Source organism: Vombatus ursinus, unplaced genomic scaffold (genome assembly GCF_900497805.2).
Source record: "Vombatus ursinus unplaced genomic scaffold, bare-nosed wombat genome assembly UNPS02014818.1, whole genome shotgun sequence".
NCBI classification, from domain to species: Eukaryota; Metazoa; Chordata; class Mammalia; order Diprotodontia; family Vombatidae; genus Vombatus; species Vombatus ursinus.
Window position 1 is genome coordinate 73,268,339 of NW_020954596.1, and position 144,179 is coordinate 73,412,517.

General features: G+C 36.3%; 2 protein-coding genes and 1 long non-coding RNA gene across 10 annotated transcripts in view; 2 read left to right on the forward strand and 1 right to left on the reverse strand.

Annotated features, from left to right (window-relative positions):
- Nucleotides 1-8,564: 8,564 nt before the first annotated feature.
- CENPC (centromere protein C) lies at nt 8,565-67,846 on the reverse strand. Of its 7 annotated transcripts, none has more exons than XM_027836567.1 (18): nt 67,517-67,845; nt 62,398-62,444; nt 61,371-61,441; nt 60,535-60,644; nt 57,886-58,000; nt 56,849-57,164; nt 56,206-56,409; nt 48,518-49,389; nt 43,905-44,105; nt 38,363-38,666; nt 35,182-35,292; nt 31,997-32,076; nt 19,119-19,211; nt 18,705-18,812; nt 16,303-16,398; nt 13,520-13,674; nt 9,827-9,917; nt 8,565-8,746 (listed from the first exon to the last, which is right to left on the reverse strand). In XM_027836567.1, exons 1-18 carry the CDS (start codon nt 67,559-67,561, stop codon nt 8,661-8,663), a joined length of 3,105 nt encoding a protein of 1,034 aa, XP_027692368.1. In that variant the 5' UTR covers nt 67,562-67,845; the 3' UTR covers nt 8,565-8,660. The 7 variants fall into 7 exon arrangements, with proteins under 7 accessions (XP_027692368.1, XP_027692371.1, XP_027692369.1 ...); XM_027836570.1 differs by having other exon boundaries at nt 56,849-57,146; nt 60,535-60,632; nt 67,517-67,844; XM_027836568.1 differs by having other exon boundaries at nt 60,535-60,632; nt 67,517-67,844.
- Nucleotides 67,847-68,069: 223 nt separating this feature from the next.
- LOC114023840 lies at nt 68,070-71,072 on the forward strand. Its single transcript, XR_003566832.1, has 3 exons — nt 68,070-68,097; nt 68,705-68,762; nt 70,317-71,072. It is a non-coding gene; the product is annotated as an uncharacterized LOC114023840 (long non-coding RNA).
- A 29,680-nt stretch (nt 71,073-100,752) lies between these two features.
- STAP1 (signal transducing adaptor family member 1) overlaps nt 100,753-144,179 on the forward strand; it is a 61,185-nt gene continuing 17,758 nt past the window's right edge. Inside the window, exons 1-6 of one of the 2 annotated variants that reach the window (XM_027836631.1) lie at nt 100,753-100,821; nt 102,141-102,337; nt 130,058-130,129; nt 135,872-135,985; nt 138,745-138,801; nt 141,579-141,751. In XM_027836631.1, the coding sequence (XP_027692432.1) occupies nt 102,218-102,337; nt 130,058-130,129; nt 135,872-135,985; nt 138,745-138,801; nt 141,579-141,751 (536 nt within the window). In that variant the 5' untranslated portion in view covers nt 100,753-100,821; nt 102,141-102,217. The remainder of the gene's footprint in view (nt 100,822-102,140; nt 102,338-130,057; nt 130,130-135,871; nt 135,986-138,744; nt 138,802-141,578; nt 141,752-144,179) is intronic. The other variant, XM_027836630.1, reaches the window with a different exon arrangement.

Here is a 144,179-nt window from a genome sequence, read left to right on the forward strand (position 1 = left end):
CAAAAGATCTTGCTGTTTTGATCTGAATTCATTCCATGGCTTAGCAAGGGTTAAAATTAGTGTTTGAACTTATCATGTGTATAAGATTCAATTTCTGAAGTGTCTCGTTCTTTCAGATTAAGTATGGTTAGAGAAGGATAAACAAGCTTGAGAAACAGAGATGCAAATCTATTAGAATAGTAACTTATGATCTTAATGGAAACTTGATTTTACTCATGAAGTTATTTAATCAGGAACTAGTACACATGTAGGAATGTATACACACTACTTAAGGCTCTGATTATTGGAACTTGCTATTCAACACCTTATGGGACTGTTCTGAGTCTGACTCCAGGTATGGTTATCAAGGAATGTTATTGAGCCACTGATCCATGCCAGCAACCCTGTGGGGATCTACGAACTTCATCTATGAATTACAGAGGGTGTCCTCATGGAAAAGGTTGGGAGAACGACTTCTGTATGAGCTGACATAGGAATCTCCTGACTCAATTTCCCCAATATGAATATCCCACCAGGCAGACTTTAAGCCTGGTCCAATGCAATTGGCCACCTTATATAACTTCTGCCTGGAATTGGCATGAAGTTAGTGAACATTGTTTCCTTACTATAGTTATGTCTCTATTCTCTCATGGCAATTTCTGTAATCAAAAAGTTTTGCAAGCACAATATTAAATCTATTAAATAGCAGACTGATGCTGGAACATCTGAGGTTATTATAGTAAAATTCAAGCATAAGATTGAGCTATTTGGCCTACAACTCTGGAATTAAGTATTTAGCCTTGACATCTGTTACTACTATATTCTTGTTTAAGTTAGGGTCCTTTAATTCCTCATAATGGTATGGAGAAAATTAAGTCAAGAACTTGTGAAATCAGGATATTATTCTGTTATTTAGTTAATATCAAGCCTGTCTCAGTTTTGTTACAATTAGTTAATGTTAAAAGAAGAATGGCTTGTGGTCTATCCTGTAAATGCCTTAAAAGAAGCATCCACTTTAATTAGGGGTTATTTATTTGAACACAACCAAAAGTTGGAATTGGTTTATTACTTGATATGTACTGTCTTAAAAATTGATCATTCAATGTATTATGTATACAGGAGAGTCATCTTTTTATAAAAAGTATTATGTTATTAATTCCTTAGTGGAATCTCATCCTCCTGATGGGGAAATGAATGTGAAGTACAAAAACTGGGTTCTAATTTTCCTGTTTTTGAGTTTCTTATCAACATAATTGGCCAAGGTTCCAATTCTGATTTTGTAATAATAGAGACATTAAGGGTTGAGTTAACTTTCATTATTTGACCTGGTTATTGGCAAGGTAATTTGAAACTGTGTTAAGATCAATTCTGTAGAAGATTTCAACAAAGAAAGAGGTCCTCTCTCTACAAGGAATCTTTAAGAAGACAGTCTGCTGGAAACTGCTTAAACAACACTGACCAGAAAATTTCATCAGATGATGCACCCCAGACAGCTATATGACATGAGACTTCTGAGCCTTAATGGACAATTTATTTATTGTGTATTTTTTCCCTTTGCTATTTACTAACAAAGGACTGCCCCCTTGATTTGTCAATGGGATCAATTTCTCCTTCCTCTCTAGCATATTGTTGTAAGTCCCCAAAACCCCTTGAAGTGTTGACCATATCAGTGATTCATTGAGAAGGCTACACTTTTCATCAGAATCAGATGGAGGAATGTGAAAAATGATTTCTCTTGGTAATCTGTCTTGGGGACTCAGAGCTCCACCCCCCAGTCTCCTGCTTCAAAATTCTTCAGAAGGACATTACTGATGAGGTTGCTTTGAATCTTCTTATCCTGGTCAAACTCTACCCAACCCTGAATTGACTTTATCCTACTCAAAGCTTGAGAGGAAACAGATTTTCCTGTTGAGATAGACCAAGGCTGGGAGTGGTCTGGAATGATGGCAAGTTGAAATGAGCCCTTGTTGAAAATGTATTTAACCTTGTACCTCCAAATCCCGAATAGAGCCAGTTTTAGACTGAACTCCCATGCAATGCAAATCAAGCCAGCTAGAGATAAATTAAACCATGAACATATACACCCTAATTTCGTATGTCTCTTCCACAGAACAGACTGTAATTTATTGGGGTTCAACAACAGGTTGTGTGAATAGTGGCAGAAAAACAAACACATGAAACTAGTTTATTAAATTATTTGCATTTGCCAACTCTATTACTTGTATTCTCCTTCTGGCACAAATAAAATTCTTTTTTAAAAATTGTGCTCTCCTTAATTACTCACAACAGAATCAACAGAATCTGTATAACCAAGGTGTGAAAGTTGATCAAGCTATGAGAAAACTTATTCAAACTAACAACTGTTGCTTGCTAATCCAAGGAGGTCACCAGAGGAAGGAGGCCCTAAAGGAATGCACAAACAGAAAAACTTAAAAAGAAATCAATTATGTAAAGTGAATCCTTCATGCAAATAACACACTAGTGGCTCAAATTAGGAGGGATTCTGACAATGACTTCCACGTTTGTTTGCTTATCTTTATTCTTCCCAGTCAAAAGGTACCATATTTTCCCCTTATTTCAAAGGCATCATTTTAAAGAACAATTGTGTTAGTTAATAAAGTAGCTATGATTCCTGAAATTCCTTTCCAGCATGGAGTCTACAATCCAGAGGGTTGTTTTTCCCTCCCTAGAAGTCATTCAGTAGCTGCCATCAAGTTAATAGTGGAGACCCAAACAGCTAGGTTTCCCAAGGTCTGATTAACTGACAAATTAACTTTTAATTTACTTTAATTAACTTTAATTAACTGATTAACTGACAAACTTACTTAACACTATTGCCCACTCAATTATACTTTCCTAGTTTTCAAATTGTTAAAGACAATAAACAAATATTTATTAAGTACCTACTATGTATACGGCACTATTAACTACCAGAAGACTTTCCAAAAAATTACGAAACTTTTCAAAACCCTCCTTGAGTAGATTCCTGGACCTCAAGGAGCTTACAACCTAGTCAAGAGAGAGATAACAAATACATATGATCATTAACAACTAAACAGTAAGAGTACTACATTTACATAATTTCAAAGCAAAATAAAAATATAAGTGCCAAGCTTCTCTGTCTCTGTAGCTTTATAACCCTCTAAGATCCCTCTACCTCTGCATCCCTGTCCTCTGATTGTTAAACTTCTATCAGAACCTCCGGTTTCACCTAGTGACCAGGTCAGTAGTCTGCTCATTCCTTCACACCCTGCTTACCCCTTTAACTGGAGCTATGATCCTCACCATCTCAACTTCTCCATGCCCATGGACACCTCTATTCCCCCCCCCACACACACATACTTTTTAGCTCCCTTTTATGTGTCTTCTTCATTATAATGTAAATTCCTTGAGAGCAGGGACTGCCTGTGTTTTTATTTATATTCCTAGTCCTTAGTGTACCTAGCACATAGTAAGCACTTAATGTTTGTTCATTTGACTTGAAAGAGTTGAAAAACTAAAATGGATAACTTTTAAATTAGAATTTTCTTGTATAAATAAAACTAATGTAGCCAAGAATAGAAGGAATGAAGAAAATTGGGGCGAAATGTTCATAAACAATATCTCACATAGGATGTCATTGTGTTTGAATACTGCTGTGGTGTAGGAAACGATGAGCTGGTTGATTTAGAAAAACATGGAAAGAGTTGGACCTATGAAGGAAGATGCTATCCACCTTCAGAAAAAGAGATGACAAGTGGAAATATGCATAATGTGGTCTTATATATATGTGTATGAGTGTATATGTATAAATATGGGTATGTTTATAGATATCCACGTTTGATTGTGGTGGGAGGGATGCAGGGTAGAGGAATAGGGAGAGTAAAAAGTACACAGCAGAGAACAAAAGAAAACTTACAAGGAAGCAAAGAAAAGATGGGTAGCTCTGAAAACAATGTGTAGTATATATTATATAGGTTTTCATTAAATGGAAATTTATTATTTTATATTAAATCCTCTCCTGTGTTCTGCTGTGTCCATGGCAATGGTTTTTCCCCCTCATTTGGTATTTAAGTTTAAAATGATTTTTTTTAATAGAATTTAAAAAAAAAAGAGTTGAAAAATTGAGCAACCTGTCAATCTATAAAATAGTCTCAGAGAAATTGAGGTCCAGTGGAGGTAATACATCAAAAGCCCCTACTGTCCCATACACAGGTCATACTCTCTGGTTAAAAAGATAAGTGAGTCAGTCAAATAGACTCTAAGAACGGCCAGTTCCAAACATGAGATGGATTGTTACAGCTAGACAATAGCTTACATGGAGAAGATCCACAGAATGATTCAGATGAAGAAGTTTCATATTAGTTTTTTCCTGAGTCAAAGAAATCATAAAAGACCAAACCAGCCAAGGGAAATCTCTACCAAAACAGGATGAAGTGGCTGAATCCCTTTCCTGTCCCTGTCCAGGGGAATCTAAAGAGAGATTCAGATTTGCGATATAACACTCAAATTGGGATACAAGGTATATGGAAGGGAAAAGTTGGTCATAAGTAACTAGGGAAAAGTTGGTCATACGTTAACTAAGAAAAAGTGATTATTGAAGCCAAAGGTTTCAGATCAAAATATAACAAATAATAAGTCTAACTTGGTACTGAATTGTTGGCTTACAGCTCTGGCTGTCTAGGGAAAAGACTGGCTTTAGAGGCTAGGTTAGTAGGAAGAGGAGCTCTAGAGGGGAGAGAAGAAAAAAAGAGGATTGGAAGGAGGCAGTTCTGATTAGATCCCTGCAAGAGCAAAAAGCCTTGTCAATCATTACACTGAAAATAAAAGATGAATAGGGCACAGTCCCTGCACTCAAGAAAGTTATGTAATAGTAAGTCACTGTATAAAGATCCAAGGATCCAAAAAAGGGGACATATCTTAGATATGGGAATGAGAATAGAAAGTATCACTGACTAAAACTAAAAATAAATCAGAAAAAAAAAATGGGAAAACTCAGTAATTCAATTCAGCAAGTATTTATATTTGTAAAGAATGAAATAAAAAAAAAATGACTGATAAGATATGGTGCTATAAAGTCTAAGGTGCTTCTTTCATCTAAGAAAAGGGTCTAAAACATCCTTCTTAAAAGCTATTTAAAAGGGCAGCTGGGTGGTGCAGTGGATAGAGCTCTGACCCTAGAGTCAGGAGGACCCGAGTTCAAATCCGACCTCAGACACTTGACACTTACTAGCTGTGTGACCCTGGGCAAGTCATTTAGATATACATTTTTGGAGAGGGCTAATATGAGAATTTGTTTTGCTTGATTACATATTTGTACAAGGTATTTTTTTTTCCTATTCTTTTTCTCCATAACTGGGGGTGGGAAGGAGACAGGCACTGAGCTTATCAATAGCTTCCCTCCCCCCCCACAAAAAAAGAGAAATTGAAGCATTCACAAATGCACAGAAAAGACTAAAATGCCAAAATCACATGATAAGACACTTTGATATTTTTAATGTATATGTGTGTGTCTTGTGTGTAACGCAAATTGTATATAATAGATTCAGTTTCAGGTATAACCATTTTCTGTGTTATGTATGTAGCAATGCTCATTTTATGTGACATTTGCCAAGTTCATAATTTTCTTTTTTTGGGGGGGTGGTTAGGCAATGGGGTTAAGTGACTTGCCCAGGGTCACACAGCTAGGAAGTATTATGTGTCTGAAGCCGCATTTGAACTCAGGTCCTCCTGACTCCAAGGCCAGTGCTCTATCCACTGTGCCACCTAGCTGCCCCCTAAGTTCATAATTTTCAAAAATGAATTTTACAAAAAAAGATATATTTTTTCCTAACTTCATAGACATGGAATTATATCTTCTCTATTATACAGCCACCATCCTAGTTCAAGTCCCCTGCATCTCTTGCCTGTAATATTGCAATAGCCACCCATTTGCTTTCTCTGCCCCCTCCTACTATTCTAATCCATTCTTCATTCAACTGCCAAAGTGTTTTCCTAAAGTATATACTGGAAGTCACACTCAATAAACTCCATTGGCTCCCTATTACCTCACAGATCAAATATAAACTGTTTTGTTTGGCATTTAAAGCTTCTTACCTTTCCATTCTCATTAATAGTTTACTATTTTCCACACATCGGCTTTCCTTTCATACAACACTCCATCTTTTGTCTCTCTGCTTTTGCATTTGCTGTTTTCCATACCTGGAATGCTTTCCCTAGGCAGTGATGTGGCGAAAGGGAATAGAACAATGGGCCTGGAGTGAGGAAGAACTGAGTTCAAATCTAGCCTCAGAGACTTAGTAGATGTGACCCTAGGCAAATCACTTAACCTGCCTGACTCAGTTTCCCCACCTTTAAAATGGGGATAATAATAATTAATGCATACTTCACAGGATTGTTATATAGACCAAATGTGGTATTTGTAAAGTGTTTAGCACAGTGCCCAACACATAGTAGGTGCTTAATAAATACTTGTTTCCCTTATTCAAGTCATGCATGAGCTTATATTACTGTACAACCCTTGAAGACTAATCTGCAATCAATTCATTTGTATTTTATCTTTTGTGTTTATTTTAAGAGTTACTAGTAATACATCAGTCCTGGATTATTACTTGTTGATGTTGTACTCTGAAATCATGGAGCACAATAGCTGTGTGACTTTAGATTGGTTACTTAAAATCCCTGAACCTCAGTTTCCTCAGTTGTAAAATAAGGATAATAATGTTTGCATTATGTATCTCACAAGGTTGTTAAGAGTCACAAATCAGGTAATAGATATAAGGTATTGTTAATCATAAAGCATTATATGTATTTATAAAAAATAAATAAATACTTGTTTCCTATCAACTTACTACTATTAGAATCTCTGACTTCCTTCGAAACTCAGCTCAAATACCAACTCCTCCAGAAAGACTTTCCTGGTTCCCCCAACAAGTGCTATCCCCTTTAAATTACCCTTTATGGCTTAATCTCTTAAGTACTGACATTTATGTATATATTTAAATATATGCATATTTTCTCCCCCATTACAATGTTACGTTCTTGGGGACAAAGACTATTTTTCTAACTCCAGCACAGAACATTCCTGACATAGTAGTTAATAAATGCTTAATGACTAGCTATTTCTTACATGACATTCCATCTTTCTGTCTTTGCACTAGCTGTGCCCCATACCTGTAATGAATCCCCCCTCACTTATTCCTCTTAGAATCTCTTATTTCATTCAAGACTTAGTTTAATCACCACTTTCTCCATAAAGTTTTTCCTAAGCATCCAAGTTGCTAGCACCTGCCCTTGCCAAAGTACTTTGTATTTAGTCTGTGTATACATATAGGTGAACACATTGCCTCCCTGGACTTTAAGTAAGCTCTTTGAAGGGGCTATTCAGTTTGATTCCCTAAGAGCTGAAGTAAAGTAGGTAACTAATAAACGCTGATGGATTTCTAAGTTTATTCCACACTACACCCCTTGCATCTGTACTTTTGAATTATATTAGGCTATCAAATAATTTTAAAACGAGTACTCCTTCAGGGCAGGAACTATTTTTTACCTTTCTTTACATTCTCAGAGCTTTGCACAGTTCTCACTATATAATAAGCATTAGATGAAAAGCCTGTCTACTGATTGAATGAACAAGACCTTTTTCATACTTGGAATGTACTTGTTCAATTGTACCTCAAATAATCCTTGACTTCCTTCAACAGTCAGCTCACCTTGTTAATGAAGCTTTCTCTACTCTTCCCCTTCCAGTTATTGACTCTCTTCCTCCTGAATTTTATTTGTGTATGTATTATATCTTCCCCAAGAGAATCTAAATTCCACCAAAAGAGGGGCTATTTCATCTTTATTTTTTAATCACCATTATTTAGCACAATGCTTTGCACATGATAATAATTAGTATTTATTGAATTTAAATGGAACTGAATGTTATTAACATATTCTGAAACAAAAAAATCCTACCATTTCAATCTTCAATTAAAGAAAATAACTTTTTTCATTATCTAGACTTGATTTTTTTAAAAAATCTAGCCAAAAACTCCACTGTTACCTTTAGAATACTATTCAGATTAAAAACCATAGCTCTTACATTTCAGAGTCATTACAAAATTATGTACACATGACAGTTTGCAAACAGCATTTTAAAACTATATTCATTATTAAAGATGTAACAGCACTCTATAACTCAAGAACTATTGAAAGCATGATACCTAGCATAATTCTGTTATTTGAGGGTAAAATATAAGTAGAAATACAGACAACCAAGGCAAATGTAGCATTGCCTCAACTGCTGTGTACTGGAAAAAAGATACAAAAATCAGCTGGGCAGTTGCTTTGCTTTTTTTCCCCAAAAAAAGTTGCTTTTTCCAAAATAGTACACATTTCAATTGGCTATTGTTAGATTATTTAACCAATAACAATTTAAAGAAAAGGGGAAAAAATGCATGATTAGATCAACTACTTTCCCTCTGACAAAAACAAATGTCCTTCATTTTATTAACATTTTGTTGTTCTGTCCATTTTACTAAAGACCATGCCATGTATATTAAGAAAAAAAAAAAAACAAGACACATGAGGGAAGTTTGAAAATATTTATATATTATGTACACAAAATAGAATGTTTGTAATTCCAAATACACAAAAAAAGTGACTCCCAGGAAAATGGTCCACCTATACAAGAATGTTATGTATGCACATATAGTTTTTTACTTTTCTGGTCTTTCACTTTTTATCTGAGTGAAAAGAAGAATGCTTCTCTCATTCAGGAGATTTTTTATGTTGTAAAAATTACCTAGAAGTAAAATAAGGAAAATATGGTAATATTATGAAATTTCCTTCTTATTAAATTAAATAAAAACTCATCTTACTTTGATTAGCCTTTTTTATATACTTAAGAATATATGCCAATAAATAACTTTAATCTGCTTAATTCTAATAAACAGGATCTCAAAGGATCATATATCTACAAATGAAGGGGAACTTAGCAGCTACCAGATCAAAGCCCCTCATTTTTCAGGTGTAACTTGAGACAGGAAGAAGTGACTTGACCAGAGTCAGCCAGTACCTGAAGCAAAATTTGAACGTAGGTCTTTCTAACTCCAAGTCCAATGGCCTATCTATTGAACCACATTGCCTCTCAAAAGCAAAAATTTCTAGCACCCAATCACTCCTCGATAGTCTCCCATACAAGTAATAGTCAGGCCTGACCCTGCTTAGTTTCTGAGATCAGCCAAAATGGAATGCACTCAGGTTGACATGGCCTTAGAAAAGGAAAGCCCTTCGAAATTCAAAGACTTAACCAATAGTCTTAGGACAGCAAAGGTCACATTGGGCTGACAAATACTTTTTGGATTGCTCATGCAAGTAGATAATCCTAAATTATCCTGGATAATGGAAAATAACAAAAATCAGGTTCATGCTGAGTGCGTTATATAATACCAGAGCAAGAGCCCTGTGTTATATACATACTGGGGTAATTTACACATTATGAAATAAAATGTTGTTTTTAATAGTATATACATGTGTATTTATATGTATACATATATAAAATTATATATAAATATATATATATTTGAGGCAGAGTAACAAAAAGGTAAAAATAAAGCATGAAAAGCAATTAAGCATGACCGTATCAGTTCTTCATAAATTACTAAAAGCAATTATAGTACTCCTTCTGTTTGAGGACTCCTCTAACTTTTTCCATGCTCAATGTTCATTAACAATCATCATTTTCTCCGTGTATATTTAATATATACCAGGCTATTTAGTTCCTATTTAGTATGGCTTTTAACTCTACTGTGTTCTTATATAAACTCTAAAAGTGATGGCAAATGTTACAATTGCTTTGAAATCAATTCTGTTTAAATCTTACCTGAAGGAACATAGAAAATATCTCCAGTAGTTAAATTGTAAGATGTCTCATGTAAAGTACATATAAGATCACCACAGACAATAAAGAATACCTGTAAAATATAAAATCAAATCTTCTTTTAATTAGAATTTTTAAAAATATACTGGGTTTTTTTTTTTTTTGGTTAGGCAATGGGGTTAAGTGGGTTGCTCAGGGTCATACAGCTAGTACGTGTCAAGGATTTGAACCAGGTCCTCCTGACTCCAGGGCCCATGCTCTATTCACTGTGCCCCCTAGATGCCCCGAAATACTGTTCTTATAGTAAACATATACAGTAAAATCTTTCTTCTTAAATTTGACCTGATTTGCTCCTCAATTGTTCTTTTCAGGATTATCATAATTTTAATTTTATGCACTTCTTCAGTTCAGTCAAAATAAGAGCACTAATAACACAGAATTATTACATTTAAGAAAGTGCTAAGACCCTGATATAGCACCACCATCAAATTAATCAAAACATTATTCACAATGGATTCCATATAAAGGCACACAGAATTCCACACAAAACCTAGAAACACTTGGTATTTGGATAGCATCTTGCTAATTTAAATCAGGCCCTCTCATACCCAAGGAACCAATAGCTACATTAAAAAACCTCGACAAAATATATCTATTTAAAATTTTAAGCTAAAGGCACCAAAAGCTTTTATATGCTAGAACAATTATATAAATGTTTCTGAAAGGATCAGAAGGCTGGCTAAAGTGTTATTTTTCACACTGCATCTGAAAAGAAATTTGCCTCTACAGACTAAACAAACGGCATTCACTTGGCCAAAAAGCATACATTTCTTATTGTTTTTCATGTCCAAAAAATGAGAAATCTAACACTTCTACATATGTTTGTAGCCATTATCAGGTAGATTCATGTAAGTTTAAATGTCATTTATGGCAGGCCTACATAATTATTAGACTGAAATGCTGCTTATTTTACAAAGAAAATAGCATTATATTTAATATAGGCCCTGATGTAGATTTAATACTCTTAAAAGAATGTTTTTAAATAATCCACACATTCTTTTATTAAGGGGATCTGTTCTGTGAAGTTTGGATTCAGTCAAAGAGCTGCACTTGAGGACGTAGAGGGCCCACATTTGGCTTCAAGGGCTCAGGTTTCCCACCCCTGATCTAGATAAATCACATCTTAACAGAAATTCCTTGATCCATCACTCTATTAAAGTCTTTTGAAAAAAAAATTCATTTGACATGACCTATCCTTTGAAAAAAGAAAATTTTACTTTACCTTCATTAACAAATATATCCCATCTATACTACTCTCCTTCCCCATAGAGCCGCCCCTTTTTTCAAAGAAAAAACAAGGAAAAAAGCACCTTAGCCCGAGCCTAACCAGATCTGCCATATTTATGAGATAACAATGTATTTAATGTGTCACATCCACTGTCCTCAAGTTCTGCAAAGAAAGGAGAAGCATTTTCTCATCTCTCCTTTGGGCCAAGCTTGGTAACTATACTAAGTTAGCATCACATTTCATTTTTTTGCATTGTTGGTTGTGTATATTGTTTTCCTAATTCTGCTCACTACACTTTCTATCAGTTCATTGTCTTCCAATACTTCTCAATATTTTTAACATTCATCTTTTCTTACAGACCAGTGATAATTCATTATATTCACGTACCACAATTTGTTCAACCATTCCCCAAAAGACTACTCTGTTTCTAGTTCTATGCTATTACAAATAAGTGCTGCTATATATATTTTGGTGCAAACATAATATTTGTTGGGTTTTTTTTTTAAATCTCTTACTTCTTTAGGGGTATATACCTAGCAATGGGAATGCTGGGTCATAGGCCATGATCTATTCTTTTTTTTTTTTTTTTTGGTGAGGCAATTGGGGTTAAGTGACTTGCCCAGATCACACAGTAAGTGTTAAGTGTCTGAGGATGGATTTGAACTCAGGTCCTCCTGACTCCAGGGTCGGTGCTCTATCCACTGCACTGCCTAGCCACCCCCGCCATGACCTATTCTTTATGAAGCCATATTAGTTCAATAACCTTCTTAAAATTTTATAGGAACTGAAGGCAACCTCATTGATATAGGGCTTGCAAATTCTATTCTCTTCCCTTTTTGAAATAGTGGAACATATATGTTCATTATCATCATTGTTATTATTATTCAATACATACGTGTGCGTGCGCACACACACACACACACACACACACACACACTTCTGATCAAGATCCCAGACCTTCCTGAAATCTATTTTTCCTTGGGATCCACAAATCCCAGGTTAAAAACTCCTGCTCTTGAAGAACTGGGGAAGAATTACATAAGAAGTACACAGAATAAGAAAAACAGATAAGCTGTAATTTACAATGGTGGAGTGAAGCGCTACATTTATGAGATAGTATATTTGAAGAATTAAGAGCTAAACACCAAAGATATTGAGGACAAAAAATTTGGAGATTAATAGAGGAAAAGTACAATATGGGAAGTTTGAATAGATTTTTAGTAAAAGATGAGAGGAATCATATCATGTCAAGTCATTTGGAGGAGGTGGGGAAAGGTCAGTCACCATATGGATAAGGTAAATTGGCCTGCCTAAAACAATTTATTAAGTTAACCTAAAGAAATAGCACAGTATGTACAAAGTGCAGCAATTCATGGATTGCTCAAGAGCACAAAACTGAACTGCAACTTAGAATTATTTACATACCATAGACTTCCTCTGCCTAGGTCCCTTTCTCTATCTCACCTTTTCCCTACTGATTCTTAAATTCCCCAAGATTTTTAAAGCATAACTGAGCATTTCCTTGTTTACTGAAAGAAATCTAAATTCCTTTTAATAGCTCACATTCTTTACTTATTTATCTGAACTATTCACTGGAGTCAGACCAGTTTTCCGAACTACTATATTTATTTATTGTCCTTCAAGTTTCATCTCTAAGAACTTCTAGGATGATTTGGTTTATGTAGACGTCATACCAACTTTCTGCAATTTTAACTCTCCCTCCATTGTTTCATAAGGCAACACTGCTCAAATGTTCCACTATCCTTTTTCCTTTGAAAACCAGGTTATATTCTAAATTGGTGTTGCCATGTTGCTCCATTTAGAAAGATCAAATTTTTCTGGTTAAGGCAGTCTGTGGGCTTCTTAGGCCCCCTCATTGTTGGAACTGCCATATACCTGTTTAACTTCTGTAAAAAAAGGTGAGTCTGTGTCAAAATTTTTTTCTTTATCTCCTATTTTCAGCATCAATAACTTCTTTTGTATGTCGGGTTACAACTTTTGTAATAGGATGCTATAGCTTTACATGTTTATACTTCCTTCTAAATTAGTGTTGATTTTTACCCTTGTTCCAAAAAGTTAATGATAAAACTGGCCCACTGACTGTTTTTTAAGAAATGACTACTATATTGGTCAGAAGTGATTTCCTATCTATTAAGATACAATCATTTCCATTTTTTATGATTCTGTTCAATTCCTTATAGATAAAACTATGTTTCATAGTTGTTTTCAATCCTGTAGCACAGCACTAAGCATGTCAGAAATATTTGTTGGTAGGTTGGATTGACTGTAAACAAAAAACCTCACTACATTATAGTTGATCTTATAAATAGTTATTTGGTGTTTTATCAAGCTCATTACAATTGGCAACCTATAATACAAAGAAATACAAGGAGAAAATAGATACTCACCACTGTATCTGAACAGACATACTGTTTTCCTTTTTCTTTAAAGGGCTCCAAGATCAATGTGCCAGTGGCAAACAATGAAGTATTCAAAATTTTAAACATTTTCAATGTGTCATCCTGAACACAAAATTCATGTGTACCTTTAAGCTTCACAAGGTCTAAGGGGAAAGAAAGATATATGAATTACATAAAGTATACTAAAGAAGTAGGATGGCATAGTCAGTGGATACAGCATTCCATCTAGAGTAAGAGGATCTGGGTTCCAATCTCAGTTCTGTTACTAACTTCCTGTGCAACCTTACACAAGATACTTCACCACTCTGACACTTTCTTCTTCTATAATAAGGAGCATGGACTAAATTAACTTTAAAGTCCCTTCCAGATTTAAATCCTATGACCACTTACTAGCCATATGACCTTGTGGAAGTCAGCTCAATTGAGTACCTGTCTGCATTAACCATCATATACTTCTCCTACTTTTTCCCTTAACTGTCACTCAAATTGCAATCTCCAAATGTTGAAATATCTTTGAGACTCAAGATATTGACCAGAAAATGTTCAAGTAGATATAGAGTTATATCTCTTCATTTCATCTTAAGTTCCTAGGGTTCAATGATTTCTCTTTTATCCATAGACACTTCTAGATACATAACTTGATCAATATGAATAAAACCATGCAGTAAAGTTAATAAAGTCAGACGTTGATAGGTTCATGGTTTCATGAATATGCAGATTCTTTTCAACAGGGTAGATCAAAACACATCTATAACTTCTTAATTCTAAATCAGATTTTCCCTTAAGTCCTCCATAGTGTACTTACTCAACATACAGAGTCTTTGCTCTAGATTTTAGTACCTGCAGATACAAGTAAAGCATTTATATTGTCTGTTTTTTCATTTCTTCTAAGTGATTGCTTCACTTCCTTTTCCAATCGTGTATACAAGTTACTTTTTGCACGATCATTGGTATTATGCCACACTCTACTCTTACACATCTCTCTGCTGCCTTTGAGTCACCCTAATTTTTATTCTTTAGAGGTTAAACAAGTAATCTTGAAAGATCTTATCTTATTCGTGGGAGACACTCTACTAGAGAAGAGTTGTAATGCTTTACCCAAAGCAAATGCTTTTTCATATATCACCAATTAAAAGAATGAAGGTTTGTATTCTGTGTACCTTTCATTCAATTTGTGACTAAGAAAATGGTCTACTTGAAGAAATGTTTAATGAAGTCTGCCCAATTCCTTTTCATTTTTCAGTCCCTTCAGTCTTTGATCATCACTCTTGATCTAACTGTGGCTATAACCCATGGCATTGTCCTGTAGTTCCTTCTCTTCCCTCCTCTTCCGAATGATCAACCTCATATCATAGTAAAATATCATAGACTTAAATCTGAAGATTACAGATTCAGAACTAAAAAAACTTTAATAGCTACCTAATCCAAAGTCGTCATTTTACAGATGAAACACTAAGCCAAAAATGTTAAGTAACTTGCTTATATTCTTTAGCCTCATTCATCCATCTGAGGTCCAGGCACCCATCATCAACGTCTATTGGCTACTTCCCCCGTCGGATAGGTTAAAGTAGTATTACCCAACATAAAGAGTGCTAGTTTTATTTTCAGAGAACCTGGTTTCACACCCTAGCTCTGCATAGCTGTATGAGTTTATTTAGGTAAAATCTCATCTATAAAATAAGAGATGGACTAGAAGACCTCAAAGGTTCTTTCTAGGTCTTAATCCATGATCCTCTACTACTAAGGTATCTCAAACTCAATATGTCTAAAATAACTCATCATCTTTCCCTCCAAATCCAACTCTTTTATACTACCTTTCTTATTTTTACCAAGGGCACCATCCTTCTAGTCATGCAAGTTCACAACTAAGGGGTCATCTTCAACTTTTCAATGTCCCTCACTCCTTATATCTAATAATCAGTTATCAAGTTCTGCTGATTCTATTTTTATAATATCTCCACATCTATTTATTGTCTTCTCTCCACTCACCATTCTAGTTAAAGGTTCTTATCTCCTTACATATGGACTAATGCAACAGCTTCCTCACTTGGTCTCCCTGCCTCAAATCTCTCTGCTTCCCAATCCATTCCCCAGTTTCCAAAGTGAAACACCCAAAATGCAGGTCTGCCTGTGTCACTCACCTGTTCAAAAAGCTCCAACAGCAAAAATAAACTCCTCTGTTTGTCATTTAAAACCCTTCACAATTTGATACTAGCCAATTTATTACTTATTATTTACCTTCATGCATTCTATGTTCCAGCCAAATGGGTCTACTTACTGTTCTTCACACACAACACTCCATCTTCCATCTCCATTCTTGAAATGCAATCCGCTGCTCACCTCTGCTACTCAAAATCCCTACCTCTCTACTAAGCTCAGCTGTCTCATGTACCTGGAATGTTCTCTCTCCTCACCTCTATCTCTTAGTTTCCTTGGCTTTCTTCAAAAATAAGCTCATCCTACCTTCTGCAAGAGGCTTTTTGCAGTTACCTCTACTGTTAATCCCTTACCTCTAAGATTACCTTCAACTTACGCTGTGTATATATTTATATGCAAATGGTTATTTACATATTGTCTCATTAGAATATGAGTTTCTTGAGGGCAGGAACAGCATTTTTGGTTTTCTTTGTATCTCCCAGGAAATAGTGCCTGGCACATAGTATGCACTTAATAAATGCTTGTTGGGTGACTGATGAATGACTGAATAATGAAAAATGTCATACCAGTAAAATAAATCAGAAGTTAGTCTTGATGTCTATTCAACATCTTACCCCTAAAAACCATTTGTTCTCTTCCTGGGTCGAATACACAAGTTGGTTTTAAAGGATCTCCAAGAGATACATTCAGAGCAGCAATTGCTTTCTTTTCTGAAAAAATATCACAAAAATACATAGCAAATACTTAACACTGGCAAGTTAATGATGCAGTCAGATACAATTAATTTCAAATTATAAAGAATCTTATTATGGAAGACTACAATAACTATAAGAAGAGCTCAAAACAAAAGTAACCTTTTAAAATTCCAAGTGCTCAGTCTGAAAAAAAAAACTATTTAAATCCTCTTCTCAAGTATAGTACATTAGAAAGATCACTGTACTGGAACCAGAAAACTTGTATTTTAGTCCTGACTCTCCATCTGGCTAACTAAATGGCCTTGGGTAATTCCCTTAACTTCTCTAGACCTTAATTTACTTAGCTGTAAAATGAGATAATTTGATATGATGATCTCTTAAAAATCACTTCCAGCTCCAAAATTCCATGATTTTTTTTTATGGTACCAAAAATGAAAATATTTTTGTTAAGAATAAGATAAAAAGAATGGGCTAAAATGAAAAGAGTAATACCGTTTGAACTTTCCAAATTATCTTTAAAGATTTTTTTAATATTACAAATAGTGTTATTTTAATTCCTTGCAAATGAGATACAGCCCACAAATATAAATGAAAATCAAAAAAACAAAAATGGAACATAACTCTTATCTGGCAACCTCAATTATTAGAAGAAAGTTAATGAAAATTGGATGGTAAAAAGAATAAACATGAAGAGTCAAAATATATGTCACAAAGACCCTACACTAAAGCTCAAATTCATAGGAAAAACCTCTTAAGCCAATTTTTATTTACTTTAGACACCATTCTAATAAGATTGTTTATCTGGTTTCCCAGCCCATAGTAGATTAGATGCTGTAGATTAACGGGAAGAAGGGAAAATGAGTTACTGCTGGAAGCAAGAATACTGGCAGGGACAAGAAGTGTAATCTTACAAACTGACAATAAGGGAGAAAATAGGAAAAGTTCCAATCTAGAGCCATTTAGTGCCTTAATAGCTCCTATCGACAAACACAGTATAAGGACTGAAATTTATAATCATGAACCTGTGTTATCAAAAACCATTTAAATTATGTTCAATATGCCTCTTAAGCAAGGACAAGTATAATACATTTGCAAAAGTTTTAACCAAAAGGTGCTAAAAGTTTTTATACTTACAGGGATTAAATTATGTAGAAATTCATCTACATGGAAAAACTTACACCTTGGCAACAAATGACATGTGACAGTAGTATCAGAGATGGAAAGGACCTTTGAAATGATTCTAGTATATTCACTTCATTTTACAGTTGAAGCAACTGAGGCTCAGAGAAGATTCAGAGTTGTAAAGTTCTAAGGGTTCATAGGTTCATAAACTTAAGAATTGAAAGTAATCTTAGAGGTCATCTGGTCCTTGCAGCTCTCCCCAGCTTGGATAGGTGAGCTAGGAATTGGGCCACCATGACATTTTCTGCAATCTCCACATCATGCCTCTTCATAACTTCTTTTCCTTTCCATTCCATTCCCATCCCAAGGCCCCTTTATATGTACCATCTTTCCCCATTATAATGGTAGCTCCTTAAAGGCAGGAACTATGTTGTTGGCTTTTAAAGGTATCCCTAGCACTTAACATAATTCCTGGCACATACTAAGCAGTTAATAAATGTTTTGTCTGTTTATCTACCCACCTATCTACCAGCTAGTGCAGGTATTCTTAAATTCTGTGTCACTAACCCCTTCTAACATTCTAGGGAAGCCTAACAGACCACTTCTCAGAATAATGTTACATGTCTAAAACAGGGGATTCCAAAGGAAAACAATTATAAAATATAATTATCAAAAGAGTTTTAAAAGTAAGTTCACTGGACTAAAGGTTACAAACCCTTGACCTCAACCAATTTAAAGATAAAGAAAGTGAGGATAATAGAGATTAAGTGACTTGGTCAGGGTCAAGGTATTAAGCAACAGGTTTAGGAAGCAAACCCATGTCCTCTGACTCCAAACCCAGCATTCTTCACATTTTATGACGCTATCTTCTCACATATTCTCATCTTCTCTTATAAGGAAAGCCAAAAAAGTCATAAGTGGCAGAGCAGAATTTCAAACCCAAATCTTCTGACCCTAAATCCAGCAACCTTTCTATTATACAATTATTTAAAAAAGGGGAAGAAGAGAAGTGAATAAGTATTTATATTGTACCTTCTAGGTGTCAGGCACTCTTCTAAGAGCTTTAGGCACTGTGCTAATTACTCCTAAAAGGTTAATGGGTATATTTCAAAATATTCAAAATAATTTTTCAAAGCTCTAATATTACATATCAAAATAAAACAAAAATACCCAAAAAGTTCAAGCAATTAAGGTCATACTTTGTTCATCTTCATAAGAATCTGTATTAACTTTTTCCCTTTTTCTGTTAGACTTCTTTCTGGGTGAAACTCTGTCATTACATATTGTCCCATTGACCACAAGTCCACCTAAAATAAACAAGGAAGGTTAATCATTAATTTCAACCTCAGTCCTCACTATGTAATTCTTACAATTACTTGTAAAATAGGACTAAACGATTTTTATTGTCTAAAGTCACCAAAATGTCAGAAGGAAGAGAGAAAAGGAGACAGTATTTTGATAAACTACTTTTCTATTGCTAAAGATTTTTCATGCCTTCTTTTATGAGGTTCAGTAGAAAGTATAGAAGTAAAAAACACAAAAGATCATACAGTTCCTCTTAAGTTGGAATAAAATACATTCCAATCAAAGTTAAATGTTATCTAATAACATGCCTTCAGAGTCTACTCGCTCTCCTCTCCAGTACTCCAAAGGTTTCATTTTAATTCTTGTAGTACGACGAACACATGGCATTTTGTCAGGAAGGTCTATTTATGGATGTTCAACAAAAACAGAAGGAAATAAAGTTACATATTTTGGACGAGATGGAGCCACAACATCAGTTATTCCACACAGGTCTTCAAATATCTTCTTGAAAATTAATTTCTTCACTGTAAAGACAAGAACTTTGAAAGATTTAAGAACTCTGATACAGTGACCACCCATGATTCCAGAAAACTAATAATGAAACATGCTACTCATCATCTAACAAAGTGTAATGGACTTGGTACAGAATGAACAACGTATGTTCTGGACATGGCCAATGAGAGAATTTGCTTTCCTTTATGTATATTTGTTTCAAAGGTTTGGTTTTTTTTTCCCCTCAATTTTTTTTTGGGGGGGGGAATTATTTCTATTAATTGGAATAAGTTTAATTTTTAAATTATTAAAAATACAAAGAGAACAGAAGCGAGGCCAAAAACAATCACGGCCAAATAGCTTTGAAAGCAACAAACTAAACTTAACATATACTTAAAAAGAAAAGCAAGATGTAAGTAATAGAGATTTGGATTTTCCTGTATAATCTTCTTTTCGGAAATGGTGATTGTATTTCATGTTTGAATATAAAAAAATAGAAAAAAGAAAATTAATTGTTTTTATAGTTCCTCTTTGGTTTTGGTAGGCAGCTTCCTAAATATTTTATATATTCCATAGTTATTTTGAAAGAAATTTCTCTATTTCTTCTTGCTATTACAGGCAAAGGGAGTAATATATAGAAAGGCTGATAATTTGTATGGGTTTATTTTACATCCTGCTATTTTCCTTATATAAATTCTTTCCATTTTAGTGAATCTCACGATATCTATTTATCAGATCTTCTGCAAAAGTAAGAACCTTGTTTCCTCTTTGTGCTTATTCTTTCAATTTCTTTTTCGTGTTTTACTACTATAGCTACCATTTCCATAACAATGTTAAATAAAAATATGGACATCTTTGCTTTACCCTTCACCTTATCGAAAAAGCCTTTAGTTTATCTGCTCTCTAAAAATGCTAGCTCTTGATTTTAGATACTACTTACCATATTAAGAAAAGGTCCATTTATTCCCATGCTTTTGAGTAAGTGTTTTTCTCAGAAATTGCTATTATATGTTGTTAAAAGCTGTTCATACATCTATTAAGATCACCATGTGATTGTGATAATTTTTTGCTATTAATATGAAGGAAAAGAGGGTATCTTGGCATTTTAAACTACAGGAAAGAAAAAAAGTTTGGAAGGAAGTATAGAGAAGTAAGACAGCTTTGAAAATAAGAGGTTGAATTATATATTTGAAAGAAAAGGCAACCTGTATTATAAAGAAGATTCCCAGTTTCACATATCTTTTTTTATTCTGGAAATTTTCTTTATGTATTTTTTCAGACTAAAAATCAAATTAAAAAATAATTTTTACTGTAAAATAATAAATGCTGTCTGAACAGTAGACAGAGTATTAGACTTGGAGTCAGGGATAATAAATCAAGGGAAGGAAATCTTAAAGATAGAGTCAGGATACCCTACATTCAAATCATACCTTTAAGACTTCCTAGGTACATGGGCTTAGTCTAGTCATCAACTCTGCATATTAATTTCCATATTTGTAAAACGAGACAATAAGAATACCTGTAGTAACCAGCCAACAGGACTACTGTGAGGCTTAAATAAGATAATGTTCAAAAGCACTCTAGAACCTATAAGGTATTTTACAAATATTATGCATTCATCTAATGATTTCAGTGAAATTATTTCATATCCTATTATGTTATTAAAATTGTTTTGAGGGGCAGTTGGGTGGCGCAGTGGATAGAGCTCCAGCCTTGGTGTCAGGAGGACCTGAATTTAAATCCAGTCTCAGATATTTGACACTTATTAGCTGTGTGACAATGGGCAAGTCACTTTAACCCCAACTGCCTCACCAAAAAGCAAAAAAAAAAAATTTGTTTTGAATTTTTCATTGAATTTCTAATTAAGTAAATCACCAAACTGTCTATAGAGATAATTTTGACTCCTCTTCAACTATGATTATTCTCTTAATTTTACTGTCCTATTGTGATTCTAATACCATATCAAATAAAAATAAACATAATGAACACCCTTGCTTCAACATCATTTCTTAGAAGATATTTCATTACATTCATATGCCATAAATTATCTAGCCACTCCCCAACTAATGAGTACCTCCTTACTTTCTACTTCTTTAATAAAACAAAAAATGCTATGTTTGTGTGTATAAGGCCTTTTGTTGCTATGTTATCCGAGATATGTGCTTAGCAGTCAGTATCACTACATTAATGGGTATATACAGTTTAATGACTTTGGGGGAACAGTTCCAAAGTACTTTCCAAGATGGTTGGATCAATTCAAAGCTCCAGCAACAGTTCATTAGAGTTCTTGCCTGAACACCCACAAGAACTGTCATTAACCTTCTCTGTCATCATTGGTGATATTTAGGTGTGAAGTAAACACTCCAGAGTTATTTTAATTTTTATTTCTCTTATTAGTTATTTATAATACTTTTTTCTCCATAGTTATGTACAGCTTAGATTTCTTCCTTGGAAAGATGCATGTCCCAACCCCTGACCATATCTACTGGGGATTGGCTTTTGTTCTTATACATTAGTATGAATTCCCTATGTATCTCAGACATCAGAACTATTAGAAATACTAGCCAAAAATAGTTTTCCAGGTTAACTGTTTTCAAATCAACTACACTGATTTTGTTTGGGTAAAAACTCTTCAAGTTTATGTTTAAAACTATTTTACTTTTTTTACTCCATCCAACCTTTGCCCATTCATAGCTGTAAATTCTCCTTTAATTTGTTTATGGTAGACCCTTTTTATGTTTAGGACACGTATCCACTTTGGGGCTTATTGTTTTATATGGCATGATATGTTGACCTTATAATCCACTTTCTGAAGACAAAGTTTGTTTTGCTTGTGATTATTTGCTTACCAATTCTACTGTCCCTCTTAAACCCTTCTCTACTTTCTCCTTGTTGATGCCTATTTTTCTTTTGTTTAATAAAATGTTCAACACTCCTTTCTCTGATTTAAAGTGAGGTTCAAGAGATTCCTTAACCCTTCAATATCTTTTTGCATTTTGCCAAAGGGTAGACATATTCTTATTGACTACACCAATTATACAAGCACTAAGTTCCTTCTACTCCTTCCTCATTTCCTCCTTAGCATAAATAATCCTTTTTCTGTCACTTTTCTATCCTTTCTTAAATCTAGAAAACAACAAAAACACCCCATTCCTGCATTTATTTTCCTTGGTGGTCCTTTAACAACTGTGAGCTGGGAATACAAATACAAGCAAAAAGAAAGAAAAGTCTCTGCCTTCTAGGGGTTTGACAGTATATAAAAAAAAAGCTGAGAAGGGGAATGGGTAGAAGTTACCCTGTGAGAGTGCATGATGGAAAAATCCAGGGGAAATCAACCTGATGGAAAATGAAGAGATGGCTAGCCTAGGTGCCCTCCAAAATGGAGGTTGTGGAAGCATCCCGGTAATCAGAGGGAGGGGCCACAGAGACAGAGGGTATTTCCAAGGCGTGAGAACTAGGTCTGAAGTGGTCTTTCAGGATAAAAAGGTATTCTGGGTTATGGTAGAAAAGTCCAGAGAAATGTAGCCTAGTGGGAAATGAATCTATCTTTTCAATTTCCTCTTGCCTCCTATGTTTATGTTTTAAAGATTTTACCTTTTCTTGTCCTTTTATCAGTTATAGTCTAAAGTCCTTTTTTTTTTCTTTTTTGTAACTTCTGTAAGGTTATATTCAGTTTTTCAGGGTAAATTATTCTTGGTTGTAAACTATTTTCTTTTGCCTTTTGGAAATTACAATGCCAAGATTTTCTCTCCAATAAAGTCTTTACAACATAGCCTTGTGTGATCCTGACTGTGAACTCCACTTTCATTTGCTATGTGGTCCTAAATAGCTTCTGGGCAGTTTTCTTTTATGATTTCTTGAAATATGATACCTAGGTTTTTTGTTTGCTCATGGTTTCATTTTTAAATCATCCCTCCTTAGCCTATTTTCCTACATGATCTATTTTTAAAACAATATATATTTTACATTTTTTTGTCCCCCCCCCAATTTTTTAATATCTTTATTCCATTCTATTTTTCAGGGAGTCCAGAGCTTGTATAATAATTAGTTACCTTTTATTTCAAACTATTTAATCTCCTTTTACCTCTTTCTCAGAAATCTTAATTTCACTTGTTTCACTTTTTAAACTATTATTTCATTTCTTCTAACTACTTTTTTTTTTTTGGACTAGGCAATGTGGTTAAATGACTTGCCCTGGGTCACACAGCTAGAAAGTGTTACGTGTCTAAGGCTAGATCTGAACTCAGATCCTCCTGAATCCAGGGTCAGTGCTCTATCCACTGTGCCACCTAGCTGCCCCCTCTAACTAATTCTAGAGTTGTAACTGAGTCATGCTTTGTTCCGAGATTCTAGCAGTACTCGTTAACAGTTTCTCTTTTCTTCTGGTTTTATCTCAGTTGCTCAACACAAAGTATTTCTTAATTTTCTTCTGCTTACTCATGTATTAATAGTTATCAATGATTATCATTAAAATATTTGTATTTATTACTTATATTAATATATCATTAGATATGATTATAATAATAACTATCATTTATACAGCCCTTGTTATTTGCAAGCCACTATGCTAAGTGCTTTTCAACTATCATCTCATTTGATCCTCACAACAATCCTGGAAGGTAGGTGCTATTATTATCCCCACTTTATGGATGAGGAAACTGAGGCAAACAGAGGTTAAATGACTTGCCCGGGGTCATATAGGTAGTAAGTGTCTGACATTAGATTTAAACTCGGGTCTCTCTGACTCCAGGCCTAGTGTGCTATACCTTGTGCCACCTAACTGCCCATATTAAAACTAAGATGAGGACTTTGTACTCGGGCCAGACAATTCTCCCTCCTATAATCTTGGATGGGATGGAAAGTCTTGTTTGGTTCTGCTCTCTGTATAGTCTAGATGCCATTGGTGCTGTGGTTAAAAGATTGAGAGATTATAACTAGGTTCTACCATCTGCCGGAAGTTCCAACATCTGTATCTTTAGAATCCAACCTGGCTTTTGTCCTTGGCCCTTTGGGTTCCTCCTCTTTGTAGCAATCCCACCCTGGAAATAACTTCTGGTTGTGGCCTGACAGGCCTCAATCAGATCTAGTAGATTGCAATGGTCATAGGCCTCCCCTAAGACCTCTTTGGTCCTGTGTTCTACAGTGGCCCTGTTCCCTGTAGTAAACATAGCAAAGACGTCCTATGCACTACAAGATCAAGCACAACTTTTAAGCTTTAGGTAGCCCCCAGTGTATGAACTGTCAGATGCTGATTTCAAGATCCTTAAAAAACTCAAGCAAGTCCTGGCTATCTAGCGACAGTTCCTATTTCTGCCAGTAGCAACATGTCTGACATTACCTCTAAGATGACAAGGTCTTTCGCCTCTAACTCCAGACACATAAAGAACTTTGGACCTCCCTATTCTTCATCAGATGTGTCTTAGAGAAAACTCCTCTATCAATATGATCCATAAGAAGTACGGAAAAGAATGCAAACTTTGTGCTGGACTATTCACAGTAATCCACTGGTGCTCTGGTGTTAGCATGCATGTTTCATCATGGCTTTCAGATAGACCAACAATTTTTAAATTATCTCGCCTGGATCTATTTTCCAGGTCTGTTGTTATTTCAATGAGGTATTTTACATTTTCTTCTGTTTTTTTCATTATTTTGATTTTGTTTGGCTGATTCTTGCTGTCGCATAAGAATCATTAGCTTCCACTTGCCCAATTCTAATTTTTAACAAATTGTTTTCTTCAATTAGATTTTGTACCTCCTTTTCCATTTGTCTCATTTTACTTTTCAAGGAGTTCTTCTCTTCAGTGAGTTCTTTGTGCTTTCTTTTCCATTTGGCCAATTCTACTTTTTAAGAAGTTGTTTTCTATAGTCAATTTTTGTCCTTCCTCTTCCAAGCTATTGACTCTCTCTTGCATACCTCTCATTTCTTTTCCCAATTTTTCTTCTACCTCTCTTATTTAAGTTTTAAAATCCTTCTTGAAGGTGTATGGACTGATGTTGAGTAAAATGAGCAGAATCAGGAGAACACTGTATACAGTAACAGCCACACTACGCAATGACTAATTTCATTAGACTTAGCTCTTCTCAGAAATGCAAGGATCTAAGACAACTTCAAAAATCTCACAATGGAAAATGCTATCCACATCCAGAGAAAGAACTCTGGAGTTTGAATGCAGATCGAACCATACTATTTGCTCTTTTTTTTCCTTCTGTTTTGTTTTGTTTCTTCTTTCATGTGGTTCCTCCTATTAGTTCTAATTCTTCTTTACAACATGACTAATGTGAAAATATGTTTAATAGGAATGTATATGTAGAGCCTATATCAGATTGCATGCCATCTTGGGAAGGGAGAGAGAGAGAAAATTTAAAACTCAAAAGTTTATGTAAGTGAATGCTGAAAACTAAAAATAAATTAATAAAATAAAATAAAATCCATCTTGAGCTCTTCCAAGAAGGCTTTTTGGGCTTGACACCAGTTCATATTCCCTTTTGAGGTTTCAGATGTGGGTACATTCACAATGTGGTCCTCTTCTGAATTTATGTTTTGATCTTCCCTGTCCCCATAGTAAGAATCTATGATCATTGTCCATTTCTGCTTTTTGCTCATGGTGTTTGCCTATTTCTTGGCTTTTTAAGTTGAGCTCTTCTGCTGGAGCACAAGGGGCACTGACCCAAGCTTCCTGTGCTGGGGGCCAAGGACCTGTTCACTGGTCTTGTGTTCAGGGGCCTCAGGCTGGAGGCTATAGGGGTGTGGCAGTTTACCTTGAATTGAGCTGGGGTCAGCAATACTGAAGCTTTCAGGGTGGGGATTGGGGGGGGGGGTGTCTCTGGTCCCTGGAAGACACCTGCTCAACCTGGCTGCTTTGAAGCACTGGAATGTCTGGCTGCTGAAGGACTCCCGCCAGCGCATGTGGGGGTTTCCTAGGCTGGAGTCTGCCAGTTCCTCTGCCTGTGCCAAAGCACTCAGGAGGTCCTGGTGTTGGCACTTGCCTGTTCCATCACCCTGGGACTCACGATCTTTCACTGGTTTGCTGAGGTAGGGCTTGCCTGCTGGTTTGCTGGGACTCCTCCTGTCCTGTACTACTCCCCTTCTACCAGACATTTCCCGTTAAATCCCCAAGTTTCCTGGGCTACGAGACTGCTGCACCCAATCTTTCTGCTGGCTCGGCTGTTCCAGGGGTTCTCCTGGGGCTACATTTTCTGGGTTTTTTAAGGTCAGTAGGGGAGGGTGGGGGTGACTTACTTCTTACTCCACCATCTCTGCTCCCAGTTTGCATGCGTGTTTAGAAGACTGAAGTACGATAACCCTACACAGCAAACTAAAAGAAAGTCAAACCTCCACCTCCAAAAGACTCATGATGGAAAATGCTATCCACATCCAGAGAAAGAATTATGGAGTCTAAATGCAGATAGAAGCATACTACTTGCTTTTTTTTCCCCGTTTTCTTTTTTCTTTCTTGTGGTTCCTCCTATTGGTTCTAATTCTTCATTACAACATGACTAATGTGAAAATATGTTTAAGGCTACAAATAGGAATATATATGTAGAGCTTATATCGGATTGCATGCTGTCTTGGGGAGGGAGCAAAAGAGGGAGGGAGAGAAAATTTTGTAACTCAAAAGCTTATGAAAGTGAATGCTGAAAACTAAAGATAAATTAATTAATTAAAAAAATAAAATGGAAAAAAAAAGTCAGACCTGGCTTTTGGATCAAGAAAATAGTTTACCTAATTCAGGTCCCTGATGCAGGACTGTCCTTTAATGATAATATGACTAAGTCCTATATGAACAAATAATTATGCACAAAATGTTGAATGACAGATTGCCAACTAATAGAACTTGGCCAGTTGGTGCTTTGGAGAAGGCAACAGCTACCAGTGGCATGCTGCTTAAATTGGCCCAGACCACCCCTTACAAGAGATATAATCATCCACACATTTGTTCCTTCTAGCTTAAAAGAAAATGTGAAAAAGAAAAATATCCATACAGACATGAAAAGCCTACAAACACTGATGATTCCTGGCTGGTTAGAACATCAAAAATGTTAACTTGTATTAATCATCCTGCTAAAGCTTTGAAAACAGGCTTCAATAAAGCCTTATTTGGACCCACCAGATAATAAAATACCATCACCACACCAATATGTTGGAGGCTTGGGAAATACCATCAATGAGATATATCTCAAATCACTTTTACCAATTTGGTGACATCTAAGCAATCAAAGTTGTACAGAGGCAACATGTGCTTTCCACTCACTTCATCAGCCACAAGGTAAGCTACAAGAGATGGCTCCTAAGAAGTCCTTCAACAAACTAATTGTAAATGGAATAGGCTTAATGTGAAGTGGGAAAGGATCCCAAACAGATCAAAGAAAAGAAAAGGAAAAAGAAAAAACTACAGACTCTGGAATTAAGCTGGTGCCTGTCCCTGGAATAATTCTTCCTCCTCCAGCAGCCAAAAAAAAGCTTCTGTCAATTATTTTTAACCTCTTCCCAGTGGTCCTACAAAAATGAGTAATTTTGCCCTCTCTCTCAAAGTACAATTCCCTGCAGCTAATATTCATTAGAAAGTCCCCATTTCCCATTATAGAAGATATCTCTCTCTCCATAACAGCATAAGGATGAAAGGGCAATAGCACTTACAGACCTCAAACTTTATTATAAAAGAGTAATCATCAATTCAACTTACTATTGCCTGAAAAGTAGATCAATGGAACCAACTAGAAACATTCAAGGGACAATAAGAAATAAAAGAATACAATAACCCAGTGTTCAATGAACCAGAAAATATAAATTGCTTAGAGAAGAATTCCCTTTTTTTTTACAAAAATTGCTTGGAAAACTAGAGAGCAGTCTGGAAGAAAATGGGCTTAGACCAACACCTTATACCATATTCCACAATTCATTCTAAATGGATATGTGAAATTGAAATCAAAGATTTTACAATAAATCAATTGGAAAAGAAGAACACATACTTCTCAGAGCTATGGGCAAGAGATGTATTCCTCATCACAAATGAGATATGGGAAATTACAAAAAACAAAATGGATAATGATTGCATGAGAAAAGTTTCTGCACAAAATTATTACATTAAGGTTAAGAAGGGAAGCAGCTGAATGGAGGGAAAAAAATCATTTTATCAAATTTCTCTAATAAGTATTTGCTTTGCAAGATATATAAACCACTAAAGATACACACCTATAAGCACCTGTGTTACATATGCATATATACATGCATTTACACGTGGCTATATTGTATGTGCATATACAAATGTGCATGTTATCAGTTAATGCAGTACACACCTGCATGCACATACATGTATGTTTTGTCTTTTGATTTAGGACTACTATAAAACATAAGTGGAAATTGCTTGGATGAAAAACAATTCAAATTAGCAGTGGAAACTATGCCCCTTTAAACATTTAGATGTAGAATGGTCTAGTCTAATCAGTGGCAAGGTTCTGTACTTGGGAGTCAGAAACACCTGGCTCCCAATTTCAGATTCCAATACTTTCTTACTGTGTGACCGTTGGTGAGTAACTTTAGCTCTCTTGGACAATGTCATCTATAAAATGTGGGGGTTGGACTATATGGCCTCTAAGGTCCTTTGCAGCTCTAAACCTCAGTAGGAATAATTGTGTATTAGTAAATTGTCTCTAAGAGACTGTGGCTAAAACAGAGTACAGAGGTTTTTCTTTCACAACTGTAAAAACATTTGACTCAGTACAGTATAAGGAAGTCTTAAAGGTTCATTTCCAATAAAGAGCCTTTTGTACTTGTGTTACAATCATCCAAGATTCCTTCACAGATGAAATCAAAGAAATAGCTTTGTTCAATAATAATCAAATGATTAGCAATACCAAAGGAAGCATAAAACATGAAAGGTAACCAACTTCAACCAGCTAATAGCTATCTAAGACAGAATTTGAAACAGGGTCTTCCTGACTCTGAGTCCAGTGTCCTACCCACCATTCCACAAAGGTGAAGTCTGCCAAATGCTCCCAACTGCAGATGACATAATGAAATCAGCACAAAGCCCTACAATACTACAAGGCCTTCTCAATGAAACTCATATTTGTTCAAAGGACATTGACCAAAAAAAACCAAAAAAAAGCAGCCAGGGAAAATAGATGAAAACTGTAGCAATCAACTGAATGGGTAGTTCAATTGAATTAGTTTCCCAGTACATACTGAGGCAGCTAGGGGGCACAATGGATAGAGTACGGGAATTGGGAGTCAGGAAGACTGGAGTTCAAATCCTACTTCAGACACTTAATAGCTATATGACCCTGGTCAACTCACTTACTTGTCTGTCTCAATTTCCTCATCTGTAAAACGGTGGTAATAACAGTAATTACATCCCAGTGTTGTTTTTAGGATAAAATGAAATATTTATAAAGTACTATGCAAACCTTAAAGTGCTATATGAATGCGAGTTATTATGGTTACTGTCATTATTATTATCATTATATCTCTTGAATAGGAGGAAGAGAGTAAGTTGGATTACACTGGAGAAACTGCAGATCACTTGCTATGATCCTAAGCTGTGACACCTAGTTGTGGTACAAGCCAAAGAGCGTTGGCTCTAAAGTTAGAGGACCTAGGTTCAGATCTTACCTCTGATCGCTTATTATCTAGGTGATCTTGAGCAAGTCACTTAATCTCCCTAGCTTGGTTTCTGCAGGTAAAATGAAGGGCTTGGTCTCTAGACCATATGTTCCCAAAGTAGGCAATACCAACCCGTAAGGGGGAGGGCGGGTGTTGAAACAATCCAAGGAGATGGTAGTAGCCTCAGATGCAATTGGGGGTGTTGAATAAAAATATGGGGGCAGTAGAAGCATAAGGAAAGAAGATAAGAAAATTCTGAAAAACCGTTCAGACATATTTCATCTGTTGTGTAATTAGAGTTAAAGTCATAGTGACTACATAATTTTCCAAATAAACACAAAATGCAAGTTATAACTGATCAGTGGTCAAGTCTGTCAACAGGTCTTACTAACAAGCAAGTGTTGGCAGGCGAGCATGTTGTACGTTGTCAGGAAGTCCAGCATGCATTGGCAGGTATATGACTTGTTTACAATACGATACTATATGGTTAAATGACACAATACTGTGTCATCAAAATTTCAGTGCAGAAAAAAACCACAAATTTACAATAAATTATTAAACTTTAAATGTCATTTTTTAAAAAAAATTTTATATTTTTTTGAAATGATGAAAAATTTTTTTAAAAAAACCATTATAGGGTTAAAGAAAGTAGATTTTCAAGGGGGCACTTTTTTTTTCTTTAAAAAGAGGGCAGTAGGCCAAATAAGTTTGGGAACCTCTGGTCTAGAGCAATTATGTTAAACCCAAATACAAATAGGGGCCACTAAACCATGCATAAGGATCTCTGAGGGCTGTATACTGACTTAGAAAATCACAAGTTTTATAAATATATATGGATGTGTGTATACACACACACACAATTTTAACATATTTATTTTGTTCAATATATAACAATTATATCTTATTCTTATTCAGAACATGCTCAAAGACTACATGTAGCCTGCAAAGCCCAGGTTTGGCACTTCTGACAACCTTTACAAATCCGTTCAGGATCTACTGATCTATGATCTTATAATTTGTATAGTTGGATTACATATGTTCATTACAAGGGAGATGATCTAATCCTGAGGGTTGTGGTAGGGGGTATGGGTTGAAGGTCAATGAGTAATAGCTATGAAAAAAGAAAGTATTAATGCAAAATTTTTAAATGTCAAATAATCAAGTCAATTAAGTACCTACCACATTCAAGGCACTGTACTAATTGCTAGGGATGAAAAAAAAAAGGCAAAAAACAGTCTCTGACTCACAGGAGCTCACAGAAGAATGCACCACCACCCCCCACAATAAAAAAGGAACCAAAACAGAACAATACGGTCACTAGCTCATTATGTTTTATTTAGAGATCTATATCTACACATATATAAATATATTATACTTCATTAAAAAAAAAAAACAAGCTAATGCAATTCCTTTTTTTGTACATAGAACTGTTTCTGTTAGCTCAACTTCAAAAAAATTTAAGGGTGATTTAACATGAGTGATTGAAATAGACTGAAGTTGAAAAAAAATGAAAGCAGGTATACAGGTACAAGAGAGTGGTAATGAGGGTATTGAACTAAGGAAATAGCGAAAATAGAAAGGGATAGATATGTTTAACAGAGTGATATGGAAGTAGAACTACAAGGGATTATAATGTGATTAGAAATAGGAGTGATTGGAGATAGGGGTCTGGGGAAAATGAAGGAAAGTATAATTTGGTAGGATTCAAAAGCAAGAATGTTAAAACAAGGAAGCATAGAAAGATAGGTTTGGGGTAGAGATGATGAGCTTTGTCGCATACAACAAGGACGTGTTAGTAACCACTTGAGAATGGAGGGTCAAGAACTCAAGAGGTTTTAGAAGGAGGTGGGCAACAGGTGGCAAAGATAGATGGGAGGTCTAGATGTGTTAGTCATTGAGAAGATAGATGAAGCCATGACAAGAGAAAGATGAACTCACCAAAGGTAATAGTATGAAGGGAGAAACAAGCCTAGTATGGGGCCTTAATCATATAATAGGTAAAGTATAAAATACTATCTCACCATTGAATATTTCTTTGTATGAAGCTCTATAAATCTAAGAAAAACAAAGAGAAAACTATCATTGACTTACTTGTACCACATTCCTGTTCATCTCCAAGGATTTTGTCGTTTGTAGATGTTAAAACGGTATTCCTTAACCTGGCTGGTCCACTTTAGAAAGGGAAAGAAAAAGAATTCTCAAAATCCAAACTGTTTTTAAAAATGAAAGTTATTCCACTGTCCAAGAACTATTATAATTTTTTCTTATACATTAAAAATCAATAGAGCCAAGAGAGTAATACTTGCTGAAAAAGTTTTACTTCCATAACTGGAATTAAATGCATTTGTACCAACAAACTCAATGTAATGAAAATAAGAGAAACTGGATTAGGAAAAAAAATATTCACAATGAAAATCTCTGGATAAAAGTTTGATATACAAGACATATAGAGAATTGATACAAACATATAAAACCAAGAAATAAGTGGTCCAAAATTATAGGAATATGAAATACAAATTCTCAACAACCATATGCAAAATTCTCTTTATTAATAAGATGAATGCAAATCAAAGGAACTATGAGGTTTCACTTCCAACTAATCAACTCAGCAAACTTGACATAAATGGTGTATGTTGGAGGAACTGTAGGAAGAGAAGGAATAGAGAAAAATCTGGAAATAACAATTATCTTTTAAAATATACATTAAAATTTCATATTGGCTGTCATACCAGATAAATGTCATTCTTTATGACTTTTAAGCTTAATTGTGTTTAATTTATCTTTATCTCTTCCCTTCCACCTACTATACTATGTCGCACATGCCTACTCAAATGCCTCAATACACTATGGAGGTTACAAAGAATTGTCAAGGGTTATGTCATTGAGAATGGGCTCTAACAGTAGTAGGTTCTACCACGATGAAAAGCAAAATCTTCCCATTCCTTAAAACTACTTTACAAGGGACAACCTAGCTAACTAAAAACGGTTTCATCATCACTCACTGGCCACACACTAGGAAGCCTAAAAGTAGAAAATCTGGCAATACATTATCAGAAGCATTCTTAATAAAGGCATAAGAAGGAAACAGTCAGACTTTCACAAATGTTATTCTCTGGTGGATTATAATTTTACAGTTGCACAATTGGCTAACTGTGGAATTAAATAAAAGTTTCAACTATGTTTACTAACTACAAAAAGGCATGTGATTCAACAGAACAAAATGTCACTTTTAAAGGCTTTTCCCCAGCAAAATGTCTCCCATAAATATAACAAAATGACACGAGATTTTTTGAAAGATATAAGAGCAAAGATAACTTTTGTTCAGTGACCCTCGGATTATTAATATTAAGTGAGGAATAAAAGAGGGAGGTTTTATGCTCACCAATTAATAGTATTTGGGAGGATGTCCACAGTATAGTCCAAATGGAAGAGACCCCGTAGAATGAGTTCCTCTAAATATTGCTATTTATTAACTGTTGTTAACATCAAGCCCCAAAACATTGCAAAATCTCCTCAATTGGATGCACAGTCACTCAAAAGAGTTCAGCCACACACAAACTCAAGGGAATAAAGAATATCTATTATCCAGACTATGTTAAGAAGCTATATGGACAAACTACTGAACTGTTCCATACACATCTTAGAAAAACCCTACAGAACAGCAAAAATCTACACACAGAATTGGTGAGGAAAAGGAGAACGACTGTATTACCACTGGGAAGTCATGAAGTGCTTTTAAGGATGCTGAAACATGGCCTCTCTTTTCAAAATCAATCTTCTGGCCATAGAATAGTCATGGAATATGACAATCTCTTAACAACCAAGTGCAGGTCAAGCAAATGGTTAATGGAGTAACAAATGGTAGCCATCAAATAGGCAGCAACATTTTGCTAAAGAAGAATTGAATGAGCCCTTCTCCTCAATGCAAGGATCTAAGACACCTCCAAAAGTCTCACGATGGAAAAAGTTATCCACATCCAGAGAAAGAACTAAGGAATTTGAATGCAGATTGAAGCATACTATTTGCTCTTTATTTTTCTTCTGTTTTGTTTTGTTTCCTCTTTCTTGTGGTTCCTCCTATTGGTTCTAATTCTTCCTTACAATATGACTAATGTGAAAATATGTTTAATAGGAATGTATATGTAGAGTCTGTATCAGATCGCACACCATCTTGGGGGGAGAGAGAGGGATAAAAATTTAAAACTCAAAAGCGTATGGAAGTCACTGTGGAAAACTAAAACTAGGGGCAGCTAGGTGGCGCAGTGGATAGAGCACCAGCCCTGAAGTCAGGAGGACCTGAGTTCAAATCCGGCCTCAGACCAAACACTTGACACTTGCTAGCTGTGTGACCCTGGGCAAATCACTTAACCCCAATTGCCTAAAAAAAAAAAAACTAAAACTAAATTAACAAAAAAATAATAATTAAAAAAAGAACTGAATGGAAAAAGCAATATGAAGAATATAATCGAGGATATGTATGACCATCAAAGGAAAAATTCAATCACATAACAAGAGTGATGGATAAACAATACAAAGTCTGAGAGTTCCCTTGGTAACCATAAAAATGTCAAAAGATCCCTATGTAGTAAGTTGGACCTTCTTTTAAGGATATGGACAAGAGATGCACAGGATGAGAATGCATAGCTGAGTTGTAGATGTCCATGAATGACAAAAGCACTCACATCATTGCAATCACAGATCCACAAAAAAAAATATCCAGTTATGATAAAAATGAATCAATTCTGAAATTACTAATATGAAAAATCAGAATTGACACAAAGTTCATTTGTCATATTTGTAATCTATATCATTTTTAGATGAAATGTAAGAGTTTTAACTAAAACAAAACGGAACTGCTTTAAAGCATTCCATGAAAGCATAATTTAACATAAAAACTAAAAATACATCACATCTTCTTTTTTTTCAAAATCATATTTTCAACCTCTCCAGTGTTTAAAAAACATAGATACAAAGAAAGCTTAAAATCTAAATCAAGAGTTGGTCAAAAGTGATCCATGTGGTCAATTCCTACCTTCTTTTCTTTCAACTGGGTACACTCAGTTCCCCTTGCCAACTTACAACCAACCTGTCTCCCTCCTCTCAACATTTAGTCAATCTCCAGTATCTTTTACTGATACAGCAAAATTTATGACAAGCTTGGTCAGTCCCTCTAAAGCATTTAAAAATGAAACCATAATTTTAATTCACTAAATCAGAGAGAACATACTATTGGACATCAAAGGATAGGTTAATTTTAATTATCTAGTGACCAATACCTTTCTTCCATGGTTGAAGTCACAAAGGTTTTAGAATCTGATGTTGGCATTGCTGGTGTCAGATTAACATTTTGAACATCACTGATACGTTCCTTAGGGGGTTCTGCAGTACTGTGGAAATAAAAATTTTAAACTGCTCATACATAAAAAACCAAACAAATACACTATGAACAATAAATGACATTTTATCATCTTTCCCACTCCTTTCCTCCCTGACAATTAATGTTCAGTATACTCTATGATGGATACTCTGCTCTGGTTTTAAAGATCAGAGTTGAATAAAGAAGGAGTCTTGATTCCGGGATCCTCAAGGGGGCTTCGTCTTCAAAAGGGTAAGAAATATTTAGAGATTTGATTTTAAACCAGGATCTGGTAAAAAATGAAGGCTAGGACCCTAGAACTAACTTACACAGGTGGTTTTATTCTGCTTGCGTAGTTACTAGAAATGCTCCAGGCCTATTGTGTTTATTCCTCATTAAAGTGAAATGGCCATTTTTCACAGGGAAACTCAATTCAGTTCAGTTTAACAACCATTTAATATTAAATATCTATCATAAGCAAAGTACTGTGCTAAGGAATGGGGCACAAAAATGAAAAACAACAGCCCCTGCTTTTAAGTCTAACTGGGTGTATACAGTATGTACACCAAAGAAAAAAAGTATAGATAGATATAGATACATGGAAGAAGAAAAGGATAAGTTGTATGCAGTTTTATTTCAAACTGATTTATTTTCACAGGTGAGAAAATTGATATATAGAGACATTAATAAAGTGACCAATTCAAGCTAGTTCTTCTGATTTCAAATCTAGTTCTTACTGTTTCTACTACAATAGGCCAAGGTATATGGTCAATATACAAAATTGCATCACATATACTTTCCTAGTTGTGATACAATTAAAGCTCATTGCCTATAAGAAATATGTTCAACTTGATCATTAAAGTGCTATGTTTTGAGAGAATAAACTTTTCAGACAAGTTATTCTTTTTGAATACTATAAAAGGTAATTTGGCAACTACAACTTTTGAGATTTAAAGACACCTAAGACAAAAACTGGGTAAAAGTCATTTTAAAAAAATGTTTAATGAGTTTTGACTGAAATATTATTAAAAAATCCTTTTTTTAAAACAACCAAATGTATGTTTTGAATTAACATATTGACTCTCAAGGTTATACTGGATAGAAATTATAATAATATTGTTTTTAAAACTACATTCAAATAAATCATCTAGCTTTCCTGAAAATTAGATAAATTGAGTCCCAATAGATCAGAAATCCTATGATGGAGTCATCATCCTATGAATTCTATGATTCTTGCTTCAGCTCTGCCACTAAGTAGCTGAAAGACCAGAAACAAGGTCACTTTCTCTCTCCCTGGCTGTTTCCCTTATACAAAACAAGGGTCTTTGACTAGATGATACTGAATAGAGTTCCAGCTCAAAAACTGAGATTCTTTTAATTATCAAAGGGAAGTCAAGTTTCAGTTCTTCAAAAGCAAAAGGTAAGGACTCAGTTAGAAGCATACCCCACAATTTAACTTATGCTGACCTGACTAAAAAGGGTAGCAAATTATACTGCAAGAAAAAAAATATTTCATAAATAATTTAAACACAACTTTTAAAAGACAGTAAAGGCTTTCCATATGAGCCAGAGGAGAAAGTGTGCCTACTAGAAAAAGCTTAGCTAAGCTTAGGAATTAGAGACTCAACACCAGATTGGCAACAGAAGATATGACACATGTGCATATATATAAATATTCACATGCAAATATATATACATCTATGCATATACAGATACACAGACATACACACATACCAAATATATACACATTTTTTCTACTATAAAAAGTACTGCTATATTTTTATTATATGTATACACACATATGTACATATGCATATTACTTAGCCAATAAATATTTATTAAATGCCTACTATGTGCCATTTTGTTTTACCACAAAAAGTACTGTTATATTTTGAAATTATACATATATGTACACATATACATATACAAAACACCTTTCTGTCTTTGACTTTTGGGTGTTCTACCACAAAAAGTACTTCTATAATTTGATTTTATTTACACACACACACTCTCACTATTTTTTTTCCAGTGTTATTTTGATGTATTAATTTTTGGTGCATTCCTTTAGAATGTTAAAAAATAACACTGTCAGAAACTACCAAATCTTATGTAAAATCCTGCTTTAGTCTGACCTATAACTTGGTTAAAAAACAAAAAGGATCAACATCAAATAAAATAGTTATGAGTTTGGGTTGAAGTCCAATACATAAAATACACATAATGAACATCTACTGCTTTTAGTGAAAGTTGTGCTTGCAAGAAAATATAAGAAAATGTTCCACAAATATCCATAACTAAGTTACTGATATGTTATTCATGTTCTGATAATTTCATAACTGTGTCATATTAAGTGATGGAGACCTAATAAGAGTCAAGAGACAAGGATTCTAAAGCTTGACTGAGACAGCAACATGCTACATGAGCATAGATAATTCATATGTCTAAGCTTCAATGTTGGACTCTATTTCTAAGGTCACATATAATTTTTAAATAACTTATAAGCCAAATCATCAATTGCCCCAGGAGTCAGAGAACTTGGTACAAATCCCGCCTGACATTTATTTACCACTTATGGACCTTGGCATGTCACTTAACTGCCACAGGCCTCAGTTTCCTCATCTGTAAAAGAAAGGTACTTAACTAGATGAATTCCTGAGGGCCCTTCCAGCTCCAGAATCTAGATCTATGAACCTATGGTTTTATACAGAAAAAAATTTAATCTAAACAATATTTAAAGGAGTAATTCATTCTTTTATGTCTATACTACAGGTTTATAATTAATAGCATAGGCATCAGGATATCTAGGTCCTATCCCAGCTTTGCCCTTAACTTGCCAAAAGCAAGTTCTTTAACCTGTCTTGACCTTGGTTTCTAATCATAAAATAACGCCTGTCCTACCTATCACACAGTATTATCAAAACATCAAATGAAATACCTGATATGAACATGTTTTAAATTCCCAGAAATAAAATATCTGTAAGCTCTGAAGCTACCTTAAGGTTATATCAAATAAGTAACATGTACTTTTAGCTGAAAGAAAAAAAATGTTGAGATTGCCTCAGACCAATTACAAGAAACACTGTAAAAATAATGGATATTACCTAGAACAGGCAACATTTTTCTTTCTTGGAGTTTCTTTCAATGAACCTTCTTGTTCATCCAGTTTGGGAACTGTATGTGCCATATCACAATTTTCATCACTTGAATATGATAATTTCTTTCTTTTTTGTTTGTTTGGAATAGATGCTTCTTTTGGCTTGGCACAAATAGATGATTTCTGTTGTTTGGGTGAAATAGTTCCTTTCTCCAAAGTCTTGATAAGTATTTTTTTTGTTTCTTTAGATGGTTTGGGGTTTTTTTTATGGTTTACTGGTAACTCTAAAGCAGGACTATAAAAAAGATTGCCTAAAAAAATGTAAGGATAATCTGAAATTAACAAGGAGTTGTCAACACAAACACAAACGGTTTACATTTATGCAGCACTTTACATAATACTCTACATTGCAAATCAGTTCTTGAGGTAAGAATGGTTTAGAGCAGGGGTGGAGAAACTGCGGCCTCAAGGCCACATGTGGCCCTCTAGGTACTCAAGTGTGGCCCTTTGACTGAAACCAAACTTCACAGAACAAATCCCCTTAATAAACCTTAATAAAAAGATTTATTCTGTAAAACTTGGACTCAGTCAAAAGGCCACATCCAAGGACCTAGAAGGAGGCCACAGGTTCCCCACCCTTGGTTTAAAGGAAAGAGCAAGGAATAATGATTCTAAAGCCACTGGTGCAAGTTCCAGTTGTGCAGTTGGGCAAGTCACTATCTATGAACCTTAATTTCATCATTACCTATTATTGGAAATGTTATTACCCACCTCACATGATAGTTGTATGGCTCAAATGACCTAATAAATGTGAAAAGCACTCTGAAAAGAGCAAAATACTATCCAAATATGACATTCAATTCAAAATATTTCTTAAATACCTACTGGATGCAAAGAATGGTGATGACCTAGGCTTATTAGATCTATTATTATTCATAAAATAAAAAAGCCTCAAAAAAATTATGAAAAAAAATGGCTCTTCAATTTTTTGTCATTAAGAATCTTTAAAGCTGCAAAGTCTCAAGCAGGAAAAAAAAAAGAAAATTAAATACTCCAACTTCAGTACTATTACATTATAACTTCAGCATTGTTACTAAGTTCTTCAAGGTGCCCATTTACCAGAACATTTGTTCATCCAGCTGCCTTGGGGAAAACTTTTAGGAAATTTAGGGTATGAAAATGAACCTACAAAGGAAGCAGGGAGAGTACCAATCACAACAGAAAACAATAAGGATCCCCATCTCTATAGTCATATTATTCAGTTTCATTTTGTTTTTTTTGTTTGTTTGTTTTTTGTTTTTTTAGGCAATTGGGGTTAAGTGACTTGCCCAGGGTCACACAGCTAGCAAGTGTCAAGTGTTTGGTCTGAGGCCAGATTTGAACTCAGGTCCTCCAAACTCCGGGGCTGGTGCTCTATCCACTGCACCACCTAGCTGCCCCTGATATTATTCAGTTTCAAAGAAGAGTCACAAATGATAACTTGCTGATAATTCTGAATCAAATGTTAGATTCCTCTCTAGTTAAATTATGAAAACTACCTTACCTTCCCCCTCACTCTATCCCAGATAACTTGTGCATATGGCTATTACGGTAGACACCATATCTTCACATCACATAACATTTTTGTCTTAACTATTTAATTTAGATAATCAACACAAATAAAAATCTAACAAAACTAGGCAACTAATTAAAAACTTTTCAAGATAACGATGAATATTGTATTTTTTGTGTAATTACGTCCTATCTCCCCAACTAAACTGAAAACTATTTCAGCAACAAGAACTTACTCTTTTTTATATCCTACATACACCTAAGAGTACCTTCAAATAGCAGGCACTCAAAGCATATTTGTTCACTTCAGCAGCTATAAATTTGTTTTTATAGCAAGTAGAAAGGGCAGATGAAAATTTAAGCTCTTAAATCCTTGTAATGCACATAGATTTTACAGATTAGCTCTGGTAGACAGACTGCCTAAAGAATTATGGACAGAGGTTCACAATATTGTACAGGAAGCAGTAACAAAACATCCCAAAGAAAAAGAACAAGAAAGCAAAATGGCTGTCTGATGAGCCTTTACAAATAGCTAAGGAAAGCAAAGGGCAAAGGAGAAAGAAGAAGATATACCCAAATGAATGCAGAATTCCAGAGAATAACAAGGAAAGATAAGGGGGTTTTCTTAAGTAAACAGTGCAAAGAAATAGAGGAAAACAATAGAATGAATGGGAAAGACAAGAGATCTCTTGAGAAAAATTGGAGAGGCAAGGGAATGTTTTATGCAAAAATGAGCAAGGTAAAATGACCAAAATAGTAGAGATTTAACAGAAGTAGAAGAATTTAAGAAAAGGTGACAAGAATATACAGGACTACACAAGAAAGATCCTTACATCACTGATAACACTATGATGTGGTTACTGAGCCAGAGCCATACATCATGGAAAACGAAGTCAAGTGGGCCGTAGGAAGCACTGCTAACAACAGGGACTAATGGAAGTGATAGAATTCCAGCTGAACTATTTAAAATCCTAAAAGATGATGCTATGAAAGTGCTGCAACTCAATATGGCAACAAATTTGGAAAATTCAACAGCAGTCACTGGATTGGAAAAGGTCAGCTTACATCCCAATCCCAAAGAAGAGCAATGCCAAAGAATGTTCAAACTACTGAACAACTGCACTCACTTCACATGCCAGCCAGGTTATGATTCCGCAAGCTAGCCTTTATCAATATGTGGAACAAGAATTAACAAAAGTGCAGTCAGATTTCAAAAAGGTAGAGGAACTAAAGACCAAATTGCCAACATTTGTTGGGTTATGGAAAAAGCAAGGGAGTTCCAGAAAAACATCTACTTCTGCTTCATTGACTACACTAAAGCCTTTGACTGTGTAGAACACAACAAAATGTGGCAAGTCCTCAAAAATATGGGAGTACCAAATTATCTTACTGGTCTCCTGAGGAAAACTGTATTCTCCTCAAGAAGAAACAGAACCGAAAATTGAAAACAACTGATTAGTTCAAGATTAGGAAAGGAGTACAATAAAGCTGTATGTGGTTACCTTATTTATTTAACTTATATGCAGAGTATATCACATGAAATGCCAGGCTGGATAAATCAAAAGTCAGAATTAAGATTGCTAGGAGAAATATCCACAATCTTAGATACACAGGCAATACCACTCTGGTGGCAGAGAATGAAGAAGAATTAAGAAGCCTCTTGGTGAGGGTAAAAGGAGGAGAGAGCAAAAGGTGGCTTGAAGATTTAACATTAAAAAAACTAAGATCATAGCATCTGTTCCATCACTTCCTGGAAAATAAAGGGAGAAGAAATGGAAGCATTCTAAGATTTTCTATTCTTGGTTTCAAAGATCACTGCAGACGATAACTGCAGCTATGAAATTAAAAGATACTTGCTCCTTGGAAAAAAAAGTTATGGCAAATCTGGTGAGAATGCTAAAAAGCAGACACATCACCTTGCCAACAGAGATCCACATGGTCAAAGCTACAGTTTTACCAGTAGTAATATATCTGTGAGGGTTGGTCTATAAGGAAAACTGAGAGCCGTAGAATTGAAGCTTTTGAATTATGGTGCTAGGGAAGACTTTTGAGAGTCCCTTGGACAGTAAAGAGATCAAATCAGTCAATACTTAAGGAAACTAGACTATTCATTCAAAGGACAAATAGTGAATGAAGCTGAAGCTTAAATACATTGGCCATATAATAAGACAGAAGTCATCAGAAAAAACTCTGATGCCAGGAAAAATTGAAGGCAAAAGGAGGGGATGGCAGAAGATGAGATGGATAGTTCACGGAAGCAATGAACATGAGCTTAGACAGACTCCAGGAGATAGTGGAGGACAGAAAGGTGTGAAATTGAAAACCGAGACCCTACTTTATTTTGTATTACTTATTGACAACTGTATCTAATCACTAGAATCAATACTTCTGGATCAGATTTAGATTTGATTGTATAGGCCTTAGTAGTAGAGTTTATAAGAGTTTAACTTCCCTACCCTTATGGGCTACAGCCTGGACTCAATTTATCTCACCTCAGAAGGAAGGAGTGGGGGAAATAGAAGATGAGCTGACCTAGTCATAAGATGTTTTGCCTAGGACCAGACCACTCTGGTGTAGGAGGGTGCCTGACACAGGACTGTCCCAGAGGATGTTAGTCAATTTTGTGTTTTCCCCATTGCCATGTGTCCTTGAGATCTCCTCTTGTGAGTCAGGCCAAATTTAAGCCTGCCCTTTACCTCTGCTACAGACCAATTACAGCCTTAGTTTAGTTTTCATTACAGAATTAGTTTTGGTACCTCATACAACCTGTTAGCTTTTCACTGTATAAAAAAGAACTGTTCTTGCTATCAATGGCATCCTGGGCTATTAGAGAAGCCATGGATCCCATTTACTGGCAATTGCTAGCCTTCCTAATAACTTGATCATGCTCAGAGTTTTGTGCCTCAGTTTCTCTTTATTGCAAATTCTTTTTGCAACAAGGGCCTGGCATGCTATGGTCCATTGGGTCACAAGGAGTCAGACACAACTGAACAACAAAAGTGTGCCAGACACTGAGCTAAGCACTGGGGATACGAAGAATGGTAAAAGACAGTTCCAGCTCTTGAAGAGTTCACAATGTAATGGGGGAGACAATATGCAAATAACTAAATATGAGCAAGTTACATACAACATAAATTAGCAATGATCAACAGAGGGAAGGCACTAGAATTAAGAGGGATCAGGAAAGACTCCCTGTAGAAGGTGAGATTTTAGTTGGGATTTCATAGAGGGAAGGGAAGCCAGGAGGTGTAGATGAGGGGAGAGCATTCCAGGCATGGAGGCAGTCAGTGGAAAAAAAGGTCCAAAGTTAACAGATGCAGTGTCTTTTTCAAGGGACAGTAAGGAGGTTATTGTCACTGAACTGAAGAACACATTTGGGGAGGAAAAGAAAGGGCAGTAAGGTAAGTAGTTAGAAGACTGGAACTATGTGTGACCCTGGACAAGTCACTGAACCCCAACTGCCTTTAAAAAAAAAAAAAGAAGAAGACTGGAACCAAAGGGAAATGGGAAGGAGGGTGGGGCAGGGCAGAGTAGGTTATAAAGAACTTTGAAGGCTAGAGGATTTTATATCCAATCCTAGAGATCATATGGACAGATGGGAGTCCTCTAGTACAAAGGCAAGAGGTAGGGAGGAGAGGAAAACAGTGAGTCAGGTATAATTTACTGGAGAAAAAAAAGGGGGGACGAATAATTTTGTGGTCAGTAGACAACAGTCACTGTAACTTATATAGAATGAAAAATTGTGATAAAATTTCAGAGGAGAAGCTGCTAAGTAATGTTAAGTACAGGAGTAGCAGAAAGTATTATATCTCCCCCTCCAAAGTTAGCATGTCAGACAGTATGAGAAACTATATAGCATGAGCTGGAGAAGATGGCCAGGGATGCTGGGTCATATGCTGGAAATCAGGTCTGAAGAAGTACAAGTAGATGAAAGGAGCATGAAAGGAAGAAAGCCAGAATAGAAGAAATTTTATTCATTATGAAATAAGAATACTTACCCTCTTCTGCTGTCACTACCCACCAATTAGATGGACGCTTAGAAATTCTCTGACTTCTAGTAATAGTGAACTTTGGAGATTGGTTTTGTTTCAGTATAATTTCTCTCTTCTTAGACATTTGTTGGTTTTTAGATGCTGTCTTATTTAAATGTCCTTTTTTCTGAATTTGCTGAGCAGTACCATTGTTGTTTTTTCCTTTTCCTGAAATTAAGAAGCATGAAAAAAATAATTCACATTTTATTGAACAGGGGATTTTTCAGAAAGTAGGAAAAAGACATAAGACAACTCAGGACATACAAAACAAACTGAAAATTTTTTTAAATACAACCCTTAAGTTTTGATTTTGTCTTCATAAAAAAGAATTAAATTCTCTGTAAAATTACCAGTTACCAAAATTTAGTGGCAAATTTTCATGTTTCATAATTACCAAAAAAATAATTTTGATAATCAATATTTACTTCCATGCTATAAAAAATATTCTTAGGAACAAATAAGAAATAGGAGATTTTTTTCCTATTATTACACTCTAAGTAAATTAGCAGAGAATTTTTTTAGAAGCAGAGCTTTGTCCAGCTTTACTCTATGTAGGTGAGATGTGAAGTGATTTTTCCAATTTGCATTTATGTTTCTACGTGTATGTACAGTGTTTAGCAGTGTTTTGCACATGAGTACTTGATAAATGTTTTTTCATTCATCCCATAAAGAGAGGCTCACTTGTAGACTGAGAAAAGAAAAATTAGTAGAGGCAGCTAGGTGGCGCAGTGAATAGAGCACCGACCCTGGATTCAGGAGGACCTGAGTTCAAAACCAGCCTCAGACTCATAACACGTACTAGGTGTGTGACCGTGGGCAAGTCACTTAACCCCAAAACCAATTAAAAAAAAAAAAAAAAAAAAAAAGAGGGAGAGAGAGAAATTAGAGAATAATGACACAATTTAAATAGAGGAAAGGAAAACAATGATTGGCATAAGTTGACAAGTTAAAAAGGCTTAATATCAACTAATACAAAAAAAAATTGATCCACCAGTGATGCAAAGGATAATTAAGAAAATAGCAGAGGACTTTATGGGAAGTGATATATACAAAACCATCCAGTAAAAGAAAAAGATAATTTTCAGTTGTATCATTTTAGCTGATAAAAAACAAGATAGGAAAAAGCAGCAAAGATCATTCTACTTTAAAGTGCGCCTATAACCTAGAATTTGTGTATAATGAAACAACAAGACAGAGATGGGCATATAAAGAGTTAGTATGGCCAGACAAAAGGAAGAACTTCACTACCAAAATTTTTTAAAGTATTTAATGAGGGGGCAGCTAGGTGGTGCAGTGGACAGAGCACCAGCCCTGGATTCAGGAGGACCTGAGTTGAAATCTGGCCTCAGACACTTGACACTTACTAGCTGTGTGACCCTGGGCAAGTCACTTAACCCCATTGCCTAGCCAAAAAAAAAAAACCAACACAAAAACAAAAAACAAAAAAACAAAATAAAGTATTTAATGAGCACATAATATGTGGTTAACATTATATATGCTAGACCATTCAGGATACGAAAAAATTTTTAAAGCAAACCCTGCCCATGAGAATCTTATGTTATATACATGAAACAAGTAAAAAGATTCACATATCAAAATTACGCAATGATATGACAAAATGTTAAGAAATGTAACATACATAGTATATTCTTAAAATGTTTTGCTAGATTAAACCGCATGCTATGAATACAAAAGTTAAGAGTTAGTTTAGAGATCAATAAAGAAAAGATATATAACACAGTCACCACCTTAATGAAAGAGTTGGAACTTGTCTAAAAGGGAAATGTAAAACTAGGATGGCACCTGGATTTGGGTGATTAGAGAGTCATAAGCACAGAAGTGATAACTAATACCAGGAAATATGGCAATGCCTCCAAAGGACCGAATGTAGAAAGGCCACAAAAATAATGTGTTTTGTTTACTGGATAAATCACCCAGTTTGAGGTAGCAAAAGAACAAAAGAAACAAGAAAGTTGTAGTCAGAGAGGAAGGAAGACAACCAATCAAAATGTCTCATACTGAGGAACTACTTGACTAGATTCCCATAGAAACAGAAACCAATTATTTCATCACGCTAACAAAATATTAGAATAGATTAAAGACAGTGTCTTAATTTAGAGGGGAAAAAAAAGGAAAAAACAATCATCTGCCTTGGGTTCATCTACCTGAAAGTTGAGAAGTTGGGAGGGAGAGGATTTTGTATGATTTCAAGATCTCTATCGACTCCTTTAGTTTTTTTCTATGATTCTTTGTCATGAAGTTGTAGAACTTCATAAAATTTTGAATACAGAACAAAGAATTAATTCAAACTGTCCAGAAAAATAATAAGTACTTCCCCCCTTAATGATATTAAAACTAGGCTGAAAGTATGTCTTTCACACAATTATCTTGAGGTAGGTAGCCACAACAGATAATTGATATGGGTCTACTAGCAAGAAGAGCAAGCAAAAAGCCACACAGTTGAGAAACTCAAAGATGAAGAACTCTTACAGAAAAATTACTGAAGGAATAAAGCAAGGGTAAGTTAATTATGATAGGGCTGCCACTTCGTAGTAAGTGGATCCATTAAAGATACTATCTGTAGTATTAGATAGGGACTACTTCATTTTTTCTTTTGCCTTCTCTCATCTTTCTCTCCAATTCCTTACTTTTTCTATTCCCCAATTACCTTTATTCATTGCTTAGCCTTCTTCCCTATGCCTTAGACTAGTACTGTGGAACCCAGATTCTCCTTCAGCATATTAAAGCTGTACAAAAGCATTAAAGGATTAAAAAAAACAATAAAAATTATGACTGAAATAAACTAAGAAAATATTAATCAAATGTGCAGAACAGTTTTTAAAAACATAAAAAGGAGACAGCCTAGAAAATGGAAATACTAGGGAAAGTTAGGTGGTGCAGTGGATAGAGCACCAGCCCTGAAGTCAGGAGTACCTGAGTTCAAATCCAGCCTCAGACCAAACACTTGACACTTACTAGCTGTGTGACCCTGGGCAAGTCACTTAATCCCAACTGCCAAAAAAATAAATAAATAAATAAATGCAAATACTGGATTTCAAGTGAAAAGATGTAGTTTCAAATCTTGGATTCAGATAGTTAGTCAAACTTAATGTATGACCATTAGACTGTGAGTTTCTTAAGAGCAGGGACTGTCTTTTGCCTCTTTTCATGTCCCTAGAACTTAGCACATATAGAAGGTGCTTAATAAATCTTTACTGACTATGAAAAAAAACTGATGCCTCCACAGACCCATTCAAACAATAATGCAGAAAGCAATGTTATCTATAATGCAAAAGAAAGCCAACAATGTTACTTCAGGGACCAATTACAATTACAGATGGTTTAAGGACAAGGTGACAGAATCAGATCTAAGACAGAGATCAATAAAAAGAATAGCATAGGCACAAGTGACATTTACATAGCCAGAAATATGAAGGAGGGCTGAACTAGGATTGAAACAACAGCTAAGAATCACAACTGTTTGTCTTAGGGCCTTGGCAAGAACATGATAAACGTGGATCAAATGGAGCTGACATCGATAAAAGTAGGGATGATACAGAAGGAAGGCCTAAAACTATTAACAGACATGACAAATTAGTGAACTAATTAACCATTCAAATTACTAGACCAGGAGTAGAAGTAACAAAAGGCAAATGAGAATTTCAGTGCCAATGTACAGAAAGGCAAAGTGAATTTTCCAGTCACCTGAAAGATCATTATATTACAAAAACTGGCCATCAAGATCAAATTTGTAATTTTATGGATGAGAAAACTGAAGTGAAGATGTTAAGTAACCTGCCCAAGATCACATAACAAGTGACAGAGGCAAAATAATTGTGCTTCTGTCAATGCCAAATCAATCAAACAAGAAACAAAAGGAAATATCTATTTGCAAGGCACTGAGCTAGATAGTACAGAAACAAAAACAAAAAAAAGAAAGTTCCTGCCCTCAAGAAGTTTACATACTATTAGTGAAGAAAACACAGATACAAATAAGCACATACAAAACACACATAAAATAAATATATGATGGGGAGAGGATGATGACACTAAAACTAGCAGCTGGGGGAGGGGGTAGCACAAGAAAGCCTTCATGTACAACAATAACAATAGCTAAGTTTTGAAAATAACTTGAGGTTCTAATAGATGAAGTCAATGAGGAAATGCATCCCAGAAAAGATGTAAAACCAGTACAAAGGCAAGTTTATGGGAGATAAGAATGTCCTATGGGAACAACAGCAAGAAGGCTAGCTCAGCCGTATTATAGAATGCATAAAGAAGAATGTATTATAAAGCTCAAAAGGTAAGCTAGAAAACTTTCAACCGAAATAGCCATCAGGAGGTTGAGGGAGGTTAAGTGACTTTTAGCCACCATCCAATAAGTATTAAGTGGCAGAACTAGGATTTTAACACAAGCCCTCGGACTCCCAATTTATTGCCTTTCCGCTATACTATGATGCCTCTCATTCATACTGAGAAGGCTTTACTGATTGCTTACAGTTCTCCAATTCAGTTCCTGTTGGGCAAAGTGTGACTATACTTTCATCTTTGTATTTTCCTTACCATGTGCAAACACTTACCAGCAGCAGACAGTGTTTGTTCTGCAGAGTGGCAAGATTCTGCTCTTTCTTCCCGTTTTTCCAAACTTCTGTGAGACTTCCTTTGTAGCTCGTCTTGATTTGTTTGTGACACATTAAATCTTCTCTTCTTGGTCTGCTCTATGCCATGCTGCTTCACACCTACTTTGCACTTGTATTCTCTATTCTGGCGTTTCCTGAACTTTCTTCTTTCTGTAGTTTGTGATTTCTCCACTGAGTTAGTTTTGGATTTAGTAGTTCTTAAGGCAGTATCTACTTCTGCAATATTTTGCTCACTGTGGAAACTATCTTGGTTTTCTTCAGCAAAATTAACTAGACCTTCATCAGACTGTCTATTATCTATTTGGGTCTCACATTTTTCATTCTGGCGTTGCACAACAGCCTTTTTATTTTCCAAAAATTGTTCTGATTCCTCAGAATATATTTTATGTCTTGTGGATTCAGAAGCATTTTCCACTTCACCAGATAAACTGTCTGATTTTTTTCTTTTAGAGGACTGTGATTTCTCCACTGTTCGAGCTTTATGTTTTACAGATTTTGAGGTCTTCTCTCCACTAATAACATCTGAAATTCCATTCTCTGCATTAGGGTGTTTATCACTTGCTGAGCTGCATTTTTCTCCTTTCTGTTGCTCTGCCCTTGACTTTTTTCTTTCTGGGTCCTGGGAGTTCTCCACTGGAGCTGTCTTGCTCTGTTTCACAGGCTTGTTGTTCTTGTTAGGTATTAAAATCCAGTTTTGAGAGAAAGAGCAATCTGATTCATCAATTATAAATTCATCATTTGATGATTCTAAGTCATTTGAAAGGGGAGAAGGAGAATGGATCTGTGGCGATGACACATGCCTAAGGACAGAACTAACAGGGAATACTGTGTCATATTAAAAAAGTTTAATACTGTGTCATATTAAAAAAGTGTAAAGACAAAAAAAAAACAACATTAAACTGTATCAGAAAGATAATATATTCAGAACACAAAATTCACCCATCCTTTTGGAATCAGAACAAAGGTCACCTCTCACATGATGCCTTCCTGATCCTCCCCATCACCACAACCTCCCTAGTCAAAGGTATTCTTCTCCAGGTCTCAGAAAGCATTTTTAACATCTCTTATGCTCTTATATACTATTCTGAAACATAATTAATAATAACAAGTGAGGGGGTACTCTGTAAAGGCTTGTAAAGGAGGTGGCACTTAAGTTGAGCTTTGAAGAGAGACAGGAATTCCAAGAAGGAAGAGTGAAGAGTGAAGGCATTCCAGACATAGAACAGCCTGTACAAAGGCATGGAAGGGAGTAATAATGTAGCACATAGTACAAGCAAGTAGGGCAGTTTAGCTGAAATAGAGTATATGAGGTAGAATGAAGTGAAACTGATTTGGAAAAATGGGCTAGAGGCAAATTATACAGGTTTTTAAATGTGCGTGTTTTATCCTAAAGGCAACAGGGAACCCATTGAAGGTTCTTTAACAGAGAAATGGCACGGTCACACCTGTACTTTAAAAATAACAATTAGTGGCTGTATGGAATATGGGAACAAAAAAGAAACTAGAGGCAAGGGTTACTATACCTTTATTTTTTAAGCATTCCTCTCCCTCCACCCAACCCATAATGGAAGGAATGATGTTAATTATACTCAAATATTCAGACATTTGGGAGCCCTCTGCCAAAAGAAGAGGTGCTAATAATTTCTTGCTGTGTTTTAATGATAGTTTCATCCTCCGAAAGGTGGAACTACCAAACAAGAGGAAATTCTACTATAGATCTGATTCTTATCAACAAGAAAAAATTGGTTTGCTAGAATTAAAATGATGGAAACCTTGAATGGAAGTAACCACTCCATCTTAATAGATATGACAGGAAAACTGGACACAATTTGATATGAACTCTAGATTTTAAGAATACAAATTTCAAAGGGTTAAAAGAAAGATGAGATTCGATGACCCAAAATTCAATAATGGAAGTTCTTAAGAACAAAATGAAGAATTTCCAAAGTGGTAAGAAGGAAATAATTCCAAATGAGAAGAGGCATAGTCCAAGTGAAAGGAAAACTATCTTTAGAGTCAGGAGACCTGGGTTCATATCCTGCCTCAGAAACTTATTAGCTGCTTCATCTGCACGAATTCATTTAACACCCCAGGAACTCAACTGTCTCGTCTATAAAATGACGTTGTTTCACTAAATCGCTGTACTGAGGCAAAAAAGTCCTAAGACCTTAGGCCTGGAATAGTCAGTTTTATTGAGGATATGGGGCTTGTGCTGTGCTCAACCGTGATTAGGATGGCATGGGATAGAATGAATATGATTATAATAGGTGGAATGAAGAAAGGGCACCAGTAGTCAGAGAAGATGGCAGAAAGAAAAAAAATGGCATGTTTATTATGATGTTTATATGTAAGATAGGTAGGCAAATAGGAAGAAAAAGTCTAACTGCTTTTTGAATTCAAACCAGAAGGCTCAGAGGAACTACATTGGCAAATATGATTACTAAGCCACTGCCAGGGATCACTAAAAGACTATGTAGAATTACACAAACACTAAAGGCTTACAAAAAGAAAAATACTGTCCCAATTTCCAAAAAACACAAGAGAATGGAATTCTCCAACTTTAGGCCAGTAAATTTAATTTTTAATCCTAGCAAAAATCTAGAATATGTTGCTAAAGGGTTAGTGAATATCTACAAAAGGAAGCAGTGATTACAAAGAGTCAACATGGCTTTATCAAGAACATACCAGATTAAGTTATTTCTATTTCTGTCTGTATTAAACTGGTAAATCAAAGGAATAGTAGCTAGATTTTATCACAGTATTATTGCTAAAGTTTCTTGTGGACAAGATGGAAAGATATGGGCTAGACAATAAGTATAACTGGGTGGATTCAGAACTGCTGACCCAAAGAGTAGTCATTAATGTTTCAAAGTCAACTTCGAAAGAGGTCACTAGTGTAGTATCCTAGTGATGTTTGGGCCTTAGCACTTTAATGTTATGTTATGTGATGACATGTTAAATGTAATGTTAAATCAAATTAAATTCATTTTAGTACCTTACTGCATACTATTTTATATTGTTTTTCATGTGTTTCAAGTCATGTCTGCCCAACATGATTATTAACTACTGAGAAAGTGTGGGAATACTGACCATGTCATTCATCTTTTGTAGTCTCCACAAGATCTAAAACAGTGGTTAAAAAAAATAGTAGGTGCTCAAAAATATTCGCTGAATTAAATACAGGAATTTTGTTCTTAAGCAAGTAGAAAGTTTCTACTGAAATGTTTGTGTTATTAATTTGCAGTATAAACTGATTTTTCCTATATAAAATGTAAAAAGCCTATTTGAAGTTTATTTCACAGATCAAAATAAAAGGAATTTTTTTCCCAATTCATAGCTTTAAGTAACCAAAATAACCATCTGTAGAATTAGATATTAAGCACCAAAGTACTTAATTCTGATAAGCAGACATATGCTTCTTTATGGAATAATTATATAACTGTGATCTATTTAAATGGAGAAATCTCACATCTGTGCTGACTAGATATATTATAAATTCATATTATACAACATCAACCAGGCCCTTTTAAGTCCCCCTTAATTGACCTCCTGTCTGACCTTTGCTTCCACCACCCCTCAAGTTTCCCAAATCTCCCCCATGTCCTCTTCCTTATCTTACTTGAGGACTTCACTTCTTACTTTACTGAGAAAATTGTGTCCATTCAAGTTTCTGCCAATCACTTGCATCTCCTTTCCTTTAGTAAAACAAGATAGACTTTCTCTTTGCCAAGGTCAACCTCTCTTCATATGTCTTTATTCCCACCCTATCTTGAGCAAATTGCAACTTCAATCCCCTCTACTCTCCAATCTTCAACTTCTCCTTCCCTACTACCTTAATACATATGCAGGTCTCTCCCTTTCTTAAAAAACCTTCATACATCCTACTATCACATCAAGCCATCATACTATCTCTCTACTACTTTCTCAGCCAAACTACTTTTTAAAAAAGTCTTCTACACAAGTAGTTTCTACTTCTCTCCCTCACTTCTCAACACTTTGCAACTGGACTTCTGACCTCATCACTTCATGAAATTGCTCTCTCCCAAGGTAACAATGATCTTTTAATTGCTAAATCTAATGGTCTTTTCTCAGTCTTTATCCAACTTGACCTATATGCAGCATTTGACACTGCTGACCAAGCTCTCTACCAAGATACTCTCATATCTTTTGGTTTTTGTCCCACTAATCTCTACTGGTTCTTCTCTAGCTTTCTGATTGCCCCTTCTCCTTTGCAGGCTCATCATCCAAATCATACCTCCTAACTGTGGGCATTCCCCAAGGTTCTGTGCCAGGACTTCTCTTTTCTCTCAATAACCTCATAAACTCTCATATTTAACACTCACTTCCACGTTTATCAATCAGAGATTGCTATATCTAACCCCAGTCAGTCTCTCTGAGCTGCAGTGCTGCAGCATGAGTTGACTAGGGGACATTTCAAAGTGGATGAGCCAGAGATAATTCAGACTCAACATGTAGCTGAATCCTATGTAATGGGAAACCACTAATGGCCCCCAAAGAACAGATACTCAAATATACCTCTCTTCTCAGCAGAAAGGCAGATGATTAGTAATCAGAAAAATACAAATGAAAGCAACTCTGAAGTTCCACCTCACACTCAACAGATTAGCAAAGTTGGCAAAAAAAAAAATGACAAATGTTGAAGGTTGTGAAAAAAATAGGCACATTAATGTACTGTTGAGTGAGATGCAAATTGGTCCAGTCATTCTGGAAAGCAATTTAGATGTGCGCCCCAAAAGTTATTGAACTGTGTAAACTCTCTGACCCAGTCATGATACCACTACCCCAAAAACTATGTTCCCAGAAGACAAATGGAATAATAATGATGATGATGACAATTAGGATTTTACATGGCAATATGCATATTTACATAAGAATATGCAGATATAAATAGAGGTATATACCTGTTGTGAAAGCTCCTTGCAAGCTGGGTTTCATTCCCTGTATGCCTAAGTGATAACTAGGATTTTATATAGCAATTTGTATGGTATCTCATTTTAGCCTCATAACAACCCTAAGAAGTAGGTGCTATAATTAACCCCACTTACAGATGAAGAAATTGATTCTGAAAAAATTAAGTGACTTGCCCAGAATCACATTAATAACTACCTGAGGTATGATTTAAATTTTGAATCCAGGTTTTCCTGATTATGTTATCTATCCATTGTTACATAGTAAAAGCACTCATACAAAATATTTAGAGCAATTTTTTTGTAGTAGAAAAGAAATAGAAATTATGATGGTCATCAATTGGGGAATGGCTGGACAAATTATGGTATATGAATGTAACACTACTATGCCACAAGAAATGAAGAAAAGGAGTGTTTCAGAGAAAACTGGAGGGACTTACACGAACTGATGCAGAATGAAATGAGCACAAGCAAGAGAACAATTTATGCAACAATAACACTATAACAACAAACATCTTTTAAAGACTCAATAACTTTGGATCAATGTAATAATCAACCACAATCCCAGAAACTGTGAAAAATGCTACACACCTCCTAACAAAAAAACAATGCACCCAGTTGCAGATAAAGATACTCAATTTTGGATATGGGCAGTGTGGAAATTTGTTTGGCTTTACAATGAATATTGATTACAGAAGTTTTGTTTCTTTTCCCTGTCCTTCCATGAGGGCAAGGAGGGAAAGAAAGTAAAAGTTTAAGTAAACAAAAAATTTTTCATTTTTAAAATAAAACGAGCAAAAGGCTTTTATGAGAAAGGCCTAGGGGCACTGAAAATTCATAAAATGGGCACTCAGAGTGACCAGTAGAGCCAGTAACTAGTCTGGGCCATCCTAAGCCCAAAAGCTCTGAGACACATAGCACTCTGTCCTCAGGTGTCATAGAGGATCCTGAAGACTCAGCAGGGACTAAAAACTACCAGCATTCAGCAATGAGAGTAAAGGTCAGCTCCAGTACCCAGATGACCCAGAGTGAGATCAAGCAGAGCTTATCATCCCATACAAAAGAAAAATGAAACGGGAAGAGCGAAGAGTCTGGCCCTGATGTAATATCCCAATACATCCCAAGGAACAAGGAAATAGAGACAACAGTATGAGCAAGTCAAAAAATTCACAGAGCAAAACAGTTTAACTGGAAAAGATTTAGTGTTAAGGTATAAAGGAAAATAAAAGTTGGACAGGTAGCATCAGGAAAGGTCATAAAAAGTTTCAGTTTCAGATTGAAGGTTGAATGCTATATTATATACAACTGAAAGCCAGAGGGTTTTTTTTTTTTTTTTTTTACAGAAAAGTATCACGATGGAACTGAAAGATTAGCTGATAAGAGGGGAATTTCATGCCTGTGCTAGGAAAATGCACTTTGTTTTATCTCCACATCTCACCTTCAGCCTCTGATGTCTAATGAGTAGTCAGAAAGATACTTCTCCTCCATCTGTAATTTAAGAGATTTTTAAAAGATATCCCTCATCTCTGCCTTTATGGTATGCTACCAATCCTCAAGGTTCAACTCAAATGCCACCACTCCCACAAAACCTTCAATGATCTTTTTTTTTTTTTCAGGCAATTGGGGTTAAGTGACTTGCCCAGGGTCACACAGCTAATAAGTGTGAAGTATTTGGTCCGAGGCCAGGATTTGATCTCAGGTCCTCCTGACTTCAAGGCTGGTGCTCTATGCACTGTGCCACCTAGCTGTCCCTGTCAGCTGACATTTCTTTTTATTTTTTTTGGCTAAGCAATGGGGTTAAGTAACTTGCCCAGGATCACACAGCTAATGTGTCAAGTGTCTGAGGCCAGATTTGAACTCAGGTCCTCCCAACTCCAGGGCCAGTGCTCTATCCACTGTGCCACCTAACTGCCCCTTCAATGATCTTTCCCCTCCATAAACTAGAAATTCCATTTCACCTGATTGTGGAAATTTTCTTAGGTAGTTCCTATGTTCTAAATACTCTACAATTTTTAAATTTTTATTTATTTTTAATTTATGGAACAAGCATTCCCAAAACATATAATAATTTTTAAAAATGACTATATGAAACTACAAATCTATTTATGTACAACTTGCTATTCTTTTAAAATATATAAAAGTTATCATATAAGTTTCCTTTTTTTCCCTCCCCTCTCCCTGCCTCCCTAGACATGGTTACTATTAGATACAAATATGTGTGTGATATTTATATGTAAAATCATTCTATACATATTTCTATTTATCAATTCCTTCTCTGGATGCAGATAGCTTCTTCCTTCATATGTCCTTTGTAGTTAATTTGGGTATTTATAATAGTCAAAATAACTTATTCGCTCAAAGCTGTCCTTAAAACAATATTTCTGTTACTGGAAACAATGTTCTCTTGGTTCTACATATTTATAAAAACATCTTATCACCCATAAAAGACTGCAAGTTACTTGAAGGCAGAGGAATTACCTAATACCTTTAAAACTCAGAATTTTCCTGACTTCTGAGTAAAAAGGAATCATGTCCTCACAGCAAAATTTACATTGCATTTTTACATTGAACTAATGTTTCCCTGAAAAAAGATGAATTATATGCTAATTTTAGATGGAAATAGTAAATTTCCAATAATTGTTACAGAATTTTAAATAAAATACATTTATTTTTCCATCTCAAATCATAATTTTAACTCACCTGTTTCTACAGTTCCTTTTTGCTGCTTCTAAAAGTAATGTCGAAAAACTCATTTCAGTTTTTTGTTGAATTTTCTGTTTTGGATCTTGTGTTGTTTGCTCAGAAGATTCTGATTGTTTCCTCTTTTGTCGTCCTTCTGACACTTTAACATCTTTTTCTCCTTTCTTCAAGGCAGACCAAACTGCTATATCTTCACAGTTTAAGCTATGGATTACAAAAAATAAAACGTGTGTGTGTGTGTGTGTGTATAACTTGTGAAAATATATGTCTATGTGAACATTCAAAAGCAAAGATTAGAATTTTAGATAATATCATAAATTTCATTTCAGAACTTCTCTGAAATTATTCTCTCCACAACTACACTGTAATCCAATTATTAAAGGGTATACTAAATCTTTAAATTAATTTTTAAAAAAATTTTCAAGCTTTTGCATAACACATGTAGCCAAAATGCCACAGTTCTTTTCTTTTGTACCACAATTTTAAGCTGCAATTTATTTTCATTCAAAGGTCTCATTCTTTCTTCCTACTGAAGAACTTAAAGACACTAATACAGAAGTATTACTTTTTTTTCTCAAAATCTGTTATTGTAAAAGACAAAATGTGAAAAGAAAATGCCATTTGAGAAGCGTAAAAAGGTTACCTCTTTTTAGCTTTAAGACTCGATTTGGGAAGCAAAGGTTGTTGGATGACTGAATTTCGAAACATACGACTCCGCCCATCATGTGCAGTAGGAGTAGCTTGCTGAGGTAATGGCAATATCTCTGTTTCCTTGGCCAAAAGACCAGGTGATCCAACTGTTAAATAAAACTCTTCCAGAACTTCATTAGGAATTTTATTAAATTCTTCAGCTCCACTTGAAGCATATCTTAATTTTGGTATATTCTTCAAACCAATTACATCACCTTGTGATAATTTTGGAGGGACCTCAGGGGATGGTGCTAAGAAAAAATTATTAACTAAGGAAAGAACTTTCATATTATTATGAAAATAACATAAAACTCAGTAACCCAGAAATATTTTCAAAAGACTAACATCTTAAGTCTTGAAAACTTTAAAAATGCCTGTTTTAAATGAAATGATTTATTCGCATATCAGATTTTCCAACCCATATAATAAAATGAAGCACTCTTTTAGTTTGTTTTATAAACTTTCAATTTATAGAATTAATTCCCATCAATTATGTCCCTTAAGAATTATTGTTGAATCCATGTGAATGTCACAGGTAGCAACTTTTCAGGAGTAGAATGCTAGCATTTTATTTTCTTATTTACTTAGGAAAAATGACTACCCATAAGTTACCTCCCCATCTCCCTTTCTTCCTTTAAAACTTAATAAAATCAAAGTCTAGCTGAACACACCTCAGCAGAGGGCTCCAAGGAGAATGATCCTTTAAACTTTTTGTTCTGGGTACAAAAGATTAGAAAAAAAGGGGGGAAAAAATCAAGGCAGGCTCCCAAAGATCCTTTAAGACACTTAAAAGCATTAACATTTCTGCAGAGCAAAAATAGAAAGGTACAGAGGACAAGGCAAAAGGTAATAATAGGTTTCAACAGAGGATCTGGAATCTAAGTTAAACTTGGACTTTTTCAAAATTTTGACTAGGGCCAATCCTGAATTCAGTGCAGGTTTCAAAAAATATTCCCTACTCCACTCCCCATCCACATAATTATTACCAACCTGAACTGTTACTCGTTTGATTTTGTAACATAACAGACTGCGGTGAAAAGGCTGAGGTTTTAGCTTTCTTTTTCATTGAAGAAATCCTATCAGACTTTGAAGATGATATATGGCACTGTGTAGGAACAGAAAAAAAGAAGAAAATTTCAGTCTATTGAAAAATAATATTTAAAAATCTAAACTAAAAGGCCAATTTTGACCAAATATATTTGCCAAAGTTACCCATTCTTAAAAGAGGACTGTTGATTCTTTATCAGAGGTTCTTAACCCTTTTTGTGTGTTATGGACCCATAACACACAAATTTCTGGTGAATCTATGACATCTTTTCAGAATATTTTTAAATCCACAAAATAAAATACATAAGACTGTAAATAAACCTAATTACATTGAAACAGTTAATTTTTTTTAAAGTTCATAGACTTTAAGGTTAAGAATTAATTCCCATCTTTAGGTTAAGAATCCCTGCTCAAGATTTTATTGTAAATGTTAATTTACCCTGAGAATCAACTTAATATACATATATTAAAATTAAAATACCTTAAAAGTGCTCTATTAACACTGATGAAATGGAAGGAACAGGTGAAGTAACACAATTCTTTATTACATATATTAAAAGAGGTTTACATGGCAATCAACTGGAAAGTTCTATATATCTGATTCTTCTATACATAACATTTGGATGGATCTCTGATCTCATCAGTGTACCATAACTTCCACCAAAACAGACTGATTACTATCCACGTCTTCTCATTCTTTGATTCTTACAGAGAGTCCACCCAAAAAATTAGGAAGCCTTAATTTTATTGTTTTTATTCTGCACTTAATAAATAAATAAATACCAGAAGGGAAAAAAACCAGTTTAATTCTGTTTATAATAAAACAGGAGGAAAAGATGATCATTTATGTATCTCCAAATCTCTTTTAAATACAGCTTGTTTCTAATATTTTTTTCAATTAGCATTTATTTTTTAACCCTATCACACACAACCCACCTCCAAAAAAAAAAAAAAAAGAAAGAAAAACAAAACCCTGTAACTACTATGCATCATCAAAACAAATTCCCATAATTGGTCACATCCAAAAATTTATTTCTCATTGTGTATCATCACCACTCTGTTAGGAAGTGGGTATCATGCTTCATCACTGGTTGACTGGAAACATGGTTGGTTGCTGAATTGATAAGAACTATTAAGTTTTTCAAAGTTGTTTATTTTTTCAATGTTGTTATTCTACAGATTATTCTCCATGTTCTGCATACTTTACATTAGCTTATATAAGTTTTCCTAGGTTGATTTGATGTCATTTCTTAAAGTAAAATAGTATTTCATCACATTCATATATCATAATTTGTTCAGCCATTCCATTTAGTTTCCAGTTCTTCACCACTACAAAAAGAGCTGCTACAAATGTTTTTTGTATATATGGGTCCCTTTTGTTTTTGATCCTTTGGGGTATAGGCCTAGTAGGGGTATGCCTATGTCAAAGGGTCTACTAAGTTTAGCGACTTTTGAGGCATAGTTTCAAATTGCCTTCCAGAATCTCTGGACCAATTCATAGCTCCATCAATATTGCCTTAAATGTGCATTTCTACATAATAACAATAAAATCTAATAGGCAACAGTAGAAAGGGAAATCATTCAAACTAACTAAAAAATACATAAGATACTCAAGTCAATCTATCAAAGCACGGAAAAGTTGTGTAGGTTCAATTAGAAAGAACTCCTTAAAGAAATAAAAAACCTAAATAATTAAATATTAAATATATTAAATTATTATTTCTTATTAAATAATTCAGTGCTCATAGCAGATAGCTATCAAATGAGGAATGGCAAAACAAATTGTGGTACATGAATGGAATGAAATATGACCATGCTGCAAGAAACTGTAGCAGAGACAAGAAAACAACATACACATGATACAAAACATAACTACAACAATGTAAATGCAAAGAACCACCAAAAAAAAAAAATTGCTAAATTATAACTAATAAGCATGTTCCCAAAGAAGATATGTTAGAAGGTACCTCCTCAACTCTTTTGCAAAGGTGGGAGGTCTACAATCATGGAACATTTGCATATAACGTCAAGGTTTGTTTGTTTTTTTTAATAATTGATGTTACATTTGTTTTTTTTGCCTTTGTTTTTAACTTTTTAAAAAATTCTTATTTATATGGGATAATTTTCTAGGACAGGGTGTGAAAAAAGACTAGGGGAAATTAAGCAATGTAAAAAAATAGATATCAATAAAATGTTCTAAAATGGAAACTAATTGATGATTTATTAAGCTAATTTTAAGTAGCACAGTCACAAGATAAGCAGATTGGTTGGCCCGACAGTAGTATAATGACCTTCCCATATCACCAACATCTCACCCACCCTACTCCTCTAGAAAGGATATATATACTCCTCTAGAAAGGATGTTTGCTCCCACTATGAGCTCTCCTGTGTTGCACATTAATTCCAGATATATAATATACAACTGAAACATGCAGAATCTATTTGCTCCTATACCCTCATAAAACATACAGAATTTTATCATAAAGTCAATGGAAAAACCAGACCAATTTTGAAAAAATAAGCCTTATAACTTTGCTGGAGCATAAATTCCATTCCTTAAAATTAATACTGACCACTACCTTTTTAACTTACCTCTTTGTTTGGTGATGAATAAGAATCATTTCTTAATTTGCAAGGAGTAGAACAAAGAGTTGGACTTCCAGGATTTGTGTTAAAGCCAGTATCAGAACCTAAAAAAGAGTCTAAAATTTAGAATTTAAAATACCATGTAAATGATTAAAATGTACTTTTTGATACACTTCATGTAATTTTAAACCCAAAAACAGCTATCTCTGTATAAGCCTTTAAGTGTAAAGCAAATCCAAGTACTTACTTTTGAAGGTTGTACATACAACTAAACTATGTTAATCCAATGTGAACATATGTACACATATGTAAAAAAGCATTAAAAGAATGGATGTAGCTTTTTGATAGTTGCCAGACATATTATTACGATTTGCAATATCTCTCCAAAGAAAAAACAAAGAATAATTTATGTTGCAACACTTTTCCTTGATGTTGGCTGTGTTGAGGGGATTGGGACGAGAAAGGTAGCAGAGGAAATGGTTGGTGATAGAAGAGACATCTCTTCTTTTGTAAACTTTAGAAATAGAACTTCTGCTTCTGTTTTTCCCCACATAGCCTTATTATATCATCTTAACTCTTAACCTTCAAAAGTAGTTAAATACTTGGATCAAGAACTTGGAGGTGAAATCCAAATACAAAAGTCATCCCCATTCACTGAGTACCATGTAAAAAAGTACAAATATCAACTGGCAAAACAGTGAATTTCATATTATACTCTTTAAATCAAAGAAAAGCATTTTTACAAATATGTTCATTTAAACATTTTATTTTTAACATTAAAATAAGCTAAATCTTCATTTGTTCCAGCCATCTCCACATATAAATTAGAAATACAGGCTTACTTTTTTCTTCAAAACAGTCTTGTATGTTTTCCAGTATGTTTGGACCTTGCCATAGATCAGTATCAGGAACCCTATAGTAAAAGAAAGAGATAAAAGGAGAGTGCTTAGGACATGTAAATTGTCATTTATTGCCAAGATTCCACTGCTCTACTTTAAAATTCTTAAATAAATTCATTTAGGAAGACATTGGCATCCTTACTTTATGAATACTTGAAAAAAGTACTTCAAGATCTAAAGTTCAGTATCTAAAGTACTAAATTCAGAAATTAAATATTATATTATTTTATGTAAAGGACCATATGAATTCATATATCATTAAAGGAAAATTTTGCTACTTACTAAAACTTTCACTTAACTAAAAAAGTCCTAAAATCACCAGACTTATAACTACTTTAGAAATTATCTAGTCCAACCTGCTCAGTTTATAAATCATAAAATGAAGATTCTGAGAGTTTACATGCTTTATCCAACCAAGGTCACACAGGTAGTACTGTCACTGATTTAGAATTCCAATTTGAGTCCAATGACTCCAAATCCAGGGCTCCTGCCAATGGATTCTACTAGAATATAAATTCCTTGTGGGAAGGAAGAGTATCATTCTGCATTTCTTACAAGAACTGTTTAAAAGGATCAGTGAGATAAAAGGGGCTTCAAAGGTCTTCTAGTCCAACTCTTTACATTTGTAATATAAGGAAACTTCTGAGGCTCAAAGAGGTTGTGACTAGGTCAAGGTTATATAGGTAGTATTTGAACCTAAGTCCACGAACTAAAGTCAATATTTGTTCCACTGTACAAATAAATACTTACTGAGTAGAAGAGTAATTAGATGGTAATATTCCCTTCTATTAATGTGAATAACTGAGACCTGACTCTAAATTAAAAACATTTTCCCAGTCATAAGTAATATTAAAATTTTAAACAAATCTTAAATTTAAAAACTCCTACAATATAGTCCTTCAGTAAAACAAATGAATTTATTCATTAAAGTTTGATATGAAAAAATATAAAAGCCTTTATAAAACATCACCTAGAAGTATAGCAAAATCTTGTTCTGTAGCTAATTTTCAGGTGATCCTGGAAAAGAAAAAAGAAAAAGTAAATTATTTACCTAGATTTAATATTTGAATTGTTTAAAAAAAATACAGCTGAATTGTAAATAATTATTTAAATTGATCACATATGACAAGTTGACATGACTTCTCCTTATTGGTCTCCTCTAAATGCTCCTATCTCCCTATTTTTGTTGAAGGTCTTCCTAGTCATGTTCCCAGTCATCCTAATATATAACCTGGGAGTCATACTACAGAAGAGGCTCTTAATCCAGAGTTTGTGAACTTTTTAAAAATTTTGATAATTATTTCAATATAACTGGTTTCCTTTACCATCTTATGTATTTAATTTTGTGTATTTAAAAACATTCTCAGAAGAGGATCTTAGCTTCGTAAGACTGGCAAAAAGGTCCATGATACAAAAAATGTTAAGAATTCCTATCCTAAAGAGTTTTTCCTCCACTCCCACACTCAAAGTAGTCATAATCTGCCAAATTTACTTCCACAACACCTCAAACACCAGCAGTTCCCTTCTTTCTACACTCATTATATCCACTTTCAGAGTAGTTCAGACAAAGGTCTAATTACCTCTCCTCTGAGCTACTGTAACTGGTTTTCCAATTGGTCTTCCTAATTGGTCTCCCTCCCAGCATTCTCTCCTTTTCAAATTTCCATGTAGCTGACAAAATAATCTCAGTGAGGCAGAGATCTATGTCTTTTCTCTGTTCAAAAATTATCAGCAACTCCAACATGAAGTTGTGGTCTTTTCACAGTAGTCTCTTTATACTATCTATCTAGCTAAACAGGGCTACTAGACTTTCCAATACAAAAAAAAAAAAAAAAATTAGACCCTCTTCAAGTATTTATCTCCCTCTTAAGACCAATGGCTATCTCTAGTATCCATCTAGTCAATGTCTTTCTCAATCACTGATTATTCAAAAGGTCTTCAAAAGAGAATGATTTCAATATCAAAGGATTAAGAGAGTCCCTAGAATCTAAGGCCCAGATAATGAAGCTCTAGAATACTTATGTAACAATTGACTCTCTTTATGACTCTGCTCCTAAAGTTAAGTGGAAAAATAGGTAAAATGCTACTATGCTATTACATGATTCTGTCAGAAAAGTTATGCCTAATTAGTTTCCATCACTGTTTCCTAAAACTGACATAACATCAGGTATGTGTGGTGAAGGAAACAGAGATGGACTTGGGGCTGGAAAACCTGAGTTCACAAAATCTGAGAACGAAAATCAGGACTTTAGCTGTCCCTTAATGTAACCAACATCTGAAAAGAATCCTCCACTACAACATAACTGACAAGTAGTTTTCCAGACTCTACTTCAAAAGATTTTTAATGAAAGGGAACCCTCCACCTCCTGAGGCAGACTATTCCATTTTTGGATAGCTCCAATTGTTATAAAGTGTTTGTTTATAAAAAGTCAAAATTATCCCCTTTGCTCCTGGCCCTGCCCTCTTTAGCCAAACAAAATAAGTCTAATTCATGTACTGGAAGACAGCTATTTGAAGAGTTTACGCTGTTTGAAGAGTTTTCTTTTCTCCAAGCTAAACATCCCTAGTTCTTTCAACTGATATTCATATGACTTGGACTCGTGTTGATTTCAATCCTCTAGATTATCTACTTTATCAGAGTCCTTACTATACTGGGAGCCAAATCTGAACACGTTTACATTTTAGTGGGTGAATATAGCAGGAACACAGATATCAGGAGGTTCTCACTGTCAGAGTATTCAATGCCTGAATCACCTTTCTCCCCATGCAAGTCACAGTCTTAAAAAAAAATTGTTTGGAGTACTGAAAGGTTAAGTGACCTGCTCTGTCAGAGGTATAACTTGAATACAGGTCTTACTGATGATGAGGCCAACTCTCTAGGTACTACTGCCTAGAAATAATGTTGCAAAGTTTTCTGAGGAAGCAAAAGCCTCAAAACACAAAGATATTCACTAAAGAACTTACCACTTAAAAAATTAGGCTCTCTTCAATCTCTCTCTTAAAACCAGTGGTTATCCTTAGCATTCATATAGTCAATGTCTTTGTCAATCAATGATTGTCCAAAAAGTTTTCAAAAGAGAATGATTTCAATATGAAAAGAGAGGCCCTAGCCTCTAATGCCCAGATGATGAAGCTCTAGAATATTTATGTAACAATGACCCTCTTTATGATTCTTGTATGAAAGTGGTAGAAAAAATTAAAATAAGTAAAATCCTACTATGCTATTAGAATTCCACGAAAAAAATTACGCCTAAAAAACCATTTGATTAATTCTTCGTTCATTTGTTCTTTGTTCATTCTAAGAATTAGAGACAAATTATTAAACTTAAGAAAAAACAAACATCCTCAGAATTTTTCAGTTTTGTTTTTTAAAGATAAAATCCCAACAGTACTTTTTCATGTTATTTACAAAGAAATGTTATTCTCTGCTTTAAGTTGATTCATTTTAGGTGGACTTTTTCCTATACCAATTTCCTCAAACAAGGAGGTCTTATACAAGATTATTTGAAGACGAAGAAAGTACTCACAGCAGAGACCAGGAATGGCTTCCTGTGGGAAGTACCATATGAGCTGAGGCTTGAGGTAAGCCAGGAAATTCTAAGAAGCAAAGGTGAAGAAGTGAATTCCAGACAGAGAGGTATTTGCCTTTACAAAGACAGGGAAGCAACGAATGGCACTCAGAGTTAAGTGCACAGTAGTACCTAGGACAATTTGGCTAGAACATACCATGCATGAAGGGAAATAAAGCAATTTACATGAGTCTGGAAATGTAGAAATGGAACCCGACTATGAAAGGCTTTAGATACAATACCAAGTTTGTATTTTATCCTGATAGAAGTAAGAAACTCTGAAAGATTTTTAAGCAGTGCTTTGAAAAGGTCAGTCTTGTGCTTTCAGAAAATTATTTGGACAGTTAATTTGGAGAGACTAAAAGTTGAGAGGTCAAATTGTTGTGGTAATTCAGTTGAGAGCTTAAGAGTCCCCTTACTTTGAACAGTGTCTGTTTATGTGGAAGAAAGAGAACAGCAGATGAACAAATGGAGATGTTGTGGTGATAGAACTGACAAGACTTGCCAAATGACTGAGGATAAAGGGATGAGTCTAAGATAAACCTGGGTGACTAGAAGAAAGTGTCCTCAACAGAAATAGAGAAGTTTAGAGAAAGAATGGGTTTAGAGGGAAAGATAATGAGCTCCATTATGTACCCATTGAGTCCAAGATTCCTATGGGACAGCCAGCTGGATCTAACAGAAATTTGGTAAAACAGGCCTGGAGCTCAGGAGAGAAACTATCTCCTGTCTCCATGTCTTTACACAAATAATCATTAGCATAAGGTATATAGATCTGGGAATCATCTGCATAGACATAACTGAATCTGTGGGAATTGATTAGACAGACAGAGCTTTAGGGGATATATCCACACATGGGGGCCCGACATGGTTGATGGATGATTCAGCAAAGGAAACTGAGAATGTCAGTCAGATGGGAGAACCAGGAAAACATAGTATCATGAAAACTCTTGTTGTCAATAATGTCAAACACTACAAGACCAAGAAAAGGTCTAAGAGAATACTGGCAACCTTGGAAAGAAGAGTTTATAAGTGATGAGGTCAGAAGCCAAACTACAAAAGACTGAAAAATGAAATAACAGAAAGGAAGTGGAAGCAAGGGAGTGTGAAGAGAAGTATGATTTTTCTTATCAATTAATGTGATATATGTAATGAATATACTAATAAATACAATGCTCATAATCACTGGCTGTGTACCTTAAGTGAAGCAAATCAAAGACTGTAGAACCTGTTCCCATCACTTGAACTCTGGTCCTTCGACCCGCCAAGTCACAACCCCCAAAGACTGGGCTGCAGAAGGGTCGTGGGAAACCATTTTGGTCCTAAGGAACGATTGTTTGTAATAAGAGATAGGTCTCTTGGAGGGGAAAAAGGTAAAAATTTAAGCAATGTAAAAACAAAAGATAAATAAAAATTTATTTAAAAAAACAGAAAAAGGAAGAGAAAGAAGCTCAGATGGGGACGCAGACAAGCAAGAAAGTATTGGTACTATCTGCAGGGAATGGTAGCAGGTGAAAACCGTTTTTAACTAGAAAGCTAACAGCATAGTGTATCACAGAAATCCGGAGAGGTGATCAAGTCAATATAAGTAAGGCGTTTATTTCTCCCCAGATTACAACGTGCTAGGCATGGGGAAATACAAAGAAAGATTAAAAAACTGTCCCAGTCCTCAATTAATTACCTCCAATTTATCCTCCACATAGAGTGGGTGAATGTAATTGTTTGCAGGTAGTTTCCTGCCCCGCCCCCTCCCCGTAGAACTTGAACTCCCTGCACTTAGCATAAGTAACACTTAATAAATGCTTGCAAAATTGTAGACAAGTCCGGACCAAAAAATTAACAATTTCATCTGAAATAAATAATATGGCAGGCAAAATCCCAAATAAAACTCCAAACCATTGATAAAACTTTAACAAAATAATAAATTTATGTGCTCAGTCCCCTTCCAACGTCTTTGTTTACTCTGTGCTTAGCACAGGGCCCCGCCCGCCCGTAGTAGGGCTTTATAAACAAGAGTTTGCTAGCCACCAGGTAGGAAGGTGAAAAGCCATTCAACAGGCACTTCCACCCCCTAAAGATGAATGGCAGACGGCAGCTTCAGTTAAGGTCTCACTCAAGCATCAGGCCAGAAGCCAGGGAAGGTTGGTAACTCACACTCTGCCGGGTCAGGCGGGCAATGGTCCCCCGACCCCTACCCCAACGACTGGACCAGCCTGGGGCGTGCCACCCCGGGACCTTTCCTCCGAGCTGTCAGGCTGCCTCCGCCCCAGCTCCACCCGCGGGCACCCAGTCCTGGCATCCCTGCGGGCCGGCCCGTACCTCAGCTCCGCTTCCCTCGCCCCCTCTCCCTCTCTCCAGCCGACCGCTCCCAGGCCCAGCGTAGAGAGCAGTAAACTGAGGCTGAGGGCAGTCCTGGCGGCAGCCCCAGGGCCCGCCCCTCTCCCCGCCCCCTTCGCTCCTAGACCAAAGCCACCGCGGCCAAGAGCCGTTAGTTCAAAACGACCACCACCACCGACTTACCAGGTCAGAGGAAGCCATGGCCACACCACAGGGCCCCGGCCTCATGGGCCCAAGTCCGTGGTGGGGAAGGGGGCGACGCGTGTGGAGCGAATGGTGCTGGCCGACCCAAGCCGGGTCGCTGGGTGAGGGGAGACGTCTCGGAATGCTCTTGGTGGACTGGGGAGTCGAAGGGCGGACACGCCACAGACACTCGGGTCAGTGTCTCCAAGCTCCCACGCACTCTCAGAGCCGTCCCCTCAACCCGCCAAGCTCGCGGCAAAGGGGGGGGGGGGAAAGTTTGAAAACCGGAGGCACATGCGCAGAAGTGGACTCGAGCTCACTTTCCAGAGTCCCGGAAGAAACTTACGGTTGAGGAAGAAGACGCCTCCCCCTCCCCGCCTCCTCCCCCTTCCCGCCTCCTCCAGCCCTTCCCGCACCCAGCCCTCTGAGCCTGGGCTGGAATTGGCGCGAGCGACAGCCTGCCTGGCTGGGATTGGCGCGAGCGACAGCCTGCCTGGCTGGGATTGGCTAATTTGTTGCAGTCAGGCCCACGCCTCCCATTTGTGACCGTTGGGTTTTCTGTTGCTCACGGTGAAGCCCAGGTTAGTGTGTCGGTGAGACGCTGAGTAAGTGAGAATGAGTGAGTGAGTGTGCGAAGCCAGAAAAGAGTTTTTAAGTGAGTGGCGGTGAGAAGTTCTATGTGCGTGAGAAAGTTTATGTCTGTGTTAGCGGAGAGGAATTTTTTTATGGAAGTATGTGGATAAGTGTGTGTGAGTGTTAGAGGGGAGGGACTGGTGTATCGACTACTGAGAAAGTGTGTTACCGGAAATGGATTTGTTTTATAGATACTGAGAAAGTTCGAATGTGTTGTAGTGGAGAGAGACTGTGTAAGTGTTGGTGCATAAGTATATTCTTAGTTGCCTCTTTCATATATATGTACGTATATATATAGAGAGAGAGAGAGAGACACACACATTCATACATATATGCATGTATATATACATACGTACATATATTCATATATAAAAATGATTATATATTTATATATGCTATTATATATAATAGTGTATGTGTATGTGTGTATATATATACACACATACACATACACATATATAATCACATTTGTGTAAGAGAAGTGCTATGCTCAGAAAATCCTATGTTGAAAACAAAACAGTCCCTCCAGGGGGATTCTACTTTCTCCTTTGGCAGGGATACAGCTGCACATAGAATGAATAGAAGATGTTTTAAGAAGAGGGCTGCACCCCAGGTATCATCCTGACTCCTCACTCTCACTACCCCACCCCCATAATCCAGTCTGTTTCGGAAGTCTGTAGATTTCACTTTTGCAATATCTCTCCAATACTTCCCCTTCTGTTCTGACTGCCACCACCCTAGTGCAGGTCTTCATCACCTCACACCTGTATTTCAGTAGACTGCTGATGGGGTCTGCCTGCATCAGTTCTCTTCCCCACTCCAATCCATCCTCCATCAGTCACTAAAATGATTTTCCTAAAGCCTAAGTCATTCAACCCCCCCCCCCCCAAGCCCCGTACATACACACACACTCAAACTCAGGTGATTCCTTGTTACCTCCAGGATCAAATACAAAATCTTCTGTTTGCTGTTCAAATCCCTTCATAACCTGCAGTCTCTGTCTCCACATTTCTTATGCTAGACCCCAACCCCCAATACCCTGCAATCCTGTGACACTGGCCTCCTTGCTGCTCCTCAGAAAAGACACTGGCACCTCCCTACTCTATCCATTTCCCCACATTGCTTCTGTTAAGTATGGAAAGGTACTTTGGAGCCAGATTTTAGAAGGTTGCTGAATGCCAGATTGAGGAGTTTTAATTGCCCTAAAGTAGGGAGGTTCTTAACTTTTTTTTCAAGGACCCCTTTGGCAGTCTAATGAAGCCTGTGAATCCTTTCTTGGAATGTTATTTTTGTTGTTGTGGGTTTTTTTTTTGTTTTGTTAATAATCGAAAGAAATATTAAGTTTTCTACTGGTAATGCAGCATATTCATAAGTAAATATAGGATAAATGCAAAATCAATATAATGTGATTTTAGGGGAAGGGATATAAACAACTAGAGTATTAAGGAACTTTGAAAGAAGCTAGAGGTTCCAAAAGGAAGAGGCAAGAAGGGGATACAGCCTGGGCAAAGGCATAGGGAAGAACACGGAATGTCATATACAGAAAAGAGCAATTAGACCAATTTGGCTGGGACATACACTGCATATGAGGGAGTGAGGTAGGAGGAAGGATTCAAGATATATAGATGGATATATGGATTTAGGAATCATAAACAGAGAGAAAATAATTGAGACCATGGAGGCAGATGTGATCATCAAAAAGGAGAAGGTAGATAAAGCAAGTAATCTAGATCTTTGGAGAGCTGATATTAAAGGTTTCAAAGGAAGGAAAAGTAGGATCCCATGGACTAAAATTCTGTAAGAAAAGTCAAGCCAGGAAGTCTGGGAAGTTCTCAAGAATGAAATTCTGGGGGCAGCTCGGTGGCGCAGTGGATTGAGTGCCGGTGCTGGAGTCAGGAGGACCTTAGTTCAAATGTGGCCTCAGACAAATGACACTTACTAGCTGTGTAACCTTGGGCAAGTCACTTAACCCCATTGCCTAGCCAAAAAAAAAAAGAAATTCTGAGAAATGGAAACAAATTCAAATAAGGAAGAAAAGGAGTTTTCCTTAATTTTTAAAAAATTGATATTCACTTACCTTTTCTCTTCTTCCTTTCTTCCTTCTTCCCTTCCTCTCTTTCCTGCCTTTTTTTTTCATTCTTTCTCTTCTTTATTTCCTTCTGATTAGGTCTCCGTATCTCATCCACGTTGGAAGTGAAACAGCTCCTCATAGGTTGATGTGCAAAGAAGCTTTGGCCCACTTTGTTTCTGACCTGGGCCAGTTTGCTGTTCCTTAGGCAGCCCGGTCTCCTCCCCCACACCTCCACCCCCACCCTACCCCTGCTCCTGGGGTTCATCATATTGGCACCCCAATCAGCTTAGCTGTACTGTAGCTCAGAACATATGAACTTAGACGCCAGTCTTAGACTCCCTAATAACAGGATTATAGGCATGAGTCACCAAACACAGCTCATTTCTGAATGTGTCCCTATAAAAAGAAAAAATAAGTTCAGCAAAACCAACATACAGATTACAGGGATATTAATCCATATGATATGTGTAACATATATACTATTAATTTAGATTTCTCAGAGCTGCCTCTTCTGCTTACAATGCAACTTGAAATGATCAAACCCTTGACAATGCTCTCACAATCACTACATTCCTGTGCCTGTTTACGTTAAGTGAAGTGAATCAAAGATTGTAGAACCTGTTCCTGTCACAATTCTGGTCCTGCACCCTACCAAGTAAGGACCCCCAAAGACTTGAAACAATACCGTTCCCACAAGACTCCAGAACACCTGTATTGTCCCGCACTCATGGGTTTGTCATGGGCAACCCATGCAGTCCCTGGAAATGATTGTAATCTACCCTTCCCCCCTTTCCCACTTGTGTTTATGTACATAAACTCTTCCTTTACGCCAGCAAGTAAGAGCATTCCTCACTCTGAAAGTAATTAATTAAATTACTACTTGTTTCCTGGCACTCCTGTCTCTAGTCTGTTTTGTGTGGCTCTAAGTATTCATAAGTTAGAGACTGATCCTGTCCTGACTACATTTAAAATTCTGTTAAAATATATGTACAAAAGATGGAAGCAAAGACAGATAATGGAAGAAGAATACAGCAGTGTAGAACTACCTTATAAGTATCAGGAGTGCTAACACTCCAATTGATCTGAGACTGGCAAGGAAAGCTAAAAGCAACACAAAGGGGAAAAAACAGGCATGAAGAGAAGATCAGACTGTACCTTGGGAATAGATATGAGGTTGTGTGGTTCTGAGACTCTTTTATTCCTACCATATTGATCATCAGCTTGAGTAAGTTCTCAAAAACACAACTCTGATGAAAATGGATCCCAACAGGAATACACACAAAACCATTTGTCCCATAATACCTTCAGTACTTGTAAAAGCCTTTTGGTTACTTGATAGACTGATGCATGTAGAATGAAAGATAAAAGGTCTTTTACCGCTAGATGTTGCTTATGTTTTTATCTTCTTCCAAAGATAAGTCTATACACACCAGCTCCAGAGATTTGCTAGTACTTATTTTCTCCAAAAAAAAAAAAAGCTGTAGGAGAAGTTGTGGATGAAAGAGCTGAATAATCTGGAAAGTTCTCTGGTGTACTGGAGAGGTGCAAGCATGGTCCTTTCAAGTTCCTTCCCCAGCACTTGAAGTACGGAATGTCACCAAAGTCGACATGGTATGATTCTTAATGGCCTCTTATATGTCAAGGAGTCCATTCAGCACAATTCTTAATCTCAAAAATACAGTCTTCAAAGAGGGCCCATGCCTAATACAATTAGTGGGTCTTGAGATCACAAGCTCCCCAAATACAAAATTATGCAAATTCAACAAAAAAAATTTTTTACATTTATCGCAATTTTTAAAGACCCAGAGAATATTCACATCTTTTTCTAATTACCAAATGCACCAGGTACAGTTTTCTTAATCTTACTGAATCAGTGGAAACTTCTCCCCTTTCCACTGAAAGGACTTACATGCAGCCAGAAGCATGGTAGCCCCAGCATGTAAGACTCCTGACATCAGGGCATATACTAGGGGTTCCCCTTGCCCTACATTGCCTTTCCTCTACTTCAACCATGAGATCAGAGAAAAGGTCATATTGATCTATTCTTCCATCTATGATAAATATTCTTGACCAGGTCTAACTCAGGTCTGCTCTATGATTCAGGCTCAGGACTAGAATGAAATGAGCCCCTCATAGACAAGCATTTAACAAAAACAAATTCGTATAATAACAAGGAAAGAATATTCAGCAAAGGTAAACATTAAATTAGGCACAGTGGCATCCTAATACCATATGTAAGAATAAGTTCAAAGCACTTTTTTGTGTTTGGCTGGCCAATACAGATATGAAAAACTAGAAATATAGAAGAGACAATGATTTTTCCTTCTACTTTCTCCTCTTCCCATTCATCTACATGGAAGATCAAAAGGTTATTTGAGTTGAAAAAATTGGAGAGTCATTAACCAAGAGTAATTGGTAGTTTAGAGATAAATATCCTTTATATGGATGATGGGAAAACATAGTCAAAAATTCAGAGATTAAAAAAAGATAGTAAAAGGAATACTTATTATGAACTCCAATAAAATCTGACAATGAAAGTCAAACATTTGCACTGGGAAGTTGAATCCAAAGAAAATATTTAGCTGACATATTAGGTATGTGCGAGAAACAGGGCAGAACTTTCTACTATTAAAAGCCTAAGAGGCAGAATAATAGTGTTAAAATCACCAGATCTGAAGCTGGTAAATGTCTGTTCAAATCCTGATTGATGCCACTTCCTACCTGTGTGATACTGGGAAAATCACTTAGCCTCCTTGGTTCTTCAGTTGCCTTACATAATAAAGACACTGGAATAGTTGACTTTTAAGGTCCCTTTTAAATTTTTTTAAATCTTAATTTATTTTTAACATTTTTTAAAATTTTAAATTCTAAATTCCCTCTCCCACTTACCGTGAAGACAAGCAGTATAATACCAATTATACATGTGAAGTCATGCAAAACATATTTCCATATTAGCGTTGTTATTAAAAAAATTAAAAGCAAGAAACAAAGAAAGTTTAAAAAAAATGCTTCATTCAGAGTTCATTAGTTTTCCTTCTGAAAGTGGACAGCATTTTTCATCATTGGCACTTTGGAATTGTCTTGGATCATTGTATTAATCAGAGTAGCTAAGTCTTCCACATTTGATCATTGTTATAATATTGCTGTTGCTGTATACAATGTTCTCCTGGTTCTCCTACTTTACTTTGCATCAGTTCACATAGGTTTTCCCAGGTTTTTCTGAAACCATTCTGCTTGTCATTATACCACAGTAGTATTCCATCACAATCATGTACCATAACTTGTTCAGCTATTCCCCATTTGATGGGCATCCCCTCAATTTCCAATTCTTTGCCACCACAAAAAGAGCTGCTATAAATAGTTTTGTACATGTGGGTCCTTTTCCCATATGTATGATCTCTTTGGGATCCAGCCCTAGAAGTGCTATTGCTGGGTCAAAGGGTATGCACAGTTTTATAATTCTTTATGCATAATTTGAAATTGATCTCCAGAATAATTGGACAAATTCATAACTCCACCAAGAGTACATTACTGTCTCTATTTTTCCACATCCCCCCGGCCTTTATCATTTTCCTTTTCTGTCATATTAGGCACTCTAATACGTGTCAAGTGCTATATGAGAATTATTTTAACTTACGTCTCTAATAAGTAGAGATTTAGAGTCTTTTTTATGTGACTCGATAGCTCTGATTTCTTCTTCTGAAAACTGAGTATTCATCTCCTTTGGCCATTTATCAGTTGGGAAATGGCTCTTATTTTTTATAAATCTGACTCAGTTCCCTATATATTTGAGATTTGAGGCCTATGTCAGAGAAACTTTGTACTTTCCTAATTTCCTTCTAATTTTGGCTACATTGATTTTGTTTGTGCAAAAACTTTTTTATTTCATATAATCAAAATTATCCATTTTAGTTCCCATGATTCTCTTTATCTTTTGTTTGGTCATAAACTCTTTCCTTATCCATAAATCTGAAAAGTAAATTTGTCTATGCTACACTAATTTAGTTACAATATCATCTTTTGTGTCTAAGCCGTTTACCCATTTTGACCTTATTTTGGTATATGGTGTGATATGTTGGTATATGCCTGTTTCTGCCAAACTGCTTTACAGTTTTCCCAGCAATTTTTGTCAAATAGTGGGCTCTTGCACCAAAAGATTGGATGCTTGAGTCAATCAAACACTAGATTACTGTGGTCATTCACTGCTATATATTGTATACTTAATCTATTCCACTGATCTACTACTCTATTTCTTCACCAGTACTAGATTGTTTTCATAATTACTGCTTTATAATATATTTTGATATCTAGTACTTCTAGGCCACCTTCCTTCACATTTTTTTCATAGATTCTCTTGATATTCATTTTGTTCTTTCAGATGAATTTTATTATTTTTTCGAACTCTGTAAAATAATTCTTTTATAGTTTGGTATAACACTGAATATGTAAATTAATTTAGGTAAAATTGTCATTTTTATTATATTGGCTCAGCCTACCCATGAGCGATTAATATTTTAGATCTGTATTTGTGTGAAAAGTGTTTCATTATTGTGTTCACATAATTCCTGGATTTGTCTTGGCAGTTAGACTCTCAAGTATTTTATAATATCTGCAGTTTTTTTAAATGGAATATCTTCTTCTGTCTTTTCCTGCTGGGTTTTATTGGTGATACATGGAAGTGCTGATGATTTGTGTGGGCTTATTTTAATCCTATGGCTTTGCTAAGGGCAGGTAGGTAACACAGTGCCAGACCTGAAGTTAGAAAGACTCACCTCCCTGAGTTCAAATCTAGCGTTAGACACTTACTAGCTGTGTGACCCTGGGCAAGTCATTTAACCCATTTGTCCCAGTACCTCATCTGTAAAAATGAGCTGGAGCAGGAAATGGCAAACCGTTCTAATATCTTTGCCAAAAAAACCCCAAATGGGACCACAATGAGTCAGACATGACTGAAATGACTGAACATTTTGCTAATTACCTGAAACAGTTGTTTCAACTAGTTTTTTAGCTGATTTTTGGGGGTTCTTTAAGCGTACTATCGTATCATCTGCAATACTGATAGTTTTATTTCCTCATTGCCTCTTTCTGTTCCTTCAATTTCTTTTTCTTGTCTTATTGCTATAGCTGGCATTTCTAATACACTATTTAACAATATTGATGATAATAGATATCCTTGCTTCACCCTTGATCTTATTGGGAAAACATCTAGTTTATCCCAATCACAGTTAATGCTTGCTCTTGGTTTTAGATAGATACTACTTATCATTTTAGGAAATGTTTCATTTATTCCTATAATTTTACCCAGATACTTGAAGAACAATTAATTCCAATGCTATATAAACACCCTGGGAAAATAAGTGAAGAAGGAGTCCTACCAAATACCTTTTATAATATAAATATGGTGCTGATACCTAAACCAGGGAGAGCTAAACAGAGAAAGAAAACTACAGTTTAATTTTCCTAATGAATATTAATGCAAAAAATTTAAGCAAAATTAACAAGGAGATTACAACAATATATCACAAGGATCTTACACTATCACCAGGTGGGATTTATTCCAGGAATGCAAGGCTCGTTCAATATAAGGAAAACTATCAGCATAATTGACCATATCAATAACAAAACCAACAGAAATCATATGATTACCTCATTAGATGCAGAAAAAAGCTTTTGACAACATGTAGCACACATTCCTATTAAAAACACTAGGGAGCATAGGAATAAATATAGTTTTCCTTAAAATGGTAAGTAGTATCCATCTAAAACCATCAGCAAGCATTATCTTTAATGGGGATAAGATAGAAGCCTTCCCAGTAACATCAAGGGTGAAGTAAGAGTGCCCATTATCATTATTGTTATTCAATACTGTACTGGAAATGTTACCTATAACAAGAGAAGAAAAAAAAATTTGAAGAAATTAGAATAGGCAATGAGGAAACAAAACCATCACTCTTTGCAGATGATATAATGGTATACTTAAAGAATCCAAGAGAATTAACTTTAAAAAACTAGTTGAAATAATTAACAACTTTAGTAAAGTTGCAAGATATAAAAAAAATCCACATAAATCATCAGCGTTTCTTTATATTACCAACAAAGCCCAGCAACATGAGATAGAAACAGAAATTTCATTTAAAATAACTATAGACAATATGTAATACTTACAGGTCTACCTGCCAAGACAAACCCAGAAATTATATGAATATAATTACCAAATGCTTTTCACACAAAGTCAGATCTAAACAATTTGGAAAATATCAATTGTTAATGGGTAGGCCAAGCAATAAAAATGACAATTCTGCCTAAATTAATTTACTTATCTAGTGCCATACCAATCAAAATACCAAAAAATTATTTTATAAGACTAGAAAAATCATAACAAAATTCATCTAGAAGAACAAAAGGTCAAGAATATCACAGGAATTAATGACAACAAATGTGAAGGAAGGTGGCTTTAGATGAATGAAAAGCCTGGCTCTAATTCTTATAATCTAGCCAATAGCTCATAGACGCTCAGATTTCTTAAGAATCTGGCTAATATGGCAGATCTTTAATAAACCTTGTTTGGTTGAAAGAAGGCTTGGGTCAAATTCTTTTAGGCAGGACCCGTGTGTCGTGCTCTTGGGGTACCAGCACCCCTAAACCCCTAGACCTCATTATATGGTTCCTTGACTGGGAAAAACTGTCTAATATCAAGCTATTCACCAGCTAAGACTGGAAGGTACGTATGCCTCCCCTCTCCCCCTAGTCCGTTTCTTGCCCTGCAATTGGGTGGATTTCCAAACACCTAGCAAGGCTTGGCTTGGAAATGTTTTTCATGGCAGACCTCTCAAGTCCCATTAGGTCAGACAAGGCTGTCTCGAACTCAGCCTGACACTCTCAGGCTCTCAGTCCAGTGATTCTGTTCAATTATAGACCTGGACACACTTTCGGACTCCCTATCCAGAAGCGTGGGCCCAATCCTCTCAGTTCTCTCAGCGCTAGGGACTTGGGAAAACTTCAGGTACTTCTTTGGGCTTTTGGTTTTTTTTGTTTGTTTCCCAAGGCTTATTCCCAAATCCTCTTTTAAGGAGGGAGGGACTTCCAGCCCCCACTCCTGCAAAGAGTCTATCCTCTTCAATTCCCAAAGATTTGCCTTTGGACTGTCTTTTCTCCATAAAGATGCTCAGATTCTTACAATCTAGCCAATAGCTCATAGATGCTCAGATTCTTTAAGAGTCTGACTAATATAGCAGATCTTTAATAAACCTCATCTTTGGCTGAAAAAAAAAAAAGCAGATGAATGAAAACCCTGAGAGACATAGTTTCTCAGTAATTAATAATCAGGTCTTAACTGTATTATAAAGTGGTAATCATCAAAACTATCTGGTACTGGTTAAGAAACAGAGTTATGGATCAGTGGGATAAATTACAGAACACTCTACTAAATGATTACAGTAATATAGTGTTTTATAAACCCCAAAACCCCAGCTTTGGGGACAAGAAATCACTAACAAAAACTGCTGAAAACGCTAGAAAACAATAAGGCAGAAACTAGGTATAGGTCAATATTTTATACTGTATACCAAGATAAAATAAAAATGTGTACATGATTCTGACATAAAGGGTGATACCATAAGCAAATTAGGAGAGCATGGAATCATTTACCTGTCAGATCTATAAATAAGGAAAGATTTTAAGACCAAACGAGAGAGAGCATGACTAGATATAAAATGGACAGTTTTGATTATATTAAATTAAAAAGGCTTTGCACAAACCAATGCAACCAAGATTAGAAGAAAGGCAGAAAGCTGGGAAACAATTTTTACAGCAAGTGTTTCTGATAAAGGTCTCATTTTTCAAAATACGTAGAGAACTAATTCAAATGTATAAGAACACAAATCATTCCCCAAGTGATAAATAGTCAAAGGATCTGAACAGGCACTTTTCAGATGAAGAAATCAAAGCCATCTGTAGGCCTTTAAAAAATGCTCTAAATCACTTCTGATTAAAGAAATGCAAATTAAAGCAAGTCTTAATGTACCACCTTATACCTATCAGATTGGCTAATATGGCAGAAAAGGAAAGTAGTAAATGTTGGAGGGGACATGGGAAAATTAAAACACTAATGCACTGTTGGTAGAGTTATAAACTGATCCAACCATTCTGCAGAGCAATTTGGAACTATGCCCAAAGGACAATCAACCTGTGTATACCCTTTGATACAGAAATATCATTAGCAGGTCTGTATCCCAAAGAGATAAAAAGGGCCTTGGGGGGAGAGGACCTATTTTTACAAAAATACTTATAGCAGCTCAAAGAATTAGCAAAAAATTGTGGCAAAGAATTGGAAATTGAGGGGATGCCCATCAATTGGGGAATGTCTGACCAAGTTTTGGCATATGATTATAATGGAATGTTACTGTGCTATAAGAGAGACGAGCAGATGGATTTCAGAAAAACCTGGAAAGACTTATATGATGCAAAGTGAAGTGAGCAGAGTCAGGAAAACATTGTACACAGTAACAGCAATACTGGATGATGATCAACTGTGATTGACTTAGCTATTCTCAGCAATACAATGATCCAAGTCAATTCCAAAGGACTCATAATGAAAAATACTATCTAACTCCAGAAAAAAAAAAAAAAAACCTGGTGGAGTCTGAATGTAGATCAAAGTATACTATTTTTCACCTTCTGTATTTTTTTTTCATTTTTCCCCCCTTTAGGTCTCTCTTCTTTCACAACATGACTAATATGGTAATAATATTTTGCATAATTGAACATATATAACCTATATCAAATTGCTTGCTGTCTGAGGGAGGGGGAAGGTTAGGGAGGGAGAAAGAAAATTTGAATCTCAAAATTTATTTCAAATGAATGTTAAAATTGTCTTTACAATTTTTACAACCAGTGTCTCTGATAAGGCCTCATTTCTAAAATACGTAGAGAATTAAGTCAAATTTATAAGAATACAAGTCATTCCCCAATTGATAGTCAAAGGATATGAACAGTTCTCAGATGAAGAAATTAAAGCCATCTATAGCCATATGAAAAAATGCTCTAAATCACTATTGATTAGAAAAATGCAAATCAAAACAACTCTCAGGTACCATATCACATCTATCAGATTGGCCAGCATGACAAAACAGGAAAATGATAAATGTTGGAGAAGATGTAGGAAAATTGGAACACTAATGCATTCTTGGTGGAGTTGTGAAATGATCCAATCATTTTGGAGAGCAATTTGGAGCTATGCCCAAAGGGCTGTAAAAATGTGCAATACCCTTTGAACCAGCAATAGCACTTCTAGGGCTGTATCCCAAAGAGATCATGCAAATGGGAAAAGGACCCACATGTACAAAAATATTTATAGCAGCTCTTTTTGTGGTAGCAAAGAATTGGAAATTGGGAATGCCCATCAATTGGGGAATGGCTGAACAAGTTGTGGTATATGAATGTAATGGAATACTATTGTGCTTTAAGAAATTATGAGTAGGCAGACTTCAGAAAAACCTGGAAAGACTTGTATGGACTGATGCTGAGTGAAGTGAGCAGAACCAGGAGAATGTTTTACACAATAATAGCCTCATTGTTTGAAGACTAACATTGGTAGACTTACCCCTTCTCAGCAATACAAAGATCTAAAGACATCTCCAAAGGTCTCATAATGGAAAATGCTATCCACATCCAAAGAAAGAACTCTGGAGTTTGAATGCAGATTGAAACATACTATTTGCTCTTTTTTTCTTCTGTTTTTCTTTGTTTTTTTTGTTTCCTCTTTCTGGTGGTTCCTTCTGTTGGTTCTAATTCTTCCTTACAACACCACTAATGTAAAAATATGTTTAATAGGAATGTATATATAAAGCTTATATCAGATTGCAAGCCATCTTGGGGAGGGAAAGGGAGAAAAATTTAAAACTCAAAAGCTTATGGAAGTGATTGTTGATAAATCAAAATAAATTAATGAAAAAAATTGTCTTTACATTTAACTGGGAAAAAAACAAAATATTATTTAAAAAATATAAGTCTACCTTCCCCCCCAATAAAGAGAATAACAAGGGGAAAAAAGGCTATTTTCCTGAGTGAATTTTTGTACTTCTTTTTCCATTGGGCCAATTCTGTTTTCTAAGATATTATTTTCTTTGGTTTTTGTGACTCATTACTAAATTGTTAATTGTCTTTTTTGTAATTTTCTTGCATTGCTCTCATTTTTTTTCCCAATTTTTCCTTCATCATTCTTTTTTTCATTATTTTATATATATATATATATATGCATATATATATATATATATATATTTTTTTTTTTAGTTAGGCAATGGGGTTAAGTGACTTGCCCAGGGTCACACAGCTAGTGTTATGTGTCTGAGGTTGGATTTGAACTCAGGTCCTCCTGAATCTAGGGCCAGTGCTCTATCCACCGCACCACCTAGCCACCCCCATCATTCTTATTTGATATCGAAAATCATTTTTTTTAGCTCTTCCAGGAATTCTTTTGGGGCTGCTGTTTTTCCCCATTTTTCTTTGAAGCTTTGCTGTTTGACAACATTGTCTTCTTCTGAGTTTGTGTCTTGATCTTCCCTGTCACCATAGTAGCTTTTTATGATTGGGTTATTTTTTTGTTGTTTACTCATTTTCCCAATTTATTTCTTCACTTTAAACTTTATATTAAAGTTGAGTTCTTTCCTGGGGTGGGGTTGGAGAGGCACTGTCTCAAGCTTCAGTCTTTCATGCACAACTGTTTTCAAAGCTAGTGCTGGGGGGTTGGAAGTTTTTTGGTACTTCAAAAGTGGTGTGATTTGGGGAGAGATGTGGTCACTGCTCTCTCTTGGGTCCTTACCCAAGAAGTGCTCCTGATCCCTTAGAGCTGCAAGCAATACTGCTTCTCAGGGTACCTGCTCCCTTGGGACTGCAAGCATTCCTCTTGGCCCTGTAACATCTCTGACTTGAAAACTGCTGAAGCTGTTGCTACTGCTGACAGAAATCATTATTTTCTATTGTGTTAATAACCAATTACTAAATTAGGATTAAGGTTTTGCTCTCTATTTCCTCATTCAGGGAGGCCAGTTAGTCAGTCTTTGAAGGATATTGTTGCTAGATGAGATTGTGCAAATCCGTGGTGGGGAGGGGAGGGAAAGGGATGCTCCTTGATTTGGAGTTTAGGGTAACCGAGCTCATGAAGGAGAAAACCAACCAGAGAGGTCTGGGTAGAGATGGATTCCTTTTTTCCAGATTGCTGGAGGTGGCTGAGTCTCATGATCAAACTGTGTTCTCAGCAGGAGGAGCTGGAAGCTTTCAGCCCATCTTATTTTAAAGTCCTCTCCCCCATTAATTGTTTTCATAGGTGGAGGGCACCCCCTTTTCTAAAGGTATTTAAGCATTCAGTGATCTCCATGGTTTTGTCTTTGGTTACAGAGAAAAGCCAATCACCATCAATTTGTTGATTGTCAGCTAGCCTAATAAATAAATTTATTATTAATTACCCAGAAACTTATGTTTCTTGGGCTTCTCATTCATCTGACTGCTGTTGCCACCTCCAAGGCCCATAGCTGGTATTGCTACCATGTGCACTCTAGGCCAGTCCCCACTCCACTGTCACAGACCTCTCCTTCTGACCTCCTAAATTGTCTTGACCTGGAAAAAAAATGTCCCATTCCAACCTTTTATTGGCTCTGCTTCTCACAAATTTGATTTGATGTGTTATTTTATTTGGGAGACAATGGGGTGAAGTGACTTGCCCAGGGTTATACAGCTAGGAAGTGTTAAGTGTCTGAGGCCAGATTTGAACTTAGGTCTTCTTGAATCCAGGGCTGGTGCTCTATCCACTATGCCATCTAGCTGCCCCTAATGTGTTATTTTAAAGTTGTTTTGGAGAGGAATATTGAAAGAGCTCACCTCTTCCTCTACTCTGCCATTCCAACTCCACCCCTGAAGTGTCCCTTTTACTTTTAAATTGATAATCCCATGATCCTTTTTGCGAAGCCTAAAAAGAACAGGCCACTGGGGGGCACCACCCCACTCCCGGCAAAGCAGAAAAGGGTTCCTTCACCTGTGGTGACTACTTTTCTGAAAGAACTATTTTAAAAAACCTCTGGCTTTTGAACAATAACAGCAATAGATCAGAGCACTCTTTTCATATGGAAGAGAAAACATTATAGCTAAGGATTGCAGCTGAAGCTGGAAACAGAAAGAAGGTGATATGTTCAGCAGAGCTAGGCCTGACAGCATCTAATGGAGAATAAATGTTTAGTAGTGTAGTGTCCATCAGGGCCTTATCTAGATGAGCAGCATCCAGTAAAAAAAAAACTGTTGTTCAATCATCCATATTCAAAACCTTTCTCTGGCATTGTCCTTGACAACAAAGTGTTATGTCCACATGATAGTGGAGGATCAGAATATATCTTTTGTGGATATCATACTTTGTAGATACATAACTTTAGATGCTATGAGAACTGAGATTTTATTTTATTCATATTGAAATATGAACTTTAAACAAATGGAATATTGTTTCCTTTTATTGTCTACAGGAAACTTTGTAACCCACGCTCTGCATTATACCGAATTTGGTTCAGTCTCTTATCATATGCCCCATTACAACTTCAGAATAAATAGAATTTAATATGTAGAATTGGAACCATATCTTTTTACATGCTAAAATTACGCTAAGGTCTTTAGAACACATGGAAATCACAGGTTAACACCATCATTGCAGAACCCCAAAAAGCAGATATAAAATATAGAACTTTAAATATCAGACCAAAAAGATATTACAAAAAAGGTAAAGAAATTCACTTCTGCAAATGGAAAGAAGTAGAGAAGATTATATAGAAACCAAAACTCTCCCCAGTTTAACCACTCAGGGCCTCTTTTTTCCCATCTGTAAAGTGAAATTCTACTAGATGGCTTCTAAAATTGCATCTAGCTCTAGCTCTCTCATCCTGTCTTTGTCCTTACTGATTCCATTGCAGCCATAGTGATTTAAAAATGAATTTGCCAATTAAAGGTTGGTAGTACCTGTAAATGCCAACTCTTTGGATCAGGGTATAACATGATGAATAGCCTAGAGGATCATTGCCCCTTGAGCTAATGTCACATCTGTCGTGTTCCATCACTGTGCTTCAGTAAAAGTAGTTGAAAATCTGTGTGACTTTGACAGTTTTAAACGACCACTAATGGGGGGAAGGGGAGGAGGGGACATGAAACTACATATCTTTTCACAATAAAGGGCAAAACGTGACATACAGAAATTCATCTTGAGGGGAAATTGGAAATTGTTACTATTTTTGATTTGTGAGTGTAGTTACTTTTTAAAACTTCTTTCCAAGGTTGCTGTAACACACTATTCTTTCTCCCTAGTTAATACTTGATTCACATTGAATGATTATAGAACTATAATAGTTAAGTAAATACACTTGTAATATCAGATAAGTGGCAGTAATTCACTGAAGACAAGTTCAGTGCTCTTGTTAGGAAATATATGGTCCCCAAATTGAGTTCTACATTCAGTGAACTTGACTGCTATGACAGCTGCCTCCTTTTCCTTTTTTCCTCTTACATGTATATATTTTTCCTAATAGTTTCTCTCAGAAAAAAAATTTTTCACTAATTTTCTTTCTTGTGGCTTGTAGCTACTTTTCCTCTCTCAGTAGGGGAAGAGGAAATAAATATTGATATAGCATCTATATTTTATCCTCACAACAAAGGTAGTTGCTATTATTATCCTCATTTTACAGTTGAGGAAACTGAGGCAAACAGTTTAAATGACTTGCCCAGAGCCACACAAATGTTAAAGTAGGATTTGAACCTAGGTTTTCCTGACTCCGAACTCAGTGCTGTATCCTCTAAGCCACATAGCTGCCTCAGGAACCTAGAGTTAAAATCCCAGTGTAAGATACTAGCGACATGACAATGGGCAAGTCACTTAACTTGAGCTTCAGTGTCTTCATCTGTAAAACAGGGATAGTAATACTTGTGCTATCCACCATTACAGATCTACTGTAAGGAAAGGCTTGGTCAAGGAAATGTGAGTTATTATTACTTCTATCCAAACTAAATTATACTTGCTAAAGAAAATGTTATCACGTTTAAACAAATAAAATGCAATAAGCATAATAATAAGTCCTACTATGTCCCCAAGCACTGTTCTAAGCCCTGGGGATAAAAAAAAAAAAAAAAAAAGATAGACCCTTTCCTCCAGGAGCTTAAAATCTAATGGGAGGGGGAGGGAGACAATACATAAAAGGAAATTGAAAAGGAGGGGGTCCACCAGAAAGAATCTGGGTTGGGGAAGGGGGAAGGGAATGGTGTTCAAGGATTTTAAACCAAGCATGGAAAATGGAAGGCTTTGGGAATAGTTTATTGCTCAGCCCTCCAACCAGAGAGGAGAGGCACCTGAGGGAGTTGAGAAGTTGTTGAGTATCAATCAATAAACATTTAGTAAGTACCTATTATGTACCTCAAGGAGCTTACAATCTAATTGGGGAACATGCACACAAAGGGAAGCTGAGAGTGGGGGGAAGGGGGGGAATGAGAAGATACCAGACTCGGGACATGAAGTCAGTGTAGTCGGACAGAGAAATCTCAAAGTAGAACGACCCTATGAGAAATGAGATTTCTGAGCTGAGCTCTCTCTTTAGATGGAGGTTTGGAGTTTATGGCCCCACTCTCCAATCAGAGAGACAGAGAGTAGTGATGAGGTAGAGTATCTAGGCTGAGGAGATCTTACAGGATGGTGAGGTTATCTCAATAATGAGCTTCTAAGGACATAGCAGAAAAGTCAGACAGAGAAGTCCCAAAGTAGTACAGCCAAGTAAGAAATGAGATGTGTGAGCTGAACTCTTTCCTTAAATGCAGGTCTCAAAAACCGAGATTCTAGGAGATCAGGTTATCCTGGGAGTGGGATTATGGGGCAAGAGGTGAGGGTACGGGTATGATGTTCTGTGAAATCAAAACCAAGCACAGCCTCTGATGGAAAATGGAAAGTTACTCAGAAAGTTCTAAGCCTGCTATAAAGGATCAGAGCAGGGAGGCAGCTAAGGGAGCTGAGGTGTTGATAACTCTAATTAACAACCTTAATGAAATAGCTGGCTCCTAAGGTCCCTTCCAGAAAGTCCTAGATCCTATGATCTAATGATACTAAGAACTTGAGGGGTTGTAATTGTTTCATTTTTTTTAAGTTTGTAGAGAAGCTCTGATATTGTTTTGAATGGTTTCTAGTAAAATCATTATCAAATTCATAGTAGTTCTTTGTCATTGAAAGAGGAGAGATGATTTAAAAGAGCACTATTGCTATAGCTTTCCAAGGCCTCCCTTATGCATAATGTAAATTTGGGGGTGTTGTATAATGTGCCTGAAAGGCACCCCAGTTTGATTTATTGAGACAGCAATTTTTTAATTGGGAAGAAAGTGTAAGAGGGTTTGTCCATGTGAGTTCACAGATCAATTTGATGTTTGATGGGAGCAAGCTTTGATGATCTATACCCTTCACCCTATAGATCATAGGCATGCTCAATGGAGGTGTCTACAGGTGGTGGTGGTGGTGGTGGTGGTTGGGCTGGTTTTTTTGCAAGTGTTGGAGAAGAGAGCTAGTGGTGGTAGTCACTGATACATTTATTTATGTGCATATGATGAAATATAAGTCCCTTAATAGCAGAAACTATCTTTTATTTTATTTTATTTTGCATCTCCATGCCTAATACAGAATGTTTAATAATTCTTGATTGTTTTTATTGATATTTATAAGTTAACAATAGTGCCTGCCTGAAGTAGCTGACTAATTGTTCTAAGCCTATTCTCATTTATTATTTCAGGGATCTCCAAATGTCACCAAATGGATGAGGCCAGATTGTCCCTTTTTTGGTCTGTTTCTTTTTCTTTGCGGCAGTTAGGTGGCTCTGTGGATAGAGTACCAGGCCTAGAACCAGGAAGACTCATCTTCTTGAGTTCAAATCTGGCCTCAGACACTTACTAGCTGTGTGACCCTGGGCAACTTGCTTAATCCTATTTCCCTCAGTGTCCTCATCTGTAAAATGAGCTGGAGAATGAAATGGCAAATCATTCTAGTGTCTTTGTCAAGAAAACCCCATATGGGGTCACAAAAAGTTGGTCATGACTGAATATGAACATTCTTTTTCCTTCCATCATATGCAATAAATGAGACCATTAGAAGGAAGAAAGGAAAAGAATAAGCATTTATATAACACTTACTAGGTACCAGGTACTGTGCTATGAATTTTACAAATATTATCTCATTTGATACTCACAACAATCCTGTAGGGTAGGTGCTATTATAATCCCTAGTTTACTGATAAGGAAACTGAGAGAAACAAGTTAAATTATTTGCCCAAGGTCACATAGCTAGTAACTATCTAAAGTTACATTTGAGCTCAGGTCTTCCTGACTCTAAATCCAGCTCTCTAACCACAGTGGCAACAAGCTAATTCTCTTTAGAATTTAGGGATAAGAGCCACACACACAAAAAAATGCAAAGAAATACTAATATGCAGAAGTAAAGGGGTGTTTCCTACACTAATGAAATTGCAAATCCCTTGTGTTGGGGGTGGGAGGAAGGTCCTTGACTGGATCACCCATTTCATCAATCCTCCCAACCTTTCCCAACTTCCCCAGTTCCTAGCCTTCATGCCTTGGGATAAGTCCACTTTTCAGCTAACTCTTCACACCATTGCCTGGCCCCTTGGGGACAATGATAATTCCCTGAATCTATTCCTCAATGATTAACATACTCCTACCCCATCATACCTTCGCCATCCCAGTGATTCTGAGCTTCAATATCCACTCAAGATCTACCCATGCCTTCCACTGTGTTTTTTGGAATATCTGTTCCAATAGATAACAAATTTTCTTTCATTTTAAAACTTTTCCTTTCTCTCTTCCTCCATCTTTTGCATTCACTGAGGTCTGGTGCCTTCTAATGACCCTGCATCCTTAGCTACTCTTTCCAGAACTAGTTACATTTTCACTCATACTCCCAACTCATTGGTAATGGAAGGAGAGTAGCAATATTCCTAGCTTCCCATTGTCACTTTCAGGTTCTCCCTCTACCACTATTGCTCAATGACCTCTTTTCCTTTGAGATTCTTTCAATCCATATTTGTGGCCTAATCAAGATTCTGGTAGCTGTTATTTAGTGAAATTTTGTACGTTTGAGCTCCTTCATCAATGAGTTCATTGCCTGGTTCACAGTCCTTTCTCCTCCCCAACTTCTGCCCTTATACTGGAGGACTTCAACATTTATCAATATCCTCTCAAACACCCTTATTTCCCAGTTCCTCAACTTATTTATTTCCCATGTCCTACTCCTCCACCCCACCTGAGGTATACATAGAGATAATCATACCCTTGATTTTGCCTATAACCACAAATTTTATCATTCCATTATTCCCTCTGCCTTATAACCTGCTACTCTGTTCTTCATCCACACTGTGACCTCAAATCCCTCTACTGCTCAGTTCTTCCCCAAACCACCACCTCAGCTACACTGTTCCCTTCCCCATCTTGACTACTTGGTGAACCAGTTCAATTATATACTATCCTCTCTAGTCCCTTGCTCCTTTATCTTATCATTGACCTTGCTTTCACAAGCCCCAGCCTTGGATTACTCCTACCATGTACTGCCTTTGCTCCTATTCATGTACTGCTGAATGAAGTTGGAGAAAATCACAAAACCATGCTGACTGGTTCCACTACAAATTTATATTACACCATCTCGATTAGATCCTCACTGATGCAAGCTAATCACATTCACCACAACAGCTCTTCCCCAAAGCTATTCATCCTTTCTCAAATGTTCCATAGCTATTCCTCCTATGCTCTCAGCTGAGATCATTGCTTCAAAATTTACTGGAAAAAAAATTGGCCATTCAAAGAGAGCTCCCTTTTTTCCCCCTGCTCTTCCTCATCTCACATCACCAGGTTGCCTTCTACTACTATCTCCTCCCTCAGACCTGTGTCACATGAAAAGATAAACCTTCTCTTTACCTTCTATATGCACAAGCAATCCCATTCCATCTTGTTTTCTCCAGAAGGTTGCCCCCTTTAACACTCCTACTCTGTCTCTCATCTTCAGTCTACCAACTGCTTCACTGATGTGTCCAAATGCCCATGTCTCCCCCATTCTCAAAAGACCCTCACTTGATCCATACATACCTGCTACTTATCATCCTATATCTCTCCCTTTCATGAGTAAACTCCTTGAGAAGGCCTTGTACAATTGATGTCTTTCTTTTTGCTTTTTTTTAAAAAAATGTTTTATTTTTAATTTATGGAATAAAACAAGCATCTCCATAGCATAGTATAATAAAAAAAAAAGATGATTGCACTTGAAACTGCAAATCTACTATACACATCTTGCTATTCTTTTCAAATATATAACAAAATTATCATGTGTATTTCTTTTTTCTCTTTTTTCTTTTCTTCCCTCCCCACCAAAGATGGCTACCATTAGACACAAATATGTGTGTGTATATATAAGATAATATATATGTAAAATCATTCTATATATACTTCTATTTATCAGTTCTTTCTCTGGATGCAGATAGTGTCTTCCTTCATATGTCCTTTGTAGTTAATTTGGGTTACTGTATACAATGTTCTCTTGGTTCTGCTTATTTCACTCTTCATTATTTTGTGCAAAATTTTCCATATTTTTAAAGATCATTTAGCTCATTTCTTATAGCAAAGTAGTCTTCTATCACAATCATATACCTCAATTTGCTTAGTTCTTTTTGCTTCTTAACTCTTTGTAGTCTGACTTCCATCTTTATCATTCAACTGAAATTGCTCTCTCTAAAAATACCAATAATCTCTTCATTTATTTATTTATTCATTTATTTTGTTACATTTTTAGTTCCAAGTTTCCTTCCTCCCTCCCTCCCAATCCTACGTTGAAGAAGGCCAACATTTGATATAGATATATATATGTGGAACCATATAATACATACTTCCATATATGCGTTCTTTCTTTGGAGTTGTATAGTATTCCTTCATAAGTCTTTTTTAGCAGATTTGAATATTCATAATACTCAGAATAGTTTAGTCTTCCACAGTTGCTCTTTGAACAATATTGCTGTTACTGTATACAATGTTCTCTTAGTTCTGCTCATTTCACTCAGCATTATTTCATATAAATATTTCTATGTTTTTCTAAAATCAACCTGTTCATTATTTCTTATAGCATAGTAGTATTCCACCACAATTATATACAACAATTTATTCTGCCATTCCCCAACTGATAAGCATTCTTTCAATTTCCAGTTCTTTGCCTCCATAAAGAGAGCTGCTTTGAATATTTTAGAACATGTAGGTTCTTTTCCTTTTTCCCTGATCACCTTGAGAAACAGGCCCGTTTTGCTAGGTCAAAGGGTATGCAGTTTTACAATTATTTGGGCATAACTCCAGATTGCTCTCCAAAATGGTTAGATCAGTCCACAGTTCTACCAACGGTGTATTACTGTCCTGATATTTCCACATCCCCTCCAACATTTGTCATTTTCCCCTTATATCATCTTAGCCAATCTGATAGGTATGAGATGACATTTCAAAGTTATTTTAATTTGCATTTCTCTAATCAATAATGATTTAGAGCATTTTTATATGACTATGTATAACTTTGACTTCTTCTTCCAAAAACTGACTGCTCATATCCTTTGACCATTTGTTAACTGGGGAAATAACTCATATTCATATAAATTTGGTTCTCTACATATTTTGAGATATGAAATCTTTGTCTAAGAAACTGCCTATAAAAAATTTTCCCCCCAATTTTCTACTTTCCTTCTAATCTTGGGTACAATGGTTTTATTTGTGCAAACCGTTTTTAATTTAATGTAATCAAAATTATCAACTTTACATCCTACAATGCTTTTTATCTGTTGTTTATTCATGTTCCATGCTCTTTTAATTTACTTACGATATCTCCCTTTATGTCTAGGTCACGTATCCATTTTGACCTTATCTTGGTAAATGGTGCAAGATATTGGTCTCTATATCCAGTTTCTGTCAGACTGCTTTCCAGTTTTCCCAGCAATTTCTGCCAAATAGTGAGTTCTTATCCCCAAAGCTTAGATCTTTATGTTTATCAAACACAAGGTTACCATAATCATTTACTGCTGTGTACTATACCTACTTACTCTATTCTACTGATCTACCATTCTGTCTTTTAGCTAGTACCAGATAGTTTTGATAATTACCACTTTATAATACAGTTTAAGATCTGGTACTGCTAGACTACCTTCCTTTACATTTTTTAATTAACTCCTTTGATATTCTTGACCTTTGTTCTTCCAACTGAATTTTGTTATTTTTTTCTAGCTCAACAATATATATTAATTATGTAAATAATATATTTTATAATATATTAATATATAATTATATATTTGCTAATTAACTGGGATGTCACTGATTAAATAAATTAATTTAGGTAGAACTGTCATTTTTGTTTTATTGGATTGGCCCACCCATGAACAGATAGCATATCTCCAATTATTTAAATCTGACTTTATTTGCATATTATTTTGTTATAGTTCCTGGGTTTGTATTGGCAAGTATAATGCCAGGTATTTTGTATTGTCTCTGTTTATTTTAAATGAAGTGTTTCTAACTATCTCTTTTTGCAGGACTTTGTTGATGATATATAGAAATGCTGATGATTTATGTAGGTCTGTTTAATATCCTGCTACTACAATTATTAATTCTACCAATTTTTTAGCTGAATCTCTAGGATTTTCCAAGTATGCCATCATATCTCCTGCAAAAAGAGATGGTTTTATTTCCTCATCACTGAAGATGGGCATCCTTGTTTCACTCCTGATTTTATTGGGAAGGCTTCTAGCTTATCCCCATTACAGATAATGCTTGCTAATGGTTTTAGGCAGATACTTATCATTTTTTTTTTTTTTTGGTGAGGCAGTTGAGGTCAAGTGACTTGCCCAGAGTCACACAGCTAGTTAAGTGTTGTCTGTCTGAGGCCAGATTTGAACTCAGGTCCTCCTGACTCCAGGGTTGGTGCTCTATCCACTGAGCCACCTAGCTGCCCCTACTTCTTATCATTTTAAGGAAAAATTCATTTATACCTATGCTTTAAGTGTTTATAATAGGAATAAGTATTGTATTTTGTCAAAAGCTTTTTCTGCATCTATTGATGTAATTATTTGATTTTTGTTGCTTTTGTTATTTTGTTATTGGCAGCTAGATGTCCTAATGGATAGAGTTGGACCCAGAGTCAGGAGGACTCATCTTCCTAAATTCAAATCTGGCCTCAGACACTTACTAGCAGTGTGACCATGGGCAAGTAATTTAACCCCGTTTGCCTCAGTTTCCTCATCTGTAAAATGAGGTGAAGGAAATGGCAAACCACTAGTATCTCTGCCAAGAAAATTACAAATGGGGTCACAAAGAGTCAGACACAACTGAATAATAGATTGTGTTAGCAGTTTTCCTTATATTTAACCAGCCCTGTATTCCCTGTTATAAATCCCACTTGGTAAAAATGTATAATCTTTGTGATATATTAATATAGTATTTTACTTAGGACTTTTGCATCAATATTCATTAGTGAAATTGTTCAATAATTTTCTTTCTCTGTTTTTGCTCTTCCTGGTTTAAGTATCAGCAACATATTTGTTGCTGCTTTGGCTGGACTGCTTTGCCTATTATTCCAAATAATTTATTTAATAATGGAATTAGTTGTTTTTTAAATATTTGGTAGAATTCACTTATAAATCTATTTGGTCATGATACTTTTTCTTAGGAAGCTAATTCATGACCTGTTCAATTTCTTTTTCTAAAATAGGTTTATTTAGATATTCTGATTCCTCTTCTATTATTCTGAGCAGTTTATATTTTTGTAAGTATTCTTCTATTTCATTTAAATTGTTAAATTTATTGGCATATAATTGGGCAAAAGAAGTCCTAAATAATTGCTTTAATTTCATCTTTATTAGTGGTATATTCTCTCTTTTTATTTTTGATACTAGTAATTTGTTTTCTTTTTTTAAAAAAAGTCATATTAACCAATAATCTATTTTATCTTTTTCATAAAACAAAATCCTAGTTATATTTATTAATTCAATGGTTTTCTTACATTTAATTGTATTAATCTCCTCTTTAATTTTCAGGATTTCCAACTTGGGTGTTTAATTGGGGATTTTTAATTTGTTCTTTTTCTAGTTTTTTTAAATTGCATACTCAATTCATTGATCTGCTCTTTCTCTATTTTATTGATGTAAGCATTTAGAGATATACATTTTCCTTTGCTGCTTTTGCTGAATCCTGTAAATTTTAATATGTTGTCCATTATTACCATTTTCTTTAATAAAATTATATATGATTTGTTTTTTGACTCACTCGCTCTTTAAGATTAGGTTATTAAGTCTCCAATGAATTTTTAATCTGTTTTTCCATAGCCCTTTGTTCAATGTAATTTTTATTGCAGTATGATCTGAAGAGGATGCATTTACTATTTCTGCTTTCTTGCATTTGACTGTAATGTTTTTATGTCCTAACACATGGTCAGTTTTTGTAAAGGTGCCATGTACCACGAGAAAAAGGTATATTCCTTTCTATTCCCATTCAATTATCTCCAAATGTGTATTACATCTAGCTTATCTAAAATTCTATTCATCCAACAATGTCTTAATCACCAAATCAAATGGCATCTTCTCAACTTTCATCCTTCTTGACCTCTATAGCCTTTGACACTGTCAAACACATTCTTTTCCTTGATGCTCTCTTTTCTTTATATTTTGCAAAACTGTTCCCTCCTGGTTCTCCTCCTCCATCTCTCAGTCTTGTTTGCTGAATCTTCATCCATGTTGTAACATATTAACTCTCAGTGTCCTCTGAAAGTTCTGTTGTGAGCCCTTTTCTTTTTTCCTTCTATATTATTTTATTTGATGATCCTATCAGCTCCCATAGATTCAGTTATCATCTCTGTGCTGATTCCCAGATGTACTTATTACATTACATCTCTGTGATAATTCCCACAGCCCTAACCTCTGTCCTGGCCTCCAGTCTCACATCTCTGACTGCCTACTGAATATCTTGGGCTGGATGTCTAGTAGACATAGTACAAAACACAATTCATTATCTTTTCCCCAAAATGTTATCCTCTTCCTAACTTCCCAATTACTGTCAAGGGTACTACCAACCTCCTAGACTCACAACATCCTAGGTGTTATCATCAGCTCCTCACTTTCTCTTTTTATCAACAATCTCTTTCCAAGCCCTGTCTATGCTACTTTTACAGTGTTTTTCATATATGTCTACTTCTCTCCTCTGATGTTGCCACTACCTTGGAGCATAGCCTCATCATCTAATGCTGGACTATTCCAATAGCCTTCTTGTTGGTCTCCCTGCCTCAATTTTCTTCTCACTTCAGTCTCTCCTACATTCCACTATCAAATTGATCATCCTAAGGCAGAGGTCCGAACATGTCACCCCACATTCAATAAATACCAGTGGTTTCTCTTACTTTTGGGGTGAAATATAAAATCCCCTTTTTGGCTTTTAAAGCCCTGGCTTGTTCTGACCTTTCTATTCTTCATAGATTTTATCCCTCCTCTTCATGTACTATGATCCAATGACACTGGCCTCTTTATCATAACATCTGTGTTTTTACTCCAGGCATTTCCATTGCTTCTTCCCTTGCCTATAATGTTCTCCTTCCTTGTCTCTGACTCCTGTCTTCCCTGGTTTCCTTCAAGTCTTAGCTAAAATCCTGCTTTTTGCAAAAAGCTTTTTCCAATCCCTTTTAATGCTAGTTCCTCCCTCTGATATTATCTCTAATTTATCCTTCATGTATCTTGTTTGTATGTAGTTGTTTGCGTGTTGTCTGCCCCATTAGACTGTGAACTCTTTGAGTTTAGAGACTATTTTTTCCTTTCTTTGTATCCCCAGCAATTAGCACAGGGCATGACACATGGTAAGCACTTAAATAAATGCTTATTAAATTGTTGTCTGCTTTAAATAATAATAGTAATAATAATTAACTATTAACCATCATCATCATCATCAAACACAATTAAGTAAATAACATGGGGGATAAAAATTTTAAAACTTTCGAAACAACTTACATTTTGATAAAATAAACTTCAAAAATAATTTATTTGCTCCCTGTTCCCCATTAACTTCTATAGTTCTTTGCAAAATTCTACCAAATTAGTAGTCACCAAATTTAATTCTTCCTTTCCCTTCTTTCTTTTGTTTGACTCATCCTTATCACTTTTAAGCCTCCAGTATATTCTTTTTATTCTCTCGATGTCCTTCACAGATGAATTCCCACCCCATATGACCAACTGCCTATTGAACATTTGAAGATGATGATAATGATGATGATGATGATAATAATAATAATGATAATACCTAGCATTTATATATTGCTTGGTATAGGTTTATATTTATATAGGTTTGCAAAGTGCTTTACAAATATCATCTCATTTTATCTGAAAAACAACCCTGAGTGTTAAGTGCTGTTGTTATCACCATTTTACAGATGAGGAATCTGAGGCAGATAAAGGTTAAGTGACTTGCCTAGGGTCATACAGCTAATAAATATCTGAAGTCAGATTTGAACTCAGGTATTCCTGACTTGAAGTCCAGCACTCTACTGGACCACATAGTTGCCCAGACATTTTCAGTTGGATATCCCATAGGCTTAACATAGATCTCATAATATATCCAAAACAAAACTCATTATCTTTCATCAAACTAAAATCTCCTAGTAATACCTTCTTTCCTTTTTTTTTAAAATCAAGTACACCACCATCCTTTCAGTCATTCAGGCTCACAACCTAGAGATCATCATTTCCAAACTGTCTCTCACTCTCTACATCCAGTCAATTACTAAGGCCTCTTGATTCTACTTCTACAACATTTCCTTCTCTGTTACCTTCTCTCTACTTACTACCCTAGTAGACTTTCAATGGGGCAGCTAGGTGGCTCATTGGATAGAATGCTGGGACTGGAGGCCAGAAGATCTGAGTTCAAATTTGGCCTCAGACACATACTAGCTGTGTGACCCTGGGCAAGTCAAATACCCCTGATTGCCTTGGTTTCCTTATCTATAAAATGAGCTAAAAAGAACGAAATGGCAAACCACTCCAGTATCTTTGCCAAGAAATATGCAAATGTGGTCATAAAGAGTCATAAATGACTGAATAACAAGGCTTTCAATACCTCTAACCTTGACCATCACATTATCCTTCTAATTGTTTCCCCTGCCTCAAATTTTTCCCCTACCCAATCTCTAGTCCACACAGATACCAAAGTGATTTTTGTAAGGTACAGATCTGACGGTCACACTTCTACACAATAAATTTTTGTGCTTCTCTATTACATCTGGAATCAAATATGTAGAGCCCTTTGACATTTAAAGATCTAACCTGACCTGTTCCTACCTTTATACTTTACTCTCCTCCTCTCACTTTATGATTCAGCCATGCTGGCCTTTTCTTCTTTGCACATGATACTTCTACTTCCCCTCTATAACTTTGTTTTTGTCTTTGACTGTTGTTATGCCTGGATCTCTTTGCCTCTTCACCTCTGCCTCATAGTCTCTGGCTTCTTTCAAGATTTATCTCAAATCCCACTTTCTGCAGGAGGGCTTTCCCAACTCCTTCTTCTCCCATCTGCTACCACCTTCTACTCTAAGGTTACCTTTCATTTACTTCGTATGTACCATGTATGTACCTAATTCACTGTTGTTTCTTCTACCACATCTCAAGGTCCTTGAGGCCAGGGACTATTTTTGCCTTTCTTTGTCTCTCCAGTGCTTAGCCTAGCACATTGTAAGCACTTAAATGTTTGTTGGCTAATTGATTAACCAGAACAAATAGTGTCTGAAGAGTAGGAATAACACTAAAAATGTAGATTAGAGGCAGGTTGTGCATAGCTTTAAATGCTAAACAGAAGAGTTTTAATTTGGTCCTAGAGATAATAAGGAATAGTGACCTCTTTGGGGACTACACCTCTAATGATAGGATATAGGTAAAGGAGGGTCAGGTCCTTCTACCATTCATGTCCCCACTTGAACAGTCAGAAGAAATCAAGTGCCAACCATAGGGCACAAGCAAGGATGGGAAGAAGTGAGGAGAACCTCCCCCATTTCTCCCCAACTAAAACCCCTACAAATAACAGAGATAGCCCACATTGAGCAGGGAAATGACATGGCTAGACCTGTATGTTAGGAAAAGGTTGGCAGCTTGGTGGAGGATGGATTAGAAAAGGGAAAGACACACTTGGAAATTATTTGGATGTGTGGAATGAATGAAGAGTGAGGAGTTGAGAATTCTTGGAAGTATGGGATTGCCCTTGACAGAAATATGGAAGATAGGAAGACAAGTGGGTTTTGGGAGAAAAATAATGAGTTCTGTTTTGGATATGCTAAGTTTAAGATACCTATGGGATGTCCAATTTGAAGTGTCTAATAACATTTGGTAATAATAGGCCTGGAGCTCAGGAGATTAGGGCTGGATTTTTAGATCTAGGAGTCATGTATATAGAAATGATAATTTTGAGAATGTCACTGACAGAGTAGAGAGAAAAGAGTGACCAGAACAGAGTCTATTGGGGTATACCAACAGTTTTGAGTTATGGGTGGAAGGGATTCAGCAAAGGAGAACACACTATGATAATATGAGGACAAGTAAGGCCTCCAAGATTCCTTTTGACAACCTGAAACCTCTCAGATTCTCTGTGAGACAAAGCAGAATCCATAGCACAGCCCTTCACTAGACTCAGGTTCCTAAAGGACCCTTGCTAACATTACTGTCAGGTGTTTTTCCTACCTATGTATACTTGCAATGGGAACAATATTCTAATTCCTCATCCTATACAAGTTAGGCTACTTTTTTCTTAAATGTATTAAAGCTGTCCTCTAGAACAGGGTTTATTAACCCTTTTTGTGTGTTATGGACTCCAAAGTAATGTTTTTAAATGCATAAAATAAATTGAAGGCAATGGAAAATTTCACTAAGATAAAGATGTAAATTCCCATCTAAGTTCACAGAGCCCCTGAAATCTGTCTATAGACTCCAGATTAAGAATCCCAACTCCAAATTTAATTGAAGACTATTGACATCACTTCCTGGTGATCTGAGTACAAAAAAGTCATGAGGAGCTCCAAGTGCTCCCTAATCCTTGGTGGACTGCCACAGGCAACTCAGAGGTGGGGGAGTTCTCCTCAATTGAATCAATTTTCAGTGTCTTCCATACATATTCTTGTTGAATATCTTTCCCCTGTTACAGCTAACTGGATCTTCTTTTGTTATGTTGATCAGTCTATAAGTGCCTCATTTCATTCCAGTATCAGACTTAAACTACTGGGAGATTAATATGAATGCCCAGCCCAGTGCGAAGGTGATTGAACACAGTTAAGCAGTCTGTCATTGATAAGAAGGAAACAGCAGAGCTCCTTAATTCTTACTTTGCTTCTATGGTGGTATGATATGGAGAGAAGCTGCTTTCTTGGTCTACAGTCTCTTCTTTACCCAGGAAGAGTCCCTGATTCCTTGGGATTGCAATCAATACTGTTCCTTTGGACCCTTCCTTTCTTGGGACTGGAAATGATACTGTTCCTCAGGGTCCCTGATCCCTTGGGGCTGGAAGTGATACTGCCCTTCTGGGCTTCCACTCTCTTGATGGAAAGTGCTCCTCTCTGCCTTTGAACTATAACCCAGAAGTAGACATAACCAATGGAGTTGCCAAACAGCATCTGCTCTGGCATCCAGTACTAACACAGGGGTACACTGTGTCAACCATCACAGAGTCTGTTTTAAGGAAAGACAAACGAAATTAGGTTGCGTGACAACTATAATATCTTTCTAACCAGTTAGTTGCTGGGTCCCTTTACCATCTCTGACTTGAGGGCTCCTGAAGCAGCTACTGGTTCTGTTGCCACCACTTAGTTCTGATGCTGGAGTTTCATCCCTGTGAGCTCCAGGACAGCCTCCTCTCCTGTACTGCAGATCCCTCTCTCCCGCCTCCTTTGTTGTCTTGGGCTGGAAGAGTGTCTTACTCCGACCGTTTGTTGGCTCTGCTACTCCAGAATTCAATTAGAGACATTATTTTGAAATTATTTAGAGGGAAATGTTGGGATAACATAGCTAAGTACTTTCTCTAGTCTGCCATCTTGGCTCCCAATGTCTTTTCTAATATGTGGTATCCAGAAATAAATACAATAATAGTCAAGATGCACTCTGACTGGAGCAGAAGTCAGTCAGTCCATAAATAAACATTTATTAATCACCTAATGTGTGTAGCTAATAGGGAGTTGTTTCCCAGTATAAGTAAACATGTGCTTTCTCTTGCACTTCATCAAGTAGAGATGAGCTCCATATTCAGACACTACAATAATTAGGATGTGTTTCACAGAGTTAGTGATCTTTGGAAGAAGTGGAGAAGGTCAAATGTCCTGGTTTTCAAAAAAGGGAAGAGAATAGAGTTGCAAATTATAAGACAGTGATCTTGACTTCATACTATAAAGGGGATGGATAACAAACATCTACAAACAGAAGTGATAATCACAAAGAAGTGAACAAGTTGTGGCAGATGATTGGGTTGGAATACTATTGTACTGTAAGAAATGATAGCAGGATGGTTTCAGAAAAACCTGGGAAGATCACCCATGAAAGATTTAGCTACTCTGATCAAGACAACAATCCAAGACAATTCCAAAGGACCCATGATGAAAAATGCTATCCACTTCCAAAGAGAGCTGATGAACTCTGAATACAATAGATTGAAGCATACTTTTTAAAACTTTATTTTTTGTTGTTTTATTTTGCTTTTGTTTTCTTTTTCAACATGGCTAATATGGAAATGTTTTGAATGATCTCATACATGTATTGAAATCAAAATTCTTACCTTCTCAAAGAGGTGGGAGGAATTGGAGGGAAGAAGAACATTTGGAACTCAAAATTTAAAAAAAATGATAGTTAACTTTTTTACCTTAATTGGAAAATATTTAACAAAAGAAAAGTATTTAAAGCAAAAAAAGAAAGAAAAGATATTGATAACTGGAGTATATATATACATATATGAGAAACAAGTATATGTGTATATATATTTGTATATGTGTGTAAATATAGATGTGCACATAGCTATACATATATATATATATATATATATATATATGTTCATTCTTTGTACTTGTATATCCAGTGCCTCAAGTACTTAATAAGTACTTGTTGATTGATCATCAACTGAGAATAAAAGGCTTAGAGTAAACCATGAGAGCTAACTTCAGGTATCTCTAGTGCTAGGGACATGAAAAGAAGATTAGATTCCTTTGGTTTAGATCTAGAAGGCAGGCCTAGGGACAACATATAGAAATTGAAAAGAAGCAAATTTACACTTGAATTAAGGAAAAATTTCTCACAGTGAGAACTGCTGGACTCAGCTCTAGATTAGAGTAGGTGCAGGACAGAGAGCAAGGTCAGGCTGCAATATGTCCTTGTGGCTGGCAGGGATGATAAGAAGCTTGGAGTCCAGCTAAGAATTGCCACTTTCCTGGGCCACCGGAAAGGAAGGGAAATGTAGCAAGAGTACCCAGAGGTGACTGTTCTTGTTGCCATCTAGAAAAGGAGACAGATAGGAAGCAGGGTCAAGAGTAAACACTCTAGAAGCCCTGCCTGCATGGTAACCCTACCTATTCTGTTCAGAATGGGTCACATTCTTCTATGGTTCCTCAGTCCTCTCCTCAAGAGTGAGACAACACCACACATCTATACTGAAAGCTCTACCAGAAAGAAATAATTCTGGGGGAGGGGAATTTGACCCCATTGAATGAATAGAAATCCTCCGACTCCTCACCAGTCAACATGATTCATTGTATCTAAATCTGTGGATTTAAGGCAGTCTGCCCCTTTGACTCCTGATAGAAAACTTCTCCTTCAATCCTGTGACCCTTTGGGTGACTACATCTAATGACAGGATGTAGGTAGAGGAAGAGCTGGTCCTTCTACTATCCTCATTCCCATTCAAACAGTCAGAAGATATCAGGTGCTAATCATAGGACACAAGCAAGGATGGGAGGGAAGAGCTAACGAGAATGACTGGGCATCAAATATCTATTTTGGGGCACCGAAATAATAGGGATTACTGCAGCAATAAGAGGTGCCATCAACATGTCAACATGAAAAATTACTATTATCCCTGAAACATTTTGAAAGAAAACCCATCTTGGATATTCTAAATTTCCATTTACAAAAGAATGTAGTAAAATTTTAATTTTTAATAAATGAATACCCACATTAAAACTAATATTGAAAGCATAAGTGACATAGAATATAAATGAGTTTTAAATTTAAACCATTAAGTTTGTTTTGTAATGCACAGGTTCTGGAGTTATAAAGGTGAAAATGAAGCAGTCCTTGCCCTCAAAGAGCTTACACTCTATTGGAGGAAAACAAGTACCCACATAAATATGGACAAAATCTGTAGATATTTTATATATATAATATATATGTATATATATGTAATTTGTATATGTAACATATACGTGTATACATATGTATTTATATTCATTTATCTAGCACTGGATCTGGAGTCAAAGAATCAATCTGGGTTCAAATCCCTCTTCAGATACATACTGCCTATATGCCCTTAGGTAAGTAACCTACTTAGTACTCAATAGCCTCATCTTTAAAATGATGACGTTGGACTATTTGATGTCCCCTCCAGCCCTAGATTTAGGATCCTAGATGCTATGGCCTATGAAGAGAATTCTAATGATATTATTCTGTGAAGGAAAGTATTGCAATACAGGTCAATTTCTGGGACTAGGAATAAAATTAATCCCTGAGAGCGCTCTAAATTGTTTGTGTGCACGTAGCTATGGTGCTTTTAAGTATGCACAACACTCTACATAACATAACCTCATTTGATCCTCAAAACAACCCGGTAAGGTTGTTTTCAGTCATGTCTGACTCTTTGTGAGTCAGTACCCATTTGGGGTTTCTTGGCAAAGAAACTGGAGTGCTTTACCATTTCCTTCTCTATTTCCATTTACAGAGGGCAGCTAGGTGGTGCAATGGATAGAGTGCTTGGGCCTCATGTCAGGACTCATCTTTGTGAGTTCAAATCTGAACTCAGACACTTATTAGCAGTGTGACCCTGGGCAAGTCATTTAACCCTGTTCGTCTCAGTTTCCTCATTTGTAAAATGAGCTAGAGAAGAAAACAGCAAACCATTCCAGTATCTTTGCCAAGAAAATCCAAAATGGGGTCACAAAGAGTTGGACATGCCGGAAAAACAACTCTTTTTACAGATTTGGAATCGAGGCAAACAGGATTAAGAGATTTGCCCAGGGTCACACAGCCAGTAAGTGTCTGAGATCATATTTGAACTCAGGAAAATGAGTCTTCCTGACTTCAGGCCCAGCATTCTATCCATTGCACTACCTAGCTGCTCCCTTAAGGTAAGTGCTTTAGGTATTATTTCCTCCACTTTACTAATGCAAGAAAACTAATTCACTAGTGCATGGTCACACTCCAAGTAAATGCTGTATTTGGGAATTGAACTCAGGTCTCTCTTGATACCAAGGCCAGTGTGGTTTCTACTGTATTTCACTGCAAAAAACATAAGAGTACTTTTCAGATATTTCCCTAAAGTTCTCTCCCTCCCCTACCCCCAGAATAGGGCAGCAGGTATTGAATTTCATTTTAATTCTGTCCTTTTAGTCCTAGGGTGGTATTAATCTTTTGTTTATTTGCTCCTTTAAGTCTCAGTGCCAGGTATGACTATAGTCAAATAAAAATGAGCCCATTCCCATTCCTTCCTCACATTACAAAGAAAAAAAAGAAAAATAGAAGGCTGGCTGGGGAGGAAGAGAGAATGGGAGGGAGAGAGGGAGAAGGGGAGGGGTTGTTTTAAAAAACAAGTGCGAGAACTTCCTCTTTGCACTGTTTTCTTTTCCTATCACACCAGGGACAGAGAGCTCTCTTTGACTGAGGCTAGAGACAGTTGATACCAAAACGTTCCCACGCTCTCCAAAGATAGAGGTTATGATGGCAAAGAAGCCCCCCAAGGCGGCCCCTCGGCGAATTTTTCAGGAGAGAATGAGGATCACATCCCTGCCCTTGTACTTTGAAGGATATTTGTTAGTGAAGCGGGCAGAGCACCAGGTAAGCAGAGAGTTCTCAATGCCCAAATGCAAACTTATGGCCGGGATTCTTGGCTTTTAAGAAGCCACTAAAGTTAAGTGGGACTGACATGAAATTTGGTAGCTTTTTTGACTCTGCTATTGCATGGAAATGCAACTGCACCCCCTCCCCATTATTACGTGGTAAAACTTTAGCATGTTTATAATTAAAATCAAATGTTTGAATTTAAAAATACTTACCCAATAATATTTTGGCATCTCACTGATGATTTCATCAGTGTAGGGCACTCCTTGTGAGGAATTCCTCTACCAATGAGGACAGGTGATGTCTTTGAAATCTAAAGGTTTAGAGAAAGGCTGATAGGTGAAGTAACTAGCCCCGAGTTACACAGAAGTATGTGGCAACGCCAGGGCTTGAAATCCTAAGTCTTCCTGACACCCAGGCAAGTTGTCCAACCACTACACCACGCTGCCTCTTCTGTAATTAGAATGATATCAAAAGTTTTGCTAAAAAATTCCACCAGTAAAAGCTCATCAAAAAGTCACAAAAGAATTTCAGTTTAAGAAATTTTTTTTTAAAATTTCTGTAGAGCTGCACAATCTGTGTGCTATGGAGGGAGAAGAGCATTTGAATTTTATTGAGATTCAGATGACCTGTGTTCTCATCCTGGCTCAGCTATTTACAAGCTATGTAATCAGGGGTAAGCCATTTAACCTCATTGTGCCTCAGTTTACTCATTTATACAATCAGGAAATTAGATTAGTTGACTTCTAAGATTTGTCCCATTTCTAGAATATTTGATTCTGCTGTTGTAATGTCAGAGTTATGTGTGCCAGGGAGAAAAAAAATCAATAAATTGTGAAAGAATATTTGACCACTTTGGCTTCTGCTTTTTTCAGGAGATTAGAGTTTAACACACACACACACACACACACACACACACACACACACACACACACATACATATACATATATACATAATATACACATATACACATATGTATATAAATATATACATGTATACATAATATACACATATATACACATGTATAAAAATATATAGTGTTTAAATATGATTAGGAATTTTAAAATATTAACAGGAGATAAAAGAAAAATTTATAGGAGAACAATTCAAATTTAGGTAATTATAGTTTGTATATCTCTCTTAAAAATTCTAAACTTAGCAACCATCAACACAAGCAAATGTTTATATGTATAAAGAATAAAATTATTAAATCTTGTTACACTTTGTTTAAAAATTGTGCATGTTAATTTTATGAAGGTAGCAATAAAATATTGTTTGCATCCTTACTCTTTTCAACTCTTCTTATCTGAATTTCCTCACTATTTTTTTCAAAAACAGTTGTAGCCAATGTATACATTGTTGTTTTAATGCTGCTTTCTTCACTTTGAATATCTTCATAAGCCTTTCTATATATCTTTGTACTCTTCATATTTGTCATTTCTTATGACAGTACTACTTTTATTCATATTACTATTCTTATATTAATTTATAGCAGTTTGTTTAGCTATTCCTCAATGGTTGGAGATGTTGAGTTGGTTTTTTTTGTTATGTATAATGTTAAAATTAATATTTTTATGCACCTCCCCTGCCCAATCAATGACTTTCTTAGGATTCTAGTTATAGGATCATTGAGTCAAAGGATATGCATGGTTTTAAAGTTTTGTGTGATCCCATACTGTTTTCCTAAAAGATTGTATTGATTCCTGCTGCCCTGACAGTGTAATAGTATGCTTATGGTATGTATGGTATATAATGGTATGCCAGTTTTGAACTTCATAATTTTTAACCCAACTAATTTAATAGGTGGTTTTAATTAGAATTTCTTTTTAGCAGATTTTTGGGGTAATTATTGAACATTTGTGTTTTTTAAATGCTTTGTTATAAGCTTAACAAACACCAACAAATATGAACATTTCCCTATACAAAAAACAGAGAAAGGAAGGCTTCATATAAAATTGTGAATTTCTGCAATGTACAGCTTATTTTTATATGTATATTTTAAAGTTAGCATGAGCGTTCTAAAACAGGCCTGCTTGCCTTTTGAACTTCCTTCTGCTTTCTACTATTTTTTCAAAAGATTGATTGGTATTCTTCTCTCTCTTTCTCTTCCTTTTTTTTTTTTTAGTAGCTAAAAGAATCTTACTAAAGAGATAGAAAAGAAATCTGAGTGTAAGCTTTTACTTCTAGCGTTGAGATTCCTCCATAACATCCCTGATAAAACAATCACCTGTACTGAGAACTCCCAGCATCCTGAGTTTGTTCTGGGTAGACACCTCACTGAATTAACCTAAAGCAGTACTTTTTATATGAAATGGAGTTCTTTGTCTGGGATCCAACTTAGCAATTGGATATCATACAGCTGGTGTCACTCAATGGTTTAACACTTGGGTGCTATACACAATACATCAGAACAAATAAGGCAATTCTATGGTTGGATTTTTTTTAATACCACTTTCACTACCCTCCAGTCTCCCTCAATTCCCTCCCCAAAGTAAAAGCCCTCCCATGTACAAAATAAATATATTTAGTCAAATACATATATTACCCATATCTGAACATGTGTGTCTCAATCTATACCATCACCTATGCCAAGAGATGGGAACCATGATTCATCATCATCAGTCTTCTGGAGTCATGGTTAGTCATTGTATTGATTATAGATCTTAAGTCTTTCAAAGATGTTTTCCTTTATAGTATCAGAGTCATTGTATAGATTATTTTCCTGGTTCTTCTCACTTCATTATGCATCAGTTCATATAAGTCTTCTTTGAGTTCTCTGAATCTATCTCTTTCACAATTTCTCATGCACAATAATATTCTATTAAGTTCATATGAAAATTTGTTCAGTCATTTCTCAAATGCTTGATACCTATTTTGTTTCCAGTTCTTTGCTACAATAGAAAGTACTTTTATAAATATTTTGTGCATGTTGGTCTTTGCCCTCTTCTTTTATCTTTTTGAGAGATAAGCCTAGTAGCAGTATTGTTGTATCAAAAGGGTAAGCAAAGTTTAGTGACTTTTTGGCTAACTAATTTGTATCAACATATAATCACAGGTGGGGGTTTGTGAGCTATAGAATTAAGAAAAAACAGTCACCCAGAACCTCTCAGTGCTGCCTCTAGAACAGGCCTGCACAACGTATAGACCATCAAAGGATTTCTGGCAGCCTGAGTAAAATACAGGGTTGCCACTGTGCACTCTCTTGTTTGTCACATGAGTCTCTAGTCTAATCTATCTGCAGCCTGAAGAAGTTTATAAGGTGTGCAGGTCTGCTTTAGAACCTTGAAGGAAAATGTCACAGATGAGCTCTGGGGTCCCATACTGCCAGTGTGATGAGAAGCTAAGAGAGTAGTTGTAGAGCTTGTGCTACACAAAGACTATCAGAAAAGTAAATATTTTCTGCTCTCAATGCTATAACTTGCATTCTAAAGGGGTGGGAGGGGGAGAGAGAGAATGCAGTATACATAGATAAATCAATATTTACCAGGTGATTTTGAGGAGAAAGGAAAGAACAGCACTCCCAGCATTGGGAGGATCAGGAAAGGAAAGGTCTTCTTTAGGAGGTGTGATTAAGCCTTGTAGTGATGTAAGGATTTCACAGGGTGAAATAAGGGGAAAGACATTCCAGGCATGGAGCTTATACTGTGTGAAGTCAGAGACAGGAGATGGAATGCCGTATATAGGAAACAATGGGTAGGCTAGGTCGACTGGAATATAGAATGGGGAGTAATGTGGAATCATTCTAGAAAGATACATTGGAGCTATACTGCAAAGAGCTCTGAGTGCCAGACCGAGGACTTTGTAATTTATCTTAGAGGCAGCAGGGAGACTCAAGCTTCTTGAGTAGGAGGGAAGTTGTGTGGTCAGATCTGTGGAGGAAAAGAGAGAGGAGGCATTCCTTCTGCTGGAGTTTTTCAATCCCAAATCACAGAAATAAAAACAAAATCATCTAGGCAACAGGAAGAAGACACCAGAGATCAGCCTTTAGGGTCCCCTACCATCCTCAGAAGAAGATTAGTTTCTTTGAACAAAAACACCATCTGAGTGAAAACGAGTCAAACCACACACCACCTGAAGGAGGTCTCCCTAAAATGAAAAGGATCCTGCCATCTAACAAATAAAGGCACTACTGCCTTTTTCAGAACCAGGGTCAACTCAGCACATTTGTAAGGGAAGAAAGCTTAAGTGTCAAGTGATAGCAAAGAGGCTAGGGAAATCATTCCACAGCACTTGAACCAGCTGCGCAGGGTAGTGAGCATGGGCAGCTGGGAGAGAGGTCTGTTGTGGGTGTAGCAGAGTTGGTCCAAACACAATATCCAAGTTATATTTAGTCATGCGGTTTTTGTCTGCACGTGCTCTCATCCTGTACAGATAATGCTGAAATGTCATGCTGAAATGTGATCCTGATTGGATTTGGCACTGAGACCATGAAATTCTGCATCTGGGGTAGAGTTAAAGGGGAAAGGGCTTCTCAAAGTAGGGGTCATTATCGAGGATGGGGAAGTTTTAGAAAGTACCAGATTATACCCAGGATTACAGGGATGGATCTGACTTACAAACTTAGTCAGTAAATTTTTGAATTTAAGATTTTTATCAGTGTCATCTATGGCCTAGAGTGGGAAGAGGGTGCTCTGTCTCACAAGATAATACCCACTGTGGACTCAACTGAAATCAAGTTCATTCTAGGGGTAGGCCTGACCTCTGCAGAAAGAGAGTGAGGCTTTTCTTATACTTTGGCTCAATAAACTCTGACTCCAGAAGAGAAAGAACTCAAGGGAAAATCTCTTAACACCTAATTATGTTATGTTATGCTATATTATGTTAATTGTGTTATATGTTATAATTATATTAACTCATATCTCAAAGTCTTCCCAAAGGGATTAACAGGGTCCCTTCTAGAAAGTTACTCAATTTACGAAGTAGTAGATACCAGGTATAGGACCACTATTTATTTCCTCTACCATAAAAGAAATGCAAAATACAAAAGATTTTACATGTTGACACACTGACAAATACTTAAAACATGAAACAGTAACCTGTCATTCCTATTATACTCTCTTGAGAAGTAAAAACTCCCAAGTGATTTGTGTAACTGCTGAAAAGATTTTTCATCTTCCTCTTGGATCTATGTTGTCTGAATAATAATTCATGGTATATATCTTCTGGCTAGCCAAGCATACGTGACTCATCTTCTTTGTCATCTTCTTCAAGAAGAATCTATCTGGGCAATGACTCTTTAGGTCATGAGGTAGTCATCATCTCAGGATCTTTATTTGGTTACCTGTGCTCAGGGAAAAAAATGCAAAGTGAAGGAGGTAGTTAGAGTTTTATGTGCCATGTGTATGTAACCAACATAGTTACTACTAGAGAGTGAGGAGGGGAGAGAAATTCTGTCTTCCCCAATCGGTAATTACAAGGGATAGTTGTCAGAGTCCCAAGGCACATGCTTGAAAAGAGAGGAAAAAGGGTGAGAACAGAGATCATTTTTTAAAAAGCCTATTTGTGAGGCAACTTTTCCTGCTCAGTGGACAGCTATCCCTGATACATTTTCTAGGGGTGGGGACCATAAGGACTAAGAAGTAGTTTCCAATCACATATGTCCCTTTGCAACGGGATGAAGCGTGGGTGTATTCTTATGCATGCTTCCTGAGATGGCCTTCATCAAGACAAAGTACCAATCCATTTAGTCCAATATGTGATTGCTGCATATTCTCAAAGTTATTCCAAGTACTTGAGAGCTGAGCACGAGTCCCACCATAGGAGACCACAGCTCAGTCACTTCTCTGTGCATGCTCTAGGTTGCCAGACAATGTACTAAGTGCTGGGAATACAAATAAAAGCAGAAAGGCAATGCATGTCCTCAGGGAGGGATCTCCTCTCTATATTACATTCTAATTGGGGAAGACAACACATAAAAGGAAGCTGAAAGCAAGGGTGAAGGAGAAGGTATTCACATGGGGTGATGGTAGAAAAGAGAGTCAGGCCTGGGTAGAGCTTGGAGAAGAATGAAGACATGGCTTGCCTGGACATTTCCCTTAAAATGGAGTTTCTCAGAGAAACAAGCCAATCAAGGGGTGACAGGGGCAGAGTATACTTCCATTGTGTGAAGACCAGAGATGAAGTGAATTTTCAGGGTGAGAAGACTTCTGTAGCATGATAGAGAAAGTCCAGAAGAAATTTACAGATGAGAAATTGCCTTCTACCAATGTAAGTCAATACCTTCCCTGCAAGTTTTCATCTTAGAGAATGCTTGGGGTACCTAGAGGTTAAGGGACTTCCTAAGGATCACAGAGCCAGGAGATCTCAGAGACAAGATTAAACCCAGTTCTTCCAGGCTGGTCAAGGGCAGCTCGCCATTTAATATGCTACACTGCCTCATGATATAATTGTGTTATATGGAATGGAATATGAATCTAATTCCATTTTCCCCATACTGTTATCTAATCTTTCTAACAGTTATTATTATTATTGAATAATAATTCCTTTCTTCAATGTCTTATGATCTTGGACTCTTCAAACATGTCTACTATATAATTGTTATAATTTTGAGTTACAACCAAAAGAATTTGTCAGTTTTTCTTTTTATTCAATTCCAGATAGTTTTGCAAATTATTATGTTATAGTGCCTTTCGAGATTTGACATGGTAAGTTCCTCTTTTTTCATGATTATCCTTAATATTCTTAACCATTTTTTCCTTTATGTAATTTTTTTCACATAATCTCTCCTTTTTTTCTAGTGTTCTAACAAAGACATGGCCTTATTCCTTGTCAAGGACAACCTTCCACATGAACACTAGATCCCATCCCCTTCTATCACTAAACACGAAAACAACAAACAAACAAAAACCCCAAACAACAACAAACAAAAAAACCCAAAGCATTTCCATATGCACAACAGAACACAAAAAGAAGTTTCCACATGGATCTGTGAATCTCCATCTCACACTGCCTTCCCATTTTTAAAAAGTTTAAAACAAATGTTAGGTATCACTTTCAAAACTTTCCTTCTTTTCCGTGCTACTTTTTTTCCCCCTCTGTGTTTATTTTGGGTGTCTCCCCAGTCTTAGTCCTGGCCCTCTTCTCTCCTTCCACACAATCTCCTTTTGTTATCTCAATCAGATCCCATGGATTCAATTATCATCTCTATGCAGATGTCTTTGTCCAACTCTAACTACATACTGGACATATCAGACTAGATGTCTCATAGATGTCTTCAACTCAACATGTCTAAAATAAAACTCATTGTCTTTTACCCAAAACCCTCCCCTCTTCCTAACATACTCACTACTGTTGAAGGTACCACCATTCTCTCAGTCACCAAAGCTCATAGCCTAGGTATCATCCTTGACTCTTTACTCTCTCTCACACCCTATATATCCAATCAATTTCCATGTCCTATCACTTTTACCTTAATATATACATTCACTTTTCTCCTTTGTCACAGCTACCACACAGGTTCAGGCCCTTAATCCCTCAAACCTGGACTATTGAACTATCCTGCTTGGTGCATCTCCCTACTTCAAGATTCTTCCTCCTCCTTTCCTTCCTCCAGTCAGCTGTCAAATTAATCTTCCTAGAGCACAGGCCTTCATGTAATTCTCACCCCCACCCTCCCCACACACCTTTCAATAAACTCCAGTGACTTCCCATTTCCTCCAACATCAAATATAAATTCCTCCATTTTGTTTTTAAAATCCTTCATAACCTGGCCCCTTCCTATTATTTCACTCTTCCTAAACTTTACTCCCTTCTAGGTACTCTGTGATCCAGTGACACTGGCATCCTGGATGTTTCTTGAACAAGTTGTTCCATCATTTTGACTCCTGATTCCCCACCTTTTCACTGGCTGTCCCCCATGCCTGTAACTCTCTCCCTCATCATCTCTGCCTTCTGGTTTCTCTGGCTTCTCTAGGTTTCAAGCTTCTTTTAAATTTCTGTCAAGTACCACCCTGTGCAAGAAGCCTTTCCTAGTCCTCCTTAATGTTAGCACCTTCCCTCTGACACCCAGTTTATCCTGGATATATCTTGTTTGTATATGGTTCTTTCCAGGTTGTCTCTCCCATTAGACTGGAAGTACCTTGTTTGCTGGAACTGTTTTTTGCCTGCCTATCTCTATTGCCTTGCAAGATAGGAAGCATTTACAATGATCTAAGACAATTCCAAAAGACCCATACTGGAAAATGTTATCCACATCCAGAGAAAGAACTATGGAGTCTGAATGCAGATCGAAGCATACTATTTTCTCTTTTGTTTTTTGTTTTGTCTTTCTCATGGTTTTTCCCTTTTGTTCTGATTCTTCTTTCACAACATAACTAATGTGGAAATATGTTTAATATTATTGTACATGTATAGCCTGTATCAGATTGCATGCTGTCTTGGGGAAGGGAGAAAATTTAGAACTCAAAATCTTATAAAAGTGAACACTGAAAACTAAAAATAAATAATTAATGTTTTAAAAAGATAGGAAGCATTTAGTAAATGCTTGTTGAAGACTTAATTTGACTTCCTTCTGGACTTCTTTTGTTTTTTCTATGAATTTTTTAAAAAGTTACAATGGGTCTTGTTTTGTCTTATTTTATTTTATTTGGTATCACTGTTGCTACTCTCCCTATCCCACCAACTAAACCATGAGAAAAAGAAAAAAAAATAACCTTGTAATAAATAAGGATAGTCATGTAAAATGAATGCATACAATGACCATGTGAAAAAAATGTATGCCTCTGCATTTTGAGTCCTCTCTGTCAGGAGTTGGAACATATGCTTGATCATATGTTCTCCAGACATGACTGATAATTGCATTGACCAGAGTTCTCAAGTTCTCCAAAATAGTTTTTCTTTACAATGTTGCTGTCTTTAATAAAGTATTCTCTTGATTCTGTTCTGTTCACTTCATTCTGTGTCAGTTCATCCTACCCAGGAGTCTCTGAAAGCATCTTTTTAACTATTTCTTAGGACATAATAATATTCTTATCCATTCATCACAATTTGTTTAGCCATTCCCCAATTGTCTGAGGCAATCTAAAGTACTGCCTTAGATTTTAGAATTTTGCTTTTCTTTTTCCTTCCCTTTATAAGATTTTGAGTTCCAAAATTTTCTTCCTCCCTCCTTTTCCTCCCCCTTCCCCAAGATGGCATGCAATCTGATATAGACTAAACATGTACAATCATATTAAATATATTTCCACATTAGTTATGTTGTGAAAGAAGAATCAGAACAAAAGGGGAAAACCACAAGAAAAAAAAAACAAAAGAGAGAAAATAGTATACTTCCATCTGTATTTAAACTCTATAGTTCTTTCTCTAGATTTGGATAGCATTTTCCAGCATGAGTCTTTTAGAATTGTCTTAGATCATTACATTGCTGAGAAGAGCTAAGTCTATCAAAGTTGATCATCACACAATGTTGCTTTTATTGTGTACAGTGTTCTTCTGGTTCTACTCACTTCATTCAGCATCATTCATGTAAGTTTTTCCAGGTTTTTCTCAAATCCTCCTGCTCATCATTTCTTATAGAACAATAGTATTCCATTACATTCATATACCACAACTTGTTCAACCATTCTCCAATTGATGGACATTCCCTCAATTTCCAATTCTTTGCCCCCACAAAAAAAGCTGCTCTAAATATTTTTGTGCAAGTGGGTCCTTTTCCTTTTTTTATAATCTCTTGGGATACAGATCTAGTAGTAGTATTGCTAGATCAAAGGGTATGCACAGTTTTATAGCCCTTTGGGTATAGTTCCAAATTGTTCTCCAGAATGGTTGGATCAGTTCACAACTCTGCCAACAATGTGTTTCAATTTTCCTACATCTTCTCCAACATTTATCATTTTCCTGTTTTGTCATGGTAGACAATCTGATAGGTGTGAAGTGGTAACTCAGAATTGTTTTAATTTGCATTTCTCCAATCCGTGGTGATTTAGATCATCTTTTTTTTCATATGACTATAGATAGCTTTAATTTCTTCATCTGAAAACTGCCTGTTCATATCTTTTGACCATTTATCAGTTGGGTGATGAAAGTCCTCTATTCCATTACAGATACATTCTTCCCCTGCCACTCCAACTCCCATTGGATCATAGTAAATTTTCAGGGAAAGTTATTCTCAGTTGTAAGCCTATATCTTTTTGCCTTTTGGACTATTGTTTTCTAAGATGTTCTCTCACTTGTAGTAGAAATTCCTAAGTCTTGGTGATTCTATCATTCCTTGGTACTTGAACAAAAATATTATTTGAACTGCATTAAGAGATGGAAACCATGATTCATCATCATCAATCTTCTGGAGTCATAGTTAGTCATTGTATTGATTATAGATCTTAAGTCTGTCATGGCTTTTTTCAAAGATGCTTACAAAAATGTAAAAGCTACTTAAACTGCTCTTTTTTATATCCTTACAGTATTTTTTCTTTGATGGAATTTTGGATTTTGCCTTTGATTAACTCAACTCTCCAACCTTTGTTCCTGAACTGAGGTTTATGCTAAGGCCAGGTTCTTCCCCTTTGCTATGTTTTAGGATGGGATGGTCAGCCCTCCTTGCTCCCGCCTTGAATCCCCTCAGCTACTTGCACTGACCTGCACTAGGGCTTAGGCCCTATTGGATCTTTGAGATTCAAAGCACTGGATCTTCAAGGCCCATTTTGTTCTCTCAGGACAGAGTTTTAGTTATCTCAGAGCCCCAGGCTCTATTTCTTCAATTTGTACTTACCATTCAACTCCTTGTAATTTAATTTCGGACCTCACAACTCAAATGCAACTGCCTTCTCTGAGGTTATCAAGGATCTCTTAATTGTTATATCTAATAGTCTTTTCTCTGGTCTCATTTTTCTTTACCTTTCTGAAGCTTTTGACACTGTTGACCACCTTCTCCTCCTTGAGAACACTCTCTCCTACTATTTTCTTTCTCCATTTTCATTGTTCTTCTAGACCTTCTAACCACTTCTGTCTAACCATTACTCAGTCTCCTTTACTGTATCATCCTCCATGTCCTTCTCCCAAATTGTGGGTGGCCCCCAAGGCTCTGTTCTGGTCCTGTATCATTTATGTACCTATAACTTCTTTTGGTGATGCCATCAGATCTGGTGGGTTTAATAATCATCTCTTTGCAGGTGCCAAGATCTATATACCTAGCCTTAAATTCTCTCTTGAAGCAAAGAGTATATAAGGTTTTAAGGAGGGGCTTGACTGTGGAATGTAGAGGTCAATATTTCCTATTTAAAATAATTGTTTTTGCTAACTATATGCTAGTTAGGTCATTTGTGGTTTGTCCAGGAAGTGGCTACTTTACTACTAACTCAAAATCTCTTTTACTATCACCATCTCTATCTGTAAGTGCTCTCAACCCTAGGAACCCATCTATTTCTCTTCAAGATGATGGTGGGTGAGACCTGACCCCAAATTGTGGGTACAGAAGCTTACCTGTTGACACAACCATGGCTGAGCAGATAAATGGTGTCATCTCCAACTTCTGTGAAGAGGAGACAGGAAGTGAGGCAGAGAGAGGCATATTATTGATTTAAAAAAAACATTTTATTTTATTTCAATTAGCCAACATTAAATTTCTCTCCCAATTCCTTCCTCCACCCCCATATGATAAAAGAAAAAGAAAAATCAAGCCCATTTAGCAAATATGCAAGGTCAAGAAAAACAAAGTCTCACATTGGCATGTCCAAAAATGTTTGTTTCATTCTACCTCCTGACTCCATTTTTTCTCTGTTAGAAGGTGAGTAGTTGGTCATAGGGTTGGTCATTTCATAGATCAGAGTTCTCAAGTCTTTCAAAATTATTTCATGTTATAGTATAAATTGACCTCCTGGTTTTGCTTACTTTATTCTTTATCATTTCATACAGATCTTCCCAGATTTCTCAGAAACTGTCCATATTGTCTTTTCTTAGAGCATCATAGTACTCCATTACATTCACATACTATAAATTTTTTACCCATATCCCAGTTGATGGGCTTAGTTTCTAGTTCTTTGTCACTATAAAAAAAAAGCTGCTGTAAATATTTTTGTACATGTTAGTCTTTTTTCCCTTTTCTTTGATCTCTTTGGGGTATAGGACTATTGATGGTATTGCTATATCAAAGGGTATGCACAGTTTGGTGAATCTTTGCGCATAGTTCCAAATTACTTTCCAGAGTGGCTGGACCAACTCAGAGCTCCCCCCACAAGCATTAGTGTGTGTTTTTCCTGCAGCCCCTGTAATATTTGTCACTTTCTATTTTCTCCCATTTTTGCCAATATGATGGATGTGAGGGGGAATTATTAGTAAATTGAAGCATTTTTATTTATGGCTGTTGAAAACTTGTGTTTCTTCATTTGAAAACTGCCTATTCATATCCTTTGGCCATTTATCATTTGGGAAATGGGGGGTAATATTATTGGGTGTATGTCCCCCTCTCTCCCGGTATCCTTATTTTCCCAGTTACCCATCTTATCCTTCTGGCACTTGTCTTTTTTGCACTTGTCTTTTGGGAAGGCCTAGTTACAGGGAAAAAAGCACCTACTTACATTAGTGGAAAGCTGCTGCTCCTAATGGACCTCCTAGCTTGGCCATGGACTCAGTGGTGGCTGGTACTGAGAAGCAGAGCAACCTCATTTTTTTTCCTTCTTCTCTGCACAGGTATTCAATTTGGGCCTAGCAGGCTGATTAAAAGATTGGGGGCTATCTGCCATTTACAAACTCACCTCACCCCTCAATTCTACTCTGGGCTTTGGCTTAGATGGAAGGTCCCCATTTTTATAAATAAGGCTGACACGAAAAGAAGATATATCTAGCTCCAACAAGCTCAGTTCCTGGTGGAGGGATAGCATCTAGAGTGTTAGGGTTCTATCCCTTTCAAGTCATAGGGATTGGGATCATTCTCCCAGTAGGTGCTGTCTTACTGTGACAAGATTCGCAGCCATATCTCTACCTATTCACTGTTAGGTAAATTTCCCACCTTGGTCAAAGCCTTCCTTTCCTAATTCTAGTTAAGGCTCTGTCAGTCTCATTTGTCTGGGAAATTTAGGTGACATGCTGTCTATACATAAAGAGAGGAACTCGCTAATTGCTTAAGGCTCTTAAAATTCATCAGATTTTCTACTATAAGGCCAATTTTTACTTAATTTATAGTTTTTTTCCTCTGAAAATCTTCAATTATAATTATATTTTGTAGCTGTTTTTTAAGAAACATAGATATTACTACTGCTAGCTGTTTTATAGATGGTCAAACTGAGATTGGTTAAATTGTACACTTATGGTCAAGAATAAATTATGAAAAATGAATATATTATGGTCATATTTCAGTAACTAGATACAGCAATAGTGTGATCAGTACGGGTCCTCTTTCTATCAGTGCAGATTATAATCCTTCACAGGATTGTTAGGTTTATTTGAAGTTTGTTTTGAAACTGCATTGCTACCCATCAGATTGACAAAGTAGACAAAAATGGAAAATGAGAAGTGTTGCTGGGCTAAAGGAAAATAGGCACATTAATCTGCTGTGAATGGAACTGGTCCAGCCATACTGGAAAGGAATTTAGAACTGTTTCTCAAAAGTTACTTAACTGTACATCCACTTTAATCTAACAATGCTACTACTAGATCTGTACATATGGAGAAGGATCCATAAGTATAAAAATTTTTGTAGTAGTTTTTTTCATGTAGTAACCAAAAAAAAAAAACCCTCAGGAAATTAAGGGAAATGCCCATCTATTGGTTAATGGCTAAGCAAATTATGATATAAGAATGCAATGGAATGCTATTGAGCCATAAGACATGATAAAATTTTTGAGGAACAGTTCCAGATTCCTTTCCGGGATGGAAACATGCTATCTACCTCCTGACTGATGGTGGACTTAAAATGCAGAATGAGAATTTGCTTTGATTGACTACCAATATTTTGTTACAAGGGTTTTCTTTTTCTTTTTCTTTTTGTTCAGTGGAGGAGATAGGAAGGAGAGAATATAAATTATTTTAATTGATAATAAATTTTAAAAACTGCAGATTACTTCTGTTGTTTATAATGATACATGGTGTCAACTCATTCCTTCCATCCTTATATCCCTTCCTTTTAAAAAAATGATAAACTTAACAGTTACCAAATAAAATGTCATTTCTATTACATAATAGAAGAATAAAAAAAGGAATTGTACATGAAACTGAGAGTTTCTATTCTGTAGTGTGTTTTTCTTTTTTAAATATGTAGTAACTTCAATATATATGTTTATAAGAATGTATATGTAAAAAATAAAAGATTAAATTTTTAAAAATAGAACTTTTAGAGTTGTTCTGCCTGTCTGTGATTCTTTCTGGCCTTTCTTCTGTTTTTTCATGTGTACTTTGAATAAAAAGTTGAGGGCAACGAGGTGATGCAGTGGATAGAGCAACAGCCCTGGAGTCAGAAGGACCTGAGTTCAAAGACATCCTCAGACACTTAATGCTTACTGTGTGACCTGGGCAAGTCATTTAACCCAGATTGTCTCACAAAAAACAACAACAATAACAAAAAAAAACCAGTTTCAGTGAAAAATAAATGGTTCCAATGAGTCTCTTTGCTTTCTATTTTGGCTACCCTGTTTCTATCCACATCTCCTTCCCAGGTTACTCTTAGACTGAAAAAGGAAAAGAAAAAGAAAAACTAAGTCCTCACAATATTAGTCAGACAAAACAAATTCCCACTTGGGTATGTCCAAAGATGTATGTCCTATTCTGCATCTTGGATCCATCACCTCTCCTAATTCCCTTCCAATGATAGGGAAGACTCAATAGATCGGGCTCCTTAAGAGAAAAAAAGTAAAATACTGAAGGTTAATCTTTATTTGCCAAATTCTCTCATTTAGTAATTCAGTAAGCCAATTCAAATTCTTTTTTTAACCTGCAGTTATATATATAAAATCTAAAATTTCTTTGTATTTCTTTTAAAAAAAAACTTCTTCCATACTTCTTTTTTAAAAACTTCCTTTGAGTGAAGTGAGAAGAACCAGGAGAACATTGTACACAGTAACAACAATATTTTACTATGTTTAACTGTTAATGACCTAGCTATTCTCAACAATACAATGATACAAGACAATTTCAAAGGACTCATGTTGAGAAATGCTATCCACATCCAGAGAAAGAACTTATGGGTCTGAATGCAGATTGAAGCATATTATTTTTCACTTTTTTTGTTTTGTTTTGTTTCTTGTTTGTTTTTCTTTTGGTCTGTGTCTTCTTTTACAACATGACTAACGTGGAAATATATTTGCATGATTGCATATGTATAACCTATATCTAATTGCTTACCACCTCAGAAACAGGGGAGATGAGGGAGGGAGGGAGGGAAAATTTTGGAACTCAAAATTTAAAAAAAGAATGTTAAAAATTGTCTTTACATATAATTGGGAAAAAATAAAATGTCATTTAAAAAAACTCCCTTACATAGTAATCTATAAATACGCATATTTCAAAATTTTAACAACCACTTAATTTATTTGTCTGAGTATTTCTACTGCTGAATCATTTGTATTTTTGGGTGCTATATCCCACTGTTGAATCTTGAAATTTGAAATTTATAGTACCCTAAAACTCGAGGTCTTTTCATATGAACTATTATCTAGCCACACCTCCCCATTTCTGAATTTGTGAAGTTGTTTTTGGAACTTGTGCAGTGATTTACATTCGCTTTTATTAAATCCAGTTATACTAAAATCAGCCCATTATTCTAGCCTGATGAGATCCCTTTTGGATCAGACTCAACCATCTAATCTCTGAGCTATTCTTCCCAGTTTCATTTCATCCACAAATCTGATTTGTATGTCATCTATGCCTCCATCCAAGGCACTGATAAAAATGTCGAACAGCATAGGATCAACTACAGACTACTGGGCTATTCAGTTAGCTCAGGTCCTCCTTGTGATATGAAGAGGATGGACTGAGTGATCTCTAAGTTTCTGTCCAGCTCTCCCAATCTCTCATATTCTCTATTCACAATTCATATAAGCTTTATTGCTATCCATATGCACAACTGAGATTCAAGGAAGAATTCCATGATCTGTTGATCTTTGTACCCTCTATCTCGGTTCTTTCGTTTCAGTCTGTGACTACAGTTCTTGGGGTTTTCAGCTTTGCTGTTTCTCTTCATGGGCTATCTTTGCTCAAAATAGATCCTATAAATTTTGCTACATGCCAGGCAGTTTCTGAACAGTCGCCCCTTGAAGAGCATGGTCATACAACAAAATTATATGAATATAATTATAATATGATAATGTGATTATTTTGCTCAGCTTGCTTGGACTCACTCCTGTCTGCTGTACACACAGCAGCAATTTGAGATTTCCTTTGTCATCTGTCCCCTACACATAAAGATCCTAGCTTACCAGAATTTCAAAAAGTTTAGCTTCAGTGCTAGGATACTTACTAGACTCCCAGATATTATTGAAACTTCTCTTGACAAGTACAAGCAGGGGTATGCTGGAGCCAGATCATTTGGCCTCCTGAGAACCAATTGTTAACTTTTCACTCTTAATATTTATACCATTGAAAACATTAATTGCTACAAGTCATGGCTTGATTTATTATTTTATTAATTATCTAGATTTAATAAAATGATAGAGAAAAAAACATTAATTCATATTAAACTTAAAAGTGAGTTGAATCACTAATGTGAAAATATGTTTAACAGGAATGTATATGTATATCTTATATCAGATTGTGAGCCGTCTTGGGGAGGATGGTGGGGAGGAAGGAGCAGAAAAATTTTAAACTCAAAAGCTTATGGAAGTGATTGTTGATAAATCAAAATAACTTAATAAAAAAAGTGAATTGAGCATACTTTTTTTTTCAGAAATCCCATTGTTAAACACTTATCAGCATGCCCCTGATACAAATGTTTATATAGATAGATAGATAGATAGATAGTATGTGTGTGTGTGCAAGAGAAAATGAAGTTAGAAAAATGGTCAAAACAATAAAACAAAACAAAACAAAATATTACAAATTATTGCACAAGTCCATAAAATTCTATTTATTTATTGTTAACTCTTATAAAAAGATGTACATATTACATTTAACATGATAATGCTAACATCATCTTGTTTTCATATTCTTTTTGACCTGGTGTGTGTATTTAGTATGAATTTTTGCTGTTACTGTTGTCTTTAATTATGTAGTGTAGTTAGAATATATATTGTTCTTTTGGTTCTAATTTCTTCACTCCATAGCACTTCATATAAGTATTCCATATGGCTTTGAATTTTCACATTCATAATTTCTCATGTAATAATAGACCTTTACATTCATAACCTATAATTTTCAAACCATTCCCTAACTTTGGCGTATCTTTATGTTTTCAATTTTTTCGTATTATAAATAGTGCTGTTACCAATATTTTGACACAGATAATTTACTAGCAATCTTCTTGGAGTAAAATGAAAGATTGGGTACACTGGGTAAAAGATATATACATTTTTCTAATTCTTATTATATAATTCCATATTACTTTCCAACAACCAAAGCACATTTCTACCAGCCATGTAATAGCATTTTGTTTTATAACAACCACCTTGATATGGAATTTTGTCATCTTTTATTATCTTCAGCCGCAAAGGAAAAGTTTTATTGGTGACTTTTAGATACCTGAGGATATAACAATACCACTTATCAGGTCAGGAAATTAAGGTCTATGTTGAGACTTCGTGGTCCAGGACTTTGTGGAGACCTTGTATTCATTAATATTCTACCTCGATTTCATTCCCTTGTGGTTAAACTACTTCCACCTCCTCTTATTCTCTTGATCCTATTGATACTGAACTCCCATTGTTAAAGAACAAACAACTTTTTTTCCAGAAGTCTTCTTCCTCACCTTCATTTACCTCAACCCTACTTGAACCTCATTTCCCACTATTGAGCTATCCACCCCTTCACCTATAACCCCTAGAATTCCCACTCCACAATTAATAAATTTCTTTTTCACTTTAGACCTCTTCCTCTCTTGCTTCTTCTTCTGGTACTCACTGAGATGTGGCTCTTCACAGATGACACTCTATCTCTAGTCATCCTTTTCAGTACTAGTTGTATCTTCTCTCCATCTCCCTGACTCACTGGTCCTGACTGGGGAGTCAGAATATTCCTTGCTCTCCATTGCCATTTCTACCATCAATCAGAAAAAAATGCATGACCATTCCCATATACAAAGTAGAACATAAAAAGAGGACTGTGTATGTAGCTGAATCTTTTTCCCATAGTTTTTTTTTTCAATATATCATAAATTCAACAAACTACTTTCAAAGCTGACCTGTTTGTGCTTCCTTCTGAATTTCCTTCTGAGCTGTTCTCTTCTATGCATTAAAAAATGTTTCATGGTACACTTTTTTCTTTTCCTTTTTTTTGGGGGAGGGATCACTATTGCTATTCTCCCCCAAATTAAAAAACAAAACAACCATCTTGTAATAAATAAGCATAGTCAAGCAAAACAAATCTATACAGTGACCATGATGAAAATGTATTTATCTTTCTGCAGCTAGAGTCTATCCCATCTCATAGGTCCTCTGGAGTGGTGGTTGGTCATCATTTTGACCAGAGTTTTCAAGTCTTTCAAAGTTGTTTTTTTAAATTATTTAATAAGAATTTTTTATTAATAAATTTATTTATTTTTAGTTTTCAACATTTACTTCCACAAGATTTTGAGTTCCAAATTTTCACCCCATCTCACCCCTCCCTGCACCGCAAGATGGCATGCATTCTGAATACCCCTTCCCCTAGTCTGCCTTACCTTCTATCTCTCCCCCTGCCTTCTCTTATCCCTTTCCCCTTCTATTTTCCTGTAGGGCAGGATAGATTTCTGTACCCCATTTCCTGTATTTCTTATTTCCCAGTTGCATGTGAAAACATTTTTTTAAACATGTATTTTTAAAACTTTGGGTTCCAAAGTTTCTCCCTTCCTCCCTCCCCACCCAATCTCATTGAAAAGGCAAGCAACTCAATATAGGTTATACATGTGCAGTTATGCAAAACACTTCCATAGTAGACATGCTGTGAAAAACTAATTCTATTTCCCTTAATCCTATCCTGCCCTCCCCTATTTATTCTATTCTTTCTTTTGACCCTGTCCCTCCTCAGAAGTATTTGCTTCTGATTACCCCCCCTTCCCAATCTGCCCTCCTCTCCATCATTCCCCTACTCTCTTGTCCCCTTTCCCCCCCTATTTTCCTGTAGGGTAAGACAGATTTCCATACCCAATTGAGTGTGTTTGTTATTTCCTCCTTAAGTCAAATCCTATGAGAATAAGATTCTCTCATTCCCTCTCACCTTTCCCCCATTTCCCCTCCACTGTAAGAGCCTTTTCTTTTCTGTTTTTTTGTGAGATAATTTACCCTGTTCTACCTCTCCCTTTCTCCTTCTCCTAGTATAATCCTCTCTCACCCCTTAATTTTATTCTCCAGATATGACCCCTTCATCTTCAACTCACCCTGTGCCCTCTCTCTCTCTCTCTCTCTCTCTCTCTATCTATACATACATATAATTTTTTCCCTCCAACTACCCCAATACTGACAAAGGTCTCATGAGTTACAAACATCATCTTTCCATGCAGGAATGTAAACAGTTCAACCTTAATAAGTCTCTTATGATTTCTCTTTCCTGTTTACCTCTTCATGTTCTACTTGAGTCTTGTATTTGAAAGTCAAATTTTCTATTCAGCTCTGGTGTTTTCATCAAGAATGCTTGAAAGTCCTCTATTTCACTGAATGACCATTTTTTTCCCGGAAGGATTATACTCAGTTTTGCTGGGTAGATGATTCTTGGTTGTAATCCTATCTCCTTTGCCCTCCAGAATATTATATTCCATGACTTGCAGTCCCTTAATGTAGAAGCCGCTGAATCTTGTGTTATCCTGATTGTATTTCCACAATATTTGAATTGTTTCTTTCTGGCTGCTTGTAATATTTTCTCCTTGACCTGGGAACTCTGGAACTTGGCTACAATATTCCTAGGAGTTTTCCTTTGGGGATCTCTTTCAGGAGGAGATCGGTGGATTCTTTCCATTTCTATTTTGCCCTCTGGTTCTAAAATATCAGGGCATTTTTTCTTGATAATTTCTTGAAAGATGATGTCTAGGCTCTTTTTTTTATCATGGCTTTCAGATAGTCCAATAATTTTTAGATTCTCTTTCCTGGATCTATTTTCCAGGTCAGTTGTTTTTCCAATGAGATATTTCACATCGTTTTCTAATTTTTCATTCTTTTGGATTTGTTTTACAGTGTCTTGATTTCTCAGAAAGTGACTAGCTTCCAATTGCTCTATTCTAATTTTTAAGGAAGTATTTTCTTCAGTAATCTTTTGGACTTCCTTTTCCATTTGTCCAATTTTGTTTTTTAGGGCATTCTTCTCCTCATTGGCTTTTTGGACCTCTTTTGCCATTTGGGTTAGGCTATTTTTTAAGGTGTTGTTTTCTTCAGTATTTTTTTGGGTCTCCTTTAGCAAGCTGTTGACTTGTTTTTCATGATTTTCTTATATCATTCTCATTTCTCTTCCCAGTTTTTCCTCTACTTCTCTTACTTGCTTCTCAAAATCCCTTTTGAGCTCTTCCAAGGCCTGGGACTGATTCATATTTTTCTTGGAGGCTTTGGATGTAGGAGCTTTGACTTTGTTGTCTTCTTCTGGTTGTATGTTTTGATCTTCTTTGTCACCAAAGTAAGATAATATAGTCTGACTCTTTTTGCGCTGCTTCCTCATGATCCTGGCCAATTACTTGAGTTTTAAACTCTTTGTTAAGGTAAGTCTGCTTCCAATGTAAAGAATGTACTGTCCCAAGCTTCGGGGGTTTTGTACAGCTGTTTTCAAAGATACTTCTAGGGACCTGTAAGTTTTCAGTTCTTCCAAGGTGCTATGATAAGGGGTGAGGTGTTTCCTCTCCACCGCCACAACAAGCTCCACCATGGCAGCGCTCCTCCTCGCCCCAGTATTCCCCCTCAAAACTGTGACCCAGATCCAAGCACGGGCAGAGCAAGAGATTCCTGCCTCAGCTCTGGCAAAGAGATCCCTGCAATCCCCTTCTGATCAGCCATTCAATTCCTCCTCAGTCTATGGACCAGAAGCTCAGGAGGCAGCTGCTGCCCCTGAGACCTAGCTCCTTCTCTCGTCGCAGTCACAGACTTTTCCCACTGACCTTCTAAGTTGTCTTTGGCGTTAGTGGGTTGAGAAGTCTGGAAACCACCACAGCCGCCACGATTCAGTCCTATGAGGGCTGCTCCAGGTTTGCTGTGGCCTGCATGCCCACGCCAAACTGCGCTCCTCTCCCTGCCTGGCATGATATAACTTTCTAATCAACCATCCAGGTTGTCTTGGGCTGGAAATTTGTTTCACTCTGTCTTTTTGTGGGTTCTTCTGCTTTAGAATTTGTTTAGAGCCATTTTTTACAGGTATTTGGAGGGGTTTGGGGGAGAGCTCAAGCAAGTCACTGCTTTCACTCCACCATCTTGGCTCCGCCCAAAGTTGTTTTTCTTTACAACATTTTTGTTATTGTGTAAATCATTGTGATTCTGCTCACCTCACTCTGCATCCATTTATTCAAAACTTTCTAGGATTCTCTGAAATTGTCTCTTTTATCATTTCTTGTTCAACTATTCCCTAATTTGTGGGCATCATCTTAGTTTCCAGTTCTTTGCTACAACAAAAAGTGCTCCGATAAATATTTTTGTACAAATAGGTACTTTTCTTTTTCCTTGATCTCTTTGGCATATAAGCCTAAGTGGAATTGCTGAGTCAAGGTATAAGCACAAAGTACATGACTTTTGAGGTATTATTCAAAATTGCTTTCCAGAATGGTTGGACTAATTCACAGCTCCACTGGATTGAAAAACGTGGAGATGGGGGTCTAATGTGTATGAAACCTGGAAAGGTAGGGGAACCTAGTTAATGAAGGCTTTTGAATGCTAAACAGAAGATTTTGTACTTGATCTTGGAAGTGACTGGGAGCCACTGGAGTTTATTGAGTAGGAGGGGGAATGACATAGTCAGACCTGCACCTTAGGAAAATCACTTTGGTGGCTGAGTGGAGAATCAATTTGAGTGCGGAAAGACTTGAGGCAGGCAAACCCACTCATAGGCTATTGGAATAAGCCATTGATGGGAGCCTCCACTAGAGTGTCAGAAGAGAGAAGGGTATATATTTGAGAAATTGAGAGCCCTTGGCAACAGATTGGATATGCGGTGTGAGAATTAATAAGGAGTTGAGGATAACCCCTAGGTTGTGAGCCCGGGATACTGCAAAGATGATGTTGCCCTGGACACAGAAGATAGTGAGTTCAGTTACATAACAGATCTTTATTAGAAAAGCTTTATACAAAGATTTTTGCCCTCAGTTCTCACTTCCTCTCTTAGATCTCCCTTTACACAGAAGCAGGTGGTAAAAGAGAAGGAATGTGATCAACATCAGTGGTTTTGTAACTGAAGCAATCTGCTTCCGTTCCTTTGCTCTTCCTGTCTCCTCCTTGACCAGATCCTAATCGCTGGATGCTATCTTAATCTTTTCCCCCCTTTTAGTATTGGCTTCAGGATCTACTCTCTGTTTGGAACTCTTCCCAGTATTATCCTACCTCTTAATCCCCTCATTCTTACTATCCCAGCCTATTTTCTGATTGAGTTGTTTTTATATCTATATTTGTACATGAAACTCTGTCTGTATATGTGTGTGTGTGGGTGTGTGTGTTGACTTCTCATTTGTCTGATCCAGATAAGAAAGAGGTTCATGTGATGTCCACTCCTCTGTGTTTACTCTTGCTGTTGATATAGGATTGCACTCAGCTTTGCCAGGTAAATTATTCTTAGATGTTAGACCTTTCCTTTTGCCTTTTGGATTACTATGTGACAAGCTCTCTACTGCCAGGTCTACTGTGCTCCTAACTGGGTTCCTTGGTACTGGAACTCTTTCTTTCTGGCTGTTTGCATACCTTTTTCTTTGACTTGGAAGCTCTGAGTTTTGCTTATGGCATACCTGGGACTTTTCCTTTCAGGATTTCTTTTAGGAGGTGATCTGTGGGTTCTTTTTATTTTTACTTTTCCTTTGAGTTTTAATGGATCTGGGCAGTCTTCATTCGTGATTTCTTGAACTATAATGTCCTGTGTCTCAATGAATGATTTCTCTTTTGTCTATTTTAGTTTTCAGGGAGTCTATTTCTTGAGTCTCTGCTTGCAGTTGTATGTAGTTACTTGCCACTTCTCTTGGGAAATCTCTAGATTTGTAATAATTTTTGGTAATGGTTTTCTTTGGAAGATTTACTCATCTCTCCAGACTTAGTTCCTGAATTAGGACTTTCTTTGTACCAAGGCAGGTTCTGCCCCCTCTGCTACACTTTTATGTGAGGTGATCAGCTCTGCTTGGTCACACATTTTCTTTCTCCTGTTTTATTATTATTGCTAAGATTTGTGGAACTATGTCAAGTAACAGGAAGGAAAAGGGTCAACAATCTATTTCCACTTCCCTTTCAGACTCCTAAGATTTAGAACTGAAAGGAACATTAGAGATTATCTAGTTCAACCTCTTCATTTTACAGATAAGGAAATTGAGGCCAAAAGAAGGGAAGGAACTTGCACAAGGTCAGTATTACAACCTAGTTCATCGTTGCCTTCCACTACACTGCACTAATTAGCTATTAACTGTAGCAGTCCTGAAGTTCTAAACATTTGGTGAGAACAGTCCTGGGGCATGGATTTTTTTGAGAATTTTTTCTTTTTTATTTATTTTTAGTTTCAACATTCACTTTTTTTTTTTTAGGCAGTTGGGGATAGGTGACTTGCCCAGGGTCACACAGCTAGTAAGTGTCAAGTGTTTGGTCTGAGGCCGGATTTTGAACTCAGGTCCTCCTGACTTCAGGGCTGGTACTCTAAACACTGTGCCACCTAGCTGCCCCATCAACATTTACTTTTATAAGATTTTGAGTTCTAAATTTTTTCCCCTCTCTCTCATTCTCTCTCCCCAAGACAGCATGCAATCTGGTATAAGCTATACATGTATAATCATATTAAACATATTTCCACATTAGTCATATTGTGAAAGAAGATTCAGAAGAAAAGGGAAAACCCATGAGAAAAAAAAAGAGAGAGAAAATAGTAGCTTCATCTACATTCAGACTCCATAGTTCTTTTTCTGGATGTGGATAGCATTTTCCATCATGAGTCTTTTGGAATTGTCTTAGATTATTGCATTGATGAGAAGAGCTAAGTCTATCAAAGTTGATCATCACACAATGTTGCTGTTACCATATACGATGTTCTCCTGGTTTTGCTCATTTCACTCAACATTAGTTCATGTAAGTCTTTCCAGGTTTTTCTGAAATCCTCCTGCTCATTATTTCTTATAGAACAATAGTATTCCGTTACATTCATAGACTACAGCTTGTTCAGCTGTTCCCCAATTAATGAACATCCCCTCAATTTCCAATTATTCGCCCTTACAAAAAGAGTTGCTACAAATATTTTTGTACATGTGTGTTCTTTCCCCTTTTTTATGATCTCTTTGGGATACAGACCTAGTAGTGGTATTGCTAGGTCAAAGGGTATGCACAGTTTTATAGCCCTTTGGGTATAGTTCCAAATTGCTCTCCAGAATGGTTGGATCAGTTCATAACTCCACCAACAATGCATAGTGTTCCACTTTTCCCACATCTTCTCCAACATTTATCATTTTCCTATTTTGTCATGTTAGCCAATCTGATAAGTGTGATTGAGGTACCTCAGGGCTATTTTAATTTGCATTTCTGTAATCAATAGTGATTTAGAGCATTTTTTCATGTGACTATAGATAGATGTAATTTCTTCATCTGAAAACTGCTTGGGCACGGGTTTTGAGTGTGAGAATGTTGTTTGGGGAAGCAAAGAGCCTCAGAAACCTATTACCAGAGATGTGCTCACTGGAAGAGTGACTAGTTTCATCCTAGTCTCACCCTTAGAACTGTAATCAGCTTTGATAGTTTCCCAGGTTCTGTCTCTTACTCACAACAGAAGAATACAGTCTCATGCTGAAGGAAGTTCATCTTCTTAGGTACACATCAATAGCATATGTCCTTAGGTCCATTGCAGGGGTAGCAACCCTCAGGAAGATATGTAAATAATAGATAGGCAGGAATAATACTAAACAAACAAAAACCCTTATGTTTCCATAGCGCTTTAAGGTTTACCAAGTGCTTTCTTCATAACAACCCTGTAAAGTAGGTAATACAAATGTTATTAATCCTACTGTACAGGTAAAGAAACTGAGAGAGTTTAAGTAACTTGATCATGTCACATAGCCAGGAAATGTCATAGCTGGGAAATCTACTCATCTCCTGCCTCCTCGTCTAGCACTCTCTCTTCTCTCTTCATCTCCTTTCTTTTTTCCTTTCCCTCTCCCTTTCCTCCTCTTTTTGTTTCTCTGTCTCTGTCTGTCTGTCTCTCCCCCACCCTTCTCTTTCTTAACAACAACAAAATCAGCTTATTTTTATTTTATAAAAAACACAAGCAAATATAAAAGTACAGCTAATTTATAAAAATAGAGCTAGCAAATAAACAAGGTTTGAACAGAGCTGGAGACTCCCGACAGCAGTAATGCCAGTTTGCCTGCAGCAATGAGACAGAGAAAGAGTGAAGAGAGAATAACTTGACCACGTCTTACAGGGCAACAAATAGGTACATTCAGGCAGATCATTCCTTAAGAGAGTCAACAAATCAGATAAGGCTCCAATTGCTCATAATTATATTTCATTTGGGGGAACAGTGTTCTTCCTGGCTACAGGCTCACACATGATGCTCTTCCACCTTGCCCCTCTCCTCCAGGAACAAAATTTTCTGGGCTTCTACAGCACTCTTTCTACTCTGTTACACTACCTCTCCCAGATGACTAGGTTAATGACAGACAGTTTTCCGGGCGGGATGGGTGATGGAGAGGGAATCACAGTTCTGAGAGAACTCTCAGGCTCCCTCAGCATGCCATAGGGATCCACAGATCTCCAACAAAGCAGCTGCTTCTTTCATCAGCCTTTATACCCTGGATAATAAATAGGTTCCTGGGAGAGAAGCAGGGAATCAAACTGACAACTTTCCTTAAACCCTGAGGAATATCATGATTTTGAAGCACACGGACCTTACTAGCACAGACATTGTAACTAATATGAATCTACAGGGCCTTTCTCTGGCTCTGATAATGACCAATTATTTCCTTTTTATGTACCTCACATTTCCCTGCAAGAATCAGCATGGCATGGTGGCTAGAGGGGGATAAATTGTAGACTGACATCAGTGGAAGGAGTTTCCATACTATGAATTCTCCCATAATGAAATGGCAGGTCCAAAAACTTTTCCTCAGGTTCCACTGCTAATTTCAAGAAGTTGTAGTGAGATCACAGAGGTTGTCATCAAAAGAGCCCTGAGAGACACAACATGGCACAGTGGATAGAGAGCAGACCTCCAGATCAGGAGGACCTTGGTTCAAGTCTCACTTCAGACACACACTCGTTGTATGACCCAGGGCAGGTGACCCAACCTGTCAGCATACCAACAACTCTCTATGAGTAGGAATTATAGAGGAAGTACCCATCTGCATTGTTCTAGAAAATTTAATCACTTGGAGTTTTATACATCAATGAAATCATAGGTCTGGTCCAAGAAAAGGGAAAACAACAACAACAATAGAGAGAACATGGATTAATATTCAGAAGACCTAGGTTTGAATTCAGGCTCTACCACATCTGTGGTTTTCAGCAAGTCCCCTGTCCTTTCTAGGCCTCAGGGCCCTCATCTATAAACTGAGGGGTTTAAATGAGAAGATCATAGGATTTCAATCTGGAAGGACCTTAAAGGTTATTTAGTCCAATGCCTTCATTTCACAACCGAGGAAATTTAAGCCCAGAAGGGTAAAAGAACTTGCCCATGTTCACACAGAAAGGAAGTAGAGGACCCAGGATTTGAATCCAAATCTTCTGACTCCAAATCCAGTGGCCTAAGTTGGTGACATTGAGGTGGCTATTGGTTTTCCATCACTATCTACTGTATGTATTCTTGATTATACATCATTCTTTGTTGTTGTTCAGTTGTTTTTCAGTCATGTCTGACTTCACTTGGGATTTTCTTGGGAGAGATACTGGAGTGGTTTGCCATTTCCTTCTCCAGCTCATTTTACAGATGAGGAAAATGAGGCAAACAAGGTTAAGTGACTTGCCAGGGTCACACAACTAGTAAGTGTCTCAGATCATATTTGAACTTGAGAAGTTGAGTCTTCCTGACTCCAGACCTGGCACTCTATCCACTGTGCCACCTAGCTGCCAACATCATTCTTAGCTATCTCCAATTTGATTCCTAGAATCATACAACTTCAAAGGAGAAGGAATCTTCTCTCTTGGGCAAAACCAACATTAACTACCAAATATGATTGTGGGAATAATCTGCCAGAGGACACAGGAGGGGATAAGAGCAGGAATACATGTAGAAGGGTTGGTCTTAATGGAGGATGATATCAAGGATTTTGAAGATGTAGAGAAGGAGAAAAGGAGCTTACAGTCGGTAATATCAATTTTCTCAACACAGTGTAGAACTGTGTGACAATGAGGTGAAACCAATCATGCTTGTAGAACCTAGGATGAGCAATGTAAAGATGTTACCTTGATTAGACCATCTCAAAGTCCCTTTCCTTCTCTAAATCATATGAAAATGTTTTTGTCTATATGGTTATCCCCATTTGATGAAAGTGAACCAGCAAAATAAAATCTAAACTTGTTTTTCCACAGGAATTTAAACACTACTGGACAGAACTGAGAGGAACTACCCTTTTTTTTTACATCGACAAAAAAAATCCAACTGTAAGTAGCTCAACTTACAGGTCATATAGTAATAATAATTAATGACAACAATGACTAGCATTTATGTAACACTTTAAGGTTTACAAAGCTTTTTACATGTGTTATCTCCTTTGATCCTCTTAACAACTTTGTGAGGTAGGCACTATTATTGCCCCATTTTGCAATTGAGGCAACTGAGTCTAGAAGAGTTTATATGACTTGCCCAAGGTCACATAGCTGGTAAGTGAATGAAGCAAATCTTTCTGACTACAAGTCCAGTACCTCTATCTTTTGTGCTCCCTAGCTGCCTAATCTAGCTTTTGAGTAGGTGTATCACTAAACCATACAGTATTGATTCACTTCAACTCTTCAAGAGATTTATGATTTCATCAGTATGGGTATTCCCTCTGCTGATGTAGATTGTAATACCTCCATTCCTTAATAGACCATTTCTTGAGTTGAACTTCTCTGAGTCTAGGTCTGCTAGTTTTTGGAGGAGAATTCAATTAAATTCAATAAACATTTATTAAAAATTTGTTATACATGAGATACTATGTTTGAGTACAGGAACACAAAGATGAGAAAAAATATTGTGTCTACCTTCTAGAAGCTTATAATTTAGTAGAGGAGATAAGACATATGCTCAAAGAAATATAATGCAAGATAAAATACATTAAGGGCAAAAGTGGAGCTCTTAATTTAGAGTCTGGGAACTTTTTTTAATATTCATGTAACTATTTTTCTGAATCTTTTCATGTTTATTGAAACACTAATACAAAACACTAGTGTGTGATTTTTTTTTGTACATTCAGTAGCTTAAATGTGAAATTATTTTAACCTAAGTTAAAATATAATACATGGAAAACAATGGAATTTCAGCATTAGTTTCTGAAAGCAAAAACTGAAATTAATTTTTTCCATTTCATCTTTCAGTCTATTATTAGTCTGGATGCTTATGCTCTTGTCCTGGAATTAGCCATCAAATACTTTCAGTCCAAACAGTAGCATACATAGTAAAACTAACTAAAAAGAATAAGGAAAATGCAAGCAACCAGTCCACACTTTTCACCAAAGTGCTTGGAAGTGGGCCCATTTGGTCATCTTTAGTCACTACCACATCATTCTTGGCTTCTCTCCTTGTTTGGATTAAAAATGAAGGCTTCTAGAGTTTCCAATGTGACTTGTTTTCTTTGTAATCCTGTGTATTTAATTTTATGCATTTAATAATGTTATTCTGAGAAGAGATCCATAGGCTTCACCAGACTGCCCAATGGATCCATTATACAAAAAGAGGTGAAGAATAACAGGGCTTAATAAAATACTGTATGAAATTTGGGGAGAGAGAGATCACTTGCAGTTGAGAGATGGAAGATCTGGAAATACTTCATGAAGAAGCTAATACTTGACCTGGTCCTGGAAGGAAGAGAAGGATTTCCATATTAGGAGGTAAAGAGAAAGTCCATTCTGGTATGCCTTCAAAAATTCAAAAAGTTTTTAGAAGCCAGAAAGAGATTAGGACATAGAAAGTAGGCCAGTTTGTCTGGAATGTGAAATAACGTGAAGCTTAATGGAGTGAAATGAGGCTTGAAAGTTAAGGTTTAAGCCAAGTTGTGGGGGGCTTAATTGCCAAGCTAAGGTATTTGGAGGTTATCTGGTGGGCAAAGGGGAGCCATAAAAGATTTTTTGGCAGGACAGTGACATTGTTAGACCTGTGCATTAGTAAGATTACTTGGTAGTTGGCAAATCAATCCATAGCCCTTTATTAAGCTCTTACGACTTAAGCTCTTATAACTTAAGATCAGACATGTCTGTGCTAAGTGCTGAGAATACAAAGAAAGGCAAAAATAGCACCCTAACTTCAAAAAGCAGAAGTGGGGGAGACAGCATGCAAACAACTATGTATATATAAGATATATATGGCATAATGGGAGGTAATCTCAGAGGGAAGGCATGAGCAATGGCTGGGAGTTGTAGAAGGATAGGTGGAGACAAGGTAGAATTGGAGCTGAGACTTGAAGGAAGCCAAGGAAGTTAGGAGACAGAGGGAAGGAGGGAGGCATTCAAGGCATGGGGGAGAACTAGTGAAAAGGCGTGGAGTGAGGAAATGGAGGGTTATATATGAAGAACAACAAGGACAGTGACCTTGGATGTTAGAGTATTTGGAGGGGAATAAAGTATAAAAAGCCTGGAAAGTTAGGAAGGGAACGGGTTATGGAGAACTTTAAAAGTCAAACAGGATTTTGTATTTTATACCAGATATAATAGGTACCCACTGGAGTTTAATGAGTAGGAAGGGAATATGCCAATGAATGACCATAGTTCTAGAGGACCAATGATGAAGGATGTTGCCCACTTCCTGATGGAGAATGGCCTCGGGATACAGAATAAGACTTATTTTTCTTGGATACAATCAATGAAGGAATTTATTTTGTTTGACTATGTACATTTGTTATATAGATTTTCTTTTAATGAGAGGAGGTGAGAGGGAGATAAAATGTATTTTTATTAATTAAAAAAGTAAAATAAAAATTTTAAGAGATTGTTTAGCAGTTCTGTGAATAAAAGATTAGAGAGGGGAAGAAACTGGAATCAGGAAGGCCAGTTAAGAGTCATTACAGTATTCCAGATAAGAATGGAAAGGAGATGGATACAAGATAAAATAGGGAAGTAAAGTTGATAAAACTCAATAACTGATTGTGTGTGGGAGTGAAAAAAAGGAAGAATCAAGATAATACTAAAGTTTTTAGCCTGAGAAACTGTGTATATTGCACTACCATCAACAGAAATAAGGGAGTTTGGAAAGAGGAACAAGTTTTGTGGGAAAGATAAGTTTATTTTTTACACATTGACTTTGAAATAGGACACCCAGGTAGAGATGCCCAACAAGCAGTGAGAAATGCAAAACTCTCTATATAGATTTGGATGTCATCTGCATTGAGATGATAATTAAAGCCATGGGAGTACATAACCTCTCTCTCCTGTATTAGAAGGCTTTCAGCTTGCTAGTGTTTGGGAACAGAACCCAGAGTCACTTGACTCTATGGTGAAGCCTAAGAGTAGGACTTTCATGGCACATATTCTCTATCCCTTTTGTCATTTTTTTGTAGTGCAATAATATTCCATTATATACATGTACCATTGGCTTCCAGGTCTTTGCCATTATGAAAAGAGCTGTTATAAATATTTTGTACTCATGAGTCTTTTTCCTCTTTCTTTGATCTCTTTGGAGATAGAGGCCTAGCACTAGTATCATTGGGTCAAAGAGTATGCACAGTTTAGTAGATTTTGAGGCATAATTCAAATTATTTTCCAGAATGGCTGTACTAATTCACAGTTCCACCAACAAGGCATTAGAGTGCCTATTTACCTGCAGTCTCTCCAACATTTGCCATTTTCCTTTTTTTAAAATCGTCTTTGCCAATCTGAGGAGTGTGAAGTAAAACCTTGGAGTTGTTTAATTTGCATCTAATTTTCATATGGTTCTTGATAGCTTGCATTTCTTCCTCTAAAAGGAAAGTTCAAATCATCTGACCAATTATCAGTTAGAGAATTGCTCTGATTACTACAAAATCAAATTGGTTCTTTATATATTTTGTATATGAGACTTTTTCAGAGAAACTTGCTACAAAGATTTCTCCCAGTTAATTGTTTCCCTTTTATTATAACCCTAAATAATGAACATGAGCTCGGACAGACCTCAAGAGATAATGGAGAGGATAGTTGGGTCTGGTGTGCTATGGTTTATAGGGTCACAAAGAGTCCGACACAACCAAACAACTCAACAACAGCGATGGTTTTATTTGTACAAAAAGTTTTTTATTTTATGTAATCAAAGTTGTCCATTTTGTCATCTGTGATCCTCTCTATCCCTTTTTTTGTTAACAACTCTTCCTCTCCATATAGTTGTAAAGATATTTTCTTCCTTGCTTCCCTCATTTATCATGTGACCTTTTATATTTATCATGCTTCCTTTTGGAGCTTATGCTCATAGGTTTTTGGACTGTATTAAATTAGCTTAGGTCTCAGGTCATTGAAGCATATTTATTTCTATCTCCTAGGGAAAAAAAAAGTGAAACATTGTGTGTTGTGTGGTATGGTGCAAGACTTCAATGTAGTACTTCATTTTCATTTGGGCATTTTGTAATTCTGTATCAATTCCATTCAGCATAGCAATATTTTTATCAGAATTCATTCCCTTAATGGTTAAAAGACACCCAGGCCCACTGGAAAAAAATTTTTTTTATTAAAACATTTTTGGGATAGATATTTTATAGTTTAATGAAGATGATCAGGTTTTAGAGGCTTACCTGGATTTCTGATAATGGTTTTGGTAGAACCTTGAATTAAAAAATGAGTTTCATGAGAAAAAAAATACTTTTCCCCAGTTTTTGGTACTTCATTCTTTGTATCGTGTTGGCCATGATGAACCTTTTTTTCTTCATAACTGCAATTAGTAGTTGTTCTTTTTAGTGATCTTCTTGCAGTTCTTCCAATTTTAAAAAGCCTATGCCATTATAGAGAGTATTCTAGGATTGATCTTGCATAGGCTAGATCACTCTGTTTGTTTCATGGGGATTAATTTGGCAGTTTCACAGCAACAGTGTCAATTCGTGTTATTTTTCATTTTTTTTTTTAGTCAATTAGTGTTAAGTGACTTGCCCAGGGTCACACAGCTAGTAAATGTCAAGTGTTTGGTCTGAGGTCAAATTTGAACTCAGGTCCTCCTCACTTTAGGTCCTGTGCTCTATCCATTATTCGTGTTATTTTTAAAATTTTTAAAATTTGTGTTATTTTAAAAAAAATTTTTAAATATTTTACCTCATTTTCCTTTGTACTACAGTGCAACAATTTTTTTGTGTGTGTGGGCTTGGTTGATCCTTCCAATTCCTGATTTCCTCATACCAACAGCTGTTGCAGTATCTCTGATAGCTATTGAATTGTGCACTTAGAGGGCTACAACTTTTGAATGTTTCCTTGGGGTAATGTACATTCTTTAAAATCTTAGAATTAAAAGTGTAACAAAAAGCTTGAAATTCAGCATACAATTGACTAAAAATTAAATAAAGGTGGAAAAACCAGCTCAATACAGTTATGGTCCGACATTCTGCGTCAGCCTAGTGTCAATAGAAGCACACACACACGACCATCGATGTCACAAAATAAAACCATATCAAAATTATTGTTCATCTCAAGTAATTCATTCATCACTGTACTATTCAAAAGGGTGTGATGGAGGCATACAAGACCAGGCAGATGGTAAGATGGCCCAAATTCATGGCTAGATTGGGTGTGAAGGTAAAGGATAGTCCAGTGACCTGGAGTCTGGGGCCTGGGGCCAGTCAGGTATAGTGGACTAGGTAAATTTGCATTCTCTCAGCCACCAGTCAACCTAGCTGGGCCCCAGGAAATGAGTTTCAAACATGAGAGGCTTATCTTCCCCAGAAACTGAGAGTAAGGATTTTGGAGCTTTCATGCAAAATAAGCATATTTACAGGCCAGGGCAAAAAAAAAAATCACATCATTGAGACAATAGTAGAGAGGAGAGTTGAGAGAATATACTCAGATATCCTCAATCTAAATAAAGTAGGAATCTAGAACATTTGCTGAAAATGAGGGAGAGAACCTGCCCTTGGAGACTTGAAGAGTCCTGAGTAAAATATAATTTAAAATTCCTTTTAAAAGAAGCAGTTAAAGCTCTTGTGAGGACTGTTCATGTGTATTTTCCATTAAAAAATTGAATGTCATTTTCTCTTATTTCTGCAGTATATTGACAAATTAGACCTGACAGATCTTACACGCCTTACTGATCAGAATCCGACTGAGAAGTGCTGTGCAAGGTTCCTTTTGGTACTGCCCAAGGAAGAAGTAGAACTGAAGGTAAGGGATGACCCTGACGGTAAGGATGAGGGTCTGACTTCTATTGGCTGCCTCCATCCCTCACCCCTGCAACTTCACCTGTTTTTTCTATTTAAAAAAAATTTTTTTTGAATTTAACAATTGCCAGATCAAATGGGTATGAAACTGCCTATCTCCTTTATGTACAGCTTGCTTTTCTTATATAACATATTCATCACGTAGCTTTCAAAGAGGTCCTGCTTGTATATGCTTTTTCCTGGACTTGTTTCTGCTCTCTTCCATCCATTTTTTTTTTAAAAATGCCTCAATCTCTTGCTTCCTCCCTTCGTCTCTTCCTCCTATCCTTCCTTCCTTCCTTCCTTCTTCTACCCTCTCCCTATCCCCCTTCACCCTATATCCAATTGGAAAAGAAAAAGAAATTGTTTGAAATATATAAGGGTATATATAAGGTAATATATATAAGGTAAAATATATAAGGTAAACCAAATTCTCACATTGACTGTGTCCAAAAATATACGTCTTATTCTGCATCTTGGGTATATCACCCCTCTGTCAAGGAGTGGGTATTATCACCTTCTTTTTACAAGTTCACAGCTGAAGTAGATTGAGGGGAAGGGCAACAGGACAGGAGTGCCAAGAACTTGCTCTTTGTTGCAATATTTTAAAGTTTACTGAAATCTAAACTGTAATTGTGTTTCTTGTCTCTTCCTTTCTTCCTCCCTCCCTCCCTCTCTTTCTCCCTTCCTTTTGTCCCCTCCTTTTTTTTTTAATGTGGATTATTTTGGTTACTTGTGTTTGTTTCGGAAATAAGCTGAAACCAAGTACCTCTTTCTTCTGACAAACTCAAGGTTTCAAATTGGCCTCCCTATTATATGGGCTAATTAAATTAAACAAGCAGCTAAAATTAAGGTTTTTTCATTTCTCTCTCTCTCTCTGTCTCTCTCTCTCTCTGTCGCTCTCTCTCTCTCTGTGTAGGTGTGTGTGTGTGTGTTTGTGTGTGTGTAGCTTTTGTAAAAAAAATACACATTATCAACTTTTTTGGGTTACCTGATTTATGATCTCATTGCCTTAGGAAACACCATTTGAGAAACCCTCTACCAAAGTAATTCAATCCCTGCTATGTAACTTCTAGCCTTAGTTTTCTGGGGGCATTGAGAAGTTAAGCAATTTCCAGAAAGTCGTTTAGTCAGTAGGTGTCAGATGTAGAATTTGAACCCAGGTCTTCCTGACTCAGAGCAGTTTTCTAACCACTACACCATATTTCTTCTCAATGTGTAAGTAAAAAATAAAAAATATGCTGAGGGAAACTTGCAGCTAAGAAAGAACTAGTCAGAAGTCTGACCAGATGTAGATCATATTCATAGTGTTGATAAATCAGGAAATAAGAATCAAGAATCCCTAGGGGCAGCTAGGTGGTGCAGGAGGACCTGACTTCAAATCTGGCCTGACACTTATTACCTGTGTGACCCTGAGCAAGTTACTTAACCCCAATTGTTTCCAAAAAAAGAAAGAATTTGGAGCCCTTAAGAACCAATTACAAGTGTTTCATATGCATACCTTCTTTAACAATGCCTTCATTATGTACTGGAAATTTGAAAGACTCAGTGTTTGATCTTTGTAATTAAAATTAAATATAATGAGCAAAATGGTGAATATGAATATTGGTAATAATAGTTTTAAACTTGTAACCCTTGGGCCAATAAACACAAAGAATAAGTTAAAAGTAGAAATTAATAGCAATAGCCAATGCTATGCAAACTTTCAGGTTTGCAAAACACTTTTTATCTTTTATTTCACGCCATCCTCATAACAATCTTCTAGGGTAAGAGCTATTATTATCCTCATTTTACAGCAGAGGAAACTGAGGCTGAGAGAGGTTATGTTAAGGTTAAATTACTTATGTAGGCCCATGTACCTAGTATCTAAAACAAGATCTTATTCAGGTCTTGCTGACTCAAAGACCAGTAGTCTGTCCATGGAACCAAGGACTGTACCCCTTTATTTGCTGGAAATAGATTAGTTACCTATTTCTGAATTGCTTAATCATATTGCAAATTCATGAAAACTGAAACCAAGAGCAGATTTCAGATTAGATTTTAAAAGTTTGTGATATTCAAGGAAGAAGATCAGACATAAAAAAGTTTATTCCCACCCATATTCTTAGCATATACTACTGGTGGTGAGCATATGTTTTATAGTTCACTCTACTTTTTAGGGTTTGTATGTTTCTGTCTAGGTATTGAGGTGGACAGATAACTGGTATTGAAATAAGCAAGGCCAGGGTTCAAGTCCTGTCTCTGATATACTTAGTGGTATGATCATTGTAAGTTTTTGCCCCAGGAAACTCTGTATCAGCTATTGAAGTTGATATGTGCTGGTATAATGAGTTTCTATATTGCTAAATTTCTGTACTATTGAAATCACAACTCGAGCCCCAAATTATATGTTTCTGATGCTTACAAACTAACCAAGACTGTCGTGGTATAGTGTGATAGAGAGCTGGCCTCAGAATCTGTAAATCCTGATTCTTATCATATTGGCTCTGTGTCACTGGACTAGTCACTTAACTTCTCAAACCCCTAGTTACTCTAAAACTGTAAGTAATAGATAAGATACATTAATAGAGGGAGTTTCTGTACCAGACAAGCCCCATACCAATGACATCACAGGACTGGTCCTAAAATAAAATTTAAAAAGCAAATTAACCAAACAAAATAACAAAGATGATTATAGTGTATTTATATGTTTAGTCCCTCATTCACTTTTTTCTTCCTTTTCAGACAGAGAACACAGAAAGTGGGGAGGAGTGGAGAGGCTTTCTTCTTACTGTTACAGAGGTAAGAGCTACCTGCTTCCCTTTGTCTTCCGAACATAATATACTGGCATTCTTGCTCTTTTTCATAGCTCGTTATTTTGGTTTTCAGTAGCACATTTGAAAAAAATAAAAGGCTTCTAGTGCTTTTCTCAAGCACAAAAGAGTTCTCTTGTCACCTACGGTTTCCTGGCAACTAGCAAACAATTTAAATTTTTTTAAAAATCTAAACTTTAGGGGCAGCTAGGTGGCACAGTAGATAGAGGACCGGCCCTGGAGTCAGGAGGACCTGAGTTCAAATCTTGCCTCAGACCAAACACCTGATACTTATTAGCTATGTGACATTAGGCAAGTCACTTAACCCCAATTGCCTAAGGAAAAAAAAAATCTAAACTTTATTCAGCTACTTCTGTAGTAAGAAACACAGATTAATAAGAGAAGCTTACTCAATAGTCATGTTATATAGAACCGGAAAGAACCTTGCAGATCCATTCCAATCCCCTCATTTTACAGATGAGGAAACTGTGGTTTAGGAGAAAATTTTCATTTATATGAACTGAACTAACTCGTATGTGGACAGAATCCCCAGACAGGTCAAGTGAGTCTAAAGATTGAACAGGGTGGAGATGCTGAAAGGGTGGTGGAATGACATTTGACTTGAAATTCTTCAAATACACAGTATTCCGCAGAATGGTCCTTATTGTCTCAGAATGTGATTGCTAACATTTAACCTTGGGTTACTTTTCTAAGACGTCAAAGTTCCCTGTTGAACTTGTGCCCGTACTCTTTCCTCTTGGAATGGAGTGGAGTGGAAGGAAAGCCCTGGTTTCATTGGTGGACAAACTCACATCCTAATCTTAAATCAGTCTCTTCCGAGGCTATTGCCTGATCTTTGACAAGTTGTTTTAAGTCAGGTTAGTAAAATATAAACATGATTCCTAATTTGAAAATTGGCTTAGGACTGTTCATAGAAAAGAGTTAACATTTAAATGGTTCCTCATTCACTAAGTTTCTAGAAAAGATCTCAGTTCTTGACTTTAGGGGACTTAATGATAAAACATACTTTCCCCCCTTCTCAACAGAGGGGTACTGGACTAAAGGCCTGGAATAAGGCATATATTCTCAAATATGGCCACTGTATTGGATTGTTTTGCTTCACTGCATTTCTTTGTTAAAAGAGAGGATTCTGTTTTGTGGGGGTGGAAGAGAGTGGAAGATGGGAGGAAGCTGTGGTCACTGGAAAATGATAACATAATGGGAAAAAAAACTTCTGTGCAAAAAATAACTATGTACTTATCTAATGTTCTTTGACACATTTTATCAGAGGAAAATAGCTTTACTGCTAATAATAGTTCATTAAGTGTTGGCAGTAAGATAACTTATTTTTAAAAAAAACTATGTAATGACTGTCATCAAAACAATATCGTTCTGATAACCAGCATACAACATAGGGACATAAGGCTACAATAAACTGTAGTGCTTAGAGGACACCCCTCCCCAATTTCCATATTTTTGGATTAGCTCCTAGTATCTCATTTCTAAGTTAAGTCCTTGTTGTCACATGAATTAAAAGAATTTCATTGAGATGATGAACATCTTCATCATTGATCCTTATCAAAAGAAAAGAGGTATTGGGAAAAACACTAACCAGGGAGTCAAAAGATCATAGGCAAGTTACTCTAGGCACTGTTAAGTTCTCACTTTACACATCTGTAAAATTAAGTGTCCAAGCACCCCTACCTGGTAATGATGACATCTCAGGTGTCTTCTAACTTTAAAATTCTATGATATATGAATTAAACGAATGTGAATTTTGCAGGATTTGTTTCCATACTAGATAGTAATTGTGAGGATAGTAAAAAGCAAAAAGGCCAAAGACTTGAAGATGGAAGGGACTTGAGAGAGCGAGAAATGGTTGGTATAGATATAAATTGCTTCTTATTATACTGGAGTATACCTATTACTGCTTCTCTAGCTGGGCTTATAAATAAATAGTATGGTCCAGCTAGCCTATTTGCTAAAACATGTTGCTAAGGATATTGGATTCTGTCCCCATATGGGTCAGTTTGCTTCGTATAAATGAAAATTCTCTCTTGAAGTCATATTTTATACTCACCAGTTACAGATGCACACAGTTGGCCACAATAGGGAGTGAATCTGGATGGCTCAGCACAAAACCATCTCTGCTATTAGAAAGTTCATGGATTGAGTGTAGTATATTTAAGAAAAAACTAAACTCCTGCAGCATACATTAATGAATGGTGTCATGTTAACAGTGTTATCACAAAGGTCATCAGAGCTTATGAGAGTACAGCTGGTGAGCCACGTTTATTTATAGTTGATTCGTTGTGAGCTGGCTTGGTGGCCAACTCTGCTGATCAAACCTCAGATATCCTGGGTCGTCCCTAGCCTCCAATGTATTTCCCCAAATAATTTTATTGTGTAATAGAGGAAGGGGGTCTGGAGTATGAGAAGCTCTGCTCTGGGACCACAAAGAGAGAACCCATATTAGGTAATTCCAGGCCACTCCATTGATTCTCATTGGCTCAAAAGTGATCCCAAGGGATACAAATAGAACTGAAATTCCCTGCATCTTCCACTCTTGCCATCCAAGTAAATAAGCATTTATTAAGCACTTATTATGTGCTAGGTAGGCACATTGCTAAATACAAGGAGAAAGACAATATTCTCTTCAAAGTGTCTGAAGCCTTCAGGACCAGACCAAGTTCGCGCCAGCTGTGTATCATCCCCATTACATTGCTTTCCTTAACCTATTTGCCTTATGTTTTAATTAATTCTTAGTTATCAGTCCCTCAGCATGTGTCACTGCTACCTGGACAAATGATCAGACTGCATGAAGTCTTAGAGAGAGAAAAGAAAAGAAGGATTGAGATTGAGGGACCACCCGACATACCTTTGAGAAAAGACAAGCAACCAATCGGGGAGTATGTGGATATCCTGAACCCTATGCCAGCGTAAGTCCTTATTGAATAATAATTCATTTATCATCACTTTCCTTTCATACTTATTTGTTGCTACCAAAGTACATAAACTACTTCTGAAGATTAAGCCAAGGACAGTAAACTACTTTCTTTGGAATAAACACCATATCACTGAGTAAGTGGCTTCCCATTATCTGTCTGCAGCTGAGCGCCAGTGTCCTTTTTCCAATTACATGCTCGATAGCTATACCTACCTGTACTGCTAGTTCTTTAAATTCAACTTATTCAAAATAGAATTTGTCATCTTCCTCTTCCCCACCTTCCCAGTCCCTGAACCTTTCCTTTCTTCCAATTTCCCTATTTCCATTGATGGCATTGAATGACCTCCTAGTTGCACAAGCTTGAAAACTCAAAGGCCAGCTCTGCCCTTTGTTACTTTTCTCTCTCTCACTCCCCCATTCCCTTCCCTGAGCACCCCCCCCATCTCGTATTATCCAATGACCAACTCCTGTTGATTTTTGTCTCTCCCATATCTCTTGCTGTTTGTGCCCTGGAATCAAGGCATAAATTCTCCTTTTCACTTTCACTTCCACTATTCTAGTTCAAGGTCATACTATCTTTTCCCTGGATTGTTTTACTAGCCTCCTATTATGGTCTCAATCCATCCTTTCCACTGCTGTTAAAGTAATCTCCCTAGTTCAGAGACCTGATCATATCACTTCTTGCCCCTAAACTGTCAGTTTATCTTTATTGATTATAAAATACAAACTTCTCAGCCTGGCATTCAAGACCCTCCACAGTACACCTCCAGACAGTGGAAAGAGTACTGAATTTGGAGACAGAGTAACTGGTTAGAATCCAAGCTCTGTCATTTACTAGCAGTGTTACCTGGGGGTAAGTCATATCACCTCTTTGACCCTCAGTTTCCTCATCTATAAAATGAAGGCATTGGGCTAAATGATCTCTAAGGGCGGGGACTGTCTTTTGCCTTTCTTTGTAATCTCATCACTTAGTACAGTGCTTGGCACATAGTAAGTGTTTATTAAATGCTTATTGACCAACAGATTTGAAAATGTCTTTTAACTCTAAATTGTGTTACCAGTGAAATATCCTTTCAGCTTTATTTCATGAGTCCTCTTAAACAGTCATATGCTTTAGCCCAGTCAGGGGCCTTTCCCCAATCAAGCCCCATCCTGTATGTATTTATGCACATGCTGTTCCTTTTTCACAGTACCGACAACAGCCACATTACCTTCTTTCAAGGCCCACATCTGCTTTTACCTCTTTGATGAGGCTTTTTTTCTGACCCACTCTGCCCAGATCTCTCAGGCCACTCTGTTTGATCTTTTCTATGTACTTAATTTTATTCTACCTTGTATTATGCTTTTTGTCTACATGTTTTATTCTCTTCTCCTGGATTGTCTTTGTGTTTCCAGTGTCTTACATATGGTAGAAATGTTTTGTTGAATTGAATTGGAATTTTTGGTTTAATACCACTGTGTTCAACAAATTGAAGATTTCACGAGGCTTGTTTGCTACAGATAATCCACATTTTCATACCAAATGTGAAGCCCTCTCTGAACCCAAACCTCAGAGGAAATAGCCACCAAGAAAGGAAAGTCCAACAGTTTTTAACTTTTGATTCTTATGCTTGCTAATCTGTGCAGCATGGTGGGAACACTTTTTAAAAAAATATATGAGAGATTCCTGTGTAATAAATCAGCAAATATTTATTATGTTCAATGACGGTGTAGACAAAATAGGAGACACAAAAAATCTAAGACATGATCAATTCAATTGTCTCCCTTATCTGTACATTCACTCAAGAAGTTGTATTATTTCTCAACATCGCACATGGAATCACACAGAATCTTAGAGTTGAAAGTGGCCTTAGAGGCCATCTAGTCCAGTTCATACCCAAACAAGAGTCTCATTTATAGCATACTCAAGAGATTGTCAACCAGTCTTTAAAAAGCTCTTGGGAGGGGGCAGCTAGGTGGCATAGTGGATAGAGCACTGGCCCTGGATTCAGGAGGACCTGAGTTCAAATCTGGCCTCAGACACATAACACTTACTAGCTGTGTGACCCTGGGCAAGTCACTTAACCCCATTGCCACCCCCCCAAAAAAAAATTTTTTAAAAAGCACTTGGGAGAGGGAATTTCCCAAGGATGCCCTATTCTGTATTTGATTTGCTCTAAGCGGTGAAGAGTTTATTTTTATATCAAACTAAAATGTGTATATTTGCAGCTTAAGTTCATTGTTGTTTTTTTTTTGTGGCGAGGCAATTGGGCTTAAGTAATTTTGCCCAGGGTCACACAGCTAGTAAGTGTCAATTGTCTAGTCTAAGACCGGATTTGAACTCAGGTCCTCCTAATTCCAGGGCTGGTGCTCTATCCACTGCACCACTTAGCTGCCCCAGTCTGTTGCTTCTAATTCAGCCCCTGGATGTCAAGTTGAAC

What these genes read in the sequence shown, in the direction of transcription:
- CENPC (XM_027836567.1), bottom strand. Translation starts at nt 67,561, where the DNA reads ATGAGGCCGGGGCCCTGTGGTGTGGCCATGGCTTCCTCTGACCTG. An exon ending in GGTAGTGACAGCAGAAGAGG is followed by an intron (nt 38,667 to 43,904) that starts GTAAGTATTCTT and finishes ACATTTTTTTAG; the next exon opens with GCAATCTTTTTTATAGTCCT. An exon ending in AGAGCGAGTAGACTCTGAAG is followed by an intron (nt 18,813 to 19,118) that starts GCATGTTATTAG and finishes TGTTTATTTTAG; the next exon opens with GTGGACTTGTGGTCAATGGG.